General features: G+C 40.1%; 2 protein-coding genes across 6 annotated transcripts; one reads left to right on the top strand and one right to left on the bottom strand.

The window, feature by feature from the left end:
• The first annotated feature begins 980 nt into the window (after window positions 1-980).
• On the top strand, window positions 981-76,698 carry kidins220a (kinase D-interacting substrate 220a). 5 transcript variants are annotated; one of them, XM_036593087.1, is made up of 31 exons: window positions 981-1,164; window positions 5,629-5,790; window positions 6,891-6,989; window positions 7,613-7,711; window positions 9,070-9,168; window positions 9,862-9,960; window positions 10,225-10,323; window positions 10,510-10,707; window positions 12,234-12,332; window positions 12,617-12,715; window positions 12,860-12,958; window positions 13,645-13,822; window positions 14,123-14,287; window positions 14,474-14,653; window positions 16,245-16,404; window positions 16,847-16,998; window positions 17,587-17,873; window positions 19,910-20,050; window positions 21,786-22,023; window positions 22,223-22,314; window positions 29,227-29,371; window positions 29,711-29,873; window positions 52,978-53,156; window positions 54,436-54,635; window positions 55,088-55,204; window positions 57,362-57,409; window positions 60,421-60,450; window positions 65,472-65,600; window positions 67,892-67,990; window positions 70,251-70,469; window positions 74,224-76,698. In XM_036593087.1, exons 2-31 carry the CDS (start codon window positions 5,659-5,661, stop codon window positions 75,208-75,210), a joined length of 5,031 nt encoding a protein of 1,676 aa, XP_036448980.1. In that variant the 5' UTR covers window positions 981-1,164; window positions 5,629-5,658; the 3' UTR covers window positions 75,211-76,698. The 5 variants fall into 5 exon arrangements, with proteins under 5 accessions (XP_036448980.1, XP_036448976.1, XP_036448979.1 ...); XM_036593083.1 differs by lacking the exon at window positions 57,362-57,409; XM_036593084.1 differs by lacking the exons at window positions 981-1,164; window positions 57,362-57,409 and adding an exon at window positions 3,298-3,426.
• A 3,020-nt stretch (window positions 76,699-79,718) lies between these two features.
• Window positions 79,719-81,581, bottom strand: id2a (inhibitor of DNA binding 2a). The gene is made up of 3 exons (XM_036593088.1): window positions 81,101-81,581; window positions 80,851-80,911; window positions 79,719-80,414 (listed from the first exon to the last, which is right to left on the bottom strand). The coding sequence occupies exons 1-2, from the start codon at window positions 81,440-81,442 to the stop codon at window positions 80,855-80,857; spliced, it is 399 nt and encodes a 132-aa protein (XP_036448981.1). The 5' UTR covers window positions 81,443-81,581; the 3' UTR covers window positions 79,719-80,414; window positions 80,851-80,854.
• Window positions 81,582-119,605: the final 38,024 nt, after the last annotated feature.

The following is a 119,605-nucleotide window of genomic DNA, read 5'->3' as shown; positions in this document are numbered from 1 at the left end:
TCTCTAAAAGCTACCATAATGAGAGTTTATTACAAAAAATGGTTATGAATATGTTGCCTGATGCCCTAAACATTGTTTATTTATAGTTTTGACAAAAGGTTTTGGCCTAAAACACATTTTTTAAAATCCATTTGTGATAAAAAGGTACATCCCTGCTAATAAAACCATCATAGACTAGCATGGCTGGTCACCAGCAAAACCAGCATATCATCACTGTGGCGCAGAAAACTGGTATCTCCATTTTCTTCTCATAATTTTCTACTTTTTTACTTGTTGCACTGTGTCAAAATGTCATGATGGGCAGACCACAGAAATGGTCCAAAATTATTGGGGAAAAAGGTTACATTAACTGCTATTACAAGTTAAAGTTTTTTACTCCTCCTGTAAGGTTACTATTTTGGAAATATGAGGTTTTGCTCCGACAGAGACGATATGATGAGTTTTGGATGCTGGAAGCAGCGGCAATGGAAGTTAATATACGGATCAGCAGCAAAACAAGCATTATATTGCGTTTTGAATGCTGGTATTCTGGTCAACCAGTATGACCATGCTGGGTGTTGTTTTTTCCAGCAGTGATACAGGGTATTTAGCAAAGAAAACGTTTTCTTCTTCTTCTAGATTTAATCCTATTTTACCATTATCAGAATTACATATAAAAACTCAGAAGGCAGTGGTCATTTTGTATAGTAAAAAAATGGCTATATTTGCGTTGTTGATATCACCTCCCCTGGTTCTTATCACCACCTCTGTAAAGAAGTCAGTTTCTTTACAGTGCACGAAACTCGGAATGTTCACATTTCAGCGATTGAATTGTGCAGATTTATTTTTAATCAGTGAAGTTCCACTTGAAGTATGTTTTTAATCTCTTAAAGAGTGTCCGAGTCTACATGACCCCAAACACAGCATGAGAGCTGAGATGTGGATGTGACTCAGCTGTCTGTGTGTGAAGATACGGACTCTGTCATAAATATCAGCTGTGCTGTACAGAAGGCGGAGACGCAGGGAGTCAAATTGAAATTGCCCACTCCTCCTGAACAAAATGGCTGTCTATCCAAAACAAGAGTAACGTTAACACGTTGAAGAGCAGCTAGAGGGAAAGCTCAACTCTCACTCTGACCCCGAACCGCTCTGGACCTGGATATATTCTCTCTGTGCTAAGAAAATGTAAGTTGTCAACCGTGTCGGAGTAACAGCGTTAGCTAACTAGCTAACCTAGGTAACTGTTGAGTTCAAAAGTCTGAGGAGAAGTGAGCAGCTGTGGTGAAAACTGTGTCAGAAAGCTCGTAGCTTTGGTATTAACAGAGAAGACAGGGTTAAAAAAAATATGACTTACTTTTTAAAAACATTTTTTCGTAGTATGTTTAGTCAGGTAAAGCTGCTGTACCGCTGTAATAGGGAGTGCAGCTGTCATTATCGGGCTGCACTTTCAGAGTTTACATAAACGGTGAAGGTTAGATTTCTTTATCCAGCACAGCTGCTTTTTCACTGACTGCATGTCTATATAATGAGCACCATTGCTTGAAGCATGTCGTGTTGTTGCTGTGCTGTGTACCATGAGGGGAGTGTCACCGTGGCACTGCTGCTGTTTCTAAGAGTAATGATACATCTGGGAGACAGAACTGCACATCCTGGGAGCTGCAGACTAAACTTCAGCTCTTAAATTTGTGACCTTTAGATTTGCTTTTTGGTCAGCATTGTTGCTCATATACAGGAGGAGGAACTCTGACACACACTCACACAGCATGGAAAGACATCCTCAGCAGCGCTCTCTCTCTCTCTCTCTCTCTCTCTCTCTCTGTGTGTGTGTGTGTGTGTGTGTGTGCGTGTGTGTGTGTGTGTGTGTGTGAGTGTGCCCGCAGGCTTATTTTAGCTGACGGGTTCTGTTACTGGAGCCCAGCACAGACCTTTCATATCAGTTTTATGTTTTCAGTACACTGCTGCCCTTCAGAGTCACACATGAATCTTTCACAAAAACACCAAACAGGCAAAAGAAGAAAATATACTTAAAATACTTCATTCTTATTTTAATCATTGCATGTATATGATGATTAATGATGCAGCAGGAGATAAGTGTTTTAAGGTTTTATTTAAGTACGCCTATTTAGTGGAAAAACTACAATACCATGATGCTTGATTCCCAATATAGTGGGTTGGTTTCCCAAACAGCGATTAAGCCTAGTCGCCTAGTACTGGACTACATTTTACCTCAATCTCAACTTACAGTACTGTGTACTCCAGGACTAGACCTGATCTCTGACTGGAAAAAATGAACCTATATATATATATATATATATATATACAATGTTTAGTTTTTTCAGGTTTGATAAGATGGAACACTCCAGTAACACCACATTAAAAAAATACTGTGAAATATGATTTTTAATCCAATTGAAACACTAGTTAGGCTCTCTTTTTAATGAAAAACATGACATATTGTAGTGTAAATTATCACTATATGATAAACCATTGTCATATTTTACCAGTTTTAGGTATATGTGATGTTGAGCACTCTTAAAGGTCTTAAAATAGGTTCTTTAAAGAGATGCCATAGAAGAACCACTTTTGGTTCACTAAAGAACCTTTAGTGGATTGTTCCTTAAGGAAACATTTCTGTACACTAGATATGTGAGTGTGGAGAACCTTTTATTTAGTTTAAAGAAAGTGTAAATAATGTGAAGGGTTTGTACCACTTAAAGGCTTTTCCTAGAACTGTATGTCCAAGCCAGGAACCATTTAGGAACCTTTATTTTATAAGAGTGTATGCAAACATCATATAATTCAACATGTTCCAGTTTATCTATTTAGGCGAAGCCCACCCAGAGTAAAATGTCCCTGTCTGGTTTTCTCTCTTCATACAATAGGCCAAATGTCATCTCAGCACATTTAATGAATGGATATGTTGTAATTAATTCTGAAATTCCATCTGAATCTCTGCATTCCCAAGATTTTTTTTCCACAGAAGCTGTTTTAGTGGTCATTTTTTTGTCATTGGACTGTAGTGATCTGTGCATTTGTTCAATAAAATTAGTTAAAAGTCTGCGAATATGTTTAGAGAGCAGTATATCTGGCATATAAATATTATATGTATATGTATAAAATGTGTACACACATACAAATTAGAGCAAGAGTGAGAAATCTATGTGTTCCATTAGATGCTGGTGGTCTGTGGTGGTGGAGCTGAGCTCCGTTGATAAGTGCTGCTTTTAATGTATGCTATTGTGGGCTCGTGCTGGCATTGGGTCATCTGTTGGTCTGTTGGGAAGGAGGAGGAGGAGGAGGAGGAGGAGGAGGGGCTTTGCTCTGTTTCATACATCATTCAGTACAGCCGGGAGTGACATGCTGAACCCTGTTAGTGAGTGACAGCGTGAGGAGAGTATCAACAGCGCACAAACAGACCGGCTAACAAAAACCTCAGTTTGGCACTAGGTGAGTAGTTGAGTTCTGTGAGAGTTTTAGGCAGCACAGTGGCTTCAGTGGACATTTGGACTGAAATAGGAATATTGACCTGTCTTATCTGTACTGGTGTTTGCTGGTCTTTGTGTTTTCAGCAGGGTGTAGGTGGTTGGGGATGAACCTTGCTCAGCTGTGGGGCTCTGGTGCTCAGCTGATTGGCTCTCTAGGCAATGTGAGAGCACTTAGTCTTGAGGGAGCAGCTGCTGCGGGGTGCTTTGGGGCACTAAAGGGTGTGTCAGCACATCAGAGCTGTGAACAAAGGCTGAGGAAAAGACAGTGTCTTGTTAGTTGATTTTGGACACATATATGCTTACTGTCATTAATTAGTAGTTTTGAAGTCCATTTGGAGGCTATTTGTGGCAGTACTGACAATGACATACTCCCTAATGATGTATTCAATGCATTTTATCATCTTATTGTGATATAAGTACAAACCTTTCAGCTGTTTAAACCACCTTTGGGCCAAAAGAGTTTCACAACATGCTTTAAACAATAGTTTGGAAAAGAAAAAACTGTCAAATCATTTAAAAAACTACCCTCATACCAAGAAATTCCCTCTGATGAACATGGATCTGAGAAGATGTGGGCAACATGTTGATAATGTTATATTGTAAATATATCATGGATATCGTCAGGACTTGAAGAACTCTGATCAGCTGCATGTTTCAGAGTGTGACAAAGAGCATAATTAGCCCTGTTTAACTGGATGTAGTCCTTCAAATTTTAATAAAAATTGTCATACTAGGGGTTTTTGATAGCAGGTTTGAAATCTGGCGTTTTGTCTGCGTATTAAAACATTGTGATACATATCGTGTATTGTGGAAATGTCTTTAAGGTTTGAAATACAGTATTTTTGCCATATCGCCCACCCCTAGAACTGAGCATTGCAAAACAAACTTAAAATATTAGCAAACTTTTTCAGAGCTTTCAAATTTGTCATTGTCAAAGTTGTACATTTAAAAGTATTTTCTTTTTTCTTAATTGCATTCATTGTTTGCAAGGCTGTTAACCACTAAAGCACTGTCAGTCCTTTTTCCATTATGATTCATAGGTTCCCTCTTGATAGTCATGCATCTGTGATGCTTTGCCCAAGGCTAACACGTAGCCAGCCTGATGGTTGTTTATTTAGATTGTTCATGTTTTGAGGACATTTGCAGAAAATAGCAATGTGACTATATCTTAATTGCACAGGAGCTTGGAACTAGTGGTTGCTTCAGTTGGACAGATTGAGCCGTTGCACTTATATTTGGAACTTATATTTGTATAATGTTTTAAATATTGTGGCTAAAAGTGGTTTTATATAGGTACAATGCAGTGCTTCAGTGCTTCAGTGGAATCGAATCTCACTCAATTCTCCTGACCCTGACTCCCCACCAGCAGCTATAATGGCCTTTTCTCTGTGGCCAACGTGATTATCGGTTGGGCCGTTTGTTGGCTGAGGAAGCAGTGACGTATCCTTTTACATCCTTTTCATGCTCGTTCATTGAGTGTTCACAGCTTAGTTTTATTGGATGATTCCCTGTTGTCCATTGAGGCCAGCAGCCCTATAAAAGCTCCTTGTAGTGCTGTTTCTGAACCTGATGAAGTGTATTAAATGATGGCTATGTCCAACAGAGAATGACTATATCAGGAATGTGACTATATCAGGACTCATACTTGCAGAATCTTTGTTAATACAAGCCCTAAACTGGACTGCTCTGTAAGTTTGCTCCAACTAAGCTGTTTTCCCGACTAAGGCGGGTTAAGAAGATTAGGCCAGTGCTTGTGAGTTTCTGAATAACTGCACGGATTGAACTGTTACGGAAACTTAGTTGTAGCTGAGCAACTTCTGAAGCTGTGCACAAAGCAGGAATAGCAAGGTATGACCTACCTTTGAACTGGAAGCATTGACATTCCTTAACTTCATGTCATGCGGGCTTTGTCTTAATCAGAGTTGATAAGGTGGTCTTCCGCTGCCCATAAAGCTACTGTGTGGTTGATCATTAGCTAGAGTGGTCTGTGCTCTGTGATGAGGCTCTCTGACTGCCTTCCTCATTATTCCACATTAGAATGGAGAAGAAGGGTACATCCTGTAAATGTCATGACCACTAACTGCCTGGAGTTTGACTGGAGCTTTGTAATGACCACAAAGGTTGAGGACAGCGCTTTAATGTGTCCTCTCCTGCTCTTCGCCAGTCCTGTAGCGGCGGAGTCCACGCTGTCACCATGGACACAACGGGATCTCTGAAGATGACCGCTATGGCTGTCCAGAGTATCTTCAGCCATGTGGAGGAAGAGAACCTGCCGGCAGTGCGAACCTACCTGGACAAGTACCGGGAGGTGGACAGCAGGAGTGATGTGAGTAGGGGATACAGACACATGGAGAAAACATGGTGGTGAGGTGGTGAAGGACATTAATACAGGCTTTCTGCAGTGTCAGTGATATGTACAATATACGTTATGTGCATGTCTTTAAGACTGAATCAATGCAAGGTTAAAATCAAATATTTTATTTATGAGTTATTGTTATCATTTTCTATACTTTTTAGACCTAAATGTAATTAGATTACAATCTCAGGTAGCCATGAGAGACTTAGTAAATGCAGTGAATTAGACTGACATTTGATTTACGTTCACTTTTTACTTTCGTTGCCATCTCTTGTTTAGAATTGTAAATAGTAAAACATTTAATTAAATCTAAATAAAATCATAATGAAATTTTTCTCGTCTTAAGAACACCAATGTGGCATTGATTAAGGGTATAGAATGCACACTTTTGACAGACATTCTCGGCTCTTTTACCAGAAAATGAGATATGAGTGAGAAATAAAATTGTGTAAAATACTCCATGTTTTATCACTGCCAAGAACTGTAACTTCTAAGGGTTAACTGAAATTATCCTGTATATTTTAGAACTGAGTGTCTTTCTTGATGTAGAACATATTGTACATAAGTGTTAGGCCATTTGAGAAAATTGTATGTAAAGTTGTTTATCTGGGCAGTAAACTTTTTCCTGTTCAAAAACCTACTAAATTATTAAAAATACATTGATTTTTTTGTGTGTCAACATATTTGCTTAACCATTTCCAAAACTCTCCTTGTGGAAGTCCAGTATTTACAGTTACCATTCAATAACCGAGTCAGCTAATCAGTCCTGTATGTCTAGTATGAAATTAAATCAAATGCTGCTGATCTAATTGAGCAAATCCATGCAATGGCTGGAGTCTGTCGCAAACTTACATTACTCTAACTATATTGTTCTAATTACCAAACATTTTTTTTTAAATAAAACATTATTTTGTACTGTACTTTTTTTTATTTGTGTTTATTGTAGTATTATATGTATACACTACTGCTGAGATAAAAAAAAAGTTTTAAGCCTGTAAGTGAGCCTAAGTGTTCTCTTCTAAGCATGTTTGTGACTGAGTATGGACCCCTACGTTCGTCTTTTTGTTCAGAATGGACAGACTCCTCTGATGGTGGCGGCCGAGCAGGGCAGTCTTGAGATTGTGCAAGAGCTCATCAGGAGAGGAGCCAATGTTAACCTGGATGATGTGGTAGGTACTGTTCCATCACCAACTGCTTACTTTGCATTACACAACAGCATCAGCAATTATCTACACAGGAAAGGTTCAATACCACTAATCACTGAGCAATGCAATACCAAGAATTTTCTAAAGCTAGGTGTGAACAATAAATTATGATAGCTCTCAGGCCGACTGACTCATCTGACCATTTTATTCAGGTTACATGGCCAGCCTCAACGTTTAGAGGAAAGAAAGCAATTTCAGCACATTTCCATTTCATTGTGTGATGTCACTGTGGGTGGAACTGCACTAAACTGCTAGATTCTCCCAGGTTAACACATAATAGCAGGTGGGTTGCAGAGCTGTGTAAAATTGGCATGCAAAACTGTGATTCATCAAATGACGGGGTGATGACATTCAACATACACACACCCTCAGTCACTCAAAGGAGCTTGGAAGTATACAGTACCTCGATCCTCACTGAACGCTGGTGTCTATAAAGATTGGTCACCCATGACTACTTGGTATGACCAACTGGTATGTTTAAAATCTCTAAGAGCCGTTCATCAATGGACAGGGAGCATCTAGGCGTTTATTTTTCGATGGTGAGTTACATCAGGCTTCTTATGTGTAACATTTTTGCTCGTACGCAGGATTGCTGGACTGCACTGATTTCTGCTGCCAAGGAGGGTCATGTTGAAGTGGTGAAGGAGCTGTTGGACAACAATGCAAACGTGGAGCATAGAGACATGGTAAAGCATTATATCTGAATATGAAGGGTTTTGTTCCAAAATGCGTTATAGACCACTTTCAGTTTTCTTTTTTTCCATGATATATGTTGTTGGGAGTGAGCTTTACACAGACAGAAATATCAGTGCTATATTGTGATTAATACCCCTTTGTTAGAGAAATAAAAATGTGTTTCCAATAGACATCATCTGTTATTCTTTTTAACAACACAAAATGGATACACAGCACTTTGGACTGAAACTCTTCATATATTGCCACTATCCTAACAAATTAATTAATGTATTTATTTATCCATGTAATTATTTATTTACTGCATATGAAAACAGCAGCTACCCTTTATATTGTTTGAAAATTTCTTGATTAATATGGTCCAACATTATATTAATAAAAACATGTTAACAGACACTTAACATTTATATACATCAATTATATTGTGTAGTTGATATTGTACATGAATATAAATTATAATATATTTATCGAATAAAATAAAAATGTTGAATACAGATATGTAAATAAATACATATGAATATTATATGTATTTATGATGTTTATTATTATTTATAATTATATGCATTTTACGTGTCCTAAGAGCTCAAGCCAATTGGAGGGTGGCAACGTGTGTCAAAATGTTTGTGTCAGCTATAGCAAAAGAAATGTCAGTGTCATCACTTTTTTTTATTTGTTGTTGTTGTTGTTGTTGTTTTCCTTGTAATAATGTTTACATTTGCTGTGAAATCTACTGAGACTGATTTTAACCAGCTCTAGCCTAATGCTCCATTTTCTTCAAAATTACTGTTGTGGATTGTTACAATGTTATTAGCAAGCGCCTTGAGCGGGAATTGAATTTCTTTAGCAACGCTGCCTGGAATATATTAATTCAATTTGTGTATTACTGGAATACGACCACTCATATCTCTGAAGGATCTGCTTGTACTTTACCCACAGCACTTTTATGGGAATCATTCATCATATTCAATCATATAAATCATGTTTAATTGCACGTATAAATAATATTAAAAGTTTTATTTTGCCTTGTTTTGAATTTACAGCTTAAAGTGGAGGTGTTTCTTTTTATTACAGGTGTTTTATAAATGTGTTACACACATGTTTCTTCAAACACAACATTGGCTGGGAAAGTGTGTCGTGGCTGTTATGGTGCCAGTGTGTCGGTAGCACAGTGCTAATAATAACAGGATGAGCATCTGCAGAAAGCCTGCAATCTGAGTAACACTCTGACTCAGGCAAATAGTGTTTATGAAAACAATCCAGTTGCAGTGACTTCACTAAAGACCTTTTACATATCAACATACTAACGTGTGCGTGTGTGTGTTTGTGTTTGTGTATGTGTGTGTGGTTGTAGGGTGGTTGGACCGCTCTTATGTGGGCAGCCTATAAAGGTCGTGTGGAAGTGGCCCGCCTGCTGTTGGAGAAAGGTGCGAACCCCAACATCACTGGACAGGTACACAATACAGTACAGCACTGTTTTTTACAGCATTCACTCAGAGAATGAAGCAACGAAACAAAGTCATATTGCCAACAGTGTTACCATCAAAGGCTCATTTGAAGTAATTGTGTGACAGCAAAAGAGAGTAAAAGCGAGAATGAAAGTGAGTGAATGAGAGAAGAGTGACAAACAGTGAGTGAGTGAGTGACAATGAGCGGGGGAGTGAGTGAGAGATGGGAGAGAGTGAGAATAAAAGAGTGAGAGTGAGCAGAAGTAGGTGAGTGATTGAGTGACTGAACAAGGCAGGGTGACAGCAAAAGTAAGTGAGTGAGTGGGTGAGTGAAGGAAGGAGAGTGACAGCAAAAGAAAGTGAGAGAGAGTGAGAATGAGGGTGAATGAGTGATATTGAGAGAGACTGGGAAGAAAGTAGTGTGAGAGTTAGAGCTCTCAGAGAAAACTTAAGAGTGAGAAGAAAAGAGACTGAGAAAACCTAAGAGTGAGCCAAACAGTATGAGAGCTAGTGACAGTGAGTAGGAGAGAGAGTGAGCAAGTGTGTGAGAAATGAGTGATAGAGAGATAGTGAGATAATGAGTCGGTGAGAGAAAGAGTGAGGGTGCCAGTGAGGCGAGAGAGTGAGTGACTGTGAAAGACATTGAGTGAGAGAGAAAGACAGAAATATATCTCATCCATTTGTGTTTTCTGCAACAGTACAGTGTATACCCCATCATTTGGGCAGCTGGCAGAGGCCATTCGGAGATTGTCCGGCTGCTGCTACAACACGGTGCTAAAGTCAACTGCTCTGACAAGGTGACTACCATCATTACCCTTATCTCCAGAGTTGTTGCTGATTTCGCAGCAGTGAACTTTATTTACATAAACACAGTCTCAGAACACAGAAAGATACAGTGAAAGTTCTGTTCTCACAAGAGTGAATGATGGTGGCCCTGAGAAAACGGGCTGTATGTTACACTAATTAAACTGGAACAACACAAAGGAAGCTCCGATACCAAATTCAATAGTTTGCCCAATATCATGTTAACCTGACTGTCTTGTCTCTAATCTTGCAATCAGTATGGCACCACAGCGCTAATCTGGGCAGCCAGGAAAGGCCATTATGACTGCGTGATGCATCTGCTGGAGAGCGGGGCTAATGTGGACCAGGAAGGGGCGGTGGGTGTTCTTGAATTTTTCTCTTCTGGGTTATTAATTGGGGACTTAGAACTACATTTGAGCTAATGCATAATAAACATAAGCTGTGAGCTGTTTAAGCTGTGAATTTTGCCTCATGCTAGTAAGAAACCTGTAAGCTTAAAACCATTTAGTATAATCATAACCTGAGTTTGCTTTCTCTGTCAGAACTCAATGACTGCTCTGATCGTGGCAGTTCGTGGTGGATACACTGAGGTGGTGAAGGAGTTGCTGAAGAGAAACCCCAACGTCAACATGACGGACAAAGATGGCAACACAGCGCTGATGATCGCTGCCATTGAGGGCCACACTGAGATAGTGCAGGACCTGCTAGACGCAGACACATATGTCAACATTCCTGACCGGGTGGGAACCAAGTTTCAAGACTTGTTTTTGAATTTTTTTTTAAAAAATCTAATTTACGCAGTTCTCCCCTTACAAAATAGGACAAAAGTATGTTACATGGCTAAAAGAGTAGCCCACTTGAAGCCTGAATGTTGTTCCTATGTCAGCAAGTTTGTTTGAGATTTCTTAAATTGGTACAGTGTGAGGCGAGTGTAATGATATAGGCGTGCAGGTTGTGTGATATTAATTGCTTGTTATGAGCTTCTGTTACTTTTTAGCTAACTTAGCCCCGTAGCTCCATTGCAAATCTGCTGATAGACTACATTTTTATTGTTTGCTGAACTACTCCTTTAAAGAGACCAGAGCTGTATTAAATAAATGTCCTGTCTTTAAGTTAAGTTTAAGCTGATGAGACAATTGCAAATGTATATTACAGAAGCATCTATCCTACCTCTAGGAATTATATCTTATCTTACAACATTATTTCAAGTTTAAAAATGTTAAACTACTCAGTTGAGGTTGATAATCGATTGTTATATCTGTTAACAAGCAATCGACAATATGTAATCAGCTAAGATGTAAATACATAATCAAAACAACGTACACAATGATGTAAATTAGTTAGCTAGACAGTTATCAAAACTGAAGTGATAAACAAGTATTGTGTCTGTGCCTCCTGTTACTGTTTAACTGGCCCTCATAGCTCCCCAGATTCAGTCTCCATTTCTTGAGGTTTTTGCCAGACTGTGAGCCTTGCTGTTTCCCATATGGAAAAATATATACATATTTTATATATTTGAAATACCTTTCAAATACATTGCAGTCCATGCCAAAATACATTCCAAACTCTAAAATATATTCCAGAGTATATTGCCATGTTAACTGAATATATTTTAAAATGCTTTTAGTTCAAAATGTATGGGGAAATATTACATATAGAAATGCACCATACAAAAATAAATGTATATAAATGTATTTATCAAAAACTTTTGAAAATGTATGAAAATATCCAAAATACTTGTCTAATGTACTTTACGGTTTGGAATAACATTTGAAATGAATTTGTATTCCAGTATCTCAATTTTAAATATTAACAAATGAGCCCTTAACATGGCAAAAGTAAGTTTGTAGGTACTGACACACTGTGAAAATGCAGTTGTGATTTGGTATCTTTGTTTTTTTGACGTACTTTTTGTGTGAGCACTGTCTTACTGCATACGTACATGGTTAATGCAAAGTACAATGCAAAACACAGAAGTCAGTACCATTTAGTCATATCAGCAGCCTTTATTAAAACTACAATTTAAAAAATATAAAAGCACAATGTTATTCTGTTATAGCCATTGCCCTAAAATCAACCCTAACTGAAATTTTCATGGTGGCTAAACAAATAACGACCCTGTTTTTTTTTAAAAACATGAGTATTTTAATTTGTGTCACTTTCTTCAAATGTCAGCGTCAGGCTGTCGCAGCTTAATGATGATGTTTCTTGCAGCCTATACTTAGCTTTACATGTTCATTCATCTGTACTCTTTTGTTTGTCGTAGAGTGGAGACACTGTTCTAATTGCAGCAGTGAGAGGAGGCCACGTGGAGATTGTCCGAGCTTTGCTACATAAATATGCTGATATTGATGTCAAGGGCCAGGTACATATGTCTTGCTCTCTCATTGTTTCAGCCTAGTTGTCCTCAGCTCCCCTGTAAATATCTGTCAGCAACAGGTTCTTAGCACAGCCCTGATGTTGAACAGGCCTGTTTATTTCGTTATTTCTTTATTACCATCATATCACTTTCTTGATTGGTCCAGAGATGTAAGTTTCATCCTGTCATAGTGTACCAAAATAAAGTAATGTTAATGGGGCAAAACAGGTAGTTTTATAAAAAAAAAGTAGGGTTGTGCCCATGTTTACTCATGCACTCTTTCCTCACAGGATTGCAAGACTGCCCTCTACTGGGCTGTAGAAAAAGGCAATGCCACCATGGTACGAGATATCCTTCAGTGTAACCCAGATACAGAGGCCTGCACCAAGGTAAAGCCAATCCGCTTGATTTCCAGGGAGCCGTAGAAGTTGAGCTTTTTTGTGTTTTTGTGTATGTGTCATGATCCTCACTGCACACCCACAGCAGTATATTGCCTTATCATATGCAGTAATTGTAATTGTTCTATGTGTCAGGAGGGGGAGACTCCACTTATTAAAGCCACCAAGATGAGGAACATTGAGATTGTTGAGCTTCTTCTCGACAAAGGAGCGAAGGTGTCTGCTGTGGATAAGGTAACAAGAACTATTTATTTTTCTCTAGAAAATCTATCATTAGTAAGTATACAAGAGCTATAAATAAAATAGTCGTTATCTCACCATTATCAGTCATCACCTTAGAATATTTTGTATCTCCTTATTTTGAATCACCCTCAGTACAGTTAACTTACTCATGCTCTGTCCAAAAATGCATTGTGTATAGTAACTGTTGCATTGACAAGCTTTATAGAGTGCTGGCAAAACTCCAGTTGAACCTTATTTGAAGAAATTTTAATTCAGTTTCTTTGTTTAGAGTCAAGACATGTAATTGAGTTTGCAATTTAAGTTCCTACCAATCTGGACTGTTGTTGGAGATGATCACAACTAGGCAGATTGGAAACAACAACAAATTTGCCACCATGCTAACATTACAAGACAAAAGTCTACAGCTGATCTTCTGTCTTGGATCTCCTAAAACTGACCTTTCATATATATATTTTTTTGACAAAATCTAAATTGTCTGTTACACTTTCTTATTATGCTGAATGGGATTTTTGCCCACATTCTGAAAAAGCTTGTTAAACCTTGTTAAGATGCTACAAAATAATGCATTTGTGAGTGAAGCATGTGTAGGTGAACTATTGTTATGTATAGATGTATTTTTTGTGTATGGTGCTTCAGTGTTTGGTAATTAATGACAAGATAAATGTTGTCGCTCTCAGAAAGGAGACACAGCCCTGCACATCGCCATCAAGGGCCGCAGCAGGAAGCTGGCGGAGCTGCTTTTGAGGAACCCTAAAGACGGCCGCCTGCTCTACAAGCCCAACAAAGAGGGCGAGACACCTTACAACATCGACTGCACTCACCAGAAGAGCATCCTCACTCAGATCTTCGGAGCCAGTAAGTGTTCACTGAATCTTGCAACAGTATTCAAAAACGTCTTCAATTTTAAAATCATAGTTCAGAAAAACTGTTTTCCCTTTTTCTCAAATGTAGTCAATCAGCAAAGGCATGTTTGCTTGTTTAGTTTTGTGCTGGAGCTGTAAGGCTTATGGAGCTAGTAGAAGCTTATACCACACTAATATTGTCCAAACTGAATCATCAGATTCTTGCCTCTTGTTCAGTCCTAACAAGTATAAGGTAGATTCCCATTTCCTAAAAAAAGTTTTGTTATCTTCGTGCTTTCCTGACCCCTCACAGAGCACCTGTCTCCCACTGAGTGTGATGGTGACATGCTGGGCTACGACCTGTACAGCAGTGCGTTGGCAGACATTTTGAGTGAGCCCACCATGCAGCCGCCCATCTGCGTTGGCCTGTACGCCCAGTGGGGCAGTGGCAAGTCTTTTCTCCTCAAGAAACTGGAGGGTAAGAGAAGCCTGGGTATTTCTTTCCCTTTATCTGCCAACAAACTACTTATTGAAATAGATAATGTTTTTCACATCACACCTATTGAGGGCCACAGAATAATCATCCATCATTCTGTGGTGATGTCTGTCTGTCTGTCTGTCTGTCTGTCTCTCTCTCTCTCTCTCTCTCTCTCTCTTGAATCAGATGAGATGAAGACATTTGCCGGCCAGCAGGTGGAGCCATTGCTGCAGTTTTCCTGGTTGGTGGTGGTGCTGACCCTGCTGCTCTGCGGCTCTGTGGCTCTTCTCCTGGGCTTTACTGTTGACCCCAAGCTGGCCATTGCTGTGGCTCTCAGCCTGCTTGCTCTCCTCTACATCTTCTTTGGTGAGAGCCCAGGCTCTTTTGCCATCAAAATTGTATAAACTAAATTTTCACAATTGTCCCCTTACCTTAAATTTAATGAGTTAGCCAAGACATGTTTTGTGTCCAAGGTTTGTGTCGTTAGTTTTGTACTGGAGACAATATAACTAACAAATAATGGGAGTTTATGACCACAAGTTAGCATTGTGCAAACTGCATGCCTAAATCTTTACAAACCTTTCTCAAAGCCTGCTGAGTTTTTAAGGAATGTGAAGGTGGTTTCTGACATTGTGTGATACACTGTTTCTATAAAAAAGTACAAAAAGTGTGTCACATATCTAAAACCTAGCAGTCATCTTGAAACCTGAATTTTATACACAGCTACTTTTGTCCATTTGTATTGACAACAGTACATCATGCAGTGTCAGAAATGATTTGAGATTACCTAACAGCTCGATGTGGTTTGAGGACCCTTCATGCTCTTCATGTTCGATGAAGTTGAGTTTTAAGTGCTTCTCAGGTGAAATCAGCGTTCAATTCATGTGGTAGTCAGAGTGGACTGGACTATGTTTGTGTACAAATGTCTAAGCCTGTGTTCCCAGCCTGGCTCCATGCTAACCTCGTTAAGCTCTTTAGCACATGAGAGGCAGTGGCAGTTACAGACAGGCACATTCTATTAAATAGCCTTCTCAGCAAATCAAATTACCCAGCCTGTGTGCTGTGTAGTATTCACTGTAATGTGTGTGGACTGTTAGTGGTCTTGTCCACCAGAGGGCACTGTTGGACTGGGAAAATTGCATGAGCCGTAAAGTTTCTCTTGTCTTAAAGGCGTAGTTTGGGGAAAAAGAACAAATTTACACAAATTTCCACTTACCCCAAATGTAAACAAGACTTGTTTGGTGTTCAGAGTTATTTTTTGTTTGTTTGCACTGGAGGTATGGGGCTAAAAAGTAATCAATTACTAGCATTTAGTTTAAATTACTTTTCAATTAAGAAATCAAGTTAATGTCAGATAAACATATTTATTTGTTAACTGACACTATATGATGTACTGTTACCTATAAAAATTGACAAAAATACAGACAGAGTTAAGGTTTCAAGATAGATGCTACTACTGTAGCTATGTGGTAAATTATTCTTTTAAACCAATCTTTTCTAAGCGTGTGTGTCTATCAGGTAGCCAAAGGGTATCCTTAAGGGCCATACCGTGGAGAACTGAGTTTTCCTCACTTTTTAAATAAAAGCTTGATGTAAACATTGTTAAAGTTTCAAAACATACGTTTCACTCCTTAGTCCATACAGTCCATATATGAAAACAAAGTGGTAAGAACAGCCAGTTTTAATTTTGCTGTTTCTGTGATGAACTAATGCATTTGCATTTATCTGCCTACTAAATCTACAGAAGTTTAGCCCCGCCCAGTCATGCTGAAGTTATAAGAAGTGTTTCCCAGACTGCTTTTGAATGAGGCACAGTTCAATTTAGGGCAGCCAGTCAGGACAGATGAAATATACATATTTATATTAAAGATAGAGTAACAAAAACAGCCTGTTGAGGTCGGAAGGGTCCTGTCTGTACTTTATTTAACTGGACTGTGATGTTCTCGGATGTGTGCAGTGCTGGTGTACTTTGGCGGTCGAAAAGAAGGTGAGAGCTGGGCGTGGCTCATCAGCACCCGGCTGGCCCGTCACATTGGCTACCTAGAACTGCTGCTCAAACTGATGTTCGTAAACCCACCGGAGCTCCCTGAGCAGACCACCAAAGCCCTCCCCGTCAGGTACGGCTGACCGAGCCATGCCTGGCTCTGCTGCCTAAGCTGAAAGAACCTGCTACACTTCACAACATGATATCTTAACAAGCGAAAGCATTTTTAATGCAGACAGCATATCTAATATTTCTCATTACGGGATTGTTACAAGAATGTTATAAGATTATTCAAACTAATACATTACTTTTACTTAATAATACCAAAAAAATGGTCTCATCAAATGAGCTTGTCTTAATGCACTGGCAGATACATTTACTTCCTTTAAGCATTATTTCTTTAAACAGGAAAAATTAAGGTATTTAAGAAAAAAATAAATATAAAAAGTATACAAAATGTTTAGGATTAAGATGAATAATCGTATAATAGCTTCTTATTAACAGTCAACCCATGTTGTGAAATATGAGATATATTGTCTGCTTTTAAGACGCTTCCACTCACATTTGCTGTTCAGGTTTCTGTTCACAGACTATAATCGCCTGTCGAGTGTGGGAGGGGAGACCTCCATGGCTGAGATGATTGCCACGCTGTCAGATGCATGTGAAAGAGAGTTTGGCTTCATGGCCACCAGACTCTTCAGGGTCTTTAAAAATGATGAGTCACAAGGTTTGTTTGTAGTGCTCAACATGCAGTACTTTACACTAAAGATAAGTGACATGGGAAAATATGACCTCATGATATTAATGAGGACATTTTCATATTTAGTGTTTTCTTTGTAATGGACAAAATACAACAGTACTGAAACAGTAATGTAACATTAGAGCTTGAAATATTTGTCGAAACATGGCATGACCCAACTATTCATGTCAGGTTTGGACATCGCTTTGTAAATGTGTGCTGGGATGTGAATAAAACAGTGAAGCAAGTCAGGAGAGTTTAGCGCACTCAAAAGAATGTTATTTTTTTGGCCAAAAATATTTGAAATGTTCAATCTGTTATATGTAATTTGTTCTATGTAAAGAAATAGAACTTAAGCATTAAACAGGTAAAGGCAGAGTGAGGACAGCGCACTATGGAAAGTTTATACAGACTGAAAGCATTTTCGGACCAAAATTTCAGGCCTGATTAAGCTCTATGCTGCATTTTAGAAATGGCTATTATTACTATACACTGATTTCTGTGCTATACATGCTATTTAGTAGTTTACATACTAGTTCTGTAGTTGTCTGAAAGTGTCTTTCTCCCATTCTTTAGGAAAAAAGTGGAAGAAGACATGCTGTGTACCATCCTTTGTGCTCTTTGCACTGACGCTGGCATGTCTGGTGACCGGCATGGCCCTGCTGGCTATCTTCAAGGTAGAGCCCGCTAATATTACAGTGAACGCGGTGCTGGTGGCCATGGCCAGCGTGGTGGGTCTGGCTCTGCTGCTGAACTGCAGGACCTGGTGGCAAGTTGCTGACTCAGTGCTACACTCACAGAGGAGGAGACTGCATAGCGCTGCCAACAGCATGCACAAGCTCAAGAGTGAAGGTTTCATGAAGGTATGCAAAAGAGAGTCGTGAACAGCTCCGTACAGGCAATAACAGAAGATTTAAATTTAAGTATCATCACTTTCATGCGAAAACCTTTGAATCTCCATTTTTTAATTTTTTTGACATAATTTAAAAACTCCAGTTATATTTAGAATTGTGTGAAAATTTCATGATGAATGAACCAATAAAAATGGTCCAAAATTCTAAAATATTGTCACATTTAACTTCCATTACTAGTTTAAACTGTTTTTTCCTTCTCCTGTACATTTACCATTTTGGAGATAGGAGTTTTGTTCTGACAGCGATATTTGTTTAAAGTAATTGTTCTGAGAAGAATCTGATTGACACAATTTTCCCCTCATGGCAAGTACGGACAATCAGCCAAGAGATGTTTGGTGGCCGAACTTTGCTTCTTTGATTTTGCACTGGAGCTACAAAGCTTATGTAGCAAACAAGTAGTAGATGTTTATACATCAGCAGTTACCGTTATCTATGAAGAAATGGGCTAAACATGAGATATACAGTACAGTGCAAAAGTCAGAGACCACTCCTTCATTCATTTAATTTACAGTCAGAATGGCCATTATGTACAAGTTAGTCATTTTTCAGTGTCAGGAACAAAGTATCAGGGAAAAAAATGGAAAATGACACAAAAGCTTCCAGCACTATGTATGACATCAAATCTATTAGTATTTAAAATCCACTCTTTACTGTTCTGCACCCTACTGCCACTTTAACTCTTTCATCTTTCCAATATTAGAACTAATGAGTTGCAGCTGTGTTCTCCAACAAAAGGTGTTTCCAAACGGTCGCTGACATTATGTTCCCCTTCAAAAAGGCAATAACATTCACACAAACAGCTCTCCAGACCCAGCTTAACTGCCTTGCACATTCCTTTGTCATGTTTATCTAAAATGGCTTTGGATTAGATATAAGATATTCCACTTGCATTAAGATAGGGAAAGTCAAAGGAAAAAAAACAGGAGTACAAGAACAGAAAGAAACAAAAAAAATAGACTCCTAACAATCATGCAAGACCCGGTAGACCACCAAAACTGTCACCATCAGATATACAGCACTTAAAGCTTTCACCTTTGAGAGAGAGAGGAGAGAAAAGCTTCACTCTTCAGATCTGAAAAAATCCAAACTTTTATTGTCCATCTTTCCACTGTGAGAAGACAACTCAGCACTGTGAGTCTGACAGGATGTTTAGCTGTCAAGAAGCTGTTTCTGAGAAAAGGCAAAAAAGCACAAGACCACCAGAACGAGACATCTGAGATAAAATGTTCCTTCAGATTTCTTTGAAAAACTGAAAGCAAATCTTCTGAAAAGAATGGAAGCAATAATGATGTAATAAAGGTAAAAGTTGGACCCACTAAATACGGAAAAATATATTATATTTAGTTGTTGAGGCTTCTGTGTAATTTTCTGTTAATATTGTTCTCTACTTTTTTCCTGATGCTGAAAATAGAATAACTTGTACTTAATGGCCAATTTGACTTAAATAAATGAAAGGGTGGTCTCGTACTGTGCTTGTCCATTTTTATAGATAACAGCAGATGGCAGCATGCCATACAGTGTCAGTAACCAAATAAGCACGTCTGTTTTAGATTATTAACTCAGCAAGGTTTGAGGCAAGTATGCGGTTGTTTAGACATGCGGTTTATTCTGTGGTAATTGGTGATCATAAGCTTTATGTACTTGTAAGCTACATTAGTAGCTCCAGTGCAAAACTAAAGAAGCAAACTTCAACACTAAACACGTCTTGACTGATCAACTGCGCTTGGGGTCGGAGGAAAATTGTATTAATTTGATATTTCACTGAACCACTGAACCATCACCACCATTTTACATAGAAGATGGTTCAGGATGATGATACATGCAATACATTGATTTACACTTTTATTATAATACATAAATATATTTTGATTCTAGTGCAGAAGGAGTTTTTCATGTAACATTTTGACCTCCGATCGCAGCAGTTAGACTCTGGGTTCTCAAAGTATTACTGGTTTTAAGTGATAATCTCTTATGTCATCTACTAGGTTCTAAAGTGTGAGGTGGAACTTATGGCTAAAATGGCAAAAACCATTGATGGCTTCACACAGAATCAGACTCGCCTGGTCGTAATCATCGATGGCCTGGACTCCTGCGAGCAAGACAAAGTGCTGCAGATGCTGGATACGGTGAGTGTGTGTGTGTGTGTGTGTGTGTGTGTGTGTGTGTGCATTGGTCAGGTTTCAAATTTGCTTATGAAACCATATGTCACAAAGACCCGTCTTGCTCTTCTTCTCATAATTTCCACATCTTCCTCACCTTCCCTAAATGCGCGAATCTGACCCGGCAGTAAACACTCATCAATCTCTTGATTGAACCACATACGGTAGCTATCAGAGTTCATGCTCATGTAGCCCAGAAAGTTCAGATTCCTCTTTTCCAGCTGGAGTAATAGAATTTCCTTCAGCCAAACGTTATTATTTAGGGGTATAATCCCCTTGTGTTGGCAGCTTGCTCTGTGCTAATGAAATCTCCCTCTTTCCAGAGTGCCTGAAACCTTCTCAAAGACTCCTTTGTGGCGCAATTAGCCGCATCCCTTTTAAATTCCATGCTTTTTTTGTTTGCAATTTTTGATAGGAATTACAAAATTGAATTTTTATCGCAAACTAAATGTTTTTCTACTTGCTGCTGCTAATGTCCCATAACGGAAAGGATTTTCAGACTGCTGTGAATAAAAAAGGGGCTGCAAGGGATTATGGCATGCTTTGTATGGGAAACAGACAATGTGGCTACTGTGGACTATGGCAGTATAAGCAAATATCTGGGCCTAGACGCTAGCGTGAGGTGGCGGTCAGCTGTAATAGACTTTTTAAATCGTACACAAATCAGTGTCCTGTGACACTTGGCCATGCTGCAGTTTCTCATCAGTCTGGAAAGTCCCCATCATTTCCATGTCTGCATCGGTACTCTTCACTCACACTGCATCCTTTCCATGTGGTGGTCAGTTCTGAAAAAACTAGTGTTTAATTTTAATTTGTACATATTATTCAATTATGTGGAGGAATGAACTACATACTAACTGAATTTTGATGATGATTGGTCAAGCAAGACATTAGTTCGCCCACTGATATCAGATGACACTGTTCTAATCGTTCTAACCTACAGTGCCTCCAGCCCATCCAAAAAATCCCCAGCACAGCAGTCTGAGTTAAATGAGCTGTTACATTAAATGTTGTCTATGTTGTATAATACTGAATGTTACACTGTGAAGGGTTTGTGCATCACTGGATCTTCTCAGTGTAATGTGATGTGCAGTGTTTACCATCGGCTGTTGAGCTGTGCGTTTTCTTAAAAAATATGAAGCATGTTGTCTTTATCAGTTTGAATTAACTAACCAGTATTATTTTTGATGATGAAACTATTACATATTTTTTTTTGACAATAACAACTGCAAAAATAATAATTAAACTATAATACATTCAGAAAACTCCCTTAGCAGCTGTAACTGCTGCATACTTTGTGTTCATAAAAACCCCAGTCAGGACTGCCTTTTAACACCACTTATAGGGACATTTTTAGTTGTTATCGTAAATATTTACACCTGAATTGTTTTCCTCCAAATATACATAGGGGATTTTTCGCAAGGGAGGATTTCTTAGATAAGTTAAGTCTAAAGTCAAGCCTGTTCAACAGGAAAAGAGCTGAGGGACAGTCCTATTGGACATTCCCCAATTTTTGGACTTAAATTACCTGTCTAATTTAGAAATCCTGCTTTGTGAAATACTCCCCTGATGAGTCTTTAATATGTTAACATATTGTAAGCAGTCAAAGAAAACATTCTCTCTTATTTATTTATTTATTTTTTAATCTTATGAAGGGTAATGGCTTAAATGTTGTAACACATCTTACTTCTGCTCTATGCAGGTTAGGGTGCTTTTCTCTAAGGGCCCTTTCATTTCCATCTTTGCCAGCGACCCCCACATCATCATCAAAGCCATCAACCAGAACCTGAACAGTGTGCTGCGTGACTCCAACATCAACGGCCACGACTACATGCGCAACATTGTGCACTTGCCCGTCTTCCTGAACAGCCGCGGCCTCAGCACAGCCAAGAAGCTCAGCATGGCAGCGCCCACCAACGGAGACCTGCTTGGCGCTGAGGGTGAGAGTACAAACACATGCTTATTAACTGAGAAAATACAAGGCAAAATGACCAAGCAGTTTGATTGATGTACTGTATGACTTTTAAGTTTAAGTTTGAACAATTATTCAAATGTGCTAATAATTGTCTTTCTGATGCATGATGGCTATGGTTGAATCTAATTTTATCTTGCTGGATCTATGCCTTTGTGCCCCTGTAGCATGGCATGAGGACATGGACAGAAAGTTTCAGTCTCAGAACAGTCTTGGAGAGCAGGCGAAGCAGGGCAGTAAGACCGCACTGAACCGCAGGGTAAGACTCAGCTGGCTCATCCACATGACTCCACTCCCAGATAAACAGCAAGTACATCACTATGTACTGAAAAAATGGTTTCAAAAGACAACCAAGCTCTGTGGCTAAATTCACATTTTAAGCCTTACAGATTAATTCCTATTTTTTGTCACATCCGATCTTTCTGCTTTGACAGTTCATATTCATGTTTCTAAGCAATCCATACTTGTCTATAATAATAATAATAATAACAATAATAATAATAATAATGTCTTTGTTTATTCAACACCTTTCATGACATAAAAATGCAGCTCAAATTGCTTTACAGTAAAAACACAGAAGGAAGAGTAAAAAGGTAATCAAAAGTAGCACAAATAAAAAAACAACAAATAAAAGTACTTGCACAAACGGGACTATATTAATAATAATTAAAAAATTAAGATAGACAAGGTGAAAGCAACAGTAGCAGGCAACCACTCAATCCATGTGGCATAAACAGGGAGGGTCATATAAATAAACAATTAAAGCTATTTAAATAAAATAAAATAGTGTAAAAGATAAACAATTTAAACAAGGAATCATAATTAAAAGAATAGCTAAAATAAAAAGAATAAAATAAATAAATGAACAAAAAAGCATGTTGTCAATTGTAAGCTAAAAAGGGGCATTTTAAGTTGTTGTTTAAAAATGTCCACTGAGCCCACTGCTCTAATATTTTTTGGTGTTAGACTGTTTGGGTGCATAGTAGACGAAGGCTGTGTCCTCAGAATTATTCTGGGGGACTTGTGGTATGTCTGACAGACTTGCTGTGGAGGACCTAAGGGCTCGTGTGGGGCCATAAAACGACAGAGCTATGGCATGGTGTAAAAACACTTCTTACCTGAAAGGGGAATAAAAATAAAGTAATCGAAAATGATCTTCAACTGTAAAGTTTTTGTTGTTGCTAATGTTCAGTAGTGCTTTGAAAGTTCTTTTCATGTGTAGTAACACTACTCTTTGGGTACACTACAGTACATTATGTCTGTCGATATCCATGTACTATAGATTATGTTTAAAAAAAAAATTATAAATTGAATATTGTCAGTGTTGGAACAAAGGCTTGCATCTTCGAAATAGACTCGAGTCCATAGAGACTTGAGACTTGTCTGTACTAATTCGAGACTTGAATTGAGACTTGACTGTCTTGATTTGGGACTTACTTATTACTTGCAACTTAGTGACCTGTTCCCACACCTGATATGTAGTGTAAAAATATGCTTGTTCTCTTATTGGGTGAGGGTGTCAGGTGCAGTTAGGGTAACTTTCTGGTGGGCCAATTCAAACCTTACAGACCCCTGAGTTATCAAGAAGGGTTGTATGGTTATTGTAGCCATATGCCAAACAAATTTGTGCCACTTCCACTCCGTAATGTTAACATAGCCTTAGTTACATTCTGAGACAGAAACTCAATGTAGCTCAGAGAACAGTTAACAATAAGAAGTTAGGAAAACCACTCCAAATATAAGTCACTTCGTATTTGTGCTGGTAAGCATGCGTGTTTGTTGTTGCTGTGTGTTTTCAATGAGGTAGGGGAGGAGAAGGAGGGGGTGCTGTCGGAGCCCCTGGATGTCGCCAAGGAGCGTCTGTAATTGATTTAATGTCTGTTTACCCTTCCCGCTGAGATGCCATTGCCTAATGACAGGGTGCAGCAGCAGTGGGGCTCTGTGACAAAGCGCTGGCACGGCCGGCGTCTGGCGGGAGGCTAAGTGGCTCCGCTGCTCGCCCTGCGAGCTCCCCGTTTGTTTGCCTTGCCGATTTATCAGTCTGCTTTCACTCGGCCCGTACTTTCTTTCGGGGGGCACACTTCTTTTAGGCTGCCGTTTGCTCGCCTGGCAGTCGTCCTCATTTCAAGAGTGGAAGTTTGAGTTTCGTTGGTTTAATAAGAAGCTTGTTGATTTGCTCAGAGCCATTATGGAGCGAAAAACTTGGCCCTGCCTTGTTAATACTGAGTTCTGTAGCGCTAATATGAGGTTAACAAGGACTGAGGTCAGTGCAGAGTCCTGAAATCTTTACTGAAGTTTTTAGGAGAATGATGGATCTTGAGCGAATCAAAAAGAGATGAAGTCAACAAAGTTCACAGTACTTTCTACTTCACAGGGGTTCATGTTTGGAGTTTTTTCATAGTTGCATCGGGTGGTTGAGTCATAGCACACAGTTGATGTTCTCCTATAGCTTACGTACAGGATTATTTGATATTTCAAATCATTTCTACATCATTAAATTATTCAGATGGAAACACAATCATTCAGATTTTGATATGAAAGGTGTCATCCTTGTGAAACTTACAAAATTTTTCGCAGTGGTGGTGATGGAAACCAGATGTATAAATAGGTTTAATGCCTCTTAAAGCCTTTTATAGCATTTAATGCAGTATAATGCCATTTTAAGTTCTGTTGCCTGATTGCTTTGGAATTGTTACAGCAGTTTTGAGATCATATTTTTATTTAAAACATATTTTAAAAAATATAATTGTATTTACTTTTTCCATAGAACAAATAGTATATAAAAAGTATATAAAAAATGACAAGTACAAATAGACCTGAACAAAACTGAATACTTGTAGCCATTATCTGTTTATTCTTTAAAATTTCCTTGTAACAGCTAAATATACAGCTTTTTTAAACAACAGTTATTGGCTAACTGACAGCAGCTGCTCTGTCTCACTAGACTGGAGATGTAAATGTAGCTTCATGTTCAGACTTAAAACCAGGGGGAATAATGAGAGTTGTAAGTAAAATCACATCATATATACTGGGGGAAATTAAGTATTCAACACATCAACTATTTTTTAAAAAACATACTTCCAATGCAGCTATTCACATCAAATTTAGACCAGATGTTGGCATAAACTCAATAAAACTACAGAACTAAACAAATCGTAACATTCCAATTCACAAAAAAGTTATGTGCAATAAAGTGGAATGACACAGGATAAAATTATTGAACACGCTAACTGAAATTTATTTAATGCTTGATGGAGAGACGTTTTCAAAATGCTTCCTGTGTAAAGAAACTAATCTCTCAGAGTGTTCGGTTGGGATTTTCTTCTATACAGACAGTCTTTGAATCTTGAAGATTTCAGAGCCTGCTGGTAAATCTTGATCTTTTCCATCCACAAATTTCCTGCTTGGTTTGAATGTATGGCAATGTTCTCATGGATGGCAACAGATTCTTCTCAAGAATTTCCTGGTACATGGCTCCATTTTTCTTCCCTTCAACAAGTTGGATTCTGCTTGTGCCATGAGGAAAAAAAAGCAGCCCCATACCATGATGCTTTCTCCTCCAAACATGGCATGTCGTATTGTTGCCCAAAGTTCTGTCTAATCTGACCACACTACATTCTCCTTGTCATCTACAGGCTTCTCCCAATATTCTGTAACAAACTTTAAGTGAGCTTGAACATGCCTTTCCTTCAGAAATGAAGTCTTCTGGGGTGATCACGAATGGAGACCACGGCGGTAGAGTGCATAACCTATTGTTTTCTCTGTGATGACTGTACTCGCTGCCTCCAGGTCTTTCTGAAGCTCTTTCAAGTTGTCCCTGGCTCTTGTCTCATCGAAAATCTTGCAAGGAGCTTCTGTGCATGGCTGGTTCATGGTCGAGTGATGTTCCTTCCACTTGCAGATAATGATCCCAGCGGTGCTTTTAATAACGTTTAGGAGCTGAGAAATCTGTCAGTAACCAGTGCAGTTGATATCCTGCTCAACTTTCTTGTTGCAAAGGTCTTGAGAGAGTTCTTTGCCTCTACCCATCATGAAATCTTTCTTTTGTGACAGCTTGTTGACAAATGGTTTGTTTACTTGCATTCAGAGGCAGGTACCCCTTTTTCAAAAAGTGGAAGTACTAATGTACTAAAAGCACTAACCCAGCTGATTCTAATTAGCACAGGTGGGAAAACTAACTAGTGGAATCAGCTGGTTTGGTGCTTTTTCTTACTGTGTTCAAGACTTGCTGTGTCATTCCACTTTTTTGCACATAACTTGTTTATGGATTGTAATGTTACAGTTTGGTTAGCTGTGTAGTTGCACTGAGGTAATACCAATGTCTGGTCTAAATTTCATGGGATTAGCTGTATTGGAAATATGATGGACAAAAAAAATTAAATACTTGTATCCTTCACTGTAGCATTTTGTATTTTGAGCTTAGTTAACAAAAAAAGTTATATTTTTGGCGTCTTCTGCCATCTATGTGGTTTCTGTTGGTTTCTCTAACACACCTACTTGGAGGTAAGTTTAGTCAATACTAGGCTCAACATAAAAACTTTGGTGTTTGTGTGGTGCAGCTTGTTTTACATTAGTTAAGTAATGTGTAAAACCTGACCTTAGTAAACAGTTATGTCATAACTAGCCTAGAAATTTTGTAGAACTAGAAATTTTATGAACTCCAACCACATGTTTAGGGTTGTAGGCTTTCTGAACCTCTGAGTCCAAAAGGGGCGACCTGTCTGCTCTCTTATATTGGCGCCCATGTGCTCCAGTATAGCGGCGGAGTCACAAGGTCGGCATTAGAAACTTCAAAGTGGACTTAGTGGACTTTCTGGAGCTCGTGACCAGACCCCTGCTCCGGCACTGTGGTTGGGCTGGACCAGTCAGCTTCTGATATGTGGTGAAGCAGCCTTTTGACCAGCAAGTGACCTCAGGACATCAGCTGGGTCACCAGGAGGCCAAGCACGCAGTGCTTTGAGCAAAGATGACCATGAGGAGCGATACAAGTCACAGAATCTACAATCTAATCTACATAACCATGTTTGTAGATCTTTGCCATGCTTGCATGTTAGCAAATTGCGATGCAGGCACCTGAACCATTGATTTAATTTAAACTGTGATAAATCCCTCTACACTGTGGTCCTGTGACTAAAATTGCAGGGTTGTGGTTTGTGTGTCTTGATAGGTTTAGACTTAACCATTTACAAATGATCTATTTTAGACCAGCTGTTTTTTTGTAGTTTTTTAGGACACTAGTGAAAAGTGAGAAGGACAAATTTCATGCTAGATCATTATATTATACTTGGATTACACTATGGATTACTACACTGAATGATGGTAAAAAGCCATTTCTGCTCCTCAACATGTTCTCGTTTATTGAACATATAAATATAAATCATGAAATAGCAAAAACAGTAGGTGTGGACTAAGAAAGGAGGACACTTATTAAGATCAGCACTTTGATTAAAAGGGTAAGTGCAAATTTGTGCACTGATCTAAAATGAAAAAGGCTAATAATATTCTGTTCTTTTTAATGTATTTTGAGCTATTTGTCTTGATATGAATATTAAACAGTATTTAGTTAAAGCATGGTCTTTTTTGCTAGTAGACATATGTGTCACACATTTTGAGTACAAAAGAATATATCTTCATATAAATGATTAGTAATACTTAATTTGAAGGCAACCTACATAAGAACTACTGAATACATGTATAAACATTGAATAACATATTCATAAAGCGATACCTGAATATTTATCACCAGCTTATGGCAGGTTGCGGGAAGACGTAAGGGGCCAGATTCATAAAACTCATAAAAAGGGGCCAGATTCATAAAACTTTGTTCAGAAGTGTGCAGTACGGTAAATAAGAGCTATTTATAATGTATTTATTTATATTTTTAATGTATTTTAACCTGTGTGATAGGCAAGAACCAGTCAAAATCGACCTGTAAGTGAGGTCTTACATATTAAAGACCCACAACAAGTGAAGCTCAAGTTGGCTACTGAAATGGATGTGATGAAACAAACGAAAACGAAGAAAAATCTAAATTCTTAGGAGCTACACATTTTAAGGGAAGAAGTGCTGCCAAATAATAGTACATTGTTTGGTACAGATACTTTTAACCTTTAGTCAAGAAATAAAGTTTCTTTATCAGAAAATATTGGTAATACTAGAAAAAATGACACATATAAAAATTTGATTATAACCTTGTAATTACCTTATATTTCGACTTTTAATTGTAGGAAATATATTTTATCATGTATGATTTCAAATTTGTAAGAATTCAGGCCTTTTTCCACACATTTAAATAATAAATTGGCATGCTGAAATTCAAAGTACTATGGCAAGCCATTTTAGCTTTGTGAACATTAAATTTCAACTAGTCAATATTTAATTCTTGAAATCATGAGTTCAGTTTGCACATGTGAAGATTAAAATTCCACTAGTAAATATTAAAAGGTGACTAGTAAAAATTCAGTTTTTACTTGTAAGGAATAATTTTTTACTAATGAAAATTTAATGTTCACGTGTTTACTGGATTTCTTTGTAAAATTCAGTGTAAAATGAAAAATAAGATTAAAAGCTCAAACTGCTGTCAATAAAATCAATTTGTTTAAAAATCAGTTTGAATAAAACCTTGATGTATCAAATTACTCTTAATTTGTTTGGCTTACCAGCTAAACCTACTGTCTATACGCAGGCGAAGGATTTGCAAAATATTGAATTAGTCGCAGGAAGAAGAAGCTGCTTTAAGTGCAGTGCCTTTTAATCTAATCTGAAGCCAATCTGAAAACCTCAAGCAAGTCTTCTTCCTTCTGAAGTACTCCTGACATTTACATGTATGGCATTTTTCTTCATTAACCAGAGCAACTTATAATCTAAGCGAATGTAGTGTTAGGAGTCTTGCCCGGGGACTTATTGGTTTAGCGTAGGGTGCTTCAGGCATTATTTTTGTGGGATTATGTAGTGTTATGAAATGCTACTGACATATGTAATTCAGAGGAAAAAGAACTCAAAAATATGCATGCGTTGTGAAGTCCCTATGTAGGAAGCCTTAAGTTAAAATGTTATTAAAAATCTCGGTTTACAGTAGGCTACTTAATTGTAAGTACTAAGCAATTGCAGGGCACATGCAATCTCTCTGTGCTGAACTATTCCTGTGTTCCTTGGTCTGTTTGGTGTGTAGGACACGTACCGGCGGCGTCAGATGCAGCGCACAGTCACACGTCAGATGTCCTTTGACCTGACCAAGCTGCTGGTCACCGAGGACTGGTTCAGTGATATCAGCCCTCAGACCATGAGGAGACTGCTCAACATTGTATCAGTCACAGGTTACTGACACACAAATTTCCTACACGGTGAAAAGACTGTACACTGGCTAATATTAAACAAGCTGATGGTGAAGTTTGCGTATAAACATTGTTATAACATAACGTTTGCATACTTTGAATATTTATCCCTGTGGATTTTTTTCAATACTTTTCCATAATTCCCTAACAAGATGCTCATGAATAGTCCAGTAGTATCCAGACACCCCTTCTAATTAGTGAATTCATATAGTACACTTTGAAAATGTGTTATAATTATTACACATCATTGTAATGACACAGCTGGCATATGGCTTACATTCCCCTTCACTTCTTGATGTAACTTACAATGTGTGCTCTCAGGTCGGCTCCTCCGAGCCAATCAGATCATCTTTAACTGGGACCGTTTGGCATCATGGATCAACCTGACGGAGGAGTGGCCCTATCGGACTTCTTGGCTTATCCTCTTCCTTGAGGAGAATGATATTGTCTCGGACCAGGTCACGCTTAAGACCATCTATGAGAGGTCAGATTCTGTTTCTATATTCACCTTTCACCTTCATACGCTTAAGACTTTTTTTTTACAAATTTCCCTTCGTCCCCAAAGTGGTCGGTCAGCCAAGACAAGTTTAGCACCTTGAGTTTTTAAAATCTTTAGATTTGCCCTGAGAGCTATGAAGCAAATGTATATAATGATTAGATAATATTCCATAACAGTAATAAAAGTATGTAGTATCATGCAGGAAAGCATTGTGCAAAGTGCATCCATAAACTATCACACATTTGTCATAAATTGCAAGTTGTTAAGTAATTTCAAGAAGACTTGCTTATGTGGTTTCTGACACTGTATGACATACTGTTATCTATAAAATGGACAGAAGTACATTACATGGCTAAAACATAGCATTACTGAGTTCGGAAGAAAAAATAAATGCTAAGATTTGGTGGGCATGCGCTGCTGCAGGTCACCTGAAAAGAAAGAGTAATTTAAAAGTCAGAGGTTCCGGTTGGATTTTGCGGGAGTTTTTGGACGACTTCATATGTCTGTATTTATTAACGTCACACACACAGGCTCAAAAAGAAGATCCAGCTCAAAGTTTAGGTCTCAAATGCAAAATCAACATTAAACTGATGAAGTTATGATGACAATAGTAGATAATTCACTTACATCTTACAAGACACGCCCTTCAGCAAGTTTTGACTCAGTTCTCTTTGAATACTCTTTCAACTTGCTTGTGATATATCAGATTCGTCAATTCGTCCATGTTCATCTGCACATTGCGTGCATTTACATATTTCCAGCACAGATGTCTCCAAATCCCCAAAGACTTACATAGGGTAGCTTTAAAGTCAGCATGAATTAGAAATCATAACACATTTTCTTTTTGCATTCTGACATATTTTCCAAGTAAAATGCAGTATTAGGGAGGGTCTCTGGCCTAGCTCAGCATTTTTGCTCTATGATAGGTGGGGGGGTGGGGGGATTGTATTCACCTTTCTTAAAAGTGCTTTGCACAGCTGTGACCACCTGACTGTCTGAAGGCTCTGCCCTTTCTGTAACTTACAAGAAAGGATTTCATGTGATTCACGTGATTGTTCATGTGATTGGTTGGCTTCTAGAACTAGCTAGAACATATATTTAGATGGAGTTCATAATTTTTTGTTATTTTGCTATTATATATTATTTATATATGCCAATTGTTAAGTGATAGTTCTCATTTTATTTTGGCTATTCATTCATTTGTAGTATTTCTCTGCATGTGTACATTAACCTGCTCCCACCTGCACTGTGCTGGTTAACCTTCTGCCGTAGTATTATTCTCCTGCTTGTTGCTAACATTCAGAAGACAAATAGACAGGTGGGCAAAAGGTGCTACGCAAAGGTTACCAGAAATCAATAATTATTCTTTTAAATTATATAAATTTGTGCTTAAGGTGACCAATGACATGAACTAACCAGGTAAATATGGTAAACTGTTTCTGCACTTTTGTGCAAAACGCGTTTGACTGGTAACTGTTTGGCTGTTCCTTTAACAGCCCAAAGTGAGTGAATAGGTCTCATGTGCAGGTTATAGTTCACGAGTTTGACTCACAAGATCATGACAGCCATTAAGTTCAGCAGCCGTTGACTCTAATATGTTTTTCATGCTGTACTGCATGTGGCCTGTAGGTGGCAGTAGAGAATTTTAGTTCATCTTTTGTCCTCCGTATCATTTGTGAGCAGGTCAGGAAGAGACCTTTCAGACTGATGATGAAGTAACAGGTTTTGCCCTTTCTGTTCAGCCAATCCAGCCACTTTCAACTAACAAATGCGCTGACATTTATAACAGACAAGAGAGAAGAGAGAGGAGTGATGTGAAGTTTTTTACCATCGTTCTTTCAGCATCTGACTGTTGAGCTGCTGTTGACAGAGCTCTAATGCTGGGACTGCTTATTCCTCTGCTTTACAGTGCTTTTTGTTACATGTCTGGTGAAGCTGTAGTGAATGTAGTAGAGGTGTGTGTGTGTGTGTGTGTGTGTGTGTGTGTTGTTGAGTGTTTGGCCTTTAAAGGTTGCTCTCTGTCACACTGCACTAGCATGCTGTGACTCCCTGGGCTGTGGAAGTGTCAGAGTGCCTCAGTGTCAGCATCTGCTCCCTCTTATACAGCCTGATAAACTGGCTCTCTCTCTTTATCTCTCTCTCTCTCTCTCTCTATCTCTCTGTCTCCCTCTCTATATATTTCTCTCTCTGTTTGTCTCTTGATTTCTCAGATTTTCTCTTTCTTTCTGTTTTTGTCTCTGTCTGTCTGTCTTTGTATCTTTCTTACTCTCCTTCTCTCTGTCTCACTCTGTCTCACTCTGTATCTCTCTCTCTCTCTGTCCCTCTGTCTCAATCTCTCTCACTCTCTTCCTCACTTTCGCTCTCTCTCACCCACTTTCTCACACTCTCTGTTTCATTTTTACTCTTACTTTCTCATCGTCTTCTGTTCGTCTCTCTCTGCTTGTCTTTATATCTCTCTCATAATCCCTCTCTCTTTCTGTCACTCTCTTCTTTTATCTTTTTATCTCTATCTTCTGTCTCTCTCTTTCGTTTTTCTTTTTCTTTCTGTCTTTCTCCCTCTTTCTGACTTTCTCGCTCTCTTTATATCTCTCTCTTTATTGTTACATCCCTCTTAATATCTTTCTTTCTCTATATTTCTCTCTTTCTTTTCTCTCCATCTTTATAGCTATCTCTCTCTCTCTTACTCTCTCTCTCTGGCTCTCTCCATTTTTTTTTTACTTTTGGCAATATGTTCTTTAACTCACTTAAACCTGCTGTCCGAGGAGTTGGGACGTGTGCATGTTCTTGTTGGGCAGTAATATGTATGACCAGGTGGAGATTTCTGTGTGCTACTGTGTTTTCTATCATAGTATGGAAGTTCCTGTGAGCTTCTGTGATCATGCACACATGTTCAGAATGTCTTTCAGATGCCTAGGGCCTTATTATTAATTTGTTTCATCAAAGTAACATAAAAATGCAAATATAGTCCTATTTATATGTTTGCTTGCTTCAAGTGGTAGTTTGTGACACAAGCAAAATAAAATTAATAAAAAAAAACTTGGCTTTAAATCATGTTCTTCACATATTAAAATAAATGTGACAAAAGCATTGAGAAATCACATTATACTCCTCCTCCCTCACCTGAGTCTGTCTCCTCATCTTCTCACCCTTTAAAACACAGATACACATTCCGTCAGCTGCTGAAGTTGAAGGCCTGTATAGTCTGGCATTTCTTTTTTTTTCTTTTCTTGAAGAAAGCTAAAAGAAGAAGAGCTGACATGTTCTGCTCTTATCTGTGCCAGATCTGTCTGCTGATAACAAACTGTCAACTTTCTCTTTCGCTGCTCTCATCTATTTTTTTCTACTCGGTTTCTCTGTGTTGGTCACGTGATGAAGCACACACTCACTCTCTCTCTCTCACTCTCTCTCTCTCTCTCTCTCTCTCTCTTTCCCTCTCCCTCTCTCTCTAGTAGAACCCAGCCGATCAGTTAGCCAGTAAAACGTCAATATTGATGGCCTGCAAATTTCTTGGTATTGCACATAATGTAATAGCAAATAATGTTATTTATATCGAGAACTTGGCTATTAAAAAAGAAATCTGCTGGTGTGTTTCATTTAGTCCACAGTGTGTGGGTTCAAACAAAGTACTGTTAAAAATTGGCCCCAAAAAAAAAAAAAAATCAGAATTGACCATAAAAATTCATCATTGTTGATAATAATGACATCAAGGACAACAACAAGTCAACAAAATATTTAACGTTTAAATACAATTAACGTGAAAGTTTTAATACCTCGAGTCAAATGACATGCTTTGTTGATGTGAAAATACGTTAGCACAGTTTCTACAGGCAATAAATTTAAATAAGGCATTTTTCATCAAATTTTAGTGCACAATTTCTAATAATTTGCTGAGTTTAAAATATTGGAAGAAAAAAAAACATGAAATATTAATTGTGCCATAACTTGCACAGGCCCCATTTTCTGTATTAAATTCAGCAATTAAACAGTGACATTAAAATGTGCAGAAGTTAGAGGATGTGTTAACTTATTTTCACTTAGAAAATCAACAAAATAAGTCATTTGATTGTAGGGAATAGTCAGTGGTGTCATAGGAGGGAGTTTCTTGTTGAGTTTCTCTCTCTCACTCTATTTCTCTCTCTCTATCATTTTCTTTATATAGAGATAGTGACTTACATCATCTCATTTTAGAAGCTGTCCATTCACCCAACCCCCCCACCCCCCCCAGCACACACGCACACTCTTCCTGTGCTCAACTGTCGTCCTGCGGTCAGCTTCACGCAGAAGACACTGACCTACAAACAGCCTTAGCCCTGCTTCCTTCTCAGTCTGATCAGCGGTCAGTTTGCGGTCTGCGCTCAGAGCAGTGTAGGCCCCCTAAGGCCTGTTTGCCTATCAAAGAGAGTGCATCGCTGCCTGAGCAGTGAAGGAGTGAGTCAGCGATTCATAGGTCAGCTGTCACTCTGAATCGCGCTCACAATGAGGTTTCTCTCTGTCTCGTGTGTGTGTGTGTGCGCGTGAGAGAGAAAGAGGGGGCTGATGGACGTATCATGTGCTTAGGAAGATGACATACTGTGTGTGAGAGTGCGTGGGTGTATTGCCTAGTTTAGCTTAGTTTTATGTGCTTCTGTCTCTTTCTCACTCACACTCATAAACACACACACATATATATAGAATTATTCGTAGAAGAGAAGTGGTGAACAGTCTTTTGCTAACTTTGTTCTCTGGTGGTGAATTACATGTCTCAAAGCTTTTAGACCTCTGCAGCAAAGTTTTCTACGAAGTCTTCCTCAACTGGCTCGTTTGAGTGTGTTTTTAAACCATAAACAGTTATGGTGGTCAGTTCAGTCAAACTTCAACCCATTCATCACTGCCAAAAAAAAGAAAAAAGACACATAAAAATGAGTATTTTGTTTGCGTCATACCTCGTTTTCACCTTTTTTGTTTATTTTTTTGGGAAAAATTCCACCAAGTTTGGTGAAAAATAGCATGTCTACTATTTAGATATAGTCGATCAGCCGAAACATGTTTGGTATCCAAATTGTGCTTTAGCGCTGGAGCTCTGAGGCTAACACTGCTAACAAACACTAGAAGTCACCCAAAGCTTTTCTGTAAATACATCCTCAAAACTTCTCTCAACCTGCTTAAACCGCACTTAGGTCTTCATTAAGGTTGTGCAGACTTGCTGATGTGGTTTAGAGCACAGTATGAGTCTACTAATGTCTCAGTAGCTAGCTGGCCAAATTTCCTGCCATACTTCATTAACAGGCAACTAGCGGTGCTCTGTACGCAGCACGAGGGGAAGTCATTCCGACATTAATAAAAACCTGGATGCAGTTGAGCATCTAAAGGGAAGTTTTGGGGATGAATTTACAGAACAACTTTGGGTGACTATTGATCATAGTGTTTGTTAGCATTGTTAGTTTTGTAGTTCCAGTGCTAAACTAGAAAAGAGCTGTTTGGACAACGAACTCATTGACTACATCTGGGGTGAGTGGACCATTGTATAAATTTAATATAATCCTTTAAGGCTGCTGTGCTTGTGTCATGTGGACACCATGCTAAGCTTGCATGCCAGTATAAATTATTATTGTAACTAATATTGTCTGCATAATTATTGAAGTTAACAACAATATCATCCACAATCAATTACGAAATACCATGTGAGCATTACACAGCCTTGCCTTATAGCTTCCATTTTCCCTGATTACCTTATAATTTACATATGGACTGGCTCCTAATAGTACTTAATAATTAATAATGGTAGAATGATATAATGATGATTCTGCAAAGACAGCATGTAACACTGTTAACATCCAGTGGTTCTCTGTGTTTGTCTTTGGAAACTGAGGCATTGACGCCTTTCTTCTAAAGCATGCCCATTTAGTAGTATTTCCAAGTAGCGTTCAAAGTATGAGCATGCATCTTTACTTAGTTGGTGATATTGAAACAATGATAATTTGCATTTTTTTTATAAAGAAACTTTTTTTTCTTGATTAAACGTTAAAAACATCTTCACAAAAAAATTTGGCAGCCAACAGGAGGTTAACTTGGTGTGGGTATTTAGTATGTATGACCTCGTTTACATGTCGATTTTGATTCGCTCTTGCCTAGGACACCCGTGAAAACAGTGCACTAATCAGCGAGTTTTATGAATCTGGCCCAAAATGTGTGTAACTGTGGATATAGATAATATAGAAGTGGATATACGCTGTTAATTAAATAACAACAACACAAGTGTCTGAGTACTTGTTTCTTCTCACTGTATATGCAGTTGTTCATTGCTCTAGAAGCATTGACGATACCCTCTATATACAGGGTGATTCAAAAAGATTCATCCGATTTCAAAGCGCCATATTTTTACAACCGTGAGGCGCCTAGGAACCAATCACATATCAGTTGAAAGAGGGGGTCATGAAGTTTCTGAAAGTCACCGGTATTTGCCTCACTTCAGTCTGCGAGGAGATGGCGACCCCTGAGCAGAAAGCGTTTCGCGTTCTCTACTTCAATAAGAGTGAATTCACCATAACTGTGCAACGTGACTTTCGTCGGCAGTGAACCTCCAACAGCTCAGAGCATTCGTCGCTGGTTCCACAACACTGGATGATCTCCGAAATCGCATTGAAAGAGCCTTGAGTACAGTGACACCCGACAGGCTCAATCGAGTATGGGATGAATTTGACTATGGTGTTGATGTCCGTACAGCTGGAGGAGGTTCATACTGAGTACTTGTAAAATTACATAGTAAACTTTATGCTCACTTAAAACATTTACAATTTACTGTATTGTTCCGTAATGATTTGCAAGTGAAATCAATAATTTTGAAATCAGATGAATCTTTTTGAATCAACTTGTACTTAGGAAACCATTAAAAAAATCATATCTCCAAAATGATAAACTTTAAAATAACGTAAAATATTTTATTTCAGGCAGTTTTGTGTCCTTTCTGTTGGTTCTTTCATCATGAAACTTTCACAGTGTTTTTTTTCAGATTATGCCAAATAATGTTAAACAACAATAAACAACAAAATAGAGATACATATTTTTGTCCCTACAGTGACAATATTGCAGTAAGGGCTATGGGTAGATGAGACAGCCTCACAAATCTTACTACTACTATTAGAAAAAGTCCATATATTCAGCTGTAATACTGTCAACACCACTGCAAACACAGTTCCTGTGTGAAAGCGCAGTGCTGTGATATATTGCCGTGTGTGTAGCTCTATCGTAAGTAAGGCTGTACAATAGAGTGTCGGCTGTTTTATTGCCCTCAGCATGGAAACAGCTCTCTTCTCTCAGCGAGCCAGTCCTTTAATCTGCTGCAGAATGTGAATAATCTGTTAATAACATCAGCCTGTTTTATGATTAACACACAGGCAGCGCAGGCTAAAGTAATCTGGCTCAGAGAACGTGTGTGTGTGTGTGTGTATGTGTGTGTGCGCTTGGGGTGGGCAGCTCGGAACACAAAGATCACTATGTCCTCAGGAGACACGGGCCTGAGACGCACCTACTTACCCTGACCAGTGTGATTCATCCGTCTACTGGGAAAACTACAAATTGAACCTCGGAGACTGAGCCAGGTCTGCAGCGGCCCTAACACACTTAGGCAAATTGAAACGAAAACAAATGAAAACCATTTAGCTCAGCTTGTTATTTATAGCTGACAAAAGCTTGAGTGAAAATCACTATGTGGGCTGTGTCACTTTTATTTTGTTATTATATTACAATACAGCGCAAAAGTCAGAGACCACCCTTTTGTTCATTTAATTTCTAGTTAAAATGGCCAGTAAGTTATCAATTTCTCAGTGTTAGGAAAATCTGAATATATATTTAATAAAAATATGCAGAAGCTGCAGCAACTAAAAGTAGCATCAAAATTGTCTGTGTTTAGTGTGTCCACGCTTTACTTTTATTACAGCTTCCATCCTTTTCAGAACGCTTGCTTTCAGTTTTTCATAGAAATCTGCAGGGATGTTTTTTTAAACCTCCTAAGTTTAGTCTTAGAAGTTGCATTTTTTTTTCAATCTCGCACAACACATTTAATGATGTTAAGTTCATGGGTGTGGGGTGAACAGTCAAGCTGGGCAATATGACAGTATTCATCATTATCTTGATAAATTACAGCACAATATGTCACAATAAGCTATCTGAGCATATTTTGGATATTGTGAGTACTTAAAATACACTTTGCAGCTGTATATTTGATTACAAAGAGAGAATAATTAGTCTGAATTTGTGTTTGAATGGATTTAGTGCAGCTCAGTATGTAAAATGTGAAAAAAAAAAATTGGATTCATAGTTTTTGATTATCTTTGAAATATGGCACTACTTTTTCTTACTTTATCAGATGTCAGAAAAAATAAATACAATGTCTTATCGTGTATGGTGAAAGCTTCTTAAAGTATCGTGATAAAAAAATGTAAATAAATTTTTTGCCTTATTGCTCTCCTCTAGAGGACAGTCCATTGTTCTATGAACATCAGCAGCTTCTTTGTTTAACTTGCAACTTTTCTCCTTTTTTCTCACTAACGGCTTCTTGACAGTTACACATCTTTTCAGGTCCATAGTATTAAGCTGTCTTCTCACAGTGGAAGGATGGACCAGATTTTTTCAGATCTAAAGCAAGAGTGGGGCTTGATTTTTCTCCTGTCTTTCTCAAAGATGAAAGCTTCATTACTGTTTATCTGATGGTGACAGTTTTGGTGGTCTATCAGGTCTTGCACGGTTGTTAGGAATCACATTTTATCTATATCTTTTAAATATTTTTTAAACTCCATTTTTGGAAACTGTTATTTTCCTTTGACTTTTTCCTACCATATGCTAGCAGATCACCTTATGTCTCCTCATAAATATCTCCTGAAAATGAATAAGTTGTATGTTTTGACTGGCAATTAAATATAGGGTGGTCCCCGATTTTGCACAGTACTATACATTTCATGCTTGCTGCTTTTACTATTTGATTTGTTCTTTTCCTCTTTTGCCATTCTCCCACTGCAGCCCTTCTACCCTTTAGTGCTTTCGCTCACCTACTCCTCTCCTCCTCCCTCATCTCAGGAGGAGAAACAGAAAGAACGTGAAGGCCTTTTGACCATAAAAAGCGTCTCTAAGCGGAAGCCCATATAGAGTCCGTTGGCGGGAGGAAGTGAGAGAGAGGTGGAGAAATGCTTCCGGCGACTGGTGGCCGTGATCTGTTGTGGAGTTTTTCGAGCGGAGTCAGGTCCTTTGGGAGTTTATTTCTGGTGCTCTGCTCCGGTTTTAGCTTGTCGAGAGGTGTGGCCCGCCGAGCCGGTTCTGCTCCGACATCTGGTGTCCTGCTCACTGCCAGCACGGCCTGACGGAACCCGAGCAGGCCAAGGACTGTGGCCAGCCCCCCAACACACACACACACACACACACACATACATACACACACACACACACACACACACACACTGGCCCGACATGGCCCACTAACATATGTCGTTCACCCCCCTCTCCCATACTGCTGGGCTCCCTCGTTAATTAACCGTTAGGAGAGCTGCTGTGGCAACCTTTCACACACAGGAGAGAGTGCAAAAGCTCAGGAAAGAGCACCCGCCCCCTCACCTTTCATCCACACCTCCTTTCCCTCTCTCCACAGGGGTCCCCAGGCCAAGTGTCCCCTTAGTTGGAATTTTGCTCTCTTTCAGTTTTGTGTCCCTATTTTGTTCTGCAAGGTAGCCTATTCTTCAAACTACACCCGTGGTAATGACATGGTTTTTCAACCTGAAAAAGCCGGGCATGTCTTTTAGACAACATCAGTCTCGGAGAGAACACGGTACAGTAAGATGATTACTTTTTTCTGTAATGGAGTAGTGTATGCATTTAAAACCTAAAATTTTGTCGCTACATATTATTTGACTTCAACTGTGAATATGAGTAGTGTAGCGCGAGTGCAGAGGCAAAAAATGTACACTGCTGTAAAACAAGCAATCAGTGGAAGCATCAAATCGTACTAATATATGATCATACTAAGATATTATTATGAGACGGCTGTTCTTAACAATTTTTTGACGTTCTCAAGTTGTACTGTCTCAAATAGAATCATTCATTTAAAATTTGCAAGAATGTAAGAGTATAACTAGCTGTGAGTTCAGAGTAAAGGCAGGGATAGAACCCTTTTAAATGGTGCGTATTCTTACTGATGATATCTTTCTAAATCAAGTACTTAGCTAGTCAACACTGATAAGAGCTATTAGATATAGCTACATGCTACTGTTTTCAGCTTGGTTAACTTCTTGGTGATATATTGGAAGCTTGTCATCCAAGTTCGACTGTTAACCTTTTGATCTGTTCTGCTGTACAACATAATTACACAAATGCAGTATTGATTGAAAGCTTAAAATCGACATGGTCAACTTCAACGAACTCCATTTGTTTCAATGAGCAAAGAGTAAGAAATAATTAATATCAGAGTACACCATGCATTTGGTATTGGCAGTGATAACGGCAACTTCCAAAGGTTAGTGGGTCTGGCTAAGATCGTACTAAAACTGCAGTAACGTTGTTGCCGTAGTGAACATGTCATTGTTACTACTTTTTTAGTGCAGCATAACAACATTAATTGTCGGTGTGCTGCTGTTTGGTCTATATTTTACCTTTTAATATTTGGTTATTACTATGATATGCCTAGACTACTGTCTTCCTGTTGCACTGCAGTAATGATAATGATTAAGGAAAACTCGTGTAATCATCACTTTTAAAACAGTTAAGCTTATATTGACAGCCGTTTGTTGGGTGAAGGTATTTCTTTTGCCCCCTTGTCTGATTAATCCTGCCACTGGACCTGCTGCCTTTGCTCCATCTCCTTCAACCAGGCCTTCAGAGGGAGCTCACCGACCCTCACAATCATCTCCAGTTCAGAAGGCTTGTTTTCTCGCCCGTCACATTTCTCGGGATGCTCATTCATTCGGCGAACAATTGCTTCTCAGTGCTGCGCCCCAGATCCCGGCTTTAAAGCGATTGCTTCAAAACTTTTTAACTAATGATACTTGAAATGAATACGTGCAAGGCAGTCGGAGCTAATTAGAAAGACTCCTCTCACAAGTACAGAAACATTAAGATGACATACTGTTCATTCAGGATTACTTTAATTGGTCCAATTATTGTAATTTCAGTGGCAATTACAGGCAGAGATAAAAGCGGTTTTCCAAAGCACATTTTGTTTGATTCCCTTTGTACGTACAGCCTAATAAGGCTTTAAATATCACTCTTCAAAAAAAGAGAGAATGGCTTCCGTTTTTTTTCACACTTTTGAACTTTTATGCCCTTGAGTGAGGGCTTCTTTCTTCCTCGCTGGCTTTGTGCTGTTTCTACATTTCCCTCACGTAGTGGGCTTGTCTCGAGCATCTTGCTTTGGCCCTAACAAGCTAGAGGTGTTTTCTCCTCATCCCTCTTCTCTGGATGGAGGCTGTTGCACGGCCGCTGAATCCTTCTGGAGCCTTTCGGTAGAAGGAGTGAACTTGTAATTTAATAGCGCTAGCTTTATTTGCCAAGGCGCCCCGAAGCCCTGTAAATGATTAGACTGCTGAAAAACCCATCTATTTCCCAATAGAGGAGAGCGCTATCTCTGATAGGGAGCGCTTTTATTGGGCACACACAGAGTCCCGGGCTGGCGGAGTGACCTCCAGATGGATGAGATGAGCTGGAGAGTGGGAGAGAACGAAAGAGAGAAAGAAAGTGAGAGGCGAACAGAGGGAGTGGATCTAACGCTGCTCTGGGGCCATGCTGTGATGGAGGAATTGGTTTTTGTGCTTTGTGGTCCCTATTGTCATATGAAGAATAGCTTTCACCAGCACTCTTGAGTGTTTGCCACGTCGTGGTGATGAAGGTGGAAATGAGTGAACGTTGAATCTGTGTCCTAGCAAAGCTCATTATTTCTCTCCGAAACGCTCCAAAAAATTAGAAAATTTAAAATAAGGGTGTTCCAGGACATTTTCCAGATTCACAAGAAAGGGGAATTGGCATCGTGAAAAATGAATTCTGATGATTTTTCAGGAATTATGCATAATTTAATGCTTAACAAAGCCATTCTGAGTGTTTTGATGAAAGGCACCATTCTACAGAAGCATTCTGGCAACAAACCTGCTCACAAAAGTGGTGACAGGAACCAGACATCTTAATCATTTAATACCTGTGATCTCATATTACATGAAATGGTTACAAATATGTTTCTTAATGCCTCAGACATTGTTTCATGACAATTTTGTGATAAGGTTCTAGCCTAAAACCTATTAAAATCTATTAATGGCAGAAAGTTACACAATAGTGCTGAAAAACTGCTGTTTTAACACTATCAGCATTATATATATATATAATATATATAATATATATATATATATATATATATATATAAAGCAGGAGATGCCTGTAGGCTTACTGGTAGTTTCAGATAGTAAATAAAATGGCTGTATTTGCATTGGAAACATTGTGAACCCTGGTTCGACCACCATTCTAAAGAAATCCAAGCCAGTACATTTCTCTACAGTGAACCATTTGATATCAAACCACTCTGATCAACCTTGTTCACATTTCAACATTATTATGTACAACTCTGTTTCCCAAACACTTGGGATGGTCTGCAAAATGCAGATAAAAACACAGTACAATGATGTGCATATTATTTAGGCCCTATATTTAATTGAAAGACAATATATCGAATTTTGATACTGAGAATTTGTGTGTTTTTTTTGGAAAATGTGTGCCCTTTTTGAAGTTGATGCCAGCAACACATTTCAAAAAAGTTGAATATATATTTAGTATTTACTATTAAACAACTTAAGTAAATGTAAAATATCTTTATTGTGCAAAACAGTTTAAACAGAGCTGAACAGTATACAGATAAACCTGTGATGGTTACACATCAGCACACAGCAGCTTCTCTGGCTCAAAAATGAAGCTAAATGTTGTTTCACATAAAAATTTCTTAAGTCATTTGTCTATACGTGCGTCTTGTTCAGTTATGCTGCATCTCTGAGAGTCAGTTCAGTAAACATCACCGTCGTTCATGCTGTCAGTTTTAGTGACTTTCAGTGTTTTTTCTGGTTTAGTTGAAGTGACAGTCCATGACACCGTGCTTCTGACTGTGATAAAGCTGACTGACGGAGGCGCGCCTCAGGTGGTGCTAGTGTACGCAAAGGCCTGGCTAGCGGGCTGCTATGCTAAAGGCTAAATCGAGACTAAAGGCTATCATTACGCCGAGAGTTCTATGGTTCCTTCTGCTCAATAATATTAACTCAGACTGTGTCCACACAGCGGCAGATGAGTGATTACTGAAAGAAGCAGCTCAGCCATTCAGGTAAGCGGCTCTGTTAGCATGTTCTTCACACCAAAAACTGCCATTACAGATTCTGCCATGAGCATTTTTACTGCTGAAATTGCTTTGTGGTGTTAGTCATGGATTTTGATGTCCCCATCATCGATACAGATACTGCGTTGAAGTGCCAGTATTGGCGCCAGTACCCATACACTATCAGTATCGGTGCAAAACTAACAATACATAATATCATCAAAAGATTCAGAGAATCTCTGTATGCTAGGCCAAAAAACAATATTGGATGGCTGTGATCTTCAGGCCTTCAGGCAGCACTGCATTAAAAACAGACATGATTCTGTACTGGAAATCACTGCATGGGCTCAGAAACACTTCTGAAAACCACTGTCTGTAAACATAGTTTGTCACTTCATCCGCAAAAAAACTCTACAATGCAAAGAGGAAACCATATATATACAGGATCCAGAAACGCTGCTGCCTTTTTTGGGCCCAAGCTCATTTCAGATGGACTAAGGCGAAGTGGAAAAGTGTCCTGTGGTCCGACAAATCAGACATAGAAATTCTTTTTGAAAATCATGAACGGCGCGTCCTCCGGGCTAAAAAGGAGAGGGACCATCCAGCTTGTTATCAGCGCACAGTTCAAAAGCCAGCATCCATGATGGTATGGGGGTGCATTAGTGCACATCTGTTAAGGCAGCATTAATGCTGAATGATATATACGGGTTTTGTAGCAACATATCCTGCCATCCAGATATCTTTTCAGGGAAGACAGTGCCAAACCACATTCTGCATGTATTACCTGCCAGCAGTCAAGACCTGTCACAACTGAAAACATTTGACGTATTATGAAACAAAAAATATGATAAAGGAGACCTAAACTGTTGAGCAGCTGAAATTCTATTTAATAGCAAAAATACGAAAACATTTTATTTTCAGAACTACAGCATTTAGTCTCCTCAGTTCCCACACGCATTCAGTGTTATTAAAAGAGGTGATGCAACACAGTGGTAAACATGCCCCTGTCTCAACTTTATTGAAAAGTGTTGCTGGCATCAAAATGAAAACGGGTATATATTTTTCAGAAAACAATCAAATTTCTCAGTTTTGATATTTTATATGTTGTCTTTCTACTATTTTCAATTAAATATATGATTTAAATAATTTACACATTAATGCATTCTGTTTTTATTTACATTTTGCACACGTCCCATCTTTTTTGGAAATGGGGTTGAAAAAATTTTGAAAAACTTACTGCAGTTCTCCTTTAACATGGAAATTGGCATTGCCTCCCTCATGTTTAATTGTGACAGCTTCATTGAGATAATTGAACAGTTCAGAACTTGCTGTGCTCAGTAGTCTGTCATAATCCTCAGAGGTTTTTTGGAATTTCTGTGTGGTTCTAGTCTCTTTGGCATTACTGGACTCCATTGTGAGTGAGTTAAAGGTTGTAGCAGAATAAATAGCTGTGCAGGTCTGTGAAAGGTCAGTGATGACCTTTTGAAAAGCCACTGAGGCTCATCATCCTATCTCTCATCCCAGGACTCGAGACCTCTAGGGGACAGCAAGGTAATATACGACCTGCCCTGGTCAAGTCTAGGGACCTGCTCTCTGAAAAGGAAGGAAAAAAGACAGAAACAATGAAGAAAATGACGGAAATGGCAGATTACTCAGCAGCTCTAACTAAACATTAGCTTGTGTTAGCTCAAGGGTTTGATGGTCACCATATTTGTACAGCTCATGTAGTAACCGTTTGAGCTAGAGTTGATTTATGATGTAAGTTCATTTCCACAGAAGTTCCTCACAGTTCTTACTTGTGAAACTGCTTATTTCTTGACTCTTTTTCCAGACAAAAGCAAATGATAAAAAATGAATCAGCTTCCATTTTCCAAATTAACCTCACCCTTACTTGAGTAAGTCTGCCTTACAAGCACATCCTGAAGGTCTGACTATGTGTGTCCAGCAGTAATAATGGCTGACATATTGGCCTGGCTCTACTCTGAAAGCCAGTGAGTAACTGACTCTATTTACCTGGAATGATTTCTCTGCTTCCTGAACATCTTCCAGCGAAAGGTTTAGGCTATGGCTTTTTCCAGATGTTTGACTGTTCATGGACTGTTAGTGAAGTAGCTCTTCCAATACTACTTTAAACGCTTATTCTGTTTAAGCTAAAACTCTTTTTTGTGTTATCGTAAACGCTCACGTATCAGTGGATGGCATTCACAACACTGTCTTTCTTATGAGATTATACGTGTGAAATCTGTTTCTTGTGCTTAAATATCCTGCACACAGCTGCTATGCAGTGGCTTTTGACTGAAGGTTGAGCCAAGGTGTATAAGTCTCCTGGTGATGTGTACAGGTGAGTTTAATGACTTCAGAGAAATCCAAGGCTTTGCTGCCAGTTTGTTGAGATCTTTCTATCAGTCCTTGGTTCTACTTGATTTGTTTTTTTATTGACCTGCTTTACAGCATGCTCCAGTGTCCAGTTCTGCCAGGGTCATTTCTTCTTAGTCAGGTTAACTTGGTGATTACATTCAGACTGCTACATTATGGATTCATGAAAGGAAGTCCAGTGCAGTCAGTGGCAGGCCTGTCAAAATATTTCAAAATCATACATTAGTAGAAATTAATTGCCATACAAATAGTAACAGCTTGAGCTCAACATTACATGTTGTTGCTCTTTTATTTACATGCATTTGCCTCAGCCCAACTGATGAAAATGCAACCACTTCACATTTTTGTGATATAAGCACATGATTGTGAAAGCTAAGAACTGGGGTAAATAATTGCTATCATCTTAAATAATTGTGATTACCTCAAATAATTGCAATCAGGTGATTATGTAATAACTGTGAAAGGCATCTGGTTGAGTCATGTGTCTTCAGTGTCAGAATGATATCTGGATAGGGTTTATCCGAATAAATATAAATGCATGTCACAAATAAATTTAAATCTGATCAGTCAAACCATTTCAGGATTTTAGCCAGATGGTATACAAGTGTAAATGCATCAGTCTCTCCAAGCCACAATGCTGCAGCAAAACCTCACCCTGCTGCTCTGCATATGGGGAAGAGACCAAACCCATATGAATTGCTGCCATTTAACAGGGTCGTCGCTTCTCCCAGTTCAGTAGCCTTCGTCGGCCTGTGCACCAGTGTCACTGTCTTGATAAAATACATTGTTATAATGCTTGTGGTCTATGATCACGATGGCTAATACACATGGCTTCTTGTAAACATTGACTGTCAGTTTAAAAAACTGAGCAAAGTGAATAGTGCCATGCAGAATGCTGAGTTTTGAGGCAACATCCTTGTTTTGAACAGAACAAGAAAAACTAACAACGCAGGCAATTTGCTGCCATTCTATGAGCTAAATTGGATATTGACTACCAGGTGTAAATGATTGTGGTTAAAAATCTTATCAGGTTACAGCCCATGTACAAGTTTCTTGAAAGAACCAGGTGTAAGCGGGATCTCTATTGCATTCAACTGATCTGGATCCCACTGAGAACTTCTTCACATGCCACGTGCCTTCATGTGCAATGTCGGCACTGCAGCCACAAACATGTTTGCTCTGCTTGCTTGATTGAGCGCTTGGCAGCTCCCCGCCCCAGGGAGTGTTGACAGACTCCTGCAGCTTCAGCATGGCAGCCGCTGCCCCCAGATCTGGCCCTACCAGAGCGCCGCTGACCACCGCCAGCTGCCAGTGCCGCGTCATCCGGGCACTGTTGCTCTTTTTGCGGTGGGAACATTGATTCTCTTTATGAGGCGCAAAAAAATGCGTGTTGGCGTTTCCGCACGTCTGGGCCTCCTATGGAAATACGGTCACTGCGACTGTCCTCACACTGTCCACACTCACTCACACTGCCTGGAAGCAAAGTCAAGCGCCACGTCGAGCGGCCGGCCGGAGGGGGAAAGAGTGGGAGAATTATGCTCCTTCCTGTCAGCTGCTGCTGTGTGGGAGCAAAAAGAGGAAGAGGAGGAAGAAAAGAAGTCTCAGTCAGTGTCGGGGATCGATTAGCATTTGGAGAAACCCGGGCCAGAAACCTCCCAAGCAGTCGTCGTTTAAAAGCAGCCATGCCGCAACACGGCTTCAATCAATAGCGGCATTATGTGAGAGACGGCTGCAGGATTCCCGGTGTGCTTTTTATCTCTGTCTCTGCCTTTTTTAGAAAAAAGAAAACTAACTCTGAAGGTTTTCGCCTTGACGAAACTCGGCCCAAGCTCGATTTCCCTCGATCCCAGCGCTCCCATGAAAGATGACTGATAGTGCCTTTGTTTGTTCGCATATCTCTCCCAAAGCAAAGAGGCAAGAATGTCAAAGTCATTTTTTTTAAAACTAATCGCTTTATGTTTGGGCCAACTTTTCCTCCACATAGACTGAAAAAAGGCTGTCTTTTTGAAGTGGATGAGTCCCCTTGGTGAGAGCTGATATAAATAGTACTCAGCATGCTTTAGTGCTGGTGAACGCAGAGACTTTTGTCTCGAACAATACGCCAGCAGCTTTGCGCTTTGACTAAAGGCGGCACGCACAATACTGCTATATGTAGCCCTTCCTAATCCAGTCTACAAAAAACAAGCTTGCGGAAAGGGAAAAGAGGACCAACATGTACTGTATCTGCGGAGGGGGAAGATGGTTTGGTATGAGTAAGCTCCCATATGTCCTCAGTGGCTGACCAACAGATGCCCCTCCTCCTCTCCCCATCTTTTCCCTTTGCCGGTCTGTCTGCAGTCACTTCAGGCCGTTGGAATGAGTGTCATGATGGCGTGTTTCTGGACACCCGGCTCCGTTTGGGTCTGGGTGTTGTGCTTGGACACGGCCTGTGTCGGGGTGTTTTGCTTGCTCTTCGCTCCACGCCAGATTAAATAGAGGGGCCTTCTCGGAGCCCAGCGCTATTCAGCAGTCTGTGTAGTGTGTGTGTCTCTTGTATGTTTATGTATTTGTACTCCATAAACAAACTGTTGACACTTGTCGCCATTTAGAGTGCATTCATAACAAAACCATCATACTAGCTAAAGCTCTGTAGCTGCAGTAAACGAAAATGGTCAAATAGCTCAAACCTGTCATCATTAGCGTAGGCAGTAGACCCAAAGAAAACAGCCATAAAGTTGCAGTTACTCAGTGCCCCAAAGTAACATACTGGTGATCCATGTTTAAGCAGTGTTTTGAATAAAAAAGCTGTTGTTAAGGAACCGTCCATGGCAAAATGTACTCATTATACTGCAGCGCATAGGTACATTTTTCACATAGATTTTTAAAGTACTCCTAAATTCATGATTTAAATCATAAAAAGTAATCTGTGTTAATTACAAAATTGATAAATATTTTGGTTATCATTGTTATGCTCAGGAAACTATTGCTAAGAATGGCATATGAGCGTCCCTAAACCTTAACAATGAATAAGAATGCCAAGATTTCCAAATATCACGATTAGGCAATTTGTAAATGCCCTCTTGCTCCCTGGTTTCCAAAGTCTGTCCCTCCCCCCAATAAATGTTAAACCATAAATTGAACATCACTCACTTGAACAAAAGGTGCTGATTATGCCAGGCTATTAACTTAACACCTTGGAGAACAGATTAGATCCTGTTTTCTTGTTAATCCAATACCGGTCACTCAACTTCACTCAACAGTTTTTACCCTTGCAGTTTTCACCCTCTAAGCTTGTGTAAATGATACATTAATGAGTTGGAATTGAAGCCATGTTATGGTATTTGACACTGTAGTGCAGCAAGCATGACTTAGCTAATGACTCTAACAAAGGTTTACTCCCTCAGATTTGAGTCCTTATCCTCTAAACTTGCATTATTGGAGCTTCAGTGAGCTGGAATCAAACCTGTTCTGTGGTGTACCTGCTACTAGGACAGCACTACTCATATTTTACTGTTTTTTAGAAAGATATGGAACATAAATATGATACCCTGGGAATTTTAGATACCGCTATTATGTATCTATTTTTCTGACTGCTAACTGCATAATCCAAACATTTCAAACATTAACTGTTTTGGATGGAAGGGCTGGGAGTTGATCCCAAAAAGAGTTGATTCCTTGATTCCAGGCATTCAGGAATCGAGATTTGACTTCAAAGCTTTAGACTCGATTCCAAACAGACATTCAAGTGAGCCTGCACCTGTGTGCACAGAGTGTGAGAAATTCTACTGTCACTGTCTAGACCAGCATTTTTTAAACTGAGTCGTGCACCAAATTTGGTAGCAGATATGTTTGTGCTGGGTTGCTACATAACGGGGAATGTGTGTGTAATGTGTGGTGAGTTTAATTCCTTTTTAGAATCCAGATCTTTAAAAATTCAGTTAAAAAACAGATAATTTTTTTGACAAGTTTTATGTACATTTTAATACTGTCTTTTATGTCAGGTCCGAAGCTGATAGATGATGCTGCATAAAATTTTAAACAAAGGCAGTAAGATATGTGCAGATGCATTAATAAGCAGACTGACCAATCAGAGCTGTGTTTTAAAAAAAATATGGTTCTACAAGGGTTTTTTAGTAAAGACAATGCTTCTATATAGAGCCATGATTACTCAAAGAACCCTTTGTATGATTAAAGCTGATTATTATGAATGATGTGCTGTAGATGGTTCTATATAGAACCCCTTTCAAATGGTTCAATATAGAACCATCTACAGCACATTCTCCTTCAATCTGAAGAGCCCTTTCACGATGCAAAAAAACCCTTTAATCATGCAGAGTTCTTTTTCTTTACTAAAGAACGCTTGAAGAAGCATCTTTTTTTAAGTGTGTAGTTCATTTGTTTGATTAATGTGTTGAATCGGCTCTTGGACTTTAATCCATTGATTACTATAACATGGAATCAGAACTGGAGTTGACTTCAGAATTTGTGGAATTGAGCAGCCCTATTGGACGGGGATGGATTTAAACTTTTTCTTTACGTACAAAATAAGCTGCTACGTAGTGCCCCACAAATTGCTTTTATTGTTAAAGTAATGTGAAAGCCAAAGGGACACTTTCAATGTGAAGTTGTGAACTCTGTGCTCGACACAAATACCAATCTATATAATCATAGTCAGCCATCCAAAAGTAGTTAACCATTTTAAAAACAATTTTGAGTGCACTGGTCTTTAAACCCTCTTTAAACTACTGTTCTGGAATGAAACAGATGAGTTTGAGTGTAGATCCCTCAATATCTTCTTTGCAAGCAAAGTCAAGCTTGGAGATCCTCTCCCACTTAACAGAGTGTGAATAAGATATGATTCATTGTCCAAATGTAGAACATATGGACTTGCAGGTTCATGTTGGAAGATCTGGCTTATATTTAACCACGAGTCTTGAAATTCACTTCCTTAAAAACAGAATGGTCACTGTGGTGGCAAACTAGTGAGTGCAGGAGTGTGTGCGTGTGTGTGTGTGTGTGTGTGTGTGTGTGTGTGTGTGTGTGTGTGTGTGTGTGTGTGAGTGGAGCAGTCTTGTGACAGAGGAAGTCTCTTGAGAGGCTCTTGTCACTGGCTCCTGTTTGTCCATGAGTGAACATGTACACACAAACTTAGTCACACACACACACACATGCATGCACACAAATAAACAAGCCCAGCTGGACTTCGGAAGAAGCACAAGCTGCCCCGTGCTGCCTAATCCAGTGTGTGGGAAATCAACCAAGTTGCGTTCCCTTATTCACTCCACGTTCCTTCACCTTAAGCGCTGCCCTCTGTACTGTCCATGTGGAAATTTGTTTGTAAATAAAAAATTGAAATATGCGTCTGTGATGCACGCCATCATAATTTGTGTTCCGTCCTTCAGCCCCCTCCTCTGGGGTAGAGCCCACCTCAGCCTAATGTCCATCATGTGGAAGGTCAGCTGACTGCTCACGCAGCATCCACTGCTGACCCGCTGACTCTGAGGCCTGCTCTAGCACAGTGCGGGCCTTTGTCCAGTGTGTGCAACATCTGTTCTCACACCCGGCACCACATATTCAACCCGCACGCACGCGCACAGCCTGGCAGTTCACTGTGCTCCACTGCCATCAGTGTAGATGTGAGCTGCAGAGGTCAGCAGAGGAAAAGATTAGAGCGTCTGCTGAGGGGACAAGTTCACTGTCAGCTAGGTGGACAGTGGCTAAAACTGCAGTTTTGAATTGATAATTTTTTCGAAGTTTCTTCATAATTAAATCATTATGGATAAGAAAGTCATTGACAGTGGTTTGATGTGAAACTATTCATTCATTCCAGACAAACTTGCAGAATTAGAATTCTGCACAGTGGCAATGATAGGAACCAGACGTCTGAAGCGATTACTGCCTCTAAATGTTACCTGACAAAATTATTCCATTAAATGGTTATTAATTCATTTCTTGATCCCTGAGACATTATGGCTGTTTTCAGATTTTAAATGTAAAATGTATTTTTATAAGGCAGCGTGAGGCAAAATAGTACCAGATTTACCTCTATTTTAACATTATCAGCGTTACATACAATACTCAGAAGACACATGTAGGTTCACTGGTGGTTTTGGTGAGCAGATGAAATGGCTTTATTTCTGTGACCCCTGGTTTCTGTTACCACTATTGCAAAGAGTTGTAAGTTTATCTACAGTGAATCATTTCATATCAAACCATTCTGAATTATCTTATTTGCCTATCAATGATTGAATTATGCAGAATTTTTAAGGAGTAGAAGCATTAAAGGGATCCTCCAATTCTTCAAAATTTTAGTATAATTCAATTCTTGGGAAATAATCAGTCTTTTGAGAAAATGTTCGGCCAACTTATATATTTCTTTATATTTTCTCAAATGTTTTCAATCAGCCAACAAATTTTTGATGTCTGAAGTATGCTTTTTTAGTATTGCACTAAAGCTACATGACTAATGTTGCTAACAGTTAATAGAAGCTTAAACCCCACAAGTTATCATCATGCATCACAGAATCACCTCAAACAGCCCTGAGCTGTTAAGCGATCTCAAATATCAGCAGCAGCAGCCACTTAAAAGTGAAGTTTTGTATATTGTGACATTTCTCTATGAATTTTATAGTTATAACTTTCATAGCAGGTGAAAGACTTGTTTACTGCTGCAATTCTCCACAGGTGCTCATAAAGCACCTTCAGGCCTTGTGATGTCCTCTCTTTGTTTACTCCAGTTCTCCACTTCAGCTGCGCGCAGCCACTGAGCTTCATTGTGTCACATTTCCCCCTCCCTAAACGGAGCCAATTTCACCCCTTCAAATTGGATTACTTGAACCAGCATCGTGAAATCATGCCAAGCGGTGAACTCATGCTCTACATGGTACAGTCCGGCCTCGTTAGCGGAAAGAAGGACAGCCTGTGTCTTCCGACTTGCTGATAAGAAGATGGGAAATACCGTCACAACTAGCACTCCCAGTACAGAGATCGTGAGATAGCAGAAGAAATATGGTGTGCATCAAACGCCTGTATTCAGCAGAAATAAATCTTGAGATGTATCTGATATATCCCATGTGTAGGAAAATAAACTGTTTCCCTCATGTGTCTATCTTGAGTCTTGTGCTCTGAGCTAGTCCTCGTGGTTTGACCAAAAGCATACATTTTAAAGCAGTAAAATGACTAAAATGCACAGTAAAAAAAATAAATAAAAAACACTTTAGCATAGTAGTCCAGCATCACCTAAGTGTTCTGAATTTCTGGAGTACAAATATAGGTTTGAAATATCGACCGATATTTGAAATATCTGTCAAATCTGAACATCTGTCCAATGCTGATAATGTTCTAAGCAATTATTGCCAAACTGCCAAAAATTATACTGTCCTTAAAAGTGTACTATATTCTTATTTAACTAACACCTTGGCCATCTTGTAGGATTTCCAAAAACATTCCCACCACCAAAGATGTGGAGCCACTGCTGGAGATTGACGGAGACATCCGCAGTTTTGAGGTGTTCCTGTCCTCTCGAACTCCTGTGCTCACAGCTCATGATGTAGAGATGTTCCTGCCCTGCACTGTCAACTTGGACCCCAAACTTCGTGAGATCATTGCAGGTACACATACACACACAAAAAGATACAGCTCGGTAAAAAGCCACGTAACATTGTATTTGGATGGTCCACTGTAGATTAATTTGTCACTGGATTTCATTCAACAAAATACTTACATACATCACCTTAACATTTGTCTTACCCTGAAACCTGTGACTCTTAACCTTAAACTCAAGTCAAAAACCTAAACCTAACACCAACATTGCAGATAATCAGCTAATTTGCATCAGATGGAGTGTTTACAGTTCAAGCATATTTAGAGGACTAGTCAAATAAATTGAGGATTGACCAGGATTGGCCAGAGTGCACGCTTGTAGCTTGGCAGTTCACTGAGCTCCACGGTCATCAGTGTTGTGTTGAGCTGCAGCTGTGTTGAGGTCAGCAGAGGAAAAGATCAGCGTGTCTGCTGAGGGAACACATCCACTGGTGGCTGTAACAGTGTAAAGTAGAAACATTAAAAGGATCTACCAATTTTATTCAAAGTTTCAGCATAATACACTCGTTGAGAAGTAAACAGTCGAGCAGAGTGTTTTGAGAAGAATGATCCACTCGAATTTCAAGTGAAAATAGGCCAGAAAGCAAAGATAGCCATTTTGTTTGTTACCCAAACAACCAGAGAAGCTACTCATGTCCTCTAAGTCTTTCAAATATAATGCTAAAATGATGTTAAATCTGTAAAAACTCCACCAATCAGCATATTCCTTGCCTAAGTCATCCTACACAGAACTTACACTATATTACTATGTTAACCTAATCTTTAATGATCCTCCATGTTGTGTCCATGAGTTGTATTAAGAGCTCAGGCTAGCACTGTAAACGATTCCTACATTCAGCCCTGACTGAGAAACAAGGGCTCTATTATACTCACCTCAGGATGTGAAACATCATTCAAAATTGCCTCCTTATTTCTGAGTCACTCTGGCTATTTCTTTCCATGGGCAGAAACGTATGATTACTGCGCGCAGAAAATAAGTGTTGTCGGACTTTTTGGCATGTAGTACTGGTAATCTGCTGAATCTTTTGGGAGAAGTCTGTTTGGTCATCACTGTTTGTTGTTTTGAGAACCAACCCACAGAGATTTTTTTTCTCTTCGTTCTCACATAGGACTTACTAAAAATGCTGTGCGTCGTTTGGCTAAAGTCAACTGTGAGTGGGAGGATGTGAATGCGCTTTAAGTGCAGGCCGAGATTATAATCTTATATCAGAAATGACATTCCTCTCTCTCGCTTACTCTTTTGCTCTTTCTCCCTCTCTTACTCGCCCTCCTCTCTCTCTCTCTCAGACGTGCGTGATGCCCGTGAGCAGATGCACATCGGAGGAGTGAGCTATCCCACGCTCCCCTTGCAGGAGGCTCCGGTGCGGACACACTCAGTGTTTGGTCAGGCCCCTACAGCATGCTCTCCCACCACCTCCTTCCCCGCACAACCCCACAGCAGCTACTTCAGCGGCCTCACCGGCCCACAGCACCCTTTCTACAACCGGGTGAGACAAGATGGATTCACTGAGTCATATTTGCTCATTCAGTGACCTACGGGATCGAGCCAGAAAAAGATCCTAGCATCACTGTCATAAGAAAACTTTACACCATGTGAATGAGAACAAAATGAAGATCAAGTGTTTTTAAGATAACAGACGTTAAGAACATCTTTTTCTTTTCCTGTAAACGTACCCTTTCTGAGATGCTACTTTTTTCATGGCAGGTTTTCTTATGACAGTGATGATAGACGTTTGCTTCTGGAAGCTGAAAACTGTCAGCTTTGACTCCTTTACAGTTTATTTTTATTTCCGTTCTGTTGTGAGGTTAAGTTTTCAGAGACTGTCACATTTTGGGTTTGTAGCTGCCATATTGAGTATCTTATTTGTAGCCCATCCTCATCCAGTCCTCATTCATTCATGGCATGAACATTCTCCCTCTCTTTCCTCCACCTCCATAGCCATATTTCCCTCAACATGTTTATCACCTGCCCCGACATTATCCCGGCAACCCCCTCCATGCCCCCTCCCGCCCACCCTCCAAACTGGCCTTCCATAAGGACCTCAGCTCTGGACTAGTAAGTACACAGATAACCCTAGCGCTATATTAGTACATACAACAACAAAGCACTTCAGACTACGTGCCAAGTTCTTTAGTGTAGATCAGTGGTTCCTGCGGACATCATTCACATCATGCACACTTTTTATCCATTTGCACCAAATCTGACTAAACACATCAGGTAACTTTCAAGATCTTGTTGAAGTCAGTCAGGTGTAGGGGATTTGGCCAGAGTAGGGTAGGGGATTTGGCCAGAGTGCCACTACACTGGATTATTGTTTCTGTCAAAAAAAAACATCTCTCCACTTTTTCGCTTTTTATTTTTCAACACAGCAGTTGTCCTTTACATTATGAGGAACTTTCAAGATGGATGGAATATAGAAATAGTCCACCATTACTAGGAACAAAAAAATATCTTCACATTAACAATAAAAAAATTGACCTTGTCCTATAAAATTACCATTTTGGAGATGCTTGGGTTTTTTGGACAGCAACTATATGTAGGTGACTATTCATAGTATTCGATTATGTCATTAAGAAGACTACGTCGCCATGTTGGTAGGCAAGCTGTAACTCTGACTGTGCTCTGATGAGCTCATCTCTGTTACTGCAGTTACAACCCTGCAGGTGGATAAAGACCAAGCAAAATGGACCAGAATGATCAAAAAAGTAAAAGAGGTAAAGATATGTAGACGCTTTAGATACAGTCTCCAGAAAATGCTATGAGGATAAGTTTAGCTAGATTGGTGGACTGGATCCATATAACCTGCATTTCTCTATAGAGTTCAGAACATTTCAGTGCGTGATATTTTATAAAAACTAATAAAAGTGGCTACCAAAACTGCCAAAGCTCTTAAATAATAAACTCATACACATATATTAAGCTCGTCAGCTTCTTATTTGAATTTCATGTTCCACCTTAAATGGTGCTGTAGTTAAACTGAGGCACCTTAAACATAGAACAAATTTTAAAAGTTGGCAAATACGAAGCCAAAATCAGCTTAACTCAATATATACACTAATTTACTTCAAAAATGCACCCTAAATCAACAAATACCTCCAACTTTCACTTGGAGATGTTTAATAAATTCCAAACCACATACTTCTGTACTTCACCTATTACACTAATGAGTGCCCTTCTGATGGTATATGCGCTGTTTTTAACATACTGTTTAGTGTGCTAGTATGCAGTTTGGGACATGAAAATAATAACGCAGCAGGAAATTTCAGCCATTTAGATTTTAGCTTTCATTTGTTATCGCCACGGCAACAAATCAAATAAAATCAAGTCAATACACTCAAACACTGGTTAAATACTCTATTTTTAAAAATGAGATTAAAAAATTCTGCCTTTGCTGGATCGGTTATAGCTTTATCTCATTACAAACCGCGTGATTGTGATGTCACACTGTCACACTTTGCCATTATTCAATCACTTATATTGTATCTCTTAGTTTTGCTCATGCAGTTTCATAAAAACACACATGCAAGTGATATGCGCTGTAGCCTAAATCACATTGAACATGTTCATACAACACCTTGTTTTGATTGAAGTTTTGATGTGTTTCTGATGGGTTGGCTTGCTTTTCTGGATAGTTGGTTAGCTAAAAGTCACTTGAAGCCACTTTTCCTTTATGTTTTCATTTTTTGGGGAATAAACATGATGGAGCGCCAGCGGCTGTACACTTAAACAGAAGCTTGCTAGCTGGTTGGCTAACATCTAGCTACTTTTGCTTTACTGAAAAGGTGCGAATGCCTCCAAGAGGAAGGGATTTAGCATTAATATAGCAGATTACTATATTACAAAAATAATGCTATGTAAGTCAAAGGATATAAATCACATGTAAAGTGTAACATAAGCTAGTTGATTGAAGATACTGAAGAGTGAGGCCTTGTTTTACTTTCTCTCTACACTGTTGTGACATAAACTTTCTGCTTAACAACTTATTCTGTGACAGATTTTATGGAGGTAGCGAGGTGGCATTTAGCAGAGATGCTAGTGCGTTTCGAGCCCATCTACACCCACATTATGCATCAAGTGTTCTCTGCCCTTACATTATGTGCACACTTCTAAATATCCCTGTGCCTGTATGCTAACTGTGTTCTTCTAGGCTTTCTCTCCTCTTTTCATCCTATGGTTCTCCTTCACCCATATTTTGCCCTGTTTCCTCATCAGGGCATTATCAGAGAAGATGCCTTTGAGAGATTCCCCTCCCCCTCTGTGGTATCCTATGAGTGTGACTCTCTTGAGTCTCTGTGTGTCACTCTCTTTATGTGAGAGAGAATAGATCTCTTAGGTTGTGCGTCATTTTGCAGTCAGCAGTGTAACCAAATAAGCAACTTTGGATGGAGGCTGGTTTTGTTTATGGGGAAAAAATTAATGGCATTTTTGAAGATACCCCATCACACTCTGTGGTAAACAAAAATGTTCCAAAATTAATATGTTTTTTCTACGTACATTTTCCCCCCAAATATCTCTGGGTCCTCGGAAATACATATTTCTGAAGTCAATTCAGTGCGCTGGAATGTTAGCTTGCATGTATTATGTTTGTAGAATCATTCCTGTTTCAACAACTTAATAACATAATACATTGTCGCTGTCTAAAAAAAAAACATGTATCTTCAAAATAGTTACTTTACAGGAGAAAAAACCTTTTGTAAGTCTATAAATAGATGTTTTATTCCAAGTCATTTTTGGGAATTTCTATTGGTTCAGCTGCTGTGTTGAAATGGTGTAGAAAAAGATTGACAAAACTGGAGATGCATGTTTTTCTTTGGACAGCGACAAAATATTTGGGGGGGGAAATATTGTCCTTGGATCTCGTTATTTAACCACAGAGAACAGTAGAGATGGTTTTCAAAAATGACATTCATTTTTTCCTAGAAAAAAACAGCTTAGACTCATCTAGATCCTGAGGGCAAACTACAAAATGACGATACGCTCTAAGATATCTGAGCATCCATGTGCTCATGCACCACAACTGCTGCTCACACACAGTTTCTGATACAATGATAGCGCTACTAGCATGCCAATTGAGTCTTTTATGAGAGGCCATCGAAATGGCTGTTACACCCCAGTCCATGTTGCTCAGTCTCTTCTGTATTGTTCAGCTTGAGTGCTGTGTTCAGTCAGCCTGTAGGTCGATGAGCTTCGTTTTCTATCTGAAAGTGTACTAACTTTCCACTGCTTGACTGTAGCATTGTTGCTGTGTTGCATTTTGACTTTCTGCACAACTGAGTGAGAAGTATACAAAGTCACATGATCAGCATTACATAGAAAAGGGAATGGATCAGATGGAAAAACCCATTTGTGCAAGTAGCTCATGTCACCCTTTAGTAGCCCAGCCCTGCTGATCAATCGTAGCTCCTAGATGAGCTTCTTTAGTGATTTTAAAAGAGTTTGCATTCTGTCATGCCTGCTTTGTTTTTAGTGTCTTTCTGGTTCTGATGGTGGTTCGTTGTTACAGTGGTAGTTGGGTAAAATTTTCAATTGTACAATTTTATCCTTACCCAAGGTATTTATTAACAAAGATATGTTTGGTGTCCGGAGGTTACTTCTAGGAGCTAGGAGGCATCTTGAATTTTGAGTTTTGTCTATACCACGGCCATTATTTGCTGGTTAGATTAGTCTTGTAGGTTCAGTGCAAAACTAAAGAAAATAATGCTTTACTGTAGGGCAGTTTTCATAAAGCTACATGACACCTTCATAATCCTTTCATGACAGCTGGTATAAATCTATATGAACATCTAGAAAGACCTATTTCAAAAAGCGTCAGTTGTCATAACACTATCTGCGCTGAAATGACATCAAAATTGACTAAAGCAGCCTTAATGACATTTAATGTGTATTAGAATAAGCCGTAAAAATGTTAGTGTAGGTTTGTTGTCAGTTGTCATAAAGACTTATTCAGGTGTCATGTATATGCTGTCCTTTCATTAATGTGTTACTGAAAAAACTTGACAACACTCATCGTTGATGATCAACCTTGGGGTAAGTTGAAAATTATGTTTATTAGATTTTTGGCAGAACTATCCATTTAAAAAGCTGCTACTACAGATGGCTGGGTGGCTCAATCACTGGGATTTAAGTCCATGTCTTTTAGGTTTGAGTGCACAAATGTAGCGCTTTTAGTCTCCAAAGCGAAACAGTTTACCCTGCTCAGACCTCTGCTTCTTCCTCCCCACCACCGACTGCAGTTACACCCTTAACCCCCCGCTCTTCCCTTGTCTTCACACCCTGGCTGGGGTGCTTCTAAAGTGCATCTTCTGCTTCACACTGCAAGGAAAGAGTAGAAACATGCATGTTGTGTCTCTCTTTCTTTCTCTGTGTTTTATATGTTATGTGCTTTCTCCATTTTCGTTTTGATTTTGGCTTTGCCTGTTCATATAAAACAGTCAAGAACAATTTTGTTGACCGAATCACTGTAATGAAGGTACAGCATTGCAGGTGGGATGCTTTGAAAGAGCTGTGTTTCTGTGAATGCACTCAGGGATGGAACTTCAGATTGTTAGATATCAGCCAGCAGTGTAACAATCCTGAAATTTCTCTGAGCCCAGCGAAAGGTCGGCTTTGAAGGCCTGTTAGGTCATTCCAAGCCAACTCACCTAGAGCCTGGCAGGTCACATCACGGATTCAATTTACAACTTTCTGGAGAAAGCTGTAAATTTCAGAACTGAAAAACTATTAGGGGCAAAGTTTTGAAATTTCTGCTTGAGTTTTTCTTAGAAAATCATATTGTGACCTACCAGGCCTTCGGTAAGCTGACATGGGATGACCCTTCTGTTGGAATTAACATACAATTAAAAAAAAAACTTGAACCTGCATTTCTATCATAGTCTATACATGTTTCAAGCTATATAGGGTTTTCTGTGTTACAGACTCCAGGATTACAGAAATGGTCCTCGAAACCTAAACCTCCTTAAAGATCTGTCTGAACTAGTTCTAACTACCTTAATTCCTAACTGAATCCTTTAGTCCTCCGTGAATTAGGAACTTCCTAGAAGTGTTTTGTATTGCAATTTATAATGCTGACATTAAAGGGTAAAGGAGTTTCTCAGTTTGAAAATTTGCTTACAGGATGAGCAAATTTATTTCCATCCCTGTGTTTATCTTTTGTCCTAAGCGGTTGGAGTCCCCTTGTGTCCTTGTGATTCATGATGATTGAAGCAGGTTGCTTAATGATCTGTCCTGTCCTGCTCTAACCCCTCTCCTCTCCTCTCATTACTCCCAAACAGACAAAGTCTCAGCCCCCCAGAGTAAAGCAGGTATATGCTCCTAATCCTTCGACCTCTCCTCATTTTTCCTTGAATGTCTTACTTTTTATATAGGCACACCTCATTTAGACCATAGAAGGCCATGTCTGAGATTGTGAATCAAATATTTTGTTATTACATAGCAATGGTTCTCAGCTGTAGTTCTTGAGGACATTATTCACAATTTCCAATTTTCCAGCCTGACAATTGGGATAAAGATCAGGTCAATTTGTGAAAACACAAAATGTGGAATAGGGCACCATTTCAAAACCGTAGCGTGACATATTAGGTCCATGATATCAGAATGGCCTTTTAAAATGTTTTAATTATTGTATTCATATGTTTTGAGTACACTTCATTTTTGTGAGTTTTGCAGTAGAACATTGTATTGCCTAGAAATAGGCTGCATATGGTAGTTGCTACTGGACGCAAAGCTTTCACTTCTCACACCATTGACCTTTACCATATATCTTATTCCTCATTCAGCCTTGCCAGGAAGAGTTCTAGTTATTGGAAGGGATTTCCCCAGACAACATGCTTTCATTATCTGTTCCCAGAACAATGCTAGTGGCCTTGTTTTGACACATTTTCACTGTTATTTTCAATGTGCATGAGGAGCTTTAGATCGCTTGTTTCTGCCCTAAATTTGGCTCTGATTTCCCAGCTGCAATGATCTTTATTGAGGAGTGAAAGGGGAGATTAAAATTGTAGGCCCCTTAGGTAAGCAGACTGGCTCAGTGTAATTTAGCTGACATCAAGAAGATGAATAAATTTGATTGGCTGTCTCCATTCAGATATCACGACACCTTCCCACTATAATAACTAATACAGTGTATAAAATAATATATTTGTTATAGTGAAGGCCAGCATTCTGAGTTTTTAGTCCTATAACTATAAACATTTTTAAGAGCAGTTTACCAGCAGATGTTGTGTTTTTGTTTTTTTTCTTTTTCTGGACATGCTTACTGTGGACCAAAAAAGAGTAACACTTACAAAACCTGAGTGCTCCTGGTGAAGACAGCTGATGTTAAATGCTGGTGTTTTGTGAATCATCTCTCATGGAATGTCTCGCTTTATTAGCAATGATCCATTAAACACTCTTGGCATCACTCATCTCTTTGGCTACCCAAGACAGCAAGTGTGTATGAAAATGCAGCCAGTTTGATCCAGTTGAGGATGCTGGCACTGGTCTCCACTGTACAAAGGGCTTTATGAAGGATATATACTTAGCAGGCTTTGCTGAAATAGAAGTGAAATTTGGCATCATGCTAAGAGCAGTTCTTTCAACGTTGAGTGTAGCTGTAATTTGTTTAAGCCTTAGCATTAGAGCTAGAAGTAAAGTTTAAATGTTCTTTAAGTCCTCAGAAGAAAGATTAAGTTTGAGACTTCATAGGCACTGAAGGTTTTACTTGTAAAAGAGGCACAGCTGGGTAGGGAGTGTTTGATTGGGATAGGACTCTATAGGTCTCAGAGTGGACTGTAGTGTAGTCAAACAACAAACAGATTTTAGGTAACACTAACTATAGGCTCCTAAAGACTACTGCACACCAGATGTGCTGCACTGCATTGCATAATGGTACGAAACACAGCTATTCTATATACAGTGGCTCCAAATAGTATTTGGACATTTGTACCACACTTTTTCATTGTTATTTTATCCCTCTTTTGTAATTCTTTTTCTCAAGTGGCTTCTGCTGCTTTTCAGGACACCATTGTAAAGAAGAACATGTTCTTAAGGACTAAGGAAGTGGTTAAAAAGAAAAAAGCAAGTTCATTGTGTTGGAAAACAAAGTGTCAAACCAGGTAGCATTTATTTTAAACAGAACATTGCAAAACTGTCATTTTCTTTTTGAAAAATTATTCTTTCAAAAGGCTCAGATAGATTCAGATCTTTATTGCTTGAGTAATTTCTTTGCACAAATTCCTTTGTTCAAACTTCTCAGTTCATAATCTCATCAGTGAACCTAAACATTTTATTGGACGTTTTGTTGAACATTTTAGGCCTTGTCTTGAACTAAGTAACAGTGCCAATGGTGATTCATCACTGGAAATGTTTTTAACAGGCCCTTTGTGAAGCAACCTAAAGATCATCATTTTACCAAAGGTTAAATGGTTAAAAAAAGTGTCCAAAAACTTTTTGGGGTCACTGTAGAGTGTGTTGCAGTCAAAGCGCAGATAAACATCAAGCCCAAGTTCGTTTTTGCAGATTTAATGCAATAAAACCTAAAGCTGAAATGTTAATAGATAAGGGACGATTCAAATTTGTCTGCTTTTCTTAGAGACTTTAGATTGACTGCTTTCTCAGTGTAAATCTGAAGCCACGTGTCATCTGTGTTTTTTGTGGCTTAGTTCTGAGATTAATGCAGTAATAGAGAGATACTGATTAGCACATCAGGTGTGCAGTGGCCTTAACATTTTAGGTCTAGTATGATGTGATGTCTGATTTCCTCTCTGGTCCTCTGATGGTCTTTCTTGAGCTGCATGTTCATTTTCCCCTAAAGGAATACTCTTTTATATGCAAGTTGACCACCACTGAAAACATAGTGATGCTGTCCCTTTCACAAGCTTGTGCATGAAGGTCATTTGATTTTTTGTAGAGCCTTGACACTGAGACAAAGACAGATCAGGCAACAGGTCCCTCACAGAGAAGGTCTAGTGTAGCAGTAGTGTGGATTAGTACCAGGTGATGAGGAGGTTTAGCCTCTGACAAAACAAACTATCACTGTATTCATCAATGAGTGTGTGTACATGCACTTGGTAATCTGATCAGTGCATTTACATGATAATCAAATAATGGAAAAGTCTGGGTCTACATGAGGCAGTAATCAGATTTCTGCTTTGCAACCGGCCAATAAACTCACAGAATAAGATGTGACGTAAACATAACGTAAAACTCAAACTTCATGTTGTGATTTTTTTTTAAAACATTTTTTTAAGCATTTAAAACAAAAGCTACTTTACCCAAAAATATAAACAAACATCATCTAGAAGATGAAGAATATTTAAATGCTTCATTTCTTCAAGCATGTGTTTAGTTTCATCATCGCTCCAAAAGTGTTTTGTTGCGATCTCGGGTGTGCTGCTTATTTCCGGTACTGCGTTCTCTTTTCACACGTGTGCAGACTGAGAAATCCGAAAGAAATCAGAGTAAGAGTATGCACATGCTGAAAAGCCAGATTACTTAGAAAAATCCAGCTCTCTTTATCGGATTCTTAATCGGATTTCTAGATCTTACTCCAGACTAAGAAATTGGACTATGCTGCGTCCATGACTATTTAAGTAATCAGATAAATATAGAAATGTGATTATGAACAGACCATTAAGTGCATGCAAACCCACTGAAAGAGGGAAAAGTTTCAAGAGATGACTGTCTTGGTTGGATTCTTGTTGCTTATAAAGTTATGTCTTTTAAAGTTAGCATGTCAGTTTTCATTTAATATTTACTCAGCTCTGGGCTGCTAACTGATTTGTGATGTGATACTTACAGTCACTGTCCACTTTATTAGAAATTTCTACCTTGCTAGTGTACAGTTATAGGCTGTCTGTTGCATAGGACAATTTTTGTTAGACATTTTCATGTGGTGGAACACTCTCAACTCAGGAGTGACACTGGCGTATGTAAAAACCCACCGCTACATAAACTATCATGCCACTGCCATGTTATTATCACTAACGTGTCTGCTGTGGTGGTGATCCACCACCAGCAGACTAAAAATGAATGGGGCAGGGGATGACTGAAAAATTGTACATCATAACAGATGGGCTCCAGTTACTATTGTAAATCTAAAATGCTGTCTTACAATGTACACCTCAGAATCATCAGTGAGTGGAAGCATGAGGTAAATAATTAATAATAATGGAGTAATAATGAAGTTAATAAATGAAGTGGATGGTGAGTGTATATCCATGGCGTAAATTCCTATTATCCAGCATGGGGCCACAGCATCTGCTGGCTTTGATTCCAACCCTGCAAACCACCTGATTCCACTAATCAGCATATAAAGAAAGCAGTGGTGATGCATGGATATTAGATCTAGGCCTTCAGTTTGGACTGTAAATGTCAAAACGTGGTCAAGAAACAAGAAAAAATCCAGCTCTATAATACTTCTATATTCTGCTAGTGCCTCTATGGGATTTCTAATATTTTTTGGACTAAGGTAATGTTAGTGGACATGAAGCGATTCTAGATTAAACACAGACATTTGTAGCTTGTAAAACACATTTCATCTGTTTTATTTGAATCTTGAAATAGACATTAACATATATTTTACCTTGAATATTTCAGTTTTACAGTAACTCTCCAGTAAAGAGTCCTGGCATAGAGTTGCCACCGTTAAAACCTATTTAAATCACTGGTTTTATTCACAGTCTGTGATGTATCCATCTTCCCGAAGGCCTACGGAGACGATTTTTCGTATAAAATGGGTCCTGAAGGCCTAACTAGTGGAAGAAGTAGCTTGGCTGTATCTACCTAAATACCACAGGAAAAAAATCTCGATGGGACAATTTGGCAGGTCAAGATTTTAACCCTTTTGTTTTTTGCTGCCAAAACTTAACAATGAAATAAGAGTATTACTACAATATTTGCAGAGCTTAAATACAACATGCATGATGATTCTATTAAATGGAAAAAAATGAAAGTTACATTCATTTTTTTGTTGCCAGAAAGGCCCTGTGGATTCCCCACTGAAAGAAAGGAACTTAATTAGTGAATTAAGGTGGTGCATAGTTGGAACAAACACCTGTAGACACTGTGTCTTGATGGAGCCAGTTTAGCATAAGTGCCATAAATAGCCAAGCTTTTGCATCACTGGCTGTCACTTTAAATTCACATTTCACTAGCTGTGTTCACTGCCTTGGCCTGATGAAGCTCTGCTGAGGTAGGACTGGGCTCTGCTGCTCTGCATTCTTCACCAGTGACACACTGCTTTTTCACCACATGGCATTGCCTGCCACACGTTCTAAGAGATAGTAATGGATGGATGTTGATTTTAGGGATGAATGAATAACTTTGTCCATGTGCATGTATGTAGGGCTCTGGTCCTGCAGTACCTCCTGGGCTCCTCGGTTCTCTCAGCACTGAGGGAGTGTGCGAGAGACTCAGGCAGATCGAGGGACTGGACGACAGCATGATGGAGCAGTACACCAGCACTGTCAAAAAGGTACGCCCTAACACACTCCAAAAACAGACATTTCTTGTTTCATTGACTTGAGTGCACTTTTCTCTGAAAAGACCTTTTGCATCAGTAAAGGTACATGTCCACTGGCAGAGACATGATTGCTTAAACAGGTGGAGTGGGTGTTTCTCTTAAAAAAGTTTTTGAGTACAAAATGTCATAACACTGGAAGCACTGTAATTCATGCTTGTGAAATGTAATGAATTTAATAAAAGGGTTAATAGTGATTTTTAGTTTAATAAATATATGGGAATGACTTATGTAACATCTTTTGAAAATACCAGTTACAGTACTGTGCAAACATCAAAGACTACCCTTTATTGCTAAAAAGATTAGATAAAAGATAATCTGCTTGTATGAAGGGGAAAGGGGAAAGTCAAAGGGAAGAAGTAAAAAAAACAGGAGTTTCCAAACATGTAAAAAGTAAAGTAAAAAATATATATATTAAAAAATAGGGGGAAAATGCGACACCTAACAACCACGCAAGACCTAGTAGACCACCAAAACTGCACCCATCAGATAAATAGTACTTAAAGCTTTTAGAGAGATAGGAGAAGCTCCATTCGGTCCATTTAGATCTGAAAAAATCCACAGACGTTTTTCTCCATCCATCTACTGTGAGGCAACACAACACTTTGAGTCTGAAAGAATGTGTAGCTCTCAAGAAGCTGTTATTGAGAAAAGAAGGAAATTTGCAAATCAAATGAAAAAGCTGCTGGTGTTCTCAGAATAATGGCCTGTCCACGCAGTCCAGACCTCAACGTCATTCAATGTGTTTGCAATTACTTGGATTGTGAGAAGGAAAAAGTGCATAAACATTGGAGGTGTGCCAGAATATCCCTGCAGATTTCTTTAAAAACTCTCCCAAAACGAATGGATGCTGTCATAAAGACAAACACACTAAATACAAAAAAATGCTATATTTAGTTATTGAGACGGTGTGTAATTTTCTGTTTAATTGTTTTCTGCTTTTTTCCTGATGCTTAATTTCCTGAATAACTTGCACTTAATGGTCATTTTGACTGGAAATTAATAAGAGAAGGGTGGACTCTGACTTTGAACAGTACTGTATATGTATTAATGTCATAAATTGGAGCAAGTTTATAGCAGTTACATTGGATGATGTAGGAACCAGGTATGGAACTAACTAACAACAAAACTACACACCTATATTAGTTACTGGAGATTATTACTCCTGATTGGGTCCCTAGCATTTTCCTTGCTCTACCACATCCACTTCAATTCAGGAAGCACGTCTTATGGTGCCAGCGTCACTGGGGAAGTGTATGGTTATCAGAGGAGAATAGCAGTGTCGATTGCTTATTTAAGGTGGAAAAGGCAGGATGATGCTCTATACTGTGTTAATTTACGGTTGTAAAATACTGGGTTCTCTTGAAATTCAGTAATGAGACGTTCTGCAGCCGTGGCACTCAGACAGTCAACATCCAGTTTAATCCACCGCCATGGTTGAGGCAAAATTTTCTCTTGCTTCTCCGTTGAAAACAAAGAAATGTACAGTTTGCCATTGACCATATACCATCATAATGTAAATGCAGTATTAGAACAGGGAAGACATTTAAATGTGCAGTGCAGGGGTCTAGTGCTGGGAGCAGGGTTGGGAGCCACTTAAGTAGGCCATTACCCGCTGTCCCAGAATGTACGCTGCATCCCTTTTTCTCGCTTCCATTGGAAATAAATGGCCTTCATTGAAAATGCATGCCAGTGGACACAAACCCTAAAAGGTCATAAATTCAAATGGTCATAAATTCCCTGCATTGTTTACTGAGAGAATTGAACATTGATATTTCAGCTCTTGGGCAAGGGCTGAAAATCACTATTACAAAAGAACATTGTTCCTGGGGATGGCTTTCACCCACCCCCATAACATCATCAATTTGTTTAGTAAAGACCAGCTTTATCTTCTCCAAGTGCTGAACACAGGTTTTACCTTAAGGGCCTGTTTTCCCACTGAACACCATCTGAGGATGGCAATGACATGACTAATGCCTTCAGATGTTCATCTTCCAACCTAACAGCTGTGCAGCAGTGGCCTTCATACTCAAAGATCTCCATTGTAGCTGAGGAGCGAGCACTCTATCATCCAGACTGCACCAGCACGCACCAAGCACAAGCACGCCACTTGTTTTTCCAAAGACCTCACAGGCCCAAATAAATAAAAACTGCTTAGAGGAGCTTCTGCGCTTTAGTGAATGGCACAAGTGCTTTTGACTCTCACAGCCGCTCTAAGGTCAGCTTGTAAATGTCTGCACATCTAGGCAAACATCAATGGGCGAGTCCTGTGCCAGTGTAACCTGGATGAGCTGAGGAAGGAGATGAACATGAACTTTGGAGACTGGCATCTCTTCAAGGCAATGGTAAGATTTGTTATTCACTCCTTTGAATCATACTTTTACCCCAGCCTAATCTTAGTATATCACCTTGTATATCTTTCATCAGTTTGTAATGTTGTATGCATTATGGCATCTTTTAATGCATCTTGACTTCCACCCCCCCCCCAACTACAGCCTGATACGGGAGGCTTTTTTACACAAGCCCTCTTTCTAGAAGGAGGCTGACGCGCAGTTGAAATCAGGAACACATGTAGCTTGTGTTGATCAGATTTCCATTTGTGCTTCCACAAACGAATGTTGTGTTGCCAGCAAGCACGCAGCCATCTGGTCCAAGATGGCGCCTTTCTGAATGAAGGAAGGTTATTGTCAGTGGGAGCTCGGTATCCACTCAAAGATCTGAATTGCTTGACTTTTACGAGAAAGTAGCATTCTTCATGCTGAAAACATGAGAAATAGGAAGGGCACAGGACATGGACTGTGGGATTCTTGCACTGTTTGGTGCAGTGCACTGTTTTTTCTAAATTCCAATATTGACTGTTCAGTTAATGACATTAAATACATTTGCTGTTGGGAAGATACTAAGCACTGATAAAAGGACTTTATACTGATACTCACAATGACTTCTTGCATGGCTAATAATGAAACTCGTGATGAAGCCTCCCTTCATCATTTGTGACTCTATATATTAGAGCAGTGGTTCTCAGTCCTAGTCCTGGAGTTTCCCAGCTCCTAATATACATGATGCAACTAATGAACTAATTAACCCTTTCAAACCAAACATCTTGCCAGTGAAATATTCAGAGGCTCTGGCAGTGTCCCCTACAACCGCGTTTAAAACAAGTTATGCATGTTTATGTTGAACACAGTAAAATGTATTTGCAATTGGAACGCTTTGTGTGCTGTGATGTTTTCTATTGCTATATGAAAGAAGCACAAAGCATCCTTTATTGTTGAATGCCCCACAGTTTTTTTAGAGCGACTGAGCAAAAGCAACTGAGATCGGAAAGCTCTTTTTGTTGATTTGTTTAATCAAACCAACAATAAAATGCAACTCCTGTGGGTCTTATATACCTATTCATCTGTTTTCCTCTTCCTATAGGAAACACTATATGTCCAAAAATATGGTAGACTCCTGTTGATCCAGTGTTTCTTTTGACATCAAGGGTATTAATAAGGAGTTCATCCCCCTTTGCTGCAGTGACAACCAGTAACTTCTGGGAAGGCTTTCCACTAGATATTGGAACATTTGTTATGAGGACTTGATTGCATTCAGCCACAAGATGATTAGTGATGTCAGGTACTGATGTTGAATGATTAGTTGAGGTTCACAAACACCACTCCAACTCATCCCAAAGGCATTAGGTAGAGCTCCGTCACTCCAGAGAAAGCAGTTCCCCTGCTTCACAGCCCAATATTGGGGGGCTTTATACTCATCTAGCCCACTCTTGGCATTGAGGATGGTGACATTGGGCTTATGTGTGGCTGCTCCAGAGAGTCCCATTCTGTTTACTTACCCACTAGTCTTGCAAGCCAGACTTCTGCCTATTGTCTGAGAGCCTGGTGCAGTTTGTTGCTTAACATGGCCAGAAACTGCCTACTGGGATAGTAAAGAGCCATTTTAATGACATGCAAAGTAACCAATCACAGACTGTTGTATTTGTGTGATGCACAGGGATCCGTTTTAAAATGGGGATACAACAAAAACAGCTCTGCAGGGAACAAGGTGATATGTGTGATAAAACACACTAGGATATCTTTAGTGACTAAATTCAAAACTAGACTAACTTTTAAACGTGATGCTGTGAAAAATACACTTCTCTAAATCCGATGCGGATAGTCGGTTAGAATAGAGCTGACACCATCCCGATAACGGCCAGCTTAATGCACAGTGAATATCAGAAGCTCCTAGCCATGCTCCTAATTCAGCTTAACCAAGAACTGCTTATCAGTAAACATTAAACACAAGGTTTCCTGGGTACCAGTTCTGTCTACCTCCACTCTTTTAAAGCGATTTTTCTTTAGCAAAAAGTTAAATTTACCACAGAATATTTCCTTGAAAGTATCTCACATAACTTAAACAATTCCAACAGCTATGTTGTAGCCTAAATTTTGTACATACTTTTGTCCAGTATTACAGAACAAGTCACAAGATGTCACAATGCGCCAGAAACCACATAAGCAAGTCTTTTTGAGATTAATTAATAGTTAAATGTGCTTTGAGGCAAGTTTGAGAGGATTTATTGACTGACTGATTAGACTTCTGTGCTGTGGGGCTGTTTTCCAGGTGCTGGAGCAGAGGCAGGTGGAGAGCCAGCTGCTGCAGGAGGAGTGTGGAGGTGGCAGTGAGCAGGGCAGCAGTGTTCTGGCCCAACCTGATCCCCCCTCCCGTCCTGCTGCAGCCCCCAACGACAGCACCCTGCGCTACAGCCTTAATCTCAGCTTTGAGGAGCTCAGCACAGCTGGTCTGGAGGAACCTGTCAGGCAACCCAGCAACCACTGGACGGTGGGTGCAAAGTTAAAACACTGTCCCTGTCAAATAAATAATTCTGTGCTCTCCACTTGAACTGCACTCTCAGTCAGCACTTGGGCCAGCATACCTCATGGAAGTATGCAAACACAAAAAATGATGACTCCTAGCCAACACGTTACAAGTGCATGGTCCCATGGTGCATAGTTAACATGCTCGCTTACATTATAGACCTTAGTCCTGAAGGGGGCGATAGAGTACAAATCACACTGGGGCCAGGTTCTCAAAACACTTACGACAGGCATAACCCTATAGAACAGGGGTATGCAATTTCAAAAGCAGAAGCTTACATGATCAGTTTTTCAGACCAGCCGATTAAACAAGTTCAGTCAGGTGCTCTTGTTTATTTGAGATAAAACCTGCAGCCACACCGGCCCTTTCTGGATAAGATTGGACACCCCTGTTCTAGAACTATCGTGTATTCCAAGCCTTGGTCATAACTGGCTGCTTAAGTGATTCTCAAAACATTTTGGGTTCTGTATGGTCACATCATCAGTCATTAGGCTTGATTGTAATAAAAGTTAGGACTACTTCAGAGCAGGGCTAGCAGGATAAAGCCATGAAAAGTTTATAAAATCTCAGATTGTCATGAACTGTCTCTCTCATTTTAAATCATACAGAAATCCAATGAAAGGCCATCAAATCTCACATAAATTTAACCTAAAATAACATTGAATTTACCCAGTAAAAAGAATAGGAAAAAGAAAGTTATTACTTATCAGTTTTCAAAGAGCATAGCTAACAAAGCCCTTCACGGAAGATCATGATTAAAATAACATATTACAACAAGTTGTCATAACTTAAACAGTAATGTAAAATAAAGAAAACTTGAGAATTGCACATTTCTAAATATTGTGATTTAACTGTATCCCACAGAAGTTTCTGACCGCTTTTTTTGTTTTATTTTAGTCATGTATTTATTTATTTAGATTATGTATTTATACTCTGTAACATAATCAGCCAGACATTAGTGTTTACAAAACTAGCACACATCAAAAACTAACGTTTTTAATGTAACGTCATTGTTTACACTAAGCCGAGAGCAATGACGTACCATGCAAATAGGCTTCCTCACTCTTTTCCCAGTGGCCGTATCCATCCTGGATTATATTGGTCTGTCATTGATAGAGAGCAAGCTGACATGCCACCTTTCTTGTAAGTTTTATCCCAGTGTTATGCCATGACTACCTTAAGATGTCTTATCCTTGTTTTGAGAAAACTCACCAAGAAGCTATCTAGGTTAAGAGGTTAAGACCATAACATTAGTAACCTTTGTGAAGCTTTGAGAATCCGGCCCCTGACAATTCCGATAGCCACAACGGCGCTAAACATACTGACAGTTGAGGAGTGTTTGCTACTCGTTGCACTGGAGAAAAAATAGAAGGTAGAGTGTGCAACCACTGAAAAGGACTAAGATTAGGCCTGTGTCTCTCTTGTCAAGTATATATATATATATATATATATATATATATATATATATATATATATATATATATATATATATATATATGTATGCTCATTGTAGTGCACCTTGCTTCAGCACTCAGAATGAAACTTTCACTTTGTTGCATTAGAAATTTTCAGATGACACATTTTAAAAATGCAGCAGTCCTTGCAATCAATTTTGCATTATTTGACGCAGTTGAGTTTGCATACTTGTATGGGACATGTTTCCAGCCTCAAGCACAGCCTGAACACTTAGAAGGCATTGTCTGTGGGATGTCTGACTGAGCAGTCTTTCATACAAGGGGAGGTGTACTTAAAGTGCCCACTCCCATTTGCTATATTAGTGAGTGTTTGCATAAAGTGCATTTATAAGTGCATTTGCAGGTTTAAGTAAATTGAAAATAAAAACATTCATTTAGCACCTGCCCTGGCTAGTCATGGAAGAGGCCAGTAGAGGCTGACACAAGACTTCAGTACAGTCATTAAGCTGAGTACAGTGCTGTCAGCACTGTTAGCACCAAGCCGGCTATCCACTGCTGTGGGCCGTCAGGCCGTCAGTGAGCATCGTTGGCCAACCATTACCCATAGTTTGTTGACAGAGTTGAGCATGTTGAATCGGCATCGTTGGTCAGCAGTGAGACTGAGCTGTGAATTAGCACACAAGGAGAGAAAGAACAGAGAGCAAGGCGAGTAAATGGCACTCTCAAGACAGCACACATCATATTTGAATGTCCATATTTTTAAAACAGCAGTATTTGAACATCATTTTCCCAACAAGAAAAAAATTAATATTGCTATGAATAAACACAGACAACACTGTGATGCTTCTGAAGGTGTTCTGATAACACACTAACATAAAGCATGGGATACTCAATTTGGGGCCTTTTACTTTTTGTCATATAGTTATGATTATGCACCAGCCACACGTTTTATTTCACTGTTTAATGTGCAAACATTTAGGTAACACTTAACCCCTTAAAATCCCAGGCTTATTACATCTTCAATGAAAACTGGCTGTGCTATTCTTAGGTTGTAGAAGTGTGTTTTAAAACATTGGGCCTGCCGGCAGGCCCTGCCCATTTAAGGGGTTAAACCCTGCTACGTGACATTGACATAACCATACCGTAAACATGTCAAACATTATAATATCATGGGCTGTCATGAGTTGACATGACAGACTTTGTTCAGTAATATAACAGTGTCATCTTACCATTACTGGTAATTGTCATAACACGTCATAATGTTTGATGTTAGGGTGGCTAATTAAAGTACACAGCAAACATTATGTGATGTAAGCTGTCATGAGATCAAACATTATGGCATCTATGATGACAGTTACCGGTAATGGTAACATTACACTGTTATATTACTGAACAAAAACAGCATATGTTACCTAGAAAGGTTCAAGTAAATTGTTGTCATGGTTTACTTCCACTGTACCTAACCTAAATACCTAAAGTAATCACATATATGCTGTACAAAAATGTCCTACATTGCCACACTTGCTGTCCTACAATTATAGCAACGTTTATACAGATGTACACTCTTGTGTATTTTCTGCACACCAGCTTTCGTGTTTAACAAAGAAGCAGAACTTAGCTTCTGCTTTTCAGTAGTCCATCAGCAGGGTGAAAATAGCCTGTGGTTTACTGGGTGACAAACGGAGAGTTCTCTGACCTGGATGAGCAGAGGAAGTGAAGAGCTGACCTGACTCACACACACACACACACACACACACACATGCACTTAATGTGGGGCAGCATGAGAGAGGCCCTTTCTGTCACATAGGGATGGCTATTTCTGCTCTTCGCTCTGCTCGCGCTTAGAAAGGTGTCACTCCACATTGACCAAATGCATACAAACTCTGTAGAGAGTCAGTAACGGTTTGAGATTATAATCAGTGTTATGGGCGTTATGATGTATTTTTGTGTATTGTTTTTGTTTTTTGAACAGTACAGATTCTGGATCTCAGTTCTCTTTATATACCACTGCTATAATAAGAAAACCTTGTGATGTGAGCATTTCATGAGAAATGGATCAAAGGAAATTTTAAAAAGAAAGCATTCCAGATTTCTATAAAGAAAATAATAAAAGCGAGCCTTTGTATTCATGTTACAATTTTGCAAAAATTGCTGCATAGTTAAATTATTAAAGTCATAATAGATGTAATAAATGTTTTTTCTTTCTCCTATAAAGTCACCATTTTAGAGATACAAGGTTTTCTTATAATGGCAGCAATATGTCTATTTTTGTTTGAGTGTCTGTGTGTGATCTGTCCCTTTAGGGTGCGAGTCACAGGACTTCTAGCATGTCTAGCCTGAATTCTCAGGAGTCCTCCAACGACATCAGCAAGCTGACGGACCGACAGCAAGCCGAGTACCGCAGCGCCTACCAGGACTACATTTCCCACATGGCTCAGCTGGAAAGCCAAACCATACTGGGCTCTGAAGACAAGGCCAAGGATGGTGAGCAGGAAGGCCGCAAGCCCTTTAAAAGAAACCCCAAAACCGCAGACAGCATGGCAGACTACGCCAATGCCCAGGATGCCAGCCTGCTCCATCCCATCACTGAAGAAGACGAAAAACCAGAGCGCGGAGCTGCTCGCAAAGCCTCTGTAAGCCGAGGCAATTACCACAACGTGTCCAGCCAAGAAGAAGAGGAGGACGAGGAGTCCGGCACCGAGGAGACGGACGCCACCCCTCTGCTCTGGGAAGAGCAGCGGGCAGCTGGAGAGCAGCCGCTCCTGCCCAAGGCCGTGAAGAGCTTCATCTCAGCAGTCACGTTTGACAAGAAAGAGTCTTCGGACTCAGGCATGAGGTCCAGTGGCAGCTCTTCGGACCGCTCCTTACAAGACGAAGAAGAAGAGGAAGAGGTAAACTCGCAGGAGAGAGCTGTGGGCCAGGAGGAGGAGCGTCTGATCCAGCTGGTGCTGGAGAGCCCAGTGCGGAAGCGCCTGAGTGGTATTCAAGACCCTACCATAGCCCGCATGTCCATCTGCTCAGAGGCTCCGTCTGAGGGCAGCCCGCCGGCAAGCAGCCCTGAGGAGAACTGGCCGGCCTCGGCCGTCACCAACCTGAACCGGCCTACCAGCGACTTGCCTCTGAACAACAACAATGGCAATGAGGAGGGCCAAAATGACAGCACCCCACTCATCATTGGGCCGGGCACTGCCACAGTGCCCAACCAGAACTTAATCGGGGGCCGCCTGCGTAGAACAACGTCTTCTGGACGGGACGCAGAAGGGGGTGAAGAACGGGAGAGCGTGCTGTGAAGAGCCACCATGGTCTACAGCAGCGGTCACCAGCCTTTGTTCCAGAGATCTGCCTTCCTAAAGAAGGTTCCAGTCATAATAAGGCACACCTACTATAGACAGTTAACATCTTCAGTAGACCCCAATCGTCTGCATTAGGTGCAGTAGCGTTAGGTGAGAAGGGAGGCAGCATGGTAGACGTAGTTTGGAACTAAATTCTGCAGGAAGGTATATCTACAGGAAGAAGGGCTTTATTATGTGGATCAGGGGCTGAAGCAAATCTCTTTAGGGTGGTAGATCTCCAGGACCAGGATTGTTCACCACTGTTCTAGTCTTTCAGACTTTTAATGTCCGCATTACAGTCGATATCACAAGCAAAATAAGCTAGCAAGTGAAACACTGTAGCTAGCTAGCAGAACTGTCTTTCCTTGCAAGTGATGCATTTAGTTTTACCACTTGTAAGATATTCTCAGCACACAAGACACACATCTGCACGCTTAACTGAAATTTTTGGGGGGATTTTTCAGTCATGCTAATTTAAATTACATCCATGGGCTAACAACAGGTTTGTCCATTGGGCAGTGTTGACGAGTGCACCATCACCCCCTACTTAGAGCTCCACCTTCACACTCAGTTTGTTCCCACCCTACATTAAGTCTACATTCCCACCCACATTTAGTCCAAAACTTCTCATGATTGTTCTTATTACAAGATCACATCTGGCCCTACAAAACTAGGACAACACTAAAATGGGCAGGGCAGGGACCACTTGGTCACGCACTGCAGTGTAAAAGCGTTCATTCAAAGCTGAAACTATTGTTACTGATTGCCACACAGAAAAGCCAGTGCAGCTATTGATCTTGATGTTACGTAGTGATACCTGATATTGACTGTAGACCAGTCATTATGGAATATGAAATCTGTTGGCAAGAACATGGATAAAGTGAGAACTGCATCAGATGGCTCACTGTCAGACGAAGGACAAGGGTCAAACTTCCTCAAAGTAATAAGTGACCATTTACAAAATCATCTCATTAAACTGAGGCTTTTAGAGTCTTCAGAAATAGAAAGAACGTATACATTTGTAGCAGTTTTAGGTGCTAGAAAAATGCGGTCAGAAGTGAAGTGAGACTGTAACTGTTTTAGAGGCCGTGCTGTGAAACTCTTATTGTGGCCTGTTAAGTGTGTTGGAGTTCTTAATTAACAATAGGTTAGTGTGCTGTAACATGTATTGGTGGATCATTAGTGGACTGATATCACAGTGAAGAAATAAATGTGTGATGTTGTTTCTGTAATGTGTATGGTGACTTAGAAATTGTGATCACTCTACGGAGGGCGAATGCTTTCCACTTTACTATTTATTAATCGTTTGTGCATATCAGTGTTACATCCGGCGAATAAAAAAAGCTTCTGTCAGAACCCTGAATGCTCTGTAAGTGTGATAAGTTATTTCCTCAAAATGCATGGCCATGTTTAAGGAAGTAATAAACATTTCTACATTGCGAACAGTGTTTAATTTTAATCCCTTTCTTTTTTGTGCTGTTCAGCTGAGGTGCCTGTATATTTTGCTGTGTGATATGTGTGATAAAAATGAACCATCAGGGTGTCAGCATTGTTGTTAAGTCATTTATCTTCCAGCCTTGCTTTTTCATGATGCCCCTAAAGCTGCCACTGTACTGCTAAGTGACTGTTTACAAAGCTAATCTGAGAACAGGTAGTCTAGATAAGCCTTTGTCCTAATGTTTTGTCTCTCTACAGGCGTCTACTGCATCTACAATGTAAGAGTGCTTACTAGATGTACATCACTGTATCCTAGATTTAGTCCATTAAAATGAGCCAGAAATCAGCTGTGTGGCCAGGCCACTGACACAAGGCTGCAGTAAGAGTGAAGGACAACTGTCGGAACTCCTGTGGACTCTCCATACGGCTTTGGCTGAAGAAACGTGGCATGTAATGTTTCTTTCTATTCAGTTAGTGTAGTTTGTTACTGCCCTCATTTTGGTATGTATGGAATGCTATTTCGGCTTTTAATATACAATTTGATATCAGAGATGCAACTAGAATTAATAAAAATACTATGAGTACTAGTTAAAATATTAAATTCTAACTAAATCTAATGTCAAATTCAAATGGGTTTTTTCTTTTACTAGTTGGAATTACAGTGGGGTCCAAGCAAATTTGTGATACCGATCAGGTTAAAGTTGTATAAGGGCCTATAAAGGTCCATTTTTTTAGTCATATTTGTCCTCCTGTTCAGATGACTCTAGATTTGCTCTACTTGTCAGAAGCTTTTTGCACAAACTTAGTTCGTGCCAGCTTGAGTGCACCCTGTCATTAAAGCAAAAGAGGGACATTTAAATGCTAAGAAATTCTTAAAACACTCATTCAAAGATTCTACTTTTCGTTGTAATTGTTAAACTGATAATATCACTTGTAATTATGCTGCTGTATATTTGGGACCTACTGAATATTTTTACATGCACAATTTCAGCTCTCACTGACATCTTTTAGTTCTTGCACATAAAATTAAAACATTTGATTTTTGCATGTAAGAACTCAGTTTTCACTCATAAGAAATGAATTTGAACATGTAGAATTTTTACTCATGAAAATAAAATTAGCACATTAAAGTAGTAAAGCTGCCACTTGATTTAAATAAATCGTGAACAGCCATGAACTCTTAGTAGTGAGAATTGAAATCATACGTGCTGGAATATGACTTACTTAAAAGTTCAATTTATTAATTGATGTGTCAGAATTAGGTTTTTTACATCCCATTTTCTTTTTTACTAGTATTAATGTCATTTTCAGTACTACAGATTGAAGTTTCTGATATCAAAAAAGGGACCACTTTACAATAAGGCCACTTAAAAAGGGTTTATGGTTTGTTTAGCATTAGTTTACTGATTAGATCATAAAAAAAAAAAAAACATTAATAAGCTATTGCAACACATAAATGAAAAGGGCGGCAGTGACCCATTGTTTGCCAAATAGTGCACCCACCTTCATCTATACCATTAAAGCTCAGATCTTGCTGGTTACTTATCTTACTTTGTCTTCTCCATCAGTCAGCTTTAAACCTGTCAGCTTCATCAGATATTCATAATCATCAGATATAACAGCTCACAGTTGCCCTTTTTATTCATAACTCTTTATTAATGATTTTAAGGCGTTTATAACCTAATTGATAACCATTAATAACTCATTTTAAACTGATAATAAATGCTTTACAAGAATAGTCTTATTGTAAAGTGGCACACTTTAGAATAAAAGCTAAAGCTTGTGATATGCCACAGATATGCATATAGGGAAGAGAGACTGATGGGTTTTATTATTACGGGTTGTATGCTGTGGATGTGCCAGCAGGTGGCGCACTCTTCATACAGTGGTCGGCTGGAGATCAAAGGTGCAGGCTCGCTCACTACTGCACACTGGAGTTGTGAAATCATGTTCGGAGAGAAACAACTGCTGGCCAAGCTGCCTTAAAAATACTAGCCTCGAAACTGCTGCACCAGCGCTGCTCCATGATGACCACAAGCGGAGCGTGAATGAGGAATGCAATGGAGTAGTCTTTTAAAAATCCTTTCAGTTAGCTTATTACATGTATTATAATAATATATCTTACAGCGTAGCTGTTTCATTGTTAGGCTTATATCTGATTTATCAAACCTAATGTAGGCCTAGCAAGAAATTACAGAGGATAAAAAATGATAGACAAGGCCTTTAAAAAAAGATTTAGGATTGGGAGGCGCACTGTTGAACTACTTCAGCAGAACCTTTCAGTGAAGCTGCTGAAACAAGCTGTGGGAAAAGACTAGACCTCGTTCACTAACCAGTGAGCAGTGCGCTTCTAGGCCATCATTCAACACTCAACACACATCAGCTCAAGATCAGGTGTTCAAATGAGGACCAAACCAGATAACATCTGAATAGATAGACGCCTCATTATACACCATGTACCCTGCCTGATCCAAAGGTGTGTGAAGAGTCAACGGCAGTTCTGACAGTCAAATCTAGGTTACAGTGGTGTACATGTACATTTAGTAAGCTGAGGTGGCCTGTGGGCAGGGGCTTATCTAGGCTACCTATTCTCAGATTAGCTTTCAGAGCAGTTGCTTAGTGCAGTGGCGGCCTTGGAGGCATCTGGACACTCTACGCACAAGTTTAGCGAGGCTTAAAAGAGTGGGTCACCAAAAAATGACATCCACACAACTTGTCCTGAACCTCAAAAGTAGTCAATCAGAAGGTTTGGTGTCTTCAGCTTCATTAGTTTTGCACTGGAGCTACAAGGCCAACAGATTTCAGGTAACATAGACTTCCATTAAGCTACGCTAGCCTTGCAGGTCCAGCGCACAACTAAAGAGGCACACTTCAGACACCAAACATCTTTGCTGATCGACTGTGTTTGGGGTCGGGAAAACTGTCAGTTTCATTTTTCAGCTACTTCTTTAAGGATAGAGCCAACCGCTATATCACCTGCAAGCAAAGCAAAGAGAGGCCTACACCCTACAGACTACAGCAGACAGATCTGTTCAAATAAAGCATTTGATTTATTTTTTTTTTATATAAAAAAGGTACGATTTACAATTACTTTTATAAAAAGTTTCAGCATAATTAAGTACAGCATAACACCTTGCAGCTTGGTAGTCCAATTTCTGCAACTATACAAGATACGACTCTGAAAGAGTTCACAAGGTTTTCACGCGTTTATGTCACACTCAACGTCCAGTCCTTCCTTCATGTGCCAAAAAAGAATGACGCTGCTCGACAAAAAAAAACAAGAAAGAAAAAAAAACCAGACTAAACTTTGTACAGCAACTAAGCACGTCGTCTCCTATATTCACACTGCATCTTCACGAAAAAAGCGAAGACTTCTCGCTTTAGAGACAAAACAGGGTCTCTTGCGACCATTTTCTTCTTCTTCCATTCGGTTTTTTTTTCCCTCCCATTGACGGGAATATAGTGCTTCTTCCTCTTGAAGAAAAAGACTGAACGAGTCTTTAAGATAAATAAATCAACGTCCGGACTTATAATAACACATCACATAGATTGTCCTTTAGAAGCAATGTCTCTTGATTCAGTTGAAGAAGGGGGAGAAAGATGAAGAAGGAGGAGGAGGAGGAGGAGAAGAAGGAAGGGGGGGCAAAAAAACTCCAGGCCGAGAACAGAAATTGAGGGAAAAAGTCAGTTCCCAGGTCCTGTGTGTTCACGTCTTAACCAAACACCTGCAAAAGATTGAGAAAGAGAGAGGCGCATTGAGAAAATGCAAACAGGGCAGAGATCCGGACAGCCTGGCGCCACAGAGGAAGCCGCAGTTCTGACATTTAACCAAACACTGCAATAGTGAGCAAAACCCTGCGCTCCAGATGTAGCTGCACAACTTCTGCCTGCACTTACGACTGCCTAATTAAACCTTACTCACCCTGCTCACTTACAGCACTGTTTCAGCTCAAAGGCACCACATTTCACAGTGACAGTGCAGATACTTAGGTAGGTATATATATATATATATATATAATATATATATATATATATATATATATATATATGTTCTCTTTATTCATTCTTTACGTATACATTCACCACAGTTCCCATATCAGTGTGATGTTAACAGCATGCAGCATTAACAATATACTATAACAATAAGTACAGTATATTTACCTGATTAGCGGTAAAGCGTCCTGCTGTCCTCTGTGATCAAATCTGACTGAAACTCCGGCGTCTACAGGAGGGAAAGAAGACGACGGTTATTTTCTCATGTTGACGCGCACAGCATTATTAAATCATGCATTTAACCAGCCGTTTCATACATTCACTGATAAACCCATGATTCCTCTCTGTCTCTCTCTAACGCTTTTACAGTGTCGCTCTGCCGGCCCGCTTCGTGTCCAACAGTTGTCCGCTCGGTTACCTGTAGGGAGAGGATGCTGATGTCCGTGTTGAGGGTGGTCAGCGGGCTCCTGGCCGCGCCGTGTCCGGGCCGCAGGCTGCTCATGGCGGAGTGCGAGTCGAGCGCGATCTGCAGGTCCAGGATGTAGTCGATGACGTGCTGCAGGATCTCCATCTTGCTCACGTTCTTGTTCTGCGGGATGCTGGGCACCAGCTCCTTCAGCTTCGAGTAGCAGTCGTTCATGTTGTACAGCAGGCTGAGCGGGTCGTCCGCGGGGGTCTTGCTGCGCGAGATCCCGAGACTGGGCTCCGGGGCGCCCGCGCCGCCTTTCCGCAGCGACCTCACCGGACTTATTGCTTTCATGCTGACGAGAAGGCGCGAGAGACGCTCGACGACTTTGGAAAAGGTGCGATTTTCTCTGCTGTTGCTTTCGGTTTTCTCTCTCTTTATCTGTGCTCCGTACTCGTCGCGGCTGCTCCGTGTAAACGCACTGGATTAACGGTCTGTCATCGCGCGCTTATATACCTCAACGGGTGGGCGGGACCGCGAAGCTTCGGACCACGCCGATTGGCTTCGTCGCCGCGCCCGCGCTGCAGCGATGGCCAATAGGCAGCCACGGCTTCCGCATTTCGAGCCAATGAGGGCGTGAACGGGGCGGGGCCGAGCGCCTTTAGCCTTTCTTTTATTTTTTTGCACGGGTAAAAAGTCACACTGGAGCCGGGTCTGATAAACACACAGAGAGAGAGAGAGAGAGAGAGAGAGAGAGAGAGAGAGAGAGAGAGAGAGAGAGAGAGAGAGAGAGTTTAACCTTAGACAGAGGAGAGGTGTACAACACTGTGTTGTTGTCCAGAATCAAAACGAGCTGCTATTTTTCAGACAGCTCTCACTAACCTCGACATGTTCATGACTGAGAGAGACCAACATACCAGAATACCGCTTTGGAAAGTTGTGCCACTGTTTCTAATCACATCCCTTCACAGTTTAGGCTATAAAACATGCAGCAGAGCGTTTTCACGGCAGACTGTGGCGATAATGTGAGTGAAAGTCAAAACCTGGCGAGTTGTGTCTTATATGTTTGGAATGCGACTTGGTTACTGGGTGTATAAACAGTTTTGTGTGTTATCCCCTACAAGGGTGAGAAGGAGGGGGTCTCGGACGGGGCTCCGCTAATGGGGTCCATTTAATGTGGGTGCTGACAGCCGGACTGTCAACGAGCCTGTACATCTTCAGCAGGACAGATCTGGAGAATGTGAAGGGAACTGGGGGATATTTAGGGATGAATAAAATTAATTTGGTAAAGTGTCTGTGAGAAATGCAGCATATATAATAAATGAATGGAGATCAATGGAGAGAGTTTATCATTGTGGGACAGTTGCGACTGAATAAGGTAACATTTCTGAAGAAAAGAGAGTCTGTATGCTTGGGCTCGATCTGTTGTGAGAAAATAAAAGTCTGCAAGGCGAAGGCAGAAGTCAAACAGCCTGTGACAATAGTAATTAGAGAGTTATCCGAGAGACAGCTCGGCTTTCCAGCCCAACATCTGACCGCCGAGGCGTTTGCAGAAATGTGCTGGAATGCAGCTCCGGAGCTTCTGTGCTGGAATGCGCTGTGTTTTTAATGCAAACTCATTTCAGACCTGCAGTGAAGGACGCGGGCCTGTCTGTCCGCCGGACTTCTACAGCTGGATTTAGCCCGAGTTTCTCATGAAATTACACTGTTTCGTATGATCTTTTAAAGGAAGGTCTTAGCTGTGCGAATCTGGTCTCGCCACTGCTGGGATCTCGCCTGCTGCAACCCTAAAGCTGCGTTTTTATTTTTCCTAGTTTTTTTTAAAGTGCACTGTCCCACCCTCTCAAATCTCATCCCCCGCTGGAGCTCATATGCAGCTATTTGCTCTAAAAACATTACACTCGAAGCGAAGACTCTTTAACGCCCTTTGCACATTTTCTCCTCAAATCTTGTCCGCACATCTGGTGCATTTGGCTTGTTTCTTCTTCTTCTCTCTCTCTCTCTCCCTCTCTCTCTCCTCCCAGCTGTGTACATTTCTCAGGACGCCCCTGACTCAGATCCCTGACAGGTGATGAATTGGCACCGGAGCGGCGGCGCTCGCGCTCTCGCAGACTCTCCGGCGCCGGCCTCGTGACGTCACCCATTCACGGCCGGTCCTCACGGCGCCGCTGGGGCGGCTGCCATGACGACGGGGCCGCGGGCGCGCGCCTCTGCGTTCAGAGGAGAGTTTGTGTGAGTCCGGCTTCCCGCGCGCACCTGCACCGAGCCGCACTGCTCGAGTTACCGAGGAGCTTTCAGAGCGGAATGAGCGCGTTTAGGAGAAACACCAGGAGATTTAACTTCAACACAGTCAGAGTGAAGCTGCACGACCACACACAGCTACACGACTGTACATATATATATATATATATATATATATATAATAATCAGTTATTCAGTTATTTCTCCCATATTCATCCTCATGCTGCAGCTAAATTCATGATTCATGTTCAGTTATTAAATACGGTGATTTAAGGTCTTTGTCTGAGGTAATGTGAATGGGTGTGATATGGGAAACCCATGTTGTAGGCCCTGAATAATAAAACCCTTTTACTCAATTTCCCACTAAAATGGCTTTTGTAATCAAATTAGCCACATTGTCCACTTTCCTTTTGCTCAAGGAAGACATATGTGGGCTGTGATTGTAAAAACGAGTTTCTTTTTTTAAAAAATGATGGCTCAGAATAATTGGGCTGGCCTTTCTCACATAACCTAGTGATTTAAGGCTTCTGTAGTCTATTGTAAATATTGAAAACAGGGTTTCTCTGTTCCCTATACTTCACTAAGGAAAACAGAAAAACTGCCAGAAAGCAAAGATGGAGTCACCAAGTCTGACCGTGTCACTGAGTCTCTGCGACAGGGGGACTCAATCACCTCAAAACCAGCCCCACTTACTGTAGCGAGGAGACACGGTTTACCGACAGTGCTGCCCGACACAGTGGAGTATTTAGTGAACTGACATGAACACTAACTTTATTTCCGCTGGAATCTAAGGCTGAGCTAGTGTAGTTAGCCTTCTCTCAAACTGGAGCCTGTTTAGTTCTTGTTTATGAGGAAACAACAGAACCGAGTTTAACCCTCTGCTCTTTAACACCGCGAAAGCTTCAACAGCTGGACTTCATCAGCGGAAAAACGTCCCTTTCTTCCTCAGCGGTCCCCGCAGGTCCAAACAATCACCACACGCAGCGTCCAGTCGTTCATCTCCGCTCATTCTCGCTGCTCGCTCGGGTCCAGTCCGCAGCTCGTCACCGTTTCATGGTGAAGCTCTCTCTCTCTCTCTCTCTCTCTGTCTCTGTCTGTCTTCTGCCTTGCCTCTCTTTCTCTCTTTCTCTCTCCCTCTCTCTCTCTCTCTCTGTCTCTGTCTCTGTCTGTCTTCTGCCTTGCCTCTCTCTCTCCTTCTCTCCCCGGTTCCCACGCGCCCGTCGCGTGCGGCTGTAACGCCTGTAGAACAGGCGCGCGCGCCCCTCTTGTAGCCGCGTGGAGCCCGTGGGCGGGGCTTCCGCTTCAGGACTGTTTTGGCCTGGAAATCTGGGGGCTGCAAAAGTTCAGCTTTCACAAACGGCACGTTTAAGTGAACGAGCGCGTTTGAGAGAAGCAGCTGCTTTCAGTGAGTTGTGGTTTGTTTAAAACTTGGAAAAAAGGAAGCTGCTTTCCTAAAATACATTTATTAGTCTACAAGACTTTCAAAATAAGCGGATAATGATTATAAATGCTAATTTTCCGTTGGTTGAATCTCAGCTTTAATGCCAGTGTTCAGTGATATTCTTCAAATCTGCTTCTTAACATCAGTGAAGCTGAAAGGGTTATTCATGTAGTGTGTTGAAAGTGATCAGCTGTTTTCTCAGGACACAAAGTCATGTGATCAAGTCAGAACTGGTGTACAGTGAGTATCACGTTGCTTTATAGTGCCTCTGTAAGTTCACTGACATTGTGAAATCCCAGCCACGTGTCACTTTCACTACAGTTTTACTTCTTCCATTGATGTCTAAAGATCCTTGTGGATCACCAAATTCCACTGTTCAAAAAGGAAATCAGTAGCCTACACCTTTCAAAATGGGTGTTCTCTAATGGATCTTTAGTAAAGACAATGGTTATATACAAAAGTATGACAACTCCAAGATGTTCCTATGCATGGTTAATGAATTCTTCACAATGGAGAACCTGTTGTATATAGTTATTTAAAGAACCCTTTAAAATGGTTCTGTATTACATTATTTAAAAAGGTTTCCACTATTGTTACTAGTCATAGAAGCTCTCTGATACTATATAAGATAGAAAAAATATGGTTCTTTAGGGGTTCTTTCGTAAGAACATTCAAAGAACTATTTGCATGCATAAAGGGTTCTTTGCATGTTCTTCAGACTGATGGAGAATGTGTTGTGTATAGAACCTTTTTGAAAACGGTTCGATATAGCACCAACAAAGGTTCTTCTAATGTTACAAGCTTAACATCGTAACAGCAGAACAATCCTCTTTGGTGCTACATAAAACTATTTGTCTTAACTTTTTTAAGAATGTACTTGGAGAGATTTTGGACCTGATACACATTTATTGCTACTTAGGTTGTTTTTTGGTAGCCACTTTTACTTCTACTATGCATCATTTCATTGAGGGACCCTTACTCTATTCTCCAGCTCCCATCACTGTTTTACTGTGTTTCCTGGACCAATGAGATTAAAATTGCCATGATTTGCACGCAATGTGGATCTATTTACATGTCCAAAAACCCAGAATCCACAAACCGGCCAAGAACTGTATCATTACTGTAAAGTGTTTTGCCTGGTGAGGTGTGTATTACCACTGCAATGCCTGCAATGAAAGAAAGGGAAGCGTTTATCAGTTTCTGTAGGCCTGTTAGCAGTCCAGAGAGAAGTATAGAGGAGCTGTGCTGGTTAGGGAAGTCAGATCCTGAAAGGCTTCTTTCTCAGCCTCAATGCCGCGGTCTTAAGTGTCATACGGGAATCGAGAGTTTTGGAGGAGATCTGAAACCGCCTGACGCCGTCTCATCCTGCAACCGGCTGGTTTCTGCGGTTGCTTTTTGCCACTCGGACTCCGCTGCTTTAGCAAAAGAGGTCTGAAGGAAACAGCAGGGCTTCTCTCGCGCCACTTCCGCTCCGCAAGCTCTTTCCTCACCGCTCGGCTCTTTATATATAGAAGAGAGGAGCAGCGTGGGACTGCTGAGCCACAACAGAAGTAGAAACTGCAAGACGAGTGAGAAACCAGACCTCGCTGTACCTCGTCCAGTGACTTTTACTTCTTTGATTTGCTTCGGGTTTCACTGTTACAGATTTCAGAAAACACATCTGTCATCCCCCAAAAAATGTCCAGACACTTCTTTTAACCCTATGGGGTCCAAGGGCATTTTCTTGATTGTTGTATATCTTCTTAAATTTGCCTTAAAAGGCGCTCGCATATAACATGATAGCCATGTCAAATGCTTCGTTGCTATGTTGCAAAACTGCTGCAGCAACTTTAGCAGCTATAAACTCTTGCACACCATTTATAACTGCTTTATAACTGATTCCTCAGTTATTCCCCTCATCAACTGAACAGATTCAAGAACATTCTTGAAGGTTGTACTAGCATTGCTGCTGCTATAGCTTAAAAATGTTGTTTTCATTATGGATCTAGATTGCACAACATAGCAAAAGTACTGAAGTTTGCACAATTTCTAACTAGAAACCAATAGACACAGTGACTTTTTGTGCTTTACACACGTGTTACTGCCACCATGTAATGCACACAGCTAGTGTAAAAGGCTACAATGACACTGATGTTAACATGGAAGCATATTGCGTGCAGTGCAGTTGCCACATCTTAGAGGAGTATACAGCTTCTCAGCACTGGGCTGAGGAACTGCATTCTCTGAAGTGATGGATATTTTTTGGATAAGTTTCAGTGGCGTTTGAAATCCATCTAACCATCCAACATCAGTAGCTGACTTCAGTAATGTTCTTGAGGCTGAATGCAATCAAATTCCCACAGCATTGTTCCAACATCTAGTGTAAAGCCTTCTCAGAAGAGTAAAAGAGGGGCAAACACCCTACTAAAACTCTTGATTTCGGAAGAAACGATGAATGAGCAGGTGTCTACAACCTTTTGTGCATATAATATGCGTTTCTGTATTTTACATTTATTTTCAACACCTCATTAAAGTCATGGATACCTTGCACACGCACTTGAATCACGTCATGCATTTCAATGTGTGTTGCAATCATAGGCCGCAATGGCATGATTATCCAAAGGTAGTGATTTATCACTGAAGTTGAGAAAGGATCTACTGTGCTTTATCTCAACAAGAGCTTTATGCTCTCACCTGGTCATGTGGTGAGCACACAATCTGTCACACACTTTGGACACGCTTTGTATCAAGAATAAAAAGAGAAGCATGGACAGGATATAAAACTGAATCACTTTATCTTTAGAGATCTGCGCTTAGTGGCGAGCCATAAATTGAGAACTTTCCTTATCAGCACCTACCATGAAAGCTCAACGGAAGCTTCTTTAGACTTTTACCCCCACACATTAATTCCACACCTAATTACTAATATGAAAGTAAGGTCTGGTAAGCTAGTGATTGAGAGAATATGCAGGCTGTGTGCTCTGAGCAACTGCAGTTTATTAGGATTGTAGATTATTGTGACTGATAGGAGTAACAAGCTAATGGAATTAAAGTACTGGGTTTCATATGCTTGTGCCAGGCCTGGCATTAAAGGGATGTGTGCTGAATAAACGGTGCCTTAAGTGAATGAGATTCTGATAGACCATTGTTCAGGAACCCATTGTTGAGGTGGGGAGCTATCAGGTTTTTCAGACGGATTATTAAGTTATTACTGAGTGCTGTTGGTTTGTCATGACAAGTTAGTGGAGCAGGATTTTTTCCAAATAATTGTGGAGCATTTCCTGTGCTCCATTTATTGTGAAAAGTGATGGAGATACAAGGTTTTGTTATAAAGGCAACATTATGTACGACTACTGTAAAGTCACTGTTACAGGCTTTTGATGCAAAGAAAAGATCACATTCCTCAATGCCGTTTGTTTATCGAATCAGGAGTGTTTTTGGTGGTACCACTTTAAGCCTTGTTAGGCTCACTTTATGTAGTTGTGAATTGTGGGGAGGTTATCGAGGTGATGACATGCAGCTGAACGCTCTCATCTGGATTTTCATGTTTCATTGAGTTCAGCAGTGGAAGGATCGGCTGGCCGGATGCCAGCATTTCACAAGAGCAGGGGGGATCGCATTCAGCAGGTAATCTGTTTATTCAAGTGTTCCGGCCCCGTAAATGCAATTAAAGGAATGTTCCCTCATGCTAGAATCAACAGTCTGTTAGTTTTAATTGGGCAGCATTCATGACAACATTAAGAAATTAAGGAAAATGTCATCGCCTCCATGGATTTGATTTTTGGCATTGGTCAGAGCATGTCGTTCCCTAATTGCGGAACTAAAGCAATTCTGCCTGTTTATCAATCTGAGTAAGCAGTGGCCTGAAGTGGCGCCCCTCTTTCCCCATGTGAAGTGTGCTCTAATTTGGTTATACCTAATTAGCGGAGGCCTTTTATTTACATATTGATAGGGTGACCTTAACTCAGAGCGTCCCCAAAGGGGACGGCTGGAATTCTTCCACTCTGCAACGATCCCGTCTCTAATAGCGAATGGGGTCAGGAACGTATCATATAAGCTAATGTCATGCTGTATTGATTCCTGTGCGACTTCCTTCATCGAGGTGCGCACTCTTGGGAGCAGGGAATGTGCATGCTGATGGAAGTTGTGTTTCTCATTATTTGTTCAAAGCTGCCCCCTCCCCCAGTCTCAATGCCACATGAATTATTCAAACTATGGTAATGAGCCTCTGAGGAATTTCGAGGGCCTCTTTGATAGCGGTTCAATCCAGCACCACAGAGGGACGTGGGGGGGTTCCAGAGACAAAGGCTGACTGACAGAGGAGGTCTGGGTGGGGTTGGTACCACGTGTTTTTTTGGGGGCCCCCCTGGAGCTCTCGTTTCCCTGAAGGCCCCATTGCCTGGGTGATGTATCTCACGGAGCTCTGCCATACGGGGACCCGCGTGCACACAGGAAAGGGGATGTGAGAGAGAGAAGGGGATGTAGGCTCTGACATGCTCCATGCCACTCTTCCTGACCCGGCACTCTGAAACAGAGATCTGACCAAAGGGTCACTCTCAGATCCCTTCTGGTCCCATCACGCAATGCTGAGGGCTGGTTTGTCCAGCTCCGCCCAGGGCTTACCGCAGATCTAGGCTGCAAATCATGTGGCAGTTTGAGCTGTCGCGGTTAAAAAGGTTCATTGTTCGTCGGCCAAAAATGTTGAGGTTCCTGTGAGGAGATTCTAACCTGAAATATGATGTGTGTAATATTTATGAGGTTTTGTCCAGATATATTGCCACTTGGTACAGTTTTCCTCCTGTATATATGACGGAATGGTGGAGGATAGTTTATGCGTCTGTCCAAGGTGGAAAAAACAGATGCATCCCTCGACTCCAGCAAGTGAACAGCCAGCAGCTCATATGCTAACATGAGCAGTGATTGAATGGAAGCTAACAGCCACCAGTAATGCTGGTGGCTATGGAAAACCAAATTTTCCTTGTTTATAATGAGTTTAATGTCACATATAAATATTTTTAGTTTAAAACATACCATTCACTCATCATTCTATACAGTCCATTTGGGTAAACTAGGCTGCAAAAACAGTTTTGAATTGCCTGTTTTTATGATGTCATGAAAAAACAAATTGTTTACATATATCTGCGTATTCCACCTGCAGCAGTTTAGCCCCGCCCACACTGAAGTTACGAGGAGTGTTTCAGCCCAGACTGCTTTGTGAGTGATACGTCATACACACCAGCCAATCAGAAGAGAGGTTATTTTCGTATGTCAGTCTTGAAGGCATAGTGACAAAAACAGTCAGTTTGATTTTAAGCAATAGAGACTCGAAAATGGTCATGTAAAAATTAATTAGATTATGTCATAAGTGGACCTCTGGGAAAAAATTAAATGCCCTTTAACAGCTGCCCGTTTTGCTGTGGAAATATAGGAAAGGGCTGCAACCGAGTGTATAATGAAACAAATGTAACCTCATAATTTCTCCTTCTTTGTCCTGATATAGTGTGATCTATAAGGAGGACGATTGCTGCATCTAGCATCGAGCAGCACTGTGGCTGACTGGACAGAGGGGCTTAGAAGGGGCTATAATAAACCAGGCCAAACATGAAAGCCTGTCATTAGCCTTTCACAGATGCCCATACTGCTCCCAGCCGGTTCGGGGGTGGCCAGGAGCACTGCGGAAAACCTGACCCAAGAACAGCGGAGCCACGCGGCGGCAATAGGAGGAAGGCCAGAGCCCGGCCTCTTTCAGAGTCAGGTCTGCTCTGAGAACAGCTTCTTTCCATCGCTGCTTCATTACCATGTCAATCCCGAGGACAGGGGGGGGGGAAAAAGGAACAAGAAAAAGCCTGGGCCCAGCAGTGGGCCGGATCCATATGGAGCTGTCGAGTCCTGGAATGAATAGTGAATGGGGCGGCTGCTTCTGGAATCTGCCTCTCAGCCCTTTTTGCGAACAGGATGACCAAAGACAAGAGGGAGCTTTCGCAGATGGCCCAGGCTATAAATAGGTAGCCGGTCTATCTCCTCGGCTGTCAGTCTGTCTGTCCTGCTCGCTCCGCTCTGCGCCTGGTCCTCTATCTGAGGCGGGGAATTAAAGTGCTTGCGGCTGCGTATCACATGCTTCGATATGACTGGGGGACTAGAAGCATGACACATCCCCTTGGTCGGCCATTCATTATTCAAATGCATCAGACTTACACGCACGACTCGGTGAGCCGTCAGTGTCCTCAGGCTCTTTCTGGGGTCTTGTTTTGCTGTTTAAAGAAAGAGAAAGGGGCAGGGAATTCTCGGCGTGGAATCCGCCCGGCCTACAGATGGATTTTAACACGATAGATAAATCCATTGCTGCCTTCCAGATTGAGGGTTCTTTGTCATTAAAGTAAGCCTCAGCACTGAAGCCCATCTGGCCGCGTGTGCATTTGTAAATACGTGGAACACAAGACACGCTCCAGTCGCAGTCGTGTGAGCGCAGACATGCCTTTTAAAGTTATGCAGGCCTGAAGAACTGCACCTTGTTTCTGTCTCCACATTGGCTGGCACTGAGGCTCCTTTGGCACTGCTGCTTTAAACACAGATATAGCGATCTGTCTTGTCACACAGACACGCACGCACAGGCAGAAGAGCTCTGTCTGCACAATAGCACCTAAGATAATCATTAGGAGTGCTGTGCGTCTTTGGAAAGGCAGCTGTAAACACTGGGTCTGCAGCAGAGCTGGATGGCTCGCGTCTGGACCACACAGGCAAATATAATCAGCCCGGCTGCCAGGCAGCCGCATGGCGCCCCCCCGGCCTGATAAGATGGCACCTGGCTTGGCACGCACCGGTCACTCAGTGATCACACAGAAACGTGCGCTTTGCAAAAGCAAAAAATAAAAATATAAAAACATTGATCAGTGTCTTTGATGGGGAAAAAAAGAGTATAGCGAATGGTAGGTCCTCTACTGACAACAATACAGGCCCTTAACAAAGAAACCAGGTGGTCACCACAGGTGGGCCAGACTCAATAGACTCAATGTGATGACATCACAATGTGAAGCTGATTTTTCGTCTGAACCCTGGAGCCCAACATAGTCGAACACACACACACACATTATATAGAGATGTGTATGTATATATACACAGTGCTGTACAAAAGTCAGAGGCCACCCTTCGTTTATTTAGTTCTTAGTGAAATAGTCACATATAAGCTAATGTACATGCATGACAAAGTGGAAAGTCAAAGAAAAATAAGTGAAAAAACAGTTTCTATAACTGGAGCTCAAAAATTGATGAAAAGATTTAGAGAAACTGGGGCTCCTAACAACTATGCAAGACCTGGTAGACCATCAAAACTGTCCCCATCAGATAAACAGCTCTTAAAGCTTTTATCTTTGAGAGAAAATAAACCTTCATTTTTGCTTCAAATCTCCTGGACTGGGCAGACCTCAACATCACTGAATGTGTTTGGGATTACTTGGATTGTGAGAACTGCACACACACTAAATACTAAAAAATTATATTACATTTAGTTGTTGAGGCTTCTGTGTAATTATCTGAAAAATATTTGTTTTCTGCTTTTTCCCTAATGCTGAAAAGTGAACAATGTGTACTTAATGGCTGTCTTGACTATAAATTAAATTAACAAAGAGTGGCATCTGTCTTTCGCACATTACCTATATATACACCACAAATAACAGGATATATACAGTTCAAACAAAGTAGATTTGCCTTACTCTCTTGCAAACTTATGTGATTGTGATTAGAGTGCCCTCCAGAATTATTGTCACCTTAAGTAAAGGTGAGGAAAACAGGGCTTTGAAGATGTCTGCTGTTTATTAGCTTGATTTTACACTAGCATATAACACATATAATGGAAAGCACAGAGAAGAATAACAACAATGTATAACTCCAGCACAGAAAGTTTGAAATCTTTGATGGAGGTGGTTGGGAACATATTGTCACTGTCAGAACAAAACCTTGCATCTCCAAAAGTTAATGTAATAATATTTCATTATAAGTCAGTTTGCTCCATTTGTGTTAATCTGCTCATCATGAATTATTGACACGCTGTAAAGAGCAGCTGACATTTTCAAATTATGTAGGTTACAAAGTTTTGTTCTGACAGAGACAATATTCTAAAAAACACAAAAGCTGAATATAAAGCACAATTACATGTATCACAATTAATGGAATATACCATGCAATGGGAATACCAAACAAAGCAATATTCACTGTATATTATAAAGTATTTATACTTTATTTTGTCAAAAAGGGTCACCGTTTTGGCACCTTTGAAATATAGCACTTTTTCACCAAGAGTGCCAATAACTTTGGAGGGCAGTTTGTTCATTTTACTGACTAATGCTGTGAATTAAATGTAAATGGTGTATCTACATAACGGCAAAATGTAGTCAGGAGTCTGCAGGTTATTATTCATGTCCGACTCAAATATGCAACAGTAACTGTAAAATGCAACTGTAACAAATAACTGGAAGAGTACATGGAAAAATACTTCACGTCGTACTCAAGCAAAACCATAATTACAGCCAATTAAACAGAGTCCCGGGAAGGAAAACTTAAGTGCAGTGTATATGTAATTAGTCACTTTTCACTACGGGATTTGATTGTCTTGAAGTGCTCAAGTGAAGAGCGCCGACTCTCCACTGATGATTCTTTAGGAGAAATAACACATTTCTATAGCGAGCTCTGTTTGTCTGCATCTGACAATTATCCTGCTTTACCTCATTGTGGCATTTCTAAATATAGAGCTCAGCCAAGCCAAAATGCTGAGCCATTCTTAAGCCTTTCGCTAAAGCCTCTTTTGAACCATAAGAATGTTATTTGCACCAAATGATTATGCATTCTCTGGGAAAAGCTGAGAGCATGGGTTGACATAGTGGAAAAAGAGCTTGATGCCACTGCAGTCCATTCATTACGATGTTCTGATTTGATGGCCTGACCTGTTTGGTCTGTTAGCAGTGTGTGATAACGGTGAGCCGTAAACCAGACTGTGGCCAGCAGAAGGTGGAAGTGAGGGCTTTGATGGAGGCCTGCTTAGCTTGACTGGGGCTTCCGAGCTGTTGAGGGTTTACTGCGGTGTATGCGTGTATGAGGGGAAACAGACCTCAGTCCAGGCCTGCCCAGCCTGAGCAACAGACTTCAGGGAGAGGGCAGATGGGCTGGGGATCAAACCCCATTCTCTCTGTCTCTCTTTCTCTCTTGACTTCATTAGCATGCTGTAAAGGCTTACTGTCTATGTTGCTTCTCGTTTCAGCTGTACTACAGTGTTGGTAGCTGCAAAAGTGTGAGATTTCCAAGGCTTTCAGGCATAAATCTGCCTGTGAATAGATATTGATTATTAGGCAGATTTATGTCTGTGAGCAAAAAACACCACATTTTAATCAGTGAGTCCTTAAATGCTGTACATTTGGAAATATTGGCCAGTTACTTGAATATTTGCAAATTGATTGACATGCCTCTCAGCCAATCACAACCACCCCTTAGCATTACATCCTCAAGTGAAGGAAAAACTCTTTACAACCAGCATGGACGGAGAATGCAGCTGGCAGTAAATTAGTCTAATTATTAGGCTAAGAGGTGGTGAGAATGTCTTACTGCGGAACGTGTAATCATGCTGCGATTGATTTGGCTCAGAGCGGGAAAGTCGGAGCTCAGAATTGAGCCATTTTAGACGTATTGTATTTACGAAGATGTATTTACCTTCTTAAACCAGTGAACTTTATGGCCAGTGTAATAGTTTGACCAACTACTGTGCCTATATGTTGACTCATCTAAAGTAAATCTCATTTAAAAGCAAAGAAGTAGTTATTTATTTCTATTGATGGTGAGTGCAGCCATGTTGATTTGACATCATACGTTGAGTTCAGAGTCGAGAACACCATCCTGAATTCCCAGCTGAGGGGGCCTTTTTTATTTTTCTTGGTCCGAAGTGGAAAATTCCGAGTTTTAGACTTCAGTTGAATGCAGGATCAGGCAAACACTGTCTTGATCATCTGGGAGGTGGAGCTGTTTTTATTTCATGACCACATCACAGATTTGTAACAAGCAGCTCTAGGCTAAGCTAATCTTTATCTGCCTTACTGTATTTGCTAACACTCATTTTAAGTTGATGTCTAATGATAAATAAAGTTTCTGAACAATGTTAAGGTCAGTTGGCTAACTAAGTTAACTGTTCCTGCCTCAGCTGTTGACAATAGCTTGATAATTAGTGCTCATATTTGCAATTAAAATATTCTGGGTAAATATTAAGGCACTCTTATGCCTGCCATCATTTATATTGTTTCATTAAAGTTTGCTAAAATACTGTGTGTACAAGATGACATGATGCTGCACAGCTTAGCCCCAGTGTTAGCTTTAGCATTAGCCAGGTGATTCCACAATTGAGGTGCCATTTAGCCCTTGTAATTTCACAACTTTAAACATTAAACTTTATTTTTTTAGTGATGTTAACTCATCTCAGGGAGAATAGAGCATTTTTAACAATGTTTCTATGCGAATAGGAGGTTAAATCAGTTACAGGGTTAAATTTTTTAGCATAAAATTAGCAAATAAACAAAATGTGGTTAGCTAGGATACATGTGAATGGCAGTAAGGGCATTCTAATGATTTAAAAATTTTATTTTAAAGAGTAATTTACATTCTGTTTATAACCAGGTTAACAGGATTGCTCTTTCAAAGTGATCTTGCCAGTCAATGTCACAATATCATTGAAAATAAAGGAAAAAGAATGAGAGAACTTATATTACAGGGGCGAATGTGTTCAGGTAGCAGCGTTGAGTGAGTGTCGTGGGGCACTAAAAATGTACATTTTTCATTATTATAGTGGACGATTCATGAAAAAAGATGTTTCAAGCATGAGGTGTTAAATAGATTCATACATTAACGCTAAAATATACGATTTTTGAAGTATTATAATGATTACATTTCAAGGTAAAGTGTAGTTGTTGTGGGTTGGGACAGGCAAAATGGCTGTAGATATGTTTTATGAATGTTTTAAGTTATTTATCTGAAACATGCACAGTGTTTGTGAAAAACACTTTATATATGTTTAATATATGTTTTACGTTCACTGTACAAACATGTTTGTAAATGTAGTATCAGTGGGACACAAATGACACTCTAATCGTGGAATCTTCCTGAGTCATTTAATTCTGCAACACACACGTTGCCTCATACATGCAGTTTTATCATCCCATAGTAAACAGACACTTACTGACATCTATGTGTGCTTAGCAATGTATATCATTATGCCACTGACTGTTATATATCGCTGCTGTAGGAAGAAAACTTCATATCTCCATTTTTGTTTTTCAGTTTATGACAGAATTTGAAAATGCTGGGTGTCCTTTTCATTGTTTGTAAATTTCATGAAGAATGGACCAATAGAAATGGCCCAAAATGACATGGAAAAAGTCTGGTTCCATTGACTTAAACTAAACTAGGTTTTTTCTTTTTCCTGAAAAGTTATCATTTTGGAAATATGAGGTTTTGTTCCTACAACAACAATATGCTGTGTGTTCTACGTTCTTTGTTTTGTAAATGATATTTGTTCTATGCACCTACACCAATAAAAAATCACAATACACGCCCAAGCACCTTATGATAAAGTGTGGGCAAATAAGGCAGTTTCTCTTTCTAATTCTGAATATCAGAACTTTCCTTCAGTGCACAGAACCTCACACTAATATCTACAGCATGTTGGTTTTATCTGTAATTTTTTTTTCTACCCCTCCCTTCAGCAGAGAGCTGGTCAGCAGTGTCATTACTGTAAATCAAAAGCCTCTCTGGCATTATCTAGTTCCCCTTCTGGCTCCAAAGGTTAGAACAGATGTTGGGAGAGAGGACTAAATGGACCTCCCCCTGCCGAGAGGAGCTTTTCTTGCCGCGGCTAAATGGAGGCGTCTTGAAATGCTAATGCTCCCAGCCAGTGTGGCCTGGGCCCACATAGAGCTGGTGGGAACGGACCTCGATCCCTCGGAAAGCCCCCCTTTTGTGGCCAAACCCTCCAAAATATGCTCCACAAGGCCCATCGGAGACCCTGGCGAGAGGAGAGCGGAGGAGGCGAGGGAGACAAAAAAGAAGAAAACATGAGCCCCAATCAGATCTGCCCCACGCAGTGAGAGAGAGGGGGCGTGTAATGGAATCCCATCCTCATCGCCTCATTTAAACTGTTATTCACCCCTAACCCACCCCACTCTGCTCCAAGCTTTGGCTCCACTGTATTCATCATAGGAAAACCATATGAAATTATGACAGAGAACAGTAACAGGCTTAATTCCACATGCACCTAGTTTATGTTCTATAGGAGAGTTGATATAGTGATAAAAGCCTAGCCTAGCCATGCTGGTTTGGTGAGCTAGCTAGGTCAGATATGTAACTCGGTTGGTTGGCTAATGTTAGCCAACTATGATAAATGTATTACACAGCTGACGTCACTGGCTACCTACAAATAATCTAGTATTCTGTTATAGATTGTGACAGCTATGATACAGTAAGCAACACTTAGCAGTGTCCTGCACTGGAATCGAACATTATAACTACAATAGCTAACTTGCTAACACCAGCTAAACCAGTCAGAAATAAAGCTTCACATCACAACCACAAAAAATACAGTTATGCTTACTTGAAGTAAAACATATACAATAGTATGCAGAAGTTTAGGCACCCCTGGTCAAATGTTTTGTTGACCGATTTCTGTCTTTCCATGTTGTGCCTTTTGCGTTGTTCTTGTAATCTTTTTGCTAAAAAGTACTGGGTGCTGAGGCAATAAGCCAATCAGCCATCTTGGTTGTTGCTATGCCAACAGCAGAAACAAAGATGATTGGTGTAATGCTCGGCATGTAAAGGCCTTTAGTGTGAGATTGTGCTCATATTTGAATCGTGCTTTTTTATTATTGTTGATATTGATAAGGGGAGGGGGTAAAAGTAGAGGTATGCTATACATAGTCAGATGCAAAAGTTTGGGGAATTACATGTTTTGTTGACATATCATTTACAGAGAACACACTCCTGCACAAATTTACTGCATGATTACTGTTTATTTACTAATTTTAACATGTTAAATTTTGGCCTGTGCAAAAGTTGAGGCATATTTAAAATTTTATATTTCATACAATATGTTAAACTCAGCAAATAAACAGAGCCCTAAAATTTGCAGAAAAATGCAGAAAATGCAGAAGTATTTAGGTTTGTTCCCTGTAGAAGATGTGTTAACTTGTTTAGAAAATCATCAAAATGTGTACTTTGACTGGTTTTATTTATAGGGCATTTTAGGTTTTTGTTTTTGTATTGTTTATAGTCATAGTTTATTTTTTTCTGAGCTGAACCAATTTGTGTACTGTATAATTACATCTCTGTAGAATCAAGACATTGACATAACACATAAAATATGAGCTGTGTTTTGTTGAAGAGGCCTAGAGGGTGATGATGAGGACATCACATTATATCACCTGTGCTGAATTAACTACAGAATGGATTCAGTTCAACAAAACAAATCTTCAACATAAATACGTATCAAAATATAACGTCCATAATTCAGTGTGACAGAGCATGTTCTTTTCTACTTTAAATACTCATCATGGTGATTTCTTCTCCTGTTCACGCTCATGTCACTGTCTTTTCTTTTTCTCGCACTTGCACAGATTTATCTTGCATGCTTGCATGCACGCACAGGCACACACACACACACATGGTGCTGGCCCCAGCAGCAGCTGGCGGGCCGGCCTGAGCAGAGCTCCTCTAAAGCCGCGCTGCAGAGGCCATGTGGACACTTTAAAGCTCTTTCTCTGCAGCCTGTGAAGTTGTTAAGGAGCTCTGTACATTGGCGGATGCCTCTGTGAATTCCACGCCAGCTGTAGCATGCAGCCCCCCACCTCCTCTTCTCTCTCCCTCTCTCTCACACCATGGCAGTAGATGTTCTCTCGCTCCCTCTGTTCTGCAGAGTCCAGGCCCGCTGTTTCATGTGTAGCCTCTCTGTCCTAAATGCCATCTGTGCAGATCGAGGCAGGCCTACCTGCTCAGACTGTTTAGACACCCTCCAGAGACGAAGAGACCCTCAGCTTTGGTTTGAGCTGGGAGATAGTTTACAGCGTATGTTGCTCACAAGCAGAGTTTAACTGCTGTGGAGAATTTTCTATGCTCTCTGATGTTAGTATGAAGGGAAAGCATGAAGGACAAGTTCCATTATTGTACAGCGAGGAATGTAGTTATAACTACCAGTTAAAATGTTTCGGTCTTTCACTCTTTTAATGCGTGCAGAAAACAGAAGTGCCTGGAAATTCATGATTCATAGGTAGTCCTCTTTCATCCTTAAAAGTGTGTGTAAAACTTATGGACTAGGGACTGTCCACTCCAATGTGTCTTACAAGTAGACTAATCAGTTGTAGTATCAGCGCATGTTTGAAAAACGATGAATTATGCTTGTTAATTTTATTCTTAATTGTTGAGGTTATACAGCAATCTCTGTCATTTTAGAGACATTTAGAGCTCTGTAAATCATTCTGGATACATCTAACATCCCTTATTTGCAGCCTTCTGGTGTCCTATTATTTGAAACTTGTGAAATTGAGTGAAACTGGCAAATTAGAATCCTTTTACACAGCTGTCTGCAATCAAATTATACAACTGAAAACACTGAATACAACCTTTAAACAGAAATTGCAAGCTTTTCAATAGTTAAGCATTGGTCTGTGTAACGTAGGATATTGTTCATCATCTTAACGTCCTTTGCGTATTGTTCATGTGTTAGCATGAGTTAACAGCTACCTGTGCGTCAGTTGTGCAACACACTGGGTACTGAAGGGCAAGGCAGATGCAACACGGGGAAAAATTGTTGACAGGTTCTTGTATGTATCATTGAGAAGATGATTCCAAGAAGGTCGAATGTAATTTCTGCAAGTGGCATTTTTTGTGCACCAACATTTGTGAAAGTTGAAATTTAGGCCTTTGGTTAATCAAGGAAATCATTAGCTGGGGACAGCAGTACTCTGGGCTGATATGGTCTACTATTGAGGTAAAACCTCTGGACAGAAATGGCCTGCTGTTGAAGTTGTAACCTCTGGACCTAAGTGGCCTGCTGTTGAAGTTGTAACCTCTGGACCGAAGTGGCCTGCTGTTGAGGTTAAAACCTGTGGACTGATATAGCCTGCTGAGGTCAGATCTTCTGAACAGATGTGGACTGCTGTATTGAAGCTCTAAGGTGTTACTAAGGTGAAGAACTGTCTGGATTCATTTTACCCAAATTTCTGCTCCCTGAAGGTGAGGTCAGTACAGGTCTGCCGTTCGCTTTCGTGTCTCACGTTCGCACGTTCACAAGTCCGCCGGTGGGGCTTGTTCGCAGGCATGTCAGCGCACAGCTGTTTGCACTTCCCAAGCGCCACCCCTGTGGACCAGCTTCTCCAGCTGTGCTGCGATCCTCACCTGAGGAGAACTGTGTGAGGGTGCTGGAGCTGCAAACCTGTCCCTATCACTATATCTCAACTTTTTCCTCCACTGAGGCCCCCCTAGCAGCATGCATATGTGTGCGTACCCTCATCCCAGTAAAGCACATGTGACACATACACAGCATATATGTGTTCCTGCCACTTTGTGACAATCTGGCTCTGAAAGGGACCTGGCAGGCTTGGAGAATTCTCACCCCACCTGACAGAAATCGCGCGTGTCGCACCTCTCTCCCGTACCAGGAGGAGTTACGGCTCGGAGGGCTGTAAAGAAAGGCGCGTCTCCTCAGGATGGGTGTCCATCTGTCTCCAGGAGCGCCGCTTCCTCTTCCCATCGTCAGGCTGCTGGCTGCTGCTTGCTGCTGCCTGCCGCACAGCCTGTTCCTGCCGCCACCGCCGCCGCAGCGCCAGAAGGCCGACATGCTGTCCCCTCCACACACAGCGCACAGCTCATAGCACATAGCACTCCCCCACTCTCAAACACTTTTAGGCCATGAGGAGAAGCACGTGGCCTGAAATATCCTGGTTTTAACTCCCTCAGTGCTTTCAACAGCTCACAGTCTCGCTCGACACAAAGCTCACACTTTGCTTTAGTTCATTTCCAGTTGCATCTGTTGTTTGAATTACACTTTGAATTGGGAAATTGCCTATACAGTACTGTGCAAAAGTTGGAGACCACCCTTTCATTTGTTTCCAGTCGAGTGCAAATTATTCAATTTTTTAGTATCAGAAACAAAGCAGGAAACATCGTCATTGTCCAAAATGGGAACTTTACAGGAGAAGGCAAAAACTTTCTTAACTTTTAATGTAAACAAATTCCAAGTGATTTTGAAACATTTCTATTGGTTCATTCATCATGTGTGGACCAATAGAAATGCTTCAAAACCAATGTAAAGGACAGCAGCCATGTTCAAATGATGTAGAAAAAAAGAAAAATTGACAGAAATGGGGATTTTTTGGACAATGTATATATATGACCTCTGCCTCAAGCCAGTTTGTGAAGTTTCTGTCTTGCTAGATCTGCCTCTGTCAACTGTAAGTGCTGTTATTGTGAAAAGGAAGCATCTAGGAACAACAACAGCTTAGCCACAAAGTGGTAGACCATGCAAACTCACAGAGTGGGGCCACCGAGTGCTAAAGTGCACAGTGCCTATCCTCTGTTGAATCACTCACTAAAGAGGTGCAAATTGCCTCTGGAAGCAACATCAGCAAAAGAACTGCACATTAGGAGCTTCATAAAATGGGTTTCCATGGCCGAGCAGCTACACACAAGCCCAAGATCAAAATGCACAATGCCAAACGTAGGGGGGAGTGGTGTAAAGCACACCACCACTGGACTTTGGAGCAGTGGAAACACATTCTGTGGAGTGATAAATCATGCTTCTCTATCTGGCAGTCTGATGGACGAGTCTGGGTTTGGCAAATGCCAGGAGAACGTTACTTGCCTGACTGCATTGTGGGTTGGCCTATGCCCCTTCAGTATACCAAGACATTTTGGACAACTGTAGGCTCCCATTTTTGTGGGAAAAGTTTGAGGAAGGCCCTTTTCTGTTCCAGCATTACTGTGCTCCAGTGCACAAAGCAAGGTCCATAAAGGCATTTTTTTGTGTGGAAGAACTTCACTGGCCTGCACCCCGGTAAACACCTTTGGGATGAACTAGAATAAAGATTGTGATATATATATATATATATATATATATACCTCCAAAGTTCAGTCATAGAAGTTGGCTACATTTTCTGCTTTCACGATCCAATTAAATAATTAATGTCTAATTTTAGTGTTCAGGTGCAAAATTTTCTTTTAAAATGTTTACTATTTACTATTTTCTTTACTGTTTCTTTTTCTCAGTAACAGCAGTTGAGTTGTCTCCTCACAGTGAAAGGATGGACAGAACCACCTGTGGATGTTTTCAGCTCTGAAGTAAAAGTGGAGCTTGATGTTCTCTCAAAGATGAAAACTTAAAGTACTGCCAGGAGTTTTTAATTATTTTCCTCACTTCAGTTTTGGAATTCCTGTTTTTCCACTTATTTTCCTTTGACTTTCTCTTCCTTGGGAAAGTTGATTATCTCATATCTAATCTCCTCAGAATTATCTCCTAAAAATGAATAACTTAGACTTAGTTGCTGTTTTGACAGGAAATTAGACGAATGGTGGCCTCTGTCTTTTGCACAGTACTGTGAATCAGGAATGTAATGAATTAATACAGAAGCAGTTAGACAGCTGCTATTGGCTTTCAAAAGTGGCTTTCCTCTTGAGGTTTTCAGAAGCTGAGGAGACACACACACTCTCTCTGTGCCTTTTAATAAGTTTTGAACTCTAGTTTAGAAAAGTCTCATTTTTTCACTTTTAATTTTACTTTGACTTTCCCCTTCCTGCTGCAAGTGGATTATCTTATATCTAAACTCATCAGAAACCTCTCCTCAAAATGAATAATGTAATAATACATAACAGGGCAGCACGGTGGCGCAGTGGGTAGCGCTGTTGCCTCACAGCGAGAATGGCCTGGGTTTGATTCCCGGCCGGGCGAGTTTGCCTGTTCTCCCCGTTTCTGTGTGGGTTTCCACTGGGTACTCTGGTTTCCTCCCCCAGTCCAAAAACATGCAGTTAAGCTAATTGGATATGCAAAATTGCCCCTAGGTGTGACTGTGTATGTCTGTCTGCCCTGCGATGGACTGGCGACCTGTCCAGGGTGTATCCTGCCTTCTGCCCAATGACAGCTGGGATAGGCTCCAGCACCCCACCGTGACCCAGAAGGATAAGCGGTTTAGATGATGTATGTATGTATAATACATAACAGCCATTTTGACTGGAAATTAAAGTAATGAACGTTGGTCTCTGGCTTTTGCACAGTTTTGTATATTGATGTAATTGCAGTGATTATATCTTAACAGGCCTTGTTGCTCAGAGACTTTGTTGCATCTGTTGCTATGCACAATTTGTGTTAAGCACCCTCTAGCTAAGTGGTGCATGTGATATTTTTACCCCTAGTACTTCCTGTGCCTTATCCTCATTTAACAGGCAAAGGGCTTTTAATCATTAATTTGATTTTGTCTTTAATAACATGTTTTGAATCAATTCCATCTAACATCACATTTTGAATGTTTGTAGCGGTCTGCCACAAGTGGACTGTTTGGTGCTTTTAGACATATTCATTGAACATTTTAGTAGTCTTTTTATCATTGCTAATTTCTTAAAGTTGAAAATGCATGCTTGAGGTGCAACATCTTCATTATGGCCTAATAGAATGTTCCTTTTACTTAGCAAAATCAGGTACCAGTTAAAGTCCCAGAGAACAGAGTAAAATATTAAAAATGTCTGTATGATAAAGTCATTCAGCGAAGCCTGAATTAAAAATATACGATAGAAATATGATAACATGACTTAAAAAACCCTGATCAGACCTATCTGAGAACTGTGTGGGCGTGGCTAATGAACAGCTTGATTGACAGCTCTCTTTAAAACACTCCTAGCCTGGTTGGCCACACATACAGAACTAAAATCACTATCCAGCTTTTATGTGCTTCTGGTTAGCTTTAGCTCATTAAGTTTCTCTGACTGAAACTGTTTTGTGTGGGTGGGGCAAGAGACATCAGCCTTGTGATTGGTTAGGGGAATGCTTATGGAAGCGTGACCCAAGACTAGGACCAGCCAGTTTACGTTGAGAGGAGAGAAATATGGATAAATATATGGGTCATTTATTGGACATTGGAACATTATTCAAAGAGTAAACTTAGTACATGTTTACTGTTTGCCTGCAAGAACAAGATTAACCTAATTAGAAAGAAAATACAGATTTAGGTTCACCGGGTCTTTAAGGTTTCTTTAACAGCATATGTCACAGGTACCAAAAATGCTTACTCAGGGCTTTCAATTACTGACCAGTTTCTGACCCCACAGCCACTCTTTCCTGGATATTGTTGAGTGTAGACCACTCGCAAAGGGAAAGGAAGTGAGTAATTGTACACATAAAGTGGACCTATGTGGCAAATATACCTTGTAAAGTGGTCAGTAAGTGTACATGCTGTCTATGTACTGCATTTCTAAGTGGGTGGTCAGCGTATAGGCCTATGTATATTTGACTGAACTGATTATGCCATGAGAGGACTTACTGTCCACACTGGACACATCAGAGTAGTTCTCTGTGTGGGCAGGCAGAGGCAAAGGGAACAAGCAAAGCCATTGTGTTCAGGAGGACATTGATCACTTCTGTCTCTCACTTTGCCACATGACTGAGGCAGCACGTTGGCCATGTGGCATCAGTGTCCACCTGTTTTAAGAGCTTCTTCATTTTTCACCCGCACAAGCTGAGCGTAGATGCCATTATCTATACAGCTCTAGATATTTATCTACATATCCTAACCATCTGTTCAGTGGACATATGGGAAATCAACCTTAACATGCTGGTCGATATATATATTGAAAAAGAAACAGCCTTGTTCTAGTTGATCTGTGTATCTCAGTCCTCAGTCCTGGATTTAGTTTCTTTAAACAAATTTTCAGTAGATTTTTTAATCATATACAGACTCACCTAATAACAATTTGCTTACGTTAGTTATAGCTCAGAATAGCAGTCACATTTCTGTACAGCATGTCATAGGATGTTCTTTTTTCCCTAAGAAGCCTAATCTCCTCAATCAGATTGACTATTCCTCTAAATATAAATGATTCTGTAACAGCTGTTACTGTGAGACTAAAGTAACATGAAGCGCTCCTCGTCTTTGCTGTTATTTTACATTTCTGGCTTTCACATCAAGTGAAGACAGTGACAACATCCCCTCCCCTTACCTGAAAGAAACGACTCATATGGAAAGTCATTTTACACTATCTATCTATCTATCTATCTATCTATGTAATGTATCTAACATATCTACTTTAGTTTTAGTCAGGTGTGTGTTGTTCTGAGTGGGCTAGTGGAAAACAGAAACTGTTGGATAAGTCTGACACAGGTAGGATCATGAGCACTAATAATGTATAAATGATCGTAATGACCATCTGCTCCCTTATGGAGCTCATACTGTAGATGCAGCTTTTGGCAGAGGCACTCGAGTCAGATTGCTTTGAAAAAGCAGCACTTTAGATTTGCCCACCTTGGCTAAGTTGGGAGAAGATTTATGTTGAAATGAAAGTTTGAAACAGAGAAGGGCTGTGTAAGAAAAATACACACGCATACACACAAACATTATGGATCGGTGAGACAACCTCTACAGACAACCTCTACAGACAGTAAACTTTATATTCAAATTGTATAAATTAACTCTTACCTTCATAGTACATTTCTAAAATGATCACCATCAACAGTCTATTCAGTTTAGATTTATTTACTGTGATATATTCATTTAGTAGTTATACCAATTATTTCATACAGAATCAGAAATAAGTTAAACAGTGAAGCTCTCACACTGTCTCTCACACAGTTAAATACATATACAACACAAAGGCTCAAATAGAGAGAGACATAAGTTACGCTCCAGTAGTGGGGATCTTTAACCTCTTTCTGTAAGCCCCTTTGTGACAATTCTGCCAGTGGAATAGAAATCAACTCTGATATTTGTGATTAAAATAATCAAATGAAATATATTTTCCTCATAACTCTGTAATAAGATTAACTAGAACTTGGTTGGCTGTCTTTTGTGAAATAGTGTGACTCTATGTTGAGCTGCTATTGAGCAATGGGGGCGAAAGGGGAGGGGTGGTGAGAACCCCGTCCCTGGCTGTGAAAACAGTTCACACCTAAAAACAGAAAGCACAACTGCAGCTTTCTTCATACCAAAACTACTGTGAACAACTGCCACAATAAAAAAGCATTTAAACACAATGAAACACTTCTGTAAATGTTGACTTGTTTGCTCACCTACAAAGATGAAAATCAACTTCACTTCCAGTTTTGTAAATCTGACACATTTCCAACAAAAATATTCCAGAAATGTTATTGAAGAAAAAAATGCATGTGTTCAACTGAGGGACCTTCAAAACAAGCAGAATTTTTCATGGCAACTGTGAAAACACTTGAGTGATGCTCTGATGTCTTGGCTCGTTTCGCACATAAGGCCAGTTTTGTTCGTGCACAGCATGAAAGAATTTCACATTAATGAGTACGCCTGTGATTCTGGCCATAGTTTATTAAACTAAATTACCAGTATCCCAGACTTTAATGTGGGTAAACCGTATGGATTGACATCTAAGAATATGCTCTCTAAATCAGAGAAAGCCTCCTTTATTTTGTAATATTTCCTGACAATAAAAACGTGGTGTATTGAATGAAATGTGTGCATAATTTCTACATGAAAAAAATATATTGCTTGAGCACAATTGCTGCCCAAAATTAGTAAACTGAAAGACAACGTTGTGTTGATGTAATATATTTTATTAATGTGAAAATGATATACACGTTTAAATCAAGTCAATTCAATACACTACTTTTTTCTCCTGCTCTGTAGCTGACTGACATGGGTTCACCCCACCAGCATCTGCCGTTGGATGGGAAAAGATTATTCCCCATCTGCAGTATGCCCAGTTTAAGACACTGACCCTGATTTTTTCCCCTCTCCTCCAAATATCAGCAACTTTTAACAGCAAGTGTCCTAATATCCTGTCACACACAGACGTCTAAGCCACATTGGTCAGGGTAGGAGTTTTGTGTGAGTGTAATGACCACCATGGTACTCGCTAGCAGCTCTTATCCATGAGTTAAATGCATTCAGTCCATCAGTATATGTGTGTGCGGGTGGCTAGGAGCAGATTAGCAGGCAGGAGCTGAGCAGATGGGTGCAGACCTCAGCATCCACACAGCCGGCGCTGGAAGAGCCTCTTTACTGCTCCTAGCTGGGCTGTATATAAGGACATTTAGCTGAACGCTGCCAGAGCAGCGGACAGGAACTGTAGGGCTACTAATGCAGGAAGCTCAGGGCTAGCCAGCATGTATGCCCCAAGCATGGAGGAGATGATATAGAAAAAGAGTCGTGCTTCAATATGGTTTAAGAACATTCTGCCCAAGTCTCACCCAACCTGACCCAGTTTCCTACCTGAACCCAGTTGTAGCCCAAAAAAGAACCAACCAGAGTCACATTGCTAATGACAATGCCTGCTAAGTCACCTTGTAATGGTCATCATAGACATTATCAGGTCCATTTTTGCACACATGTTGAGCTCTTAGACCTCTGTGCCAAGTTCTGCCAACAATGAGTGACTCAAATGTGCAAGAATAAAAAGTAGAAGCCATAAGTTATCATAATTAGCATAATGCTGACTGGTGGCTGTACAAACTCAGTCATTCAGTTTGATGTGAGATGATGCACTGTACAGAAACTCAATGACTCTGACTTCTTACAGTAGTGGTAATAGGAACCAGGTGTCATGATGTCTGCAACCTAAACATAGCTATTTTATTTGCTGTCCAAAATGACCAGTGTATCTACATTAATCTTGTGAGGTTTTATATTGTCACTGTCGGAACAAATCCTTTGAGTTTTTAAAGAATTTGAAAATGTCAGCTGCCTGTTATATTGTGTTAATATTTCATGTCGAATGGAGCAACACAAATCCAAAATAGTTAATAAAATAGTTAATTTCCATTCAAAGTTAAAAACGTATTTTCCTTTTCCTGTAATTTTGGAGATATAAGGTTTTGTTGCGTCAGTGACAATATATAATGTGGATAATGTTAAAATAGTGATACATCTGAAAAAGAAAACATTCTTTGAGTATTATTTTGCCTTATAGCACCATGCATGTACATGTTCACCACAAAAGTCTTGCAAAAATACATTTTATAACATACCTTATTGCAAAAGTACTGTAAAAAATGGGATGGGTGGCACGATGGCGCAGTAGGTAGTGCTGTCGCCTCACAGGGCCTGGGTTTGGTTCCCTGGCTGGGCATCCAGGGTCTTTTCTGTGTGGAGTTCGCATGTTCTCCCCGTGTCTGTGTCAGTTTCCTCCTACAGTCCAAAGACATGCAGTCAGGCCAACTGAACATGCTAAATTGCCCCTAGCTGTGAGTGTGTGTGTGGATGCATATGTCTGTCTGTCTGTCTGCCCTGTGATGGACTGGCGATCTGTCCAGGGTGTATCCTGCCTTCCACCCAATGACCACTGGGATAAGCTCCAGCACCCCACCCCCACCCACCGGGACCCAGAAGGATAAGCGGTTTAGAAATGTGTGTGTGTATCATAATCATTTTGTGTAATAGCTTTCTGTGGTGCAGCCTTTAGAAGCATGAAATGCTTTGACTGTCTGGTTCCTGAATCTATAAATTTCATAGGCATCAGAAACCCATTTGTGAAGTTTGAACCTGACCTGAGTGAGCAGATGTTTGAAAAATAATGATTTCAACGTGTTGTTGGGTCTGTTGGGTTCAGATATATATTTATAGTTCTCTCAGAGTGAAGGGCTTTAGCCAGAATGAGAATGGGACAGCAAAGGTACAGGCAGATCAGGCAATAACCAGATATGTCTTCTGGGAAACAAGAGTGTGTTGTTCATTTTCCTTTTCTCTTTCACTTTCTCTGTCTGTTTCTTTGTCTGTCTCTCTCTCTGTATGTCTCTGTGTCTGTCTCTCTCTCTCTCTTCCTATTTCTCTCTCTCTCTCTCTCTCTCTCTCTCTCTCTCTCTCTCTCTCTCTCTCTCTATCTCAGTGGCTTTCGTGTTTAAACGCAGATGTTTCTTTATGAGTCTCATGAAGATGGTTTGAATGGAATGACAGTGAGTGGACGATGGAATGTACAGTAGACAGCTGCAGTCTGTGCTGGGGGCTTGCTGTGTGTTCTGTGGCCTGGTGTGTGGTGTGAAGTGGTGTGCGGCCTGGTGTGTGTGTGTCTGTGTGTGTGTCTCCTCGGCTTTTAAAACCTCAAGAGGAAAGCCACTTTTGAAAGCCAATAACGGCTGTCCAACTGGTTCTGTATTACTTCATTACACTCTATCCTGATCTACAGTACTGTGCAAAAGACAGAGGCCACCATTCATTTATTTCATTTCCTCTCAAAATGTATTTAATTTCCTGTCAGAAGTCTAAGTTATTTATTTTTCAGAAGATATTTTTAGTGAAATTAGATATAAGATGATCCACTTGCATAAGGAAGGGAAGTGGATAACTGGAAAAACAAGAGTTTCCAAACAAGAGTTCAAAAAATGATTAAAAGAAATCGACGAAATGGGACTCAACTGTGCAAGGTAGACCACCACAACTGTCATCAATAGATAAAAAGTACTTAAAGTTTTCATCTTTGAGAGAAAATCAAGTTCCACTCCTGCTTCAGATCTGAAAACATCCACAGGTCCTTCTGTCCATCCTTCCACTGTGAGAAAACAACTCCACACTACGAGCCTGAAAGGATGTGCAGCTGTCAAGAAGCCTTTACTGAGAAAAAGATTAATTTTGGCCAAGAACACTGAAGCTGGACATCTGAAATGTGGGTTTTATGGACAGATGAGTGTAAATTTGTAGATTAGTGTAAATTTTTTCAGATTATTTGGATTTTCTAAAGACTGGACTCTGGAAAAATATCCCTGTTGTTTTCTTTGAAACACTAAAAGTAAGTCTAAAGACTTGGAAGCTGCAGTAAAGGCACACTAAATACTGAAAATTAGACATTACATTTAGTTGCTAAAGCTTCTGTATAATGTTTTCGTAAAAGATTTAGCTTTTTTCCTGATGCTGAAAAATGTACTTGTTTTGCCTGGAATTCAAATAAATGAAGGGTGGTCTCTGACTTGCATGATACTGTATGTTATAAAAAACCCTGTTCCTTTAGTTGACATACTGTGGAGATGTATATTTTATGATATATTCTAAATATTCCAAGACCAAAAGAACCCGCACACCAACCTATCAAGCACCAGTGCTGCAAAGATACACAGAATAAGCATCGAGACGGATTCCTCATACATGCAAGTGTCAATAAAGTGATCCTTAATTTGATTCTGATCCTTCATTTACTCACTCACTCTATCACTCACTCACTCACTCACGCGCTCACCCTCCCCCCCTCCCTCTCTCTCAGCGTGCGGCAGGCTTCAGTTTGTCATCATTTCCTCGCGGCGCTGCATGGCTGCTCTGTAGACAGCCGTCCTCCTCCTGCCGAGCGGAGCTGTTTCCTGGTTACGTGTGGGGGTTTGCAGGGGAGGATCAGACAGCCATGCTCTAATAAGGACTAATTATCTCTCCTCAGTGGGGCTGCTCTGCTGAGGGTCGGGGGTAGAGCAGGGTCACCAGCAAACATCACCAAGCAGCCACCAACCTGCTGTTTCACTCTGTTCACTCTGGGGGCAAATACGAAAATACGCATTTGTAGGCTAATTTCCCTTTGAGCCGTGAGGATTGACTTTGATGTTCAAGAATGCAGAGCTGATGATCAATTCTGTCAAGAATTTGTGCCAACAATACAGCTAGACAACATACTGTCTACATAATTATACTATATAATAATGCATGTTTATCTTGGTTACTTGACACTTTGGGTACCTGCACTGAACTTGCATTGTTATGTTTGCTTTGGTCATGTGAAGAGTTATAGTTCAGACTATTTGTCATCCTTTTAAAGTGAATATTGTCATAGTATGCTGTGCTAATGTCCCTGAAAGGTATGATCAATTGGCAGAAATGTATTAGTTACTTTTCAGTCCATCTCTAGTTAAGCAGCAGATAACAGACCAATGCCAATATACAACACTCTGCAAAAGTCTTAGGCATCTGTGAAAAGGACATATGAAGCTATTTGTTTGGAAAGCTATTTATTTGACAGTGAAATGAGAATAAATGCAAATAAACAATAGTGGGTTGATGAGTCTGTTAGTTTAACCTGCTTCAAATAATCAATCCTTCATTAAATTAAAATGGATGTGCTGCTGATGGAATTTAACAAATCCATGTGATGGCAGGGACTAGAGTGCAGCAAGAAGTCAGGAACCAAACCTCTGTTCTTCTAGCTATATTCTTCTAACCAACAATAACAATAAAAGGCATCTATTTTTTCCGTTTTTAGTTTTCAACATCATTTGAGCACAACAGCTTTACATTGTGTCAAAATTTCATGATGAATGCATTGATAGAAATGAACAAAGTTTTTTTTGTATAAATACAATTAAATTGTATTTATACGTCATATGTCCTTTTCACAGATGACTAAGGCTTTTGCAGAGTGTTGTATATTGGCATTAAATTGTATATATGTCTATTTGTGTTTATTGTAAAGTTACATAATGTTCTCACAGGAGATGACACAGTACAGCTTTTCCTTTTTTGATACTGATACAGAAACCTTGAGTATTTTGTATCTGATATTTTTGCTTAAAAACTAAAATGAGCCGTTTTTTGTTAAAGCACTTCACTTAATATGAGCATTGAAAAGTAGACGCACAAACTATTCAAACACTCTTCCTGCCAGAGAAAGAAACACACAGCTAACAACGTCACATCACACAATGTGAGCAGGTGCTATTTCAGGACAGATTTGTTACAGGACTGGATTAGATTTTTTTCCCCTCTGATATCTGATCCATCTACTGATTGATTCCATCTATTTTCAGGTGATGTCAGCTTGAGACTGGAAACCCATCGGTACTGATATGCCATCTATAGTTTTAAAAAAAATGCAGTTACTGCCAAGATAAATAGTTTTAAACATTTTCCTTGGGTGTCTAAGACTTTTGAACAGTATTGTATGTAAACACATAGATCAGCACTATTATGCCCTTCTAAACTCAATATGTTTAAACCTATGTACATTTTCTAGCTGAATGTCACTGGGTCTGAATTACTCGCTACAGCTTACACTGCTAGGCACTGAATTGGCATCATAAGACAGGCAACCTCACCAAAGTACCCCAAACAAACCAACAAGCTTTGTCCAGTGTGGTAGTTCAGTTGCTTTGGTAGAGTAAGTAGAGTAAATTAGGAGTAGATGGTGTTATTCTATAGTAGTTTTAAAGATTAATAGTAGACTTACCTTTATGCAATGTCATTTCAGTGTGCAGGAGTGGTAGCTTTCTATTAGCACTGATGTCACAATGTTCATATTTCAACTCATTGGGCCTCATTCGCTAACCATTCTTAAGAAGAAATTTCTTCTTAAAACCCATTTACACAGTTTTCATGAAGATTCTGATGTTCACCAATTCACAAATTCAACAACGTGAACAGTTATGTTGTTAAAAACCATGTCATAGACTGTTTCTTAGGACATTTATCAAGAACAGATTTAAGAAAAAACTTAATGGTAAATGTGTTAAGGCCTGTTAACTGCTTCATGATTTAGAAGATCCAGTGACATTCAGAGGAAAAATAAAAAATAAACACAGGACAAAATGTATCAGTTTCGGAACCTTTTGTGTAGCATGAAGCGAGATATTGGTGGTTTTCAAAATCGAAAATTTGACAATGTGAGCTGTTGTTTACATTGTATGAACATTTCCTCGCAAATAGAAGTAAAGATTCAAAATGAAAATCTTGCTATATTAACATACATTAACAACATTTCCTTCACCTACAAAGTTTTCCTTTCAGATACAAGGTTTGTTACAACAACAACTGAATCATAGCCAAGCAGTATCAGTGATGGAAAGTCTTATAAAGATAGCCCTGTTATCTGATGTCAGCCACTTCCTTTTGACCCCCTTTTTTCCAAGCTTAAATCATATTAGCATGCTTGCTGCTGCTGATGATGATGACTTTTGAAAGCTGCATAATTGCTTAAGGCATTGAAGCAACCAGTAGGAGTCATACCCCTTTGGCAGTATTTGTGCGTTTTGGTTTGGGGATTTTGTCTGTGTGGTTTTGAATATTACATACATCTGCATGTGTCATTATGTTCTGGTCTGGGTGGAAAACAACCTCTTTAAGCTGATCTGAGAACAATTGGGCTTTTTCTCCTGTGATAAGAAAGTGAAGCACGAGGTCTTACGGTGTAAAAATGCCACTCAGAGTGTGTAAGCATGTGTATGTGTTGTCTGCTTGGGATTTAACAAGCAAGGCTGGAGTTTTGCCAAATCGTTGACTGCTTCATTCTTTAGGCCCTCTTGAGGATGAAGCACTCACTTGAGGGAGTAGAGAGGGCTTGTGGGAAAGCCATATTATTCTCCAACTTGCGGAGATCCACATTAACACCATTCATCCAGGCCTCCTGCTTATACTGACGCCATAAACGCAAGCACCGTCTCATCAAAACCACTGTGTGCTTTCATTCCTAGTAGAACTCATTCTTTTGGTGCAGAATCATTCCCGCAGGAAACAAATGACTGGTATCTGTTCTTTTTAACAGTCATATAATGTTCCATTTAGACAGTAGAGTTCAGATTTGTGAACTGACAGTTTATTAGCTACACACATAGATGCACTTTGTTGGTGTACACTTACGGATTATTGCCCATTTGTTGCTGCTACAGCTATTAAATGATTAAAACAATTATTGGATTATTCACATCACTTTGTGTTTTTAGTTTAGTTTTTAGTTAATATTTTAGTATATATAGTATATATTGATGTAGCTTTGAACCACAAAATAAGCTTCATCAGAATGTATTTATTACCTTAAATAATTCAACAAGTAAAACCACATGAACCCAGAGTGAACAAGAAAATAAGGTAAGTCCAGTTTTCATCATTGGTGTCCAGTAAGAGCATCAGTGGCTGCATGTTAAAGCTCCCCCATGATTGTAATGTCTCACTCTCATACCGCTACTTTATGTCCTGTTTGGATAGAATCTAGAACATTCTACTTTGCTGCTACTTTTGTTAGTTTGCAGGTTTGACGTACTTTTATCAAGAGAGTCATCTGTGGAAGTTACCACTTAAAAGCAACAACATGCAGACTGCTGAGCTTCAGGCTGAAGGGTACAAATTAGTGGGTTAATGATTCATTACGTGAATGTGTTAATAATGCATTAACTATGACACCACTACTCTTAGTGTTACGCTGGTACTGATATAAAAGGTGTTGAAAGTACATTATCTCAGAAATAGAGAATAAGGATACAATTTCTGTGCTGGATGCTTGCATACACTCTAGCTTATTTCACGTTTGAGACAAGCAGTAGTAAAAATGCTCAATGCAAATTCTGTAAGGCCAGTATTTTGAGGGGTGGAACAGCCAGCAAGGATTTCAATACATCAAATTAAATTAGGTATCTAATTCTAAACCACTCCAAAGATGACAGCGATGTTTTCGTAACTCTGAATCCTTTCAAATGTGAAGTTATGCAACCAGTAAAAGCAATTTATTCTAACTTGGTATGTTTTAGCCTTTTTGAGGACACTTTTTACCAAAGTAAAATATTGAAAAAGTGGTATAAATATCAGGATTCATAGGCACCTATTAATAGTTATATATATTCTAAAAAAACTGGGACTGTATGTGAAATGTGAATAAAAACAGAAAGCACTGATTTGTAAATCCACTTTGACTTGTATTTAAATGACAGCAGTAAAAAAAAACAGGATATTTAATGTTTTACCTTATCAATCTCATTGTTTATTGGTGAATATACACTTCTTTTGAAATTGATGCCTGCAACAAGTTCTAAAAAAGTTGAGACATGGGCAATTTAAGACTGAGAACATTGTTAAGTGTTCAGAAAACATTTTAAAAGACGTGAAGTAATCATGCTTGGGTATAAAACGAGCATCTAGGAAAGTCCTAGTCCTTTATGAGCAAGGATGAGTCAAAGCTCGCCACTTTGCTAAAAAATGCATCAGCAAATAATCCAACTGTTTAAGAACAACATTCGTCAATGAGTGTTTGCAAGTATTTTAGGTATTTCATTGTCCACAGTGCATAACATTATCAAAAGAGTCAGGGGATTGCAAAGGCAAAAAACACAAATGAATGCCAATGACCTTCAATCCACAGTACTGCACAAAAAATAGCGTATTTCTGTGATAGAAAACACCACATGAGGTCAAGAATACTTTGAAATAGACTGATGCATAATGGAAACATGTATTTTGGTCTGATGAGTCAACCTTTTAGATTGTTTATTGAATCATGGACATTGTGTTCTGTGAGCGAAAGAAGTAAAGGACCATCCAGATTGTTACCAGGGTGAAGTTCAAAAGCCAGGGTCTGTCATGATATGGAGGTGTATTAGTGCCCATGGGATGGGTAACTTGCACATCTATGAAAGCACCATTAATGCTGAAAGATATATATACATTTTGGAGCAACACATGCTGCCTTTTACATGCTGGCTCTTTTTTAGGGGCATCTATGCTTATTTCAATATGACAACAGCAGGCCATGTTCTGCACATAGTATAACAGCATAGCTGCATAGTCAGAGAGTGTGTGTGCTAGACTGGCCTGCCTGTCTCCTATTGAAAACGTGGCACATTACAAAGTGCGATAATGGACAGAGATGCGCTCATTAGGTTTGATTTTGATTTGGGTGCGTTATGAGGACATTGTAGCTTCCCTTGCATAGCTGCTCATCATAATCAGCAAACAGCACGTAGATTCATCAGTGCAGCTGCACTTTCACCGTGAAATGACGGAAGACAATAAACTACAACCACAACCTTCACTAAATGCACTTTTGAATGATTATATATAACAGAGATGCAGCCACAGTGCAGTCACTTATCCCTGTGTTTGCTCCTGCGTCAATTTGCAGTGTTAGGGGCCGTCGCACAATTACAGGAAGAAATGTTAAGTGTGAACATTTCAACATAGTCAAACTAAATGCACACAGAATATTGGCTAAATGAGGAAATGACAAAACAAATTGGTAATCAGGGGAAAAAAAATAAGAAAATGTACTCACAAATTATAGGTACGTGTGCACGATTAAAACAACACGAGAGAACTAACTGTTAATCGTGGCAATCAATTAAGAATCGTGGCCAAGAATAAAAGAAAATGTGCATACAAATTTCAAAACATTCCCTCAAAATAATTTTAGTTTTACCCCCCTGTCCCCTCTGGGCCTCCATAAATACAGTATTTAATACAGGTCAAACAGAATTTACTAATCACTGCTTTCTGTTTTTATTGGCATTCACATACTATCTTAACTTTTTTGGAACTGGGTTTGTAATATCTTGTGAGGGGTGGTCCTATGATGGTCCCTTTCTGTTGTTGGGTGGGGTAGAGGGGGCTGCAAAAACAGATGGACTAAAGTCAGTGCACCTGCAAAGTGTACCTCTGTTGTAGGTGGGCTACAGTGGGTACTCCAGTGTGCAGATTTTTGTGTTATGTCATCAGTGAATGCTGAGTTGCTGATTTGTTTACATTAATGTGGACTGAATCAAAATCAGAGATGTGTTTGGAATATGTTTGTGAAAATCATATTTTATGTCTCTCAGTACTGCTTTTCAGTCCACAGAGAGCCACTGTGATTAGATGCATTGTCCGGTTTGTGTTCCTCATTTAGCCAATCTTCTGTTATCACGGAATGAATTGAGCTTCGCTTGTAAATGGAAAATGGAAACAGGCAGCTATCAAAGGACAAAGTCTATCCTGTGGCAGGAGTGACTGTGCCAAGAAATTGGTTGCTTAGTGGCTACAGCTTGTTGCTAATACTGGCTGGCAAGAGAGCAATGCTGTTTAACTAACTTAGCTTAGCTTGGCTCTTAGACCCAACAAGATGACTGGGCCAATCCACCGCTCTAAACACTCTACCATGCTTTCTCAGATCAATGACACGGTCAATCCGCCTCGTGCCGGGACCATGTGACAGTGGGTATTAAAGAAGTGAGCAGCCTGCTTCTCACCTGGAGAGAGAGAGATAAAGAGACAGAGAGTGAGAGAGAGAGAAGGATGTTAGCATATGCTTGCACGCTGAGTAATGCGGTCATAAACGAGCTTAGCCATCGTGTCCAGCCGACCCTGTGTGTCCAGGCTAATGTCCCAAACCAGATCAGAGGAGGGATTTGTAAATGCAGACACCATAGAAATGGTGAGTGGGTGGGAAGGAGTGAATAGAAAGAGAGAGAGGATAGTCACAAAAAGTGCAAAGTAAAGCAAAGTCAGGTGGCACAATGAGATGCATTCTATTATGCTGTGGATTTTAAATACTTGATGTAATACTGGGCAGTATTGATCAAATCCAGTGTCCGTACTGGATAACAATCCATACAAAAGCTCATGTAGGTAAAGTGGTCACATGAAGTAAAAAAATGCCTATATTTGTGTTGTAGACACCATGACCTCTGTTTCCTATTGCCACCATTGTAAAATCATAAGTTGGTAATTTTCTCACTTCTACAGTAAACATCAAACCACTTAGAATGACTTTATCATCTCACTGACTGACCTATGCAGACATTTTGAAAAATTGGTGGAATTTCCTTTTTTTACTGAGGGTCATTTTCCACATTGCTTCCTTTTTCTCGTTCTCTCTTTCTCTTTCTTTGGTCACATGTAACTGCAGGATGGCTGCGCCATGGGGTCTCTTTGCAGACTGCTTTTAAACCCATTAGTGACACCTGGGTGTGAGTGTGTGTCTCTGTGTCTGTGTTCAAATGTGTGTGTGTGTGTATGTGCGTGTGTGTGTGTGCAGAGATGCCCAGGAGGAGCAGGCGGCCAAAGCAGATTAGCAGGATCTCACATGTTGCGTAACAGATCCCCCTCCATTTCCGAACCTGCTGCTGCCGACCCAGCAGACGCAAAGCTAAAGCCAAGCAGGATCTACCTTTCACTAACACCCGCTCCACACACTCTCACAGCCTAGTTTGGAGGTCGAATATGTGTGTGGGTGTAACTGGGGTTGGTGCTGGTCTGTTGGCCTGGTGACTCCTTCTGAACTGCTGAGCAGTGTCTCTGCTTGTGTGTACTTACATGCAATGTAGATCTATAGCAACATGCATAAAGGTGCATTCATTTAGACACTGTACATGGATTTAGCTGTTGTATTGGTGTTTGTGTGCGAGCACGTGCAGGGCCATAAGGTCTCCGCCTGTGCTCAGCTCACGCAGGTCAAAAGCTCTCCCAAATGTCATTACCTTTTAGCCTGTGGCTGATCAGGACATGTGCTCAGGGGCTGTTGCTAGCTAAGAGTGCATATATGTGTGTGTGTGTGTTTCTAACGCCTATGTGCTCTACAGCAGTATTTTGTATTTTTATAGCAGACACTTCCTCATCTAGTGGGCAAAGAGCTTTTTATCATTAATTCATATTGCCTTTGACAGCCCATAATTCTTTTTATCTAACATTATATTGTGGATATTTAAAGGCATCTGCCAGGAGGAGCCTATTTGCCAAGTGATTTTATGTTGTAGTTTTTAAGCATACACTAGCATTTATAAGCTTACATCATCAACATTGTCCAAACTTCCATGGTGGCTGGCCTAATGGCATGTTGCTATTACTTTACAATTTCAGCTACTGTAAAAGCTGCTATAACGCAGCCTTCTTGGACTTATTGGATGGTGAAGCTGTAACAGTCCCTGTATTCAAGTAGTTTGTACTTGGAAACATGGAGTGCAGCCTTGCAAGCCAGATCTCTGCCTATCATCAAAGAGTCTTGTGTATTGAAATGATTTTCTGGGAAATAGAACACAAATATGACATAAAGGCAGAAACAAACTAGGCTAATATAGTGACTATGTTCTAGCTATGCTGAAGCTTCAGCCTAAAGGTTCTTAGTTGCACTTTACATACAAGGGGCAAATCCAGTTTATTTTGTCATTTTAATGTAAAATATGAAGTAAATATTTAGTCAAGTGTGATACAAATGTAATATAATCTAAATTTAATTAATAAACATATGAAAAAACATGTAAATAAATACATTTTTACCAAATTCCATAGAAATAATGAACATATGACTTCAAAATGCCGACACATGTCATTAAAGACTACAGACCTAGAGCTTGCTGCAATGCAGGCTTCCCTTGTCTTCTCCTTTTCTTTCCATTCTTTCCATCAGAGCAGAAGCTGCGAGTGTGCTGGGGGGGGAGGGGTTTAAGTAATAAACCTCATCACTATGGAGACGGCAGATGCAGCTGTGGCGTCGGCAGCAGCGGCGGCAGCAGTACAAGCCCACTGAGGACCATAAACACGAGCAGGCCATGACTTCCACAAATAGATCTCTTAGGAAGGAAAAAAATAAAGAAAAAAGAGAGAGAGAGAGAGAAAGAACTAAGAGGCGTGGAGGTGTGTGGGCGAGCGCGTACTATGCAGGAGGGCAGGATTATTTTTCTCAGGGAAGCTGGAGTGATCAGAGGAGGCTTAATAATTCATGTTGTAGATCAACATGGCTCTAATTGAGGTGTGTGGTGGTGGCACAATACAGCCGTGAAGGAGTCTTATTGAGTTGGTGAAAAGCTAACGTGCTGCATTAATTCAATTTGCAATGTGATTAGGTATTTCTTTGCTCCCACTTCAGGTATTTCATTTTCCTGATGTAAATTTAGCTCATCTGTCTGGGACTTTCATTTTTAGAACTGAAACATCTCAAGTTCTTTCATAAAATGAGTTATAGACATATAAGAG

This window comes from Colossoma macropomum, unplaced genomic scaffold, assembly GCF_904425465.1.
Source record: "Colossoma macropomum unplaced genomic scaffold, Colossoma_macropomum, whole genome shotgun sequence".
NCBI lineage: Eukaryota > Metazoa > Chordata > Actinopteri > Characiformes > Serrasalmidae > Colossoma > Colossoma macropomum.
This window is presented reverse-complemented; position numbering and strand designations above follow the sequence as displayed.

What these genes read in the sequence shown, in the direction of transcription:
- kidins220a (XM_036593087.1), top strand. Translation starts at nt 5,659, where the DNA reads ATGGACACAACGGGATCTCTGAAGATGACCGCTATGGCTGTCCAGAGT. An exon ending in ATGTTAACCTGGATGATGTG is followed by an intron (nt 6,990 to 7,612) that starts GTAGGTACTGTT and finishes GCTCGTACGCAG; the next exon opens with GATTGCTGGACTGCACTGAT. An exon ending in CAACATTGTATCAGTCACAG is followed by an intron (nt 29,372 to 29,710) that starts GTTACTGACACA and finishes GTGTGCTCTCAG; the next exon opens with GTCGGCTCCTCCGAGCCAAT.
- id2a (XM_036593088.1), bottom strand. Translation starts at nt 81,442, where the DNA reads ATGAAAGCAATAAGTCCGGTGAGGTCGCTGCGGAAAGGCGGCGCGGGC. An exon ending in TCAGCATCCTCTCCCTACAG is followed by an intron (nt 80,912 to 81,100) that starts GTAACCGAGCGG and finishes TCCCTCCTGTAG; the next exon opens with ACGCCGGAGTTTCAGTCAGA.